The sequence below is a fragment of the Mustela nivalis genome, assembly GCF_964662115.1.
Source record: "Mustela nivalis genome assembly, chromosome: 8".
NCBI lineage: Eukaryota > Metazoa > Chordata > Mammalia > Carnivora > Mustelidae > Mustela > Mustela nivalis.
In genome coordinates this window covers 48,841,408-48,983,876 of record NC_139027.1, presented here as the reverse complement: position 1 = coordinate 48,983,876, position 142,469 = coordinate 48,841,408, and the positions used below count along the sequence as shown (strand labels likewise).

Genomic DNA, 142,469 nt, shown 5'->3' with positions numbered 1-142,469 from the left:
TTTATTTTCAGGATTTTTAAAAAGATTTGAGAGAGAGAGAGAGAGAGAGCACACAGAGGGAGAAGGAGAGGCAGACTCTCCGCTGAGCAGAGAGCCTGATGTGGGGCTTGATCCCAGGACCCTGAGATTTTGACCCGAGCCAAAGGCAGATGCTTAACCAACTGAGCCACCCAGCTGCCCCCAGATTTTTTTTTAAAGAGTAAGTATTTTTGATGATATTTGGAGGTTTATACTTGTAAAGAATTTGAATGAGGTGGGAGAAATTTTCTCTAGCTCTTTGAAAGTATCTGGAGTCGCCTTGACTTTCTCCCATACTCGTGCCAAGATAAGGGATGAGTTTCTAGGATTTTGCTGTTCTAACTGTGTTTTTGACTCTGGGTGAAAAGGAATCATATCTCAGTTCCTGGGAGGTTTTCAGGATAAAAGAATGGCCCCAGTGATGTTCTTCAGGTCATTTTAGGGCAATGAGAGATGTCGTGGGGGAAGATAGTTAAGTAAAAGTCATTTGGATGTTCAAGGGGGGAAAATGCTGCTTGCTCAAATACTGCTGGCCAAATCTGGCTTCGGTCCTACACAGGGCTCTGGACTCGATTGTTCAAAATAAATAGTGGTAGTAGTAAAGTTTGGAAGACTTTAAAAAAGCAACAATCACCGGCATGCAGCCTGAGAGTTCAAAAACGAAGTATGTCAGCTTGACTTTTTCTGTTCCTTAATATTATATCTATAATAGAATATCTATTAAGGAAATAGACAAAAGCCTAATCATAATAGGCACTTAATCCATATCTGTTGACAGAAAAAATGAAGGCTTTTGCAAGGTTTTTGAGAAGGTCTTTCTGACCTGGTTGATAAAGTGCTAGCACAACACAGACCGGAGGCCAGGGCTATCGGCTGTGTTAGAATAACCCAGAAAATGCTCTTCATTCCAGCCTGGAGGCAGAGTTCTAATCTGGGTCATCAGCCCCGAGAATGCTGTCCATGACACGGATGCAACAGAGAGAACAGGCTCTTTGCCTGGCGCTGGGCAAGGCAACATATGTGCTCGGGGATGGATCCAGAGCGGCAGACCGTGCTTGGCAATTTTTGAAACCTCCCCTGCCACCATTCCATCCCCGAATATAAGCAATACCCGCTCCCTGTGGGCGACTGAAAAAATAGAAGAAAGGCTAAGGAAGAATGAATGAGGATTCATGATCTTCTGATCTCCCTAAACATAACCACTGCTAACACATCAGTGTGATTCTTTGCAGTGCTCGTTCAGTGCCTATGAATCATGATCTTAACCCACTGAGATGAGGGTTAAGATGAGTTAGTTTTATATCATGTGTATATTTATATATAAATATATTCTATCATATCTGTGTTGGCTTTGCATGTGTTTATTTGCTGAATGGAAATATACAATAGCAGAAAATTTTAACATACTATTTTACTAAGGTCCAGGTACCGTTTTTAGAACTTTAAATTTATAAGGCTTTTTAATCCTCAAAACAATTCTATGAGGTGTTATTATTACCTCTATTTTACATATGAAGAAACTGAGGTATAGAGAGTTTGAATAAGTTGCCTCAAATCACGCAAATACTAAGTGGTGGGGGCAGGAATTTCTCTCTCTTCTGAAGTCTGTTTTGGTAGATTACACTCACTAAATGGTATTGGAATAATCGAACGGCCAATCTAGAAAAAAAATGAGGTTGACTTTCACTTCACACTTTACCTTAGTATAAATTCCAGATGAGGGGCCCCCAGGGAGCTCAGTGGGTTAAGATCATCATTCCAGGGTCTGGGGATTGAGGCCCGCATCATGCTATCAGCTCAGTGGGAAGCCTGCTTCTCTGTCTCCCATTCCCCCTGCTTGTATTCTCTCTCTTGCTCTCTCTCTCTCTCTCTGTGTCAAATAAACAAAATTAAAAAAAAAAAAATTCCAGATGAGTCAAAGGCTTAAATATAAAAGATAAAATTGGGATGCCTGGGTGGCACAGTTGGTTGAGTGTCTGCCTTTGGCTCAGGTCATGATGCTTGGATCCTAGGATTGAGTCCTGCATCAGGCTCCCTGCTCAGTGGGGAACCTGCTTCTCCCCCTGCCCCTGCTGCTCCCACTGCTTGTGCTCTCTCTCTCTCTCTCTGTCTCTCTCAATCTCTGGCAAATAAATAAATAATCTTAAAAAAAAGAAGATAAAATTGTAAATATGCAAAAACAATGCTTCTCAGTGCTGGGTGAGCTTTAGAATCACCTGGGGGATTAATTTAGAATTACCAGTGTTTGGGTTTCACCCCAAATTTAAATCAGAATCTCTGGAGGTAAGACCTAGACATTTAAAAAAATTTTTTTTTAACTTTTATTTATTTATTTTTTAAAATTTATTTTATTTTTATTTATTTTTTTAAGGATTTTATTTAACAGAGAGAGAGAGAGCACGAGAGAGCATGCACAAGCAGGGGAGTGCCAGGTGCACGGAGAGGCAGAAGCAGACTCCCTGCTGAGCAAGGGGAGTGCTGGGGGGTGTTGGATCCTAGGATCCTGGGATCATGACCTGAGCTAAAGGCAGACCCTTAACCAACTGAACCACCCAGGCACCCTAGACCTGAATTTTTAGAAGCTCCCCTGGTGGTTAGAATGTAGCCAGGGCTGAGAAGCACTGACCAAAAGAAAAATGTAGAGATTTAAAAAAAAATAAAAGAATCTGGGAAAAGAGAAACTCCAAAGTTCTGAAAGAAAACAATGATAAATTCAATAGTGGGGAGTTAGATATTATTTAATGGGTAGGGCATTTCAGTTTGGGAAGATGCAAAGTTCTGGAGCTAAATGGTCGCACGTGAATGAGCTTGATGCCATTGAGCTGTATACTTCAACATGGTTAAAATAACAAATTTTATGCTATATATGTTTTACCACAATAAGTTTCATCACAACAAAACATAGGCACAATTAAAATATAAACCATAAATTGAAAAAAATAAGGTACCCTACCATAAAAAATGATTTACATATAAAGAGCTTCTGCAAATCAATAACAAAAAGAGCAACCCACTATAAAAATGGGTCAAAGATATGAATAGTTTACAAGAAAGAAAATATAAATGGTTCTTAAACACATGAAAAAAGACCATTTTCACTAACTGTAAAAGAAAATAAAATTAAAACTATACTAAAATATAATTATCACTTAGACTCTAAAAGACAAAAAAAAAAAGAAAAAGGTTGGATAACTCAGTTGTTGGTCAGACCCTTAGGAAAAAGTCCCTCTGAATCCCTGGTGGGAATAAGACATAATATAAAGTAGTATATTTACTGTGATGGGCCTGTTTTGCCCTATCAGTTGAATTTCCCAGTATTCATGCAATTTGATCCAGTAATTCCAAACCTAGAAATTTATTCTATAGAAATATTCATATGTAGGGGCACCTGGGTGGCTCAGTCAGTTTAAGCGATTGCCTTCAGCTCTGATAAGGATCCCAGGGTTCTTGATTGGGGAGCCCTAGATCAGGGTCCCTGCTCAGAGGGAGTCTGCTTCTCCCTCTCCCTTACCCTCTCCACCCACCTTGTGCTCTGTCTCTCTCTCTCTCTCAAATAAATAATTAAATCTTTAAAAAAGAGAAATATTCCCAGCAAAAAAAAAAAAAAAAAAATTCACATGCAAAATGATGTATGTACGAGATTATTAACATAATATTATTTGAAATGGCAGAAGGTAGAGCCAAACATCTGTCAATAAACAACTTGTCACATTTTAATGTGCCCATTATGTGTACTTTGAAGTACTCTGTGGCGTGTTCAAAAAAAATAAGGCCAATCTATATATGTTAATATGGAACGACTGTCCCCGTGTGGAAACAGCTAGTGTCAAACCAGAGAAGGGGTATGAAACAGACCTCTTTCTGGGCTGGGAAGAGGCCGGTAGGAAAGGTGGCCTCCAGGAACAGGACCGGCATAGAAAGAAGACGTTTTTCACGGTGTGCTTTTTAAATATTGATTTAGAAAAAAGCCCTGTGAATATTTAACCTCTCCAGAAGAATTCCTTCGACTTTACATAAAGTTTCTTTTTCCTGGGGAGGGAAAGAGCGATGTAAAATGGCAACAGGAAGGGTCAGAGGGTCAAGGATTTGTTGTTGTCTGCCCTGTGTTTTCACACAGCCAGCAGAGGCTTGTCGTGTCCCTGTGACCGGGCTGACTGTGGCAGAAAGGAAAGGCTTCTGGGGCCAGTTATCGAAGAAGTGAACTCGGGATCAGGACGGAGACCCCAGTTTTGGGCGGGAGCAAACACATCTCCTTCCTTGGGGACTGATGTGGTAAGGGGAGGACTGGTTCCTGAGAGACATAACCTGGGGCCTGGGGTGGGGTGACAGAGCTCCAGCCTCAGGGCCTCTATATTCTCTGGAAAATGGGAGATAAGTTATCTGCTGCTCCTCAGGGAGCAGATGGTGGCTCAGCCACGGGAGGACTGGACAGGAGGACAGGACAGTGCTTAAAATTTAAAGTAGCTATTGTGGGTAAAGCTGCAAACCTCGAGGAGGCCCTGAGGGTAGTGGGTGGACCGCTGTGAGGGCTCCATAGGCTGTCTGTGGTGGTGGTCTGCTCAGCCGAGTCTTCCCCAGCAATTTTCAGCAACCCTGGACCCTGAGCATAGGGCCTGCAGCAAGTGAAGGAGAGAGGGCGCCAGCAGACTGGGGGTGTCAGAGTGGGTGAGGTCTGAGGCCGTGTGGGGAGAGGGGGAGCAGCTGCTGCCTGTGGGTCTACCCATTCCAAGGGACTCCCTTCCTTCCCACTCCCCACTCCTCCAGGGCAGGAGTCCTAGCCCAGCCCAGGCCTGTGGGGGGTGGAGGGTGGCTAATCAGGGGACACACCCACGAAGTATTTCCTAAATTATTCATTGACTCTGCAGAAACCAAAATAAACAAACAAAAAAATCTAAGTCTTTATCACTTCCTTAAAGCCCAAAGGCGTCTTTTATCCCCAAAAGGTCTTCAGCTTCTTTACCTACCTGGTTTACCGGACTTGTTTGCTGTTGTCAAATAGGAAAACTACTCTCAAAGGAAGATATTTAAGATACGTGTTTTTAAATCCAGTCCAGGCTGTGATTATCGTGGTGAATCATTTATTTGCACAAATCCAAGTCTTTCCTACCCTTTTTTAAAAAATTTTATTTGTTTATTTGATAGTCAGAGATCACAAGTAGGCAGAGAGGCAGGCAGAGAAAGAGGCAGGGGGGCAGGCTTCCCGCTGAGCGGAGAGCCCCATGTGGGGCTCCATCCCAGGACCCTGGGATCATGACCTGAGCCGCAATCAGAGGCTTTAACCCACTGAGCCACCCAGATGCCCTTTCCTACCCTTTTTAAAAAAATATATATTTTTTAAAGATTTAATTTTTTTGAACTGTTTTTAGGTTCACAGTAAAATTGAGAGGAAGGTACAGAGATTGCCATGCATCCCTGCATCCCGTATCCATAATCTCCACTATTATCAACATCCTTTACCAGAGTAGTATATTTGTTACTGTTGAGGAACCTACCTATTTCCTACCCTTTTCTAAAAACATTTTCATCACAAGGGATCGAAACTCCATTCTTCGTGATTCTCTGCCATACACCTTTCTCCCAAAGTGTGTGTGTGTGTGTGTGTGTTGGGGGTCGGGGAGGTGGTATGCAAATAAAGTTCAACAGAAGGAGGGGTGCGCAGGTCCCTAGGGGGAGTAACACTTAGTAACCATCTCCTTAAAACTGGTGGCTGTCAGCCTAGGGTGGGGGGGGGTAGCTGACACTCAGTGTGAAGAGGGTAGGCTCTTAGAAGCCACTTGGAGACCAATGTGTGCCCCCCCATACCTGGGGAGGGTCTTCCTTTCCTCTATGCTCTGCTGCTTGCCCCGCTCTGGTTTTTTCTAACCTCAACGAGCAGAAGAGCTTCCCAAAGCCTCAAAGAAACTCTCATTCGTTGGGCCCCTCAGCCAAGAGTGTTTAAGCACCTGCTGCATGCCAAGACCTGTGGCAGGAGGAGGAATGTGAAGGTGTCTAAGTTCTGGACCCTCCCTGGATGGTCTGCTGACACGTGCCTTCAGCTCCTACTGGTTCCAGGTCCCATAAATGCCTTGTATATTATTATCTGAATACCAGAATTAAAAACTTACTTTTGAACCCTGAGCAAGCCAGGGACAGCTGTGCCCTCCAGGGACCTGGCAGAGTGCACGTACCACACAGCACGTAGCTGTCAGGGCAGGGATGGAGGCGTTGCTATGGAAACTGCCCAGGCAGCCTTTCCACTCACAACTTCTAGGTTCCCTTTTCAGCGCTGTTCATTCCAAGGAGACACACACAGAGCTGTCTCCTCTTTTTTCTTATCTCTAGGAAGCTACAGAGTTGAGGAGGGGTTGTTGGCAAATACAGTGAGGAGAGGCTGCGCAGAGCCCGGGTAGGAAAAGAGCTGGTGGGTGATGGGGCTCCTGGCACACCTGTGGGGCCATGGCTCCTGCAGGTGTTTACAGCTCTGCACCAAGACTGGTGGCTGGTGAAGCCCCTTGTAGCTGATTGCATTACACCACACCTGCTGCCCGGCCCTCTCCCTGCCCCTGCAGGCTGCAAGGGATTTAGGAGCAAGACCAGGAAGAGCAGGATTGCTTTATTCAGACTTGCTCAGTTTCCCTGAAGCCAGGAGCAATGAATGGTCTGGGGACTCTGAGGCAGTACACTATCGTGGAGAGAGCACTGGAATTGGAGTCAGCGGGCCTGGATTCTGGCCCTAATTCTGGCATGGTATGACTGTAGGCAAGTCATTTTTACCCTTCTGGCTCATGTTTGCTCTGGAAAATGACAGGACTGGTAAAGAGCAATGATTCCGAAGCACTGCATCAGATTTATCTGCGTTCTTTATTTAAAAATGCAGATTTCGGGGCACCTGGGTGGCTCAGTCAGTTAAGCATCTGCCTTCAGCTCAGGTCATGATCCCAGGGTCCTGAGATTGGGCCTAGTCAGGCTCCCTGCTCAGCAGGGGGGTCTGTTCCTCCTTCTCCCTCTCCCTTCCCTTGCTCATGTTCTCTCTTGCTCGCCCTCTCAGATAAATGGGTAAAATATTTTTTAAAAAAGTAATAAAAATGCAGATTTCTAAGCCCAATCCACCGATCCCTATTAAATATGTCTGAGGTGGGCCCCAGGAATCTGTATTAAGGTGAATGTAAATTCATTTCATTTGGAGAGTCTGTTGATGTCCTCGAGGTAGTTACTGGCACCTCAAAAGCAGCCACGCCAGGACTGTGCATCACTGAATTAGATGTAAATGTCAAGTACACTCAGATATTGCAGGGACTATCCTAAGAGTATGTTATTCGATTATTCTCAGGCCTGTATGGCAGTGATGCGACTTAACCTCATATGTAGTGCCTTTTAGTACAAAAAAAAATGACCTTCACAGAAACCCTCTTAGGAAGCACAACTTGAAGGGTGTACTTTTTAGCATCGGGAATGAACAGGCATTCATACAGCCTCTCTTGGGTGACTGTTACCTACCAGCTGTCACACCAATGCTGCAAGAGGTGTGGGGGAAGCAAAGAATAGGATTCCTAATGCTTTCCTGAAACTTTCCTTCCTTCACTTTAGCAAATCCATTCCCTTGGTCTTTCCTGACTCTTCGATTTTTCATTTATTTTTTTGACAAACATGGATTGAATGCATGTATACAGCCAGACTCTGTTACGCACTTGGGACAACAAAAAAGGATAGGGTTTTCGGCCAACTACAGTATGAGTCATGAGTGCTAGGAGGGTGCTCTAGGAGTACCTGGGGGGTGGTTCTCTACTAAGGTGGGCTCCTACATCTTCTTGCCTTTCTCCTGCTTCTACGTATGCGCATTTCCAAATCTCAGTTATATGCAGACAGAATGGCGTTTACTAGAAAAAGGTTGGAGCAAAACTAGGTTGGCATGACAGCAGACTGGATGCATTGAGGAAAAGAAGATTTCCTTGGCAGGAATAATCCCTCAGTTGGTGACGAGATGTTCAGACTAGCATTCAATCAGCGTCAAGAAGATCTGAATAGCTCAGACAAGATGACTATCCTGACAGGCAGGTGAAAATTAAACAAGTAGGTGTGTATTCCATGAATTTGGCAGTGGTTGTGTGAACTCACCCTTAGGGTTCTGAGGCATAACGAGGCATACCCAGGCATAACTAGAGGCATAACTAGTGCCTTGTCCAGAGAGGGTGGGAGACCGGGCAGGGCACCCAGGCATGGACAAAGACATGGGACACGATGTGGCGGGGGAGGAGAAGGGGAGGTGGGCAATGAGAAATTGTCTGAAGAAATTATATTTGTGTGGCCATCTGAAGAATGAGTAAGAATTAAACACAGGAAGAGAGGAGGAGAGCATTTTAAAAAGAGGAAGCAGGGGTGTCTGGGTGGCTCAGTGGGTTAAAGCCTCTGCCTTTGGCCCAGGTCATGATCCCAGGGTCCTGGGATCCAGCCCCGCATCGGACTCTCTGCTCAGCAGGGAGCCTGCTTCCTCCTCTCTCTCTCTGTCTGCCCCTCTGCCTACTTGTGATCTCTGTCTGTCAAATAAATAAATAAAATCTTAAAAAAAAAAAAAAGCAGCAGAATGCAAAGACCCTACAGAAAAAAGACTGTCAATGCTTGCAGCCTGAAGAGAATCAACAGCTTCCCCTTCTGTGGAGAATGAATACGATCAAAAAGTAGATTAAAAATATTTCCCCACTTATTTACCAATTTTTATGCTCTTTGTAACTTTCTGTAGATTTAAATTTTCATATAGTATCACATCCCTTCAGCCTGAAGGGCTTCCTTTAATGTTCCTCATATGTAATTTACTGATGATAAATGCAGTTTTCATTTACCCGAAATATCCTTATTTCACTTTCAATTTTAAAGAATATTTTCACTGGATACAGATTTCTATTTTAACAGGGTTTTTCTTTCAACATTTTATGGCTACCACCCTATTGTCTTCTGGTCTCTATTGTCTCGGGTGAGAGATTAGTTGTCATTCTTATCACTGCTCCTTTGTATGTAATGGTTTACCCCTTTTTGTGGCTTTTAAGATTTTCTCTTTCTTTGATTTTCTAAATTTAAATGACAATGTTGTTTTCTTTGTATTTGTCCTACTCAAGTGTTGCTGAACCTCTTACATCTATAAATTGATATTTTCAATAATATTTGGAAACAATTTTGGTCCATATTTCTTTTTTTAAATATTTTATTTATTTATTTGATAGAGAGAGATCACAAGTAGGCAGAGAGAGAAGGAAGAAGCAGGCTCCCTGCCAACCAGAGAGCCCGATACGGGGCTCGATCCCAGGACCCTGAGATCATGACCTGAGCTGAAGGCAGAGGCTTTAACCCACTGAGCCACCCAGGTGCTCCTGGTCCATATTTCTTTAAAGAACATTCCTTCTGTTCAATTCTCTCTCTTGTCTCTTTCTGGGATTCCAGCCTGTGTGTTAGACTTCTTACTACTTCAAAAATCACAAGGTTATTTTCATTTCTTTCAGTGTTTTTTCTGTGATTCAGTTTGGATGATGTTATTGATCTATTATTAGATCCACCCATCTTTTTTTTTTTTAAAGACTTTATTTATTTGACAGAGAGAGAGAGATCACAAGTAGGCAGAGAGGCAGGCAGAGAGAGAGAGAGAGAGAGAGGAAGAAAGCAGGCTCCCTGCTGAGCAGAGAGCCCGATATGGGGCTCCATCCCAGGACCCTGGGATCATGACCCAAGCTGAAGGCAGAGGCTTTAACCCACTGAGCCACCCAGACACCCCAGATTCACCCATCTTTTCCTCTACATTGTCTAATCTACTCTTAATCTTATCCAATACATTTTTTAAAAGATTGCAAATATTAGAATTTTTAGTTTTTTAATCCCCACTTGGTTATTTTTTAGGATTTTTGTATCTCTCCGGAAACTTCCTATCCTTCCATCCATTGTATCACTCCAGAGAGGCTTTAACATATTTATCATAGTTATTTAAAAATTTTGTCTGCTAATTACAACATATGGATTGCTACTGACTATTTTCTCATTTTCTCTTGATTATGGGTATAGTTTCCTGCTTTTTCATAAGTCTAATAGTTTTTTTATTGTACATTCTGTATTGTGGATGTTACATTGTGGAGACTCTGAGTTTAGTTATTTTACTCCAGAGAGTGTTGAGTTGTGTTCTAGATGGCAGTTAAATTGCTAATGGATCACTTAGAGACTTCATTCAGGCTCTGTTATATAGCTAGGTTGTTTTTCTCTTAATCTTAGAATTTATCTTTTATTCTTTGACAGAAGATGTAGCAGATATAAAACTGATAAGAACAGATACTACACGTGATCTTAGCCAAAAGGCCAAGAATCAATAGCTTTTAGTCTTGGGATGGAATTCTTACTACTAAGATATGGCTCTTCTGGGGTTTTATTAGAAAACTGGGGTTCTCTAAATTGGTGGTATTAAACTTCAGACTCTTTCTCCTCAGTATCAGGCAGCTATTGAAATCTTTGTATGGACTTTCAGTCTTTTAAGTTGTTGCTTTCTGCTGGATTTCTTGGATTCTTTCCCTGAAATGTCCAGTTCAGAGTTGTCCAAGGGTTTGAAGGGAATTTTTACACAGATTTTGGGATTCCTTCTCTGTGACTCCCTCCTTTCCAAGATTTCCCTTCTTGAACGTATAGCTGCTTTGGTAGCCCTAAATTCTGACTTTTCACTTAGCTAAGTAGGACTGATGCTTTCTGTTTGAGCTCTGTTTCCATTCACCACAAAACACCATCCTTAAGGAGAAGATGGGTAAATACAAATCTAATCTAGTGTGTTATTCTTTTTTTAAAGGTCAAATCCCCTCCAGTCTGTCCAAAACTGATCTCCAGTGTCTTCAAACAGTTGTTTAACATTTTTTTGGTCTAGGATCTTTAATTATCACCAGGAGGATTAATCTAATATCCCATTATATCACTGGTACAGGGATTGATGGAAGGTGAGTTCATTCTTGGCATCTGACTTAAAGAGTTGTGAATCCAGGGGCACCTGGGTGGCTCAGTCATTAAGCATCTGCCTTCAGCTCAGGTCATGATCTCAGAGTCCTGAGATCAAGCCCCGAATCTGGCTCCCTGATTGGCAGGGAGCCTGCTTCTCCCTTTCCCACTCCCCCCATTTGTGTTCCTGCTCTTGCTGTGTCTCTCTTTGTCAAATAAATAAATAAAATCTTTTTTAAAAAGTTGTGAATCCAAAGAAGAAATGATCAGAATGACTCAAATGTCTTATTTGGATCTAAGGGGAGTATAAGAGCAAAATATGACCTTTTCATAGAGCCTAGAGTCAGGACTCAGGATTATGCCAGCAGAGACCAGTTAGAAGGCTGAAGTCTTTTAAAAAAAATTTTATTTATTTATTTATTTGACAGAGAGAGAGAGAGAGCACAAGCAATGAGACTGGCAGGTAGAAAAGGAGGGGGAAACAGACTCCCCTTCACCTGAGCTGAAGGCACTCAGGGGTCCTGAAGGCTGAGATTTTTATGTAGGCATGCCTTGAAGGCTCATTTTAACAGTGGTGGCAATGGAAACAAGAGTGGAGTTGGAAGATTTAGCTGGACAAGGGGACAGACTTGGGGTCTGATTGAATAAGGAGGACAAAGGAGTGGGAAGAGCTAGAGACAACCCCTCAGTGTTGAACTTGGAGATAAAAGAATGACACTGGTCTTAAGAAAGGCAAGGAAATTGGGATGGGTTATTACAGATGACAATACCTGTGAGTAGTTCTCCTGCCAAGAGACATTTTTGGGATTAATTAGGGTGGAGTGGTGGTTCTTTGAGGGAGAAGTTGTAGAGAGAGACAAAGGGAGATCCAGGGTCTGGTCCTTGTCAAATACTGGCAATTTAGAGGATGGGATTAGAGAGTGGAATCTTTAAGAGATCCAGGGGAAGGATCAAGAGAAATGGAAGGAGATGAGAACCAGTTAAGAAGGGAAGTTTAAGACTAAAAAAAAGAACACAGACTCAAGAAAAAGAATAAGGGGGCTTAGACAGTGGTAAAAGCTCTGGAGCCCAAGTTGGAGTGAGGCAAGAAAGTGCATCATAAGCAAACTGGTAACCAGTGGTAACATGGTAAGGGTAGTTTCTGGAGAATAGTGAAAACTGAAGACATTATGGAAAGTTAAGGAGAAATGAACTTAATTACCTAACAATGAAAAAGTTATCTGCCTTTAATACAATTGGATTTAAAGACCAATCTCTGGTCAGACCCTTAGTGGCCTTTGGTCTTCCCAGAGGTGGTTGCAGCTGTTCCCAACTGGTTTTTAGTGGCAGTTTCAGCCCTTTGGGGATTGAGCATCCAGAATAGGACTTGACTCCTGGGACAGAGAGGGATGAGCACACAAGGCGAACAGTCTACCTTTCTCTTGTTTGGAAAATAAATGCCTCCCATCCCAGAATTTTAATTTGGGCTTTCCAAACATTTAGCGAAGATATTAGATAACACCTAATTGTATACCTGTCTTCCTCAAAGCATTTGAACAAGTTTCTCCTAGGATCCAGATTGGCTGGAGATAAGGCAGAAGGGAGCCTTTGTTCCTTAAGCACCATTTTCCCTTTTCCAACCTTGGCACCAGCTTTTGTTCCTGGTCTCAGGGAGGGGCATGGTTGGCCTAGAGCTGGATGTGAGCACAGCAGTCTCTGGGCACTGATTAGTGAACCCCTCTCAAATGGATAGGCTAAAAAATGGATTAATTGTGGAGAGAAGATGGGTAGACAAGGGTCAGGAGGAGATGAGGATGCTCTCTGGAGTCTGGTTTGATGAGTGGAGAGTCGATTAAGCAATATGGAGAATATGGGAGAAAAAATGTGTTTGGGGAAGAAGATTTTGACCTCAGTTCTGAACTGTTTGTTTAGAGTTCTATGAGATATCCAGGCACTGTCCAATACTCATCAAACTCTGTAAGTCTAGAGTTCAGAAGAGAGTTCAAAGGTGGAGGTAAAGAGTGAAGAGCGACTGGGGTATAGGCCTTTGGGCTTGGCACCACTGGATGCTTGGTGGATTTTCTCTAGTCTTTCCAAAGTTCTTCCCACAGATTAAGGAATGCCCAAAGAGACCTAGGTTGAGAACTACTCAGAACAAAGCTTCCCAGCTGAGAATCAGGATACCTGGCTCAATTTCAGTTCAACTGTAACTCACTGGGTGAGGCTAAGAGCTTGTCGTTTCTGGGACTGAGTTTTCTCAGTATGAACTGAGGGGCTTAGCTCCTGTCGTTCTCCTCCACTGGCCCCTGTGTTTCCATAACAGTGTCTTACAGTGGTCCTCCAGGTGAGGTAAGTTAGGAGGAATGGGGGCAACTTGCCAACATATAGTCAGGCCTCAGAGTTCTAGAAGGAAACTTGGACAGCCTCTTTGAGGTCCATGTGGGGGACTAATCATTTTTACCAATTCACCAGGCCAGAGGAAAACACTCTGCTTCTCTCAGGTTGCTTCATCCTCACAGCCACCCCCGCTCCCATTTTCAAATGAGAAGCTGAAGCCTTGAGAGGTGAGACACTTCCCTGAGCTCTTACGGCTTACAGAGTGAAGGAATCAGAACCCAAATCCGGGGCTCCCTCATTCCGTATCGATGCCCACCAACAATAGGGATGAGTGAATGCAAGGCTAATAGGGGTAGTGGGGCAAAGGGGGAATTTGAGATAAAAACTTTTCTTTTACTCTGAGTTCTGTAAGCATGTTTTGATGTTGTATAGATAAGTAGTGATAACAGAAACAAGATTTTTAAAAAGTCTTCTCAAAGAAGTTCTCTGTAAATACTTAAAAACCTTTCTTTAAAAAATTCCAGTCTTTTTTCAGTGAAAGGAAAGGATCATTTGACTTAATGCCAGTGTAATGACAGCTTCCAATTTCTAGGACCAATAGGGGTCCTTCCCCAATCTCTCTCCTCCCTCCAAGCCAAGCACAAGACAGCACAGAAATTAGGATGGGTCTGAGCTGGTCCTGGGCAGGAAGGTGGTTAAGTGCCCCAGTGGTGGGCTGTGGAGGGCTGGCTAAAGCATGACAGGGTGGTGTAGTTGGTATTACTTTGTGGGAAACCACAAAGGTCCACAATTAATCCATTTTTTAGCCTATACATTTGAGAGGGGTTCACTAATCAGTGCCCAGAGCCTGCTGTGCTCACATCCAGCTCTAGGCCAGGTCCTTGCAAGAAACAAACGCAAGATTTAGCATGTACGACACAGTTAATAAGTGGTAGTTATTATTCCTTCACTCTGTAAGCCGTTATATTTGCACACTATTGTTTTTCAAAGTATTCTGCAGGCTGGAAATCCCAGACAATGCAAAAGTCAATGGATATGAGACTGCAAATGGGTCTAGGATAGAAGGGACCCCATCCATGGTGGCAGGGGAAGGGAAGGTGCTATCACTGCCATATCCACAAAGCCTGGAAAACTACCTAGCACATAATAAGTCCTCAATAGATATTCATCAACTAAATCAATGAATAAATAAAATCAAACCAAATCCACTTCTCTCTGCAAAGATACAATACAACATGCTGGTTAAATATAGACTCCGGAGCCAGACTGCTGGGGTTCCAGTCCTGGTCCTAACTGGCTAGGAGAGCTTGAGCAAGCTACTGAACTATTCTATGCCTCAGTTTCTTTATCTGAAAAAGAAGGGATGATTATAAAACTAACTCCTTCAGATAGTTATGGTGAGGCTTAGGTGAGTTAGTCTCTGGAATGTGTCTAGAACATTCTCTAGCACCTAGGGAGAACTAGATGGTGATTTGAAAAGCATTTGCATTTTTTTTAAAGATTTTATTTATTTATTTGAGAGAGAGAGAGAACCAGGAGGGTGAGCAGCAGAGGGAGAGGGAGATGCAGATTCCCCGCTGAGCAGGGAGCCTACAACAAGGCTCTATCCCAGCACTCTGGGATCCTGACCTGAGCTGAAGGCAGATGCTTAATCGACTAAGCCACACAGGCACCTGCGAAGCATTTGTATTTTTTTTTTAAGGGTTTTATTTATTTACTTGACAGAGAGAGAGAGATCACAAATAGGCAGAGAGAGAGGGAGAAGCAGACTCCCTGCTGAGTGGAAAGCCGGATGTGGGGCTTAATCCCAGGACCCGGAGACCATGACCTGAGAGGAAGGCAGAGGCTTAACCCACTGAGCCACCCAGGTGCCCCAGAATTTGTATTTTTGCGCAGGGGCCATGCTAATCTTCTCTGTATCGTTCCAATTTTAGTATATGTGCTGCCGAAGCGAGCACCCCAGAATTTGTATTTTTAAAAGACTCCAAAAGCAGATGTATTTAAGATTGCCTATAGCCCCAAAGAATGAATCATTAATGACCGAATTCCAACATTTCTCAAAATCTACAAGAAAGGCAATGTTATCTAAGACCCTGTTCAGGATCTCTTTTGCTGGGACTGACAGGAGACCTAGAAATACTGCATCAGTAGGGTGGTTTTTGGTCCGAAGCAGCAATTGAAATCACTAACCTCTGTCTCCTGAGAGGAGAATCTTGAGTGTTGGCCACACCACCTCTCTGGGAAGGAAGGAAGAAGGAGGTGGCTCAAAGTGGCACAGAGCCCACCTGCCAGTACCACAGCCTGCACCTTGCTGTTGGGCCAAGGCTTGAGAACTTTTCACGGCACCAGAAACTTGCATGAATAGAGATGTTTCTTCCTCAGGTGGGAATCTAGAAATGAGGACAATTTCACTAAGAATATCACGGCAGCCAGTATCAGAAGTTAGGAAGTCTGGTAGAGAAATGTTCTTTTCTATAAACCCTACTTGCAGTGAAACGTGTTCCATCATTTGTACTGGTCCGAGCTCAGTCAGGGAAGCTGAACACAAGGAACATCGTAGAGCAAGGAGTTTGTAGGAAGTAGACTGGTTCATGGTTGTGGGAGAGACTGGGAGAGCACAGGCCTGAGAAGGAGATCTGAAGGCTCACAGAACAGTCACTAACCAGCTGTAGTGCTGGTAGATGAACTGAAACTTGCAGGGAAATCTAGAGGCTGGGCATACCTTGCCACTGGACTTACCCCGCCAAGGGGGCTGGTGTGGAAGTCTGTGGAATGTGGGGGGTTTGGCATGGCATTGCTGAGCCGGTTTGAAGCAAGATGTCTGTCTGGTGGTGGGAGCTGGCATCACTACCTGTCCATGGGGCTGGTGATAAGGGCGGAGAGCTGGACAAAAAGCTAGTCGAGGGGTGGGAAGACTGCCTGTGCCTCTGTGGGCAGCTCTCCCCTCTTCAAAGAGAGACTGCTGAGACCCATAACCAGATAGGCAGTCAAGGAGATTTTGTGAGACAGAGTTCCCAGCACAGCCAAGGCAATGACAGAACATTCGAGTACATGTGTCACCAAATATTATTCTTTATGGTTCCTTTTTCTTTCAGGCATTCGAATGTGTGAAAACCATTCTCAGCTTGTGGGCTCCAGCTATCGGAACGTAGGCAGCAAGCTGGAACTGGCCCATGTGCCGTAGTTTGCTATCTCCTGCTTCTGAGGATCCTCCTCTATAAAGAGTAATTTTTATCACTGATTAAGAAAGCAGGAAGTGAAGGGTTTGAGGTGTGTTTGGAGACATTGGCAGTAACTGCTGTATTACTACTACTATTACTATAACACACTAACTTCGACGTTTCAGTGGCTTACTGTAAGGGTAGTTCTGCTACCATGCAATCCAAGCAGGTGTTCCTAGGGAGTCGGTGGCTCTCCTCCAGAGGGTGACTCAGGGACCCGAGCTCCAGCCTCCTGGTGGCTCCATTACCCTTCAGTGGATGGGGAAGACGAGAGGATGGTGTGCTTACTTCTCAACTGCATCAGTCAGAGGGGGCACACACAGTGGGACCACATTTAGACATCAAGGAGGGTGTGGGGAGCACTGATAGAGACCGTAGGTGCTCTGTTGTGGAAGAGAGTCCAAGCGTGTTGGGTTCTCGACAGTCCCTGCCACATGGGTGGGCAAGAACTTGGGTATGGATAGGAACGTTGATTAAGGGTGACTCTGTGAACCCAACTGAGGATGGAAAGGACATTCTTCTATGAAATTTAAAGCTAATAATCAGGCCATATGCTAGAGGGCCAAGATTTCCCTCAGAAAAGTACCCTGTGGATACCAAGGGGAAGCTTCATGTGTAGGTCGTGAAGGCCTCAATGTTCTTCACACAAAGGCAGGACTGTAAAATATTTTATTTGGAAGAGCTTCAAAGAATTTCGACCAATTGCCTGCCTGATATACCATTAAAAAACCATGAACTATAATATTAAGTAATGTAACCTCCTGTTGAACCTTCCAAAATATAATCATCTTAAAATGTATTTCCAGGGTTGCCTGGGTGGCTCAGTGGGTTAAAGCCTCTGCCTTCAGCTCAGGTCATGATCTCAGGGTCCTGGGATCGAGCCCTGCATCGGGCTCTCTGCTCAGTGGGGAGCCTGCTTTCTCCTCTCTCTCTCTCTCTCTCTCTGTCTGCCTCTGCCTACTTGTGATCTCTTTCTGTCAAGTAAATAAATAAAATCTTTAAAAAAAAATGTATTTCCAGGTGATTCAAGGATTTTCAACTCTGGCACTCTTTATACTTTGGGCCAGATAATTATGTTGTGGGGGCTGTCCTTGGCACTCTTGTTGTTAGTAGCTTTCCTGGTCTCTCCCTATTAGATGTCGGTGGCATCCTCTGCCCCCCTCTGCAGTTGTGACAATGAAAAATATCTCTGGACATTGCCAAGTGTCTCCTGGGCAAAACTGCCCTGGGATGAGAATCACTGAGTAACTGAATGAAAGAACTGAGTACGGCTATCGACAATGAGCCAGCTAAATGTAGGAACAAACATAAAGGACAATGTTGATCCTAGAAGGGTAGGTTTTGGGTCATGCTTTGTGACAACAGTTGGGCTGATCTGTTAAGACCTCACGGTAAAGGATGACACTTGCTCAGCAGCATAGACAAGAATAGCTGCCTTCCATACGTTCCCTTCAGTTCCCAGGAGCAGGGGGGCATTCAGCTACACATTCCAAAGTGGTTTCAGGTCAATAATTTAAAGCAAATAAAATATAAGGTATGGGATTGGGGCTAAAATATGCCAGAATTAACCTGCTTGAAACCATTCTCCAATCAGTCAATTTGTTCCTACCAACTCTGAGCCTGGAGGTAGCTTGAAGTCAGAGGTTCCAAATATATGAAGGTCCCAGAGCTCTTGACCTTTACTGTTCTCTGGCTGCAACCTCAAACACCAAGATATGATGACTAAAGGTAGAAAGCTGAATCCATTTCCGAGTGCATGCTCTACAGAAGAATGGAGAATGCACTCAGCCTCACAACTGAAAGGAACAAACAAAAATGGCTGGTTATCTTTGTCATTATTATTACTGTCATTATTGTGATAACAATGGGCAATTGCAGAGTGGCTTGCTTAAAGCTATGCAAGTTGGACGTGTAGAATATTTCCCTCATCTTGTCCTGCTCTTGCCCTGGCTCATGGAACTCCACCCCCTGGGCTTTTAAATGTTCCCTCATCTCTGTTGATTTGGCTTCAGGAGGTCCGAGGTGGGTCCAGGAACAGGTACTTTTTTAGGTCCCCCCACCACCAACTGGTTCTGACAGGGCCAACAGATTTGTGGTTCGTTACCATGAGTTGTGCTTGGCTCACTCCTCACCTGGCTCCAAATTTCGGCAGTTGCCAAAAGAGGTAAAAAGCAGATGTTCTTTGAAGCCAGGACTTCATGTCCACAGACGGGGAGTCTGGCATTTAGTAGTAACACGGGCTAAGAGGGGACTTGCCAGAGTGAGGAGGGGACAGAAGGGACAAGTCCAGGAAAGGCAGAGCCTAGCAGGCAAAGTGAAAAATGCAGTTTGGGCTCAGTTCATCCAGCTCCTAACTGTGAACTCAAGGCACCATCTCAGAACCAGACTCTTCGAGGGAGGAGTGGAGCCTCATGGCGGGGAGTGGTAAGTTTACTTAAGGTAGACTTTCCTGTTGTCAAAACACCTGATAGGGTTGTTGCACGGATTAAAGAGAGTTAATAAATACGAGGATCTTAGAACTGTGCCTGACACACAGTCAACTCTTAATGTGTGTCTTTTGGATTAAAATCCTTTGCCCCATTGGACACCCTCGTTCCTTCCATGACCTCCTGGTGCCAGTGGTTCCTGTCACAAACTCTCTTCCAGTTCTCTTTGTGGGTTGCTTCCATCTCTCCCCCTGCTTCTCCTACCCCAGAACCTTCAGCTTTTGCTCACACTGGGCACTGGGAAGACTCTGTCCCATCAGGCTCCTTTCAGCCTTTCACTGCTTTAGTGCAGATGGGGTGGAACCCGCTGCTGCTCTGAGACCAGTGGACCTCGCACTTGCTTCTGGGCTTGAGCTAGTCATGGACCTGGAGAGCCTGATGGGCAAACCTATGGCAGTGATGAAAGCAGGACTTGAATGACTGAAAAGCCATGGGGAGGGGAGGGAAGGAAGGAAAGCAGAAGGGATGAATTAGGAGTGTTGCTGAGGCTGTGGAAGAGGCTGGTGACAGTGGCAGAGGGTCTGAGAGCCAGCCTGGCCAGAGCTATAGCAGGTCTTTGCCACCCGATGGCCTCTGGGGCCTTCTTGGGCATGTCAAGGAAAGCTCAGGTGGGAGTCTAAGGTGGGATGGGGGAAACCCATTCTGGAGAGACAATGATGAAAGGTGCGCTGAGCTGGGAATATACCAGACACTTAGTCACTGCTGCAAGGAGGGACTTGGTCCTGTCTTGCTCCTGATCTGGACCCTTGTACCACAGTGTGGTCCTGGGATTGGCACCTGGGAGGCTGTCAGCAGAGCTGGAGCTCAGGCCCTGTTCAGACCTGTGGAATCAGAAACTCTGGGGTGGGGCCCAGGAGCCTGTTGGAACACACTCTCCAGTGATTCTGATGCTGCCCATGTCTGAGTGCTTCTTAAACTGCAATGAGCTGTAGAGAGATGAGGAACCATCCTTTGACCTCCTGATTCTTAACTGATGCTTGCTGATAGCAAAATACAGAAAGCTCAGTCTGGGAAGTGAATGCGCTGCCGAACCAAAATTACTGTATTATTTATTCCTTTATTTAACAGATGGTTTTTGGGTCGGGCATTGTTTTAGCGCGGTGGAAATAACTGTGAACAAAAGAGACAAGAATTCTTGCCCTGATAGAGCTACCATTCTTGCGGGGGGTGCGGGGGGGGGCAATCTTAGTAATTAAGATGATATATAAACTATGTAGTATTTAAAAGGTGAAACGTGCTAAGGAGAAATGGAGAGCAGGGGTGGGAAACGGGCAATGTAAGGGTGGGAGGGGGTAGGCAGCGAGAGCATTTGCTGGTTCAGACCAAGTGGCCAGAGAAGGCCGTAGCACAAGGGAGCAGTGGAATAAAGTCATGCAGCAAGTGAGCAAGGAACCCTGTGCACACCTGGCGGAAGGTCATTTCCGGCAGCAGGTACTGCGCGTGCGCACAAGAGCTACCAGCCGGGTGACCGTCGGCAGGGAGGAGGCTGCAGGGACATCTTACAAGTAGAGCAAGGAGAACAGCTGATGAGGTTGTGATCACCGTCAGATCACCCGGGCCCAAATGGCCTTGGGAGTGCTCAGGATTTGCTGATAATCATTTATCTTTGTCTCTACCTACCTTTGCCACCATTTTTTCCCGTGACTCCAAAGCGTCTCCCCTGTCCCAAGCTCCTCTCTTCTCCTTGGGCTGTGAAAATATTAATGAGAGTTATTTAAACCTATTGCACACTCCCTCCGTGCCACACCCTTACTATCATCCACATCTTACAGATAAAGAAACAGGTTTCTTATCCCAGATCACACAGTGAGTGGTGGAGACGGCTTCCAGGCCTCCAGCTCCAGGGTCCGCACCCCCCCGCACCCCCGGGCTGGATGGAGCCCACACTTCCCCACTATCCCTCACCATCTGGTCTTCTGTGACCACCTGTCAGGGTGAGGAGGAAAATGGTGGAAAGGAGAGGAGGACTGGCAACAGGGCACAGAGGTGACGAGGAGAGAATGCCTTGAAGGTGAGGATTTTGAGCTCCCTGCATTTTCTGTCCCAAGGTATTTGGCAGGGGCAGTTGGGACAGAGTTGGGGAGGGTACACGTCTACCAGAGAAAAAGCTGTTAGAAATGGCAGACAGTTGACTGTTATTGTCAAGTGACCATTCAGGAAATGGTCAACCATGTTGTGGTCACAACTGTGAGGCCATTCACCATGTGGGAACAATAGATTCTGAAACCAGAAAATCAGAATTTCAGTCTTAACTTGTGTTTTTTAAACCTTGAGCAGGGGATGCCTGGGTGGTTCAGTTGTTTAAAAAGCTACCTTCAGCTCAGGTGATGTTTCCAGAGTCCTGGGCTCAAGCCCTGCCTTGGGCTCTTTGCTCCGCAGGGAGTCTGCTTCTCCCTCTGCCTCTGACCCTCTGCTTGTCCTCCCCATCTCTGACAAATCAATCAATCAATCAATAAATAAATAAATAAATAAATTTAAAAAAATGTCACACAAGAACAAGATATTATTGCAAAAGTTGGCCAACCTTCATTAGAAGGTCAGTTGTGACGTGAGAGAATGTTGTGTGCCACTTTTACTGAGGCAATGGTGCGGCTGCTTTATCCTTGAGCGCTTACAAGTGGGTATTTGAGAGATTTATTTGCAAAGTTTGCTCCAGAGTAACTTGCTGGCAACTCAGTTTTTCCTACCAGGCATACCCAAACATCCATGGCAGCTATCTCTGGAGAGCAGAGTTAGAGTTAATTCTTACTTTATTTTTATGTGGTTCTGCATTTAAAAAAAAAAAAAAAAAAAAAAAAAAGCACAGACATTTGAGTGAGGAGGATTTGGGTAACCACAAGAGGCCAGGTGTGGTTGGAAGGTGGGGTGTGTGGGGAGGTCGCAGATGGGGCAGGGGAGATTCTGTTTGTGGAGTCATTTTTTCAAAGGCTCTATAATGCTCTGTCCCAGCTTGAAGCAGTCTGTCCCAAAGTGTGCTCCCAGACCAGCAGCACTGGCCTCACTGGAAACTTTCTAGAAATGCGAATTCTGGCGCCCCTGGTTGGCTCAGTTAGTTAAGCATTTGTGTTGGGCTCAGATCATGATCTCAGGGTCCTGGGATCAAACCCCTCATCGGGCTCCCTTCTCAGTAGGGAGTCTGCTTCTCCCTCTTTCTCTGCCCTTCCCCGCTGCTGTGTGTGGGGCCTCTCTCTCTCTCAGTCTGACAATTAAATAAAGTCTTAAAAAAAAAAAAAAAAGAAATGTGAATTCTCGGGCTCTATCTCAGACATATTGCATCAAACTCTGGGGATAGAGCCCAGCTCTGTTTTAATAAAGCACCAGGCGATTTTGAACATGGTGCATGTTGAAGCCTGAAAACCCCTGGTATAAAGTATTCCCAAGTTGGGACAAGGGTCTCTGCCCCCAGTGAGCTAGCAAAAAAGAGCCAGTTGCCTCCATTATCTATTAGCCTTTTGTGCGGGTCCCCTGATTTGGATCTCCCAGCTATAGAGATGTCCTTTTCCTTTCCCTAACAGCAGTGAGGCGAGGACGTGCCTCTGAGTGACTAGTTGGGGATTTACTTACTGGCAGAGAAGTGTCTGGGAGGGACAGGCTTCCCAGTGCTTTCTCAAATGAGTTGCTTCTCTCTTTGAGTTAAAAAGACCCAGAAGTAACCCAGAAGAGGTCCTCAGAGGACGCTGGGTCCTCTAGTCCTGAGGTGTTACAATGTGTTCCCTGAAGGTTCTCTAGACCATGTGGCTGCTCCCTGCTTGTTCCCATTATCTGAGGACAGAGCCTTCCACCTGGCCTCCCACAAAACAAGGAGGTCAGGGGGACACTGAATTGCTGTGAATCCCTCAGGGCAGCCCAAAACTTCCGATGTAGAAGCCATCTCTGCTTCATCTCTACCTACTCTGCTCCCCAACTACCTGGTATTATAACCATCTCTGTATGTCTTGTCTTCCTTAGAGTCTAATGTGCTTAGCAAATAGCAAAGAACTCAGTTCATAATAGTTACTATTATTGCTGCTGTTGTTGTTATTTTGTATTAAACAGGAGAAGAGGGGAAGGGCACCCCAGGTAGAGAGAACAGTGGGGTCGGTGACATAATTTTGGGGTCCTGGAGCAAAGTGAGAATATGAGGTGTGGCTAGGGAGCTGGGAAATCAGTCCCCCTTCCTGTCGGTCCACTGCCCCAAGCCATATGTGATGGTGACCCCCAGGAGATTGCAGTCCCTACACAGGGACATGTTTGGATCCTGGATCAAAGAAAGGTAGGGGAGAGGCTCCCACTGAGTTACCTGCCAAAACACATCACCAGGGCACAGGTAGCCCAGGGGCAGGGATGGCTGTGACCATGGCTGACAGGGCTTATGCCCAAACCTGGCCCTCCCCACTCATACCCCTGGGCTGCAGCTCGGGCTGGAGGGCAATGGAGGACTGACTCAGTTGTCACCCAGGCAGAGGGTAGCAGATGTCACAGAGTGGGAAGGGAGATATTGGGCTGTAGGGGCAGGGAGCAGGTGGCCAAGAAGTGGGACCACATATGGGCAGAGGCTCTAAGCGCCTGGCATACCTTTCATTGCCCCACTGGACTTCACTTAGAAATTCAAAGAGACAATTAAGAATTTCAAGAGAGCCTTTACAGAGCATTGTACTCCAAGCACGGAGCCCTGTGGATGTGGAGACTTGTGTGACTGCGCTGGCCGCCTGTGAATGTGGAGACTTGTGTGACTGCGCTGGCCGTGTGCTCATGAAGACAGTAAGGTGGGGTAGAGTATGTAAAGAAGTGGAATGTTAGGGGAACTGCAAAGTGACACATTGTAAGAGAAAAGAAGTTACTTTTTGAAAAATTTATTTAAATTCTAGTTAGTTAACATATAGTGTAATATTGGTTTCAGGAGTAGAATTTATATATACAACTCTCAGTGCTCATCACGACAAGTGTCCTCCTTAATGCCCGTCACCCATTTAGCCCACCCCCCACCTCTCTCCACCAGCCCTCAGTTTGCTCTCTATCCTTAAGAGTCTCTTATGGTTTGCTTCCCTATCTCTAAGAAAAGAGTGAGAGTTCATACTGAGCTGAGGAGGAGTGGGAGGTAAGGATAGAAAGGCTGATACGAACATAATATTTAATAGGTAGGCAAAAGGAGAACCATAAAACTTTCATTTTCAAGTTAAAATATATAGTAATATAGAATTGATACAGAAAAATTAGAAGCATAGGACTATATAAGTTTCCCAGGGTAGCTGTTACAAATGGCCACAAACTGGGTAGCCTAAAGCAATAGAAAGTTATTCTCTGTAGTTCGGGAAGCCAGAAATCCCAAATCAAGGTGTTGACAGGTTTAGCTTTTTCTGGAGTCTCTGAGGAAGAAATAGACTGATGTGGCTCTCCTATGTTCCAGTATGTAGGGTTTGCTGAAAGGAATTTTCAAGCAAGAAAGGTGATCTGCTGAGGGACAGTGGTGTGTTGGAATGGATCGTCCTGGCTCCCAGGAAAAGACTATGCCCGTCTCATCTCAGTTTCCTGTTCAGTCACCTCCTGTCAGTAGCTTGCAGTCAGCCATGGTGGGAGTACTTATACCACAGTACATTAGTGAATCTACGAATCTGGATTTCTTTATTTATTTTTAGGAGAGCCAATTTCCTAGCACACCAGTGGATTCTTACCTGGCAGAGGAGAGAGAAGAACATTCTAGGCAGAAATTCTAAGAGATCAGGCAGGTAGGTATAGAGGCACTGGCGTGTTTGGGAACGCCAGCTAGAACGGGCTGACTGTCCCAGAAGGAGTTGACTGGGCAGTGGTAGGCACTGAGGCTAGATGGACAATGGACGGCTGGGCTGGGATGGGCCTTGTGAGCTGTGCAAATTACTGGGGATTGTTAGGAAGACAATAACTGGTAGCAAAATTGTTGGTGGATGAGTGTGCATGGGACTGGTAGCAGGGAGATTGGTTAGGAGGCACCTACGAGAGGAGAGGGGACAACCATGACAGTCAAGAGAGCATCACCAAGTCTCCACTTGCACGGGTCAAGGCAAGTCCAACAGCAAGATTTCCTTTTGCCTGATATCTGATTCTTTCTGGAGAGCCTGGGATGTTCATTGACTAACTCCCATGGAGGGGGTGGAGGCAGGTTATCAGAATTCTCCTAGCATTTTGTTTTTCCTCCCCAAACATTTTCCTCCACTTTTCTAAAACTCTCCGCCCTTTGAGGCAGTACCAGCCTATATTGTCAGTGTGCTTTGTGGATCTTCTTCTTCTTGAGGTCCTAGGGACCCAGGTGCCAGTGTTTTTGCCCAAGTTCTGTGTCATCCTGGAAAACCTTAACCATGCGATTGATCCCCCCCTATATCTGCACTCTAAGTTCCCTGATCTTATTATTGATTTAACTGATCTACGTTAAATTTTCATTCTTACAGAAAATATACTGTATTTTCTGGCATTCCTGGAATATTTACCAAGAAGCCAAGTTACCGCTGTTCTCCAAACTGTTTCCTAACATACCACTCCTCCAGTCTCAGAAGCCAACTACTTACCTATTTACTTATTTTTATTTAAAAGAATGTTTTTAACGAATCTCTACACCTAAAGTGGGGCTTGAACTCATGACCCCAAGATCAAGAGTCACATTCTCTGCTGACTGAGCCAGACAGTTGCCCCAGAAACCATCTCATTTGAGGACCATGCCATCTGACTCTGCCCCTTCATCTCATCATCGACATGGGTGGTCCCAGGTCCCACACTTGGTTTAATGCTCCCCTGTTGCCATCTTGAAGGGTTTTGTTGTTGTTTGTTGTTGTTAAGTAGGCTCTACACCCAATGTGGCACTTGAATTCCCTGACTAAGCTAACAAGGTGCCCGATCTTGGAGTTCTTAATAATTTTGTCTTTGAACTTGTGTTAACAAGTGAAATCCAGTAGGACAATGGAGCAGGCTTGTGAACAGTGGGGATACGTGCAGCATGTGGGCCTGCCATTCCTTGCTGTCCCATGTGTAATGCATTCCTGATGCCCCACAAGAAAGGAATCCTGGTGGACACATGATGTGTGGGAGTTCAGGGAGACCTGAAATGAATACTAGGTAAGTGTGTTATTTCTATGACTGAATAAGTGGGATTTTTATAGCCCCAGAGGCCACGCTTCCTGTTTCAACCAGAACTTGCTTCAAATGCAGGAAGAAGGCACTTTAAGAAACAAAAAATCAAGGAACCCTATCATATCCTTCTAATTGTATCATAAGCCAGCCACTTACTTTGCAAATGATGACGCAGAAGGAAAGGGAGAGACTGGGAGACCCACAGTTCCTTCCTTACTCATTGGTAAGCCTAAGGTTGAGAGTGTTTGTAGACTGGTATGTACATCAAGAAGTAAAAGAAAAACAGGTGAGTGAATTTTATTCTGGTAAGAATGACACACACGTGCACGTGCTAGCTATAAAATACAAATGCTGTAATTGCAGTTATTCTGCATATGAGTCAAAGTGTTCTTGTGTTTGCATTTGAAATTGGCATTGCATGATGTATAAAGAGGAACAGTAAAATTAATGCTAATAACTTAAGATTTTAATTTTTCTCTATTGAGAACATTTTTTTTTTAAAGATTTTATTTATTTATTTGACAGAGAGAGATGACAAGTAGGTAGAGAGGCAGACAGAGAGAGAGAGGAGGAAGCAGGCTCCCTGCTGAGCAGAGAGCCCGATGCGGGACTCGATCCCAGGACCCTGAGATCATGACCTGAGCCGAAGGCAGCGGCTTAACCCACTGAGCCACCCAGGCACCCCTCTATTGAGAACATTAAACAGCAAGTGAAAAACACGATGACAAGAGAAAGAAGGTGGAAGAAAGAAAAAATGTCTTACCAGTTCATGTTCATGGCCACATGCTTCCTCTCCACCCTAAAAGCTTGCGTCATGCTCTGCAATTTTCACAATCACTTGGTTGATCTGCTGTCCAGAAATATACATTTTGGAAAAGGCAGTGTGTGGTCTTAAGATACAAAGTTGTATATACATGAAATACTTACAAAAACTGATGCTACTTTAGACAAGGGTGTTTATTCCAATACTTCTTACAACAGTAAAATTGGAAACAATACATGTGGAATATAATGGAATGCAATATCAACTCCTCCCCAGGCCTCCAGTCTGCTGGTTTGCCCTTCAGATTGTGGACTTGGCATCCCCCACAAGTGTGTGAGCCAATTTCTTAAAATATAAACTCCTCTCTCAATACATACATGTCCTATTGGTTCTACTTCTCTGGAGTCTAATACAAGGTCCTTCCTTTATTTTTCTTCCCTGTTCATTTCTTTAACCATATCTGGACTGTGCTGTGATCAGAGCCTGCACCAGCTCGGAAATCGTACCCTCACAAGGAACATCAGAGACCACTCTCTGACTCTTACACCTGTGTCTAAATCTGTTTCTGTGGTCTTATTTGGTCCTGTCATCCTCCTGTTTCTTCACCATCCACCAGCCCTCTTCTGCATGACTCCTTTGTCCTGACCCAGCTTCAGCTTCCACATCCCATTATCTCGATCACTCTCCTCCCCCAAACTTCTACTCCCTTCTCTTGGTCCTTCTGCTCCAGCTGTCCTTCCAGTTTCCAACTCTGGATCAGGCTTGCCAGCTGCTGCCTTCACTTCTATATCCACATGACTGATACATTAGTAAGCGTTCTTCCGAGAGGCAGAATTTCTTCTTCGTTTGGGGGATGTGATTTGTTCTCTTAAGGACCTAAATTAACTGGATGGTTATGGAACATAATCTGCTTTACTTGAAGTTTACTCTGCATTATGAAGAGTAATTTGGTTTACTAAAAGTCTACTGATTTCAATGTAATTATGTCTAAAAAAGAATTTGACTGAACATCTGGAGATCCTAGCCTAATTCAGTTGATGCATAAAATGAACTATCACAGTGAGGAGCTGGAAGAACTCACACTTTCATTTAGCATACGTTTATTGAGCACATAGAGTGTTCTATGGTTGAGAACATAAAGATGGATAAGACCCAATCTTTTTACCCTCAAGGAGCTCATCATCTCTTGGAGTGAGGTGGACATAGAAGCAGATATTTATAATATACAGTGATGAGTACCAGGATGGAAGGGGACTAGAGGTAAGCAATGGGTTATCTGCTTGTAGGGTACAAAGTTTGACATGGTTCTATTAAATAAATCACAAGATCAAGGAACTTTGAATCCACAGAATAAATCAGCCTCATGGTTGAAGTTGTACAGGTTGACCCAGGGCTTGGGCTGGACAAAGAAGTGACAACGGAACTGTATCTTCAAGAAAATGTAGGAATTGGGGCACCTGGGAAGGTCAGTGGGTTAAAGCCTCTTCCTTTGGCTCAGGTCATGATCCCAAGGTCCTGAGATTGAGCCCCGCATAGGACTCTCTGCTCAGCAGGGAGCCTGCTTCCTCCTCTCTCTCTGCCTGCCTCCCTCCTACTTGTGATCTCTGTCTGTCAAATAAATAAATAAAATCTTTAAAAAAAGAGAATACATAGGAACTGAGTAGGTAAGGAAGGAAGAAAAGAACAGGGCATTTCAGGTTGGATTGTGGGGTGATAGCATGACATACAGCACAAATCAGGAATCAGAGGCAATGTTGTAAATCAGGAATTTGTGTTACTCGAGTGGAAAGATGAGGAAACCAGAAGGAAAGATCCTTGAGTTCAATGAAGCAATGTGTATTGACTGGGAGTTGGCTTTTGCCAGGTACTAAGCATGTATATGAGTGTTGGGGGAAGGAGGATACTGGGGTGGAGTGAGGTGTTCCAGATGTCAGAGTTAATAGGTTGGGGACACACACGCATACACTCCCTCACACACACACTGGGGTACTCCATGGGCTGGAGTGATCAGAGATGGCTTTGTCCATTGTGGCTCTATGTGTCTTGTGTTTGCTGTGCTAGAGGATGGGGAACCCAGGGGCGGAGCGGACAGATAGCAGAAAGAAAAAGTGCCGTCATAATGTAAACAGACGTTCAAAGAAGGCTCCTAGGAACCCAGTTTCCACTGTATTAGGAAGAGATCAAACTTGCTGGTGAAGAGAGTTTGTATTAGGAAGGACACATAGCAGAACAGGGAGAGCGATGAATACCAACTTAAGTAGTTTGGATCTGATCTTGTGGGCAGTGAGGCTTGATCAAAACAGCAGTATGGTCAAAACAAAACAAGAAACAAAAATATAGGTGATACGGGTATTGGAAAAGTGGTTCAAATGAGGGCTTCTGAGGATGGAGAGAGGATGGGGTGGGGCACTAGCAGGAAGGACTTTGAGTAATACGCTAAAGGTTTAAAGTGTTATGTTTGGGGCGCTTGGGTGGCTCAGTGGGTTAAAGCCTCTGCCTTCGGCTCAGGTCATGATCTCAGGGTCCTGGGATCGAGCCCTGCATCGGAATCTCTGCTCAGTGGGGAGCTTGCTTCCTCCTCTCTCTCTACCTGCTTCTCTGCCTGATTGTGATCTCTGTCTGTCAAATAAATAAATAAAATCTTAAAAAAAATAAAATAAAAAATAAAGTGTTATGTTTTAGGCTAGCATTTTTTTTTTTTCAAAATGTTGTAAAGCAGTCCAATAAATCAAGCAGACACAAGCAACCACCAGGTTTGCCTGGCTTGAAAGTCCCTGAGGAAGGTGATGGAGCTAAGGAAGCCGAAACTATGAGGGTTGCATGGGATCCAGACTGGAGTGGGAGAAGGTAGAAGCTGGGGTCAGGGTGAGAAAGAGATGTTGAGATTTATGGAGGAAGCAGCAGAGATGAAGGGAACAAGGTGACCTTGAAGAACTTAGCAGGGAGAAGCAACAGGCAGGAGAGGGAAGAACCCAACCTCAGGCAGGAGGGAGGAAGGAGAGCTTCTGGTGTGATCGTGGGTGAGGCTCTTGGCTGGCACCAGGGAGGAAAACTTAGAAAACACCTGGTCTAGATGTGCGGTCACTGTCACAGATGGTCATTCCTGCCTGCCTGCCTTTGATCAGTGCTGGGACTTTTTTGAAGAACTTCTGGAAGAAGCTTTCAGATTTAGAGTCTCAAGGAAATTGTAATACTGTGCACTCATTCATGCAGTCTGCCAATCTGCAGAAGGGAAAGAATCCCTCCACTTGGGCTGTCAAGGGAATTTTGTTTGGAAGATTAAACACTGGACTTGAGGATGCCTGGGTGGCTCAGTGGGTTGGGCCTCTGCCTTCAGCTCAGGTCGTGATCTCAGGGTCCTGGGATCGAGTCCCACATCGGGCTCTCTGCTTAGCGGGGAGCCTGCTTCCTCCTCTCACTCTGCCTGCCTCTCTGCCTACTTGTGATCTCTCTCTGTCAAATAAATAAATAAAAGTCTTAAAAAAAAATAAAATAAACACTGGTCTTGAGTTCCAGGCCACGATTACATAGACAGGTGCCTGACTGTCAATAATTATGAGGGGTTTGAGATTTTACCTTACCTGCAAGCTAGTAAGCCTGCTCACGTGTGTGAGCAGAAGACATAAGATTCCTGGGTCAGAGATAAAGCACAGGCTATTACTTACAGCAATAGCAGTAACTCAGGTAACATCACTTTGGTGTTTGTTCCTTAGACCTCAATTTCCACAGGGTAATACATAAAAGGACCAGGTAATGCTTGCACAAGGAGAGGGCTACATCAGAAGAGAGGGACCCCAAGTTTGGGGAACTTGAATCTTTTATAATGGGCAGTAAGCCTACCTGAACTTTGCCCTAAAGGGAGACACTATCTTTATTATACCAAATAGTAAATAAACTTGCCAGTGCTCTGGAAAGAGACCTTATTTCTGTCTTCCAAGTCTGTTTGATAAACCAATATTCTTGAGAAGACTATCTCACCATCAGATAGTCCTGTGACCCCAGGATATTCAGAAATATCAGGAAACTGTGAGAGCTGTGTCCTAAAATGACAAGTCTTTGAAGATGATGTCCTGGAGGGTTGACAAAACCCCTTCAGTCCTTATCCCTTTCCTCCATTGGATCCATAACATATAGGTGACTTTTCTGGTTGACCTCAAAGGTGGGAACTTCTATTACCTGGGTACTCTTTAAAATGTCTTAAAGATCTGACCATCCGCAACTGAAGTTCAACCCTAAAGGGAAGTTCAACTTGTCTGTACATTGGTAGTTTAATGACCCTTCACCACTTGGGTCTTCAAGCTACCTTGATTGCTTTGCTTCAGAGCTCCCCAGTTCCTGACTAGATTGAGATTTTGTGAAACTGGATCAGTCTTAATTTACTTGGACCCAAAGGCTGAGCCCATAATTAAGAAGTGTTTGAGGAATGTTTAGAAACTTTCCTACAGAGTTTTCTCAAGTTTGAAAGAAATAAAATGCATGTAGAACTTGGCAGATAGGAGTTGTAAAATAGAGCAAGCTCATACCCCAGGGAAAGAGTTTATGAGGCCATTGACGGTTCTTGTAAACCACCAGTCTTGGCATTGCAGGATATTTTTCTCTGTCATTGCCTGTGGTTCTTGGTCATGCTGCTTGAAGAATGAAGAGATAGACCACACAGGGTGGTGGGCAGCAACACAAGGTTTATTAATGGTAGCAAAGTGATAGTACAAAGCTCCCGGGGAGGATGGGGTCTTGAAGGAGTTGCCCCTGTAGTATCTATGGCTAGGGTTTTTTTTTTTTTTAAAGATTTTATTCATTTATTTGACAGAGAGAGATCACAAGTAGGCAGAGAGGCAGGCAGAGAGAGGGGGGGAACAGGCTCCCCGCTAAGCGGAAAGCCCGATGTGGGGCTTGATCTCAGGACCCTGAAATCATGACCTGAGCCAAAGGCAGAGACTTAACCCACTGAGCCACACAGGTGCCCCTGGCTAGGGGTTTTTAATCAACTTTTAATCTGATTAACCCTCCCTGTGCCCATCATTCTATCAGATTTTTGTTACCTGTCTATCATATGGGAAAGGGGGGAAGGGCTTCTTTCAGGGCAGGGTAAAATCCTTTTAAGGATGGTTTTCCTGTTGGGGAGCGGGGTGGGTCTTGTCCCTGCCTGCCTGACTTCCAATGATCCTTCCTCATGTCACTTTATAACCTTACCAGACTGAAGATTCACACATCAGCACCTTCAGATGAGGAAGAATTGTAGCAATAGCTGTGACTTGGGGACCAGGAACTGTAGTTACTTTAAGCCAATGCTCTAAAAGGGTCTGTATCCCCAACCCCTTCAGAGGCCAGTGGGCTCAAATAGAGGCTGTATTTGTTGTAGGGGTCCAAGCCTGCACCAGGAGTGCGACGGCCCTCATTTCCATCACAGTGACTGCCTGAAATAGGGATCATCACCCATACTAAAGGAAACTGGTATAGGTTGGACATGATGGAGCTCAACCCATGGGAGCTGGCAGGGAGAAAAACTCAAGTCAGTGCAGGGGACCCACATTGGCTGGGACAATAAGCCCAAACAAATCCTCTCTATTGAAGAGTACAAACGTCAGAGCCAAAGAGAGATGCTGGCGTACCCTTAGTAAGCAAAGCTCTGGGTGTTTCAGTTCTCCCAGAAGCAGACTGGGTGTCCCAGTCCAGGATCCATTGGAACCTGGGAGAAATAGTTAAGGATGAACTGATCCCGCACGCCCTTACACTCCCTTGTACCCTCATTGCTGTTTCCAATCCATGCTTGAAACTTTGCACTGTGACATCATTGTGTCCTAAGACAATTAAGAGGCCTTTTAATTAATGTGTGACTAGACCCAGAATCAGAGGTAGAGAATAAATGAAGGATTCCCACATGTGAATGAGCAGAGATGCTGGGAAGTGAGGCACTGTGCTCTAGCTGTCTGCACTGCTGAAGGCAGAGGTGAAGAACTGTTCTCAGCTGCTCCCGAAAAACTTCATAGGGTGTGATCTGCAATGTATGGGAGACCCTGAAGAACTTTCAAACACATTAGAAAATAAGGCTTCCTTGTGCACACTCCCTCACTAGAGGATCCAGACTTTCAACAAGGCTTTGAATACAATCTTACGCTGCCCATATTGTGTCTCCAACCAGATCTCTGATATGAACACAAGCTCATAAAGTCTGTGTCCTTAGTTACTGTAAGCATTTCAGCTTATGGAACTCTGGATCTATTCACTAACCCATTCTTCCCCATGTTCCCCTGTCTCAATATATGGAACTACCCATTTGCTGAAGCCAGAAGCCTGGAGTCATTCACCTTACCAGCAAGTGTTCTGTCTTCCATCTCTAGAACTTTTTCCCACTCCATCCCCTGGTCTCTCTCTTTCTGCAGCTGTCATCTCTTGCCAAACCACCTTCATTTCTGGCCCGGTGGACTCAGTGGTCTCCAAACTGGTGACCCAGTTCTTCTCCTGCTCTTTTCCAGCCCATGTCCCAGAGGGAAGCCTGAGTGGCTTGTAAGCATTTATACCTTGGACCATGTCACTCACCTGCTTAGTGCTCTCTAGAGTCTTCCCACTCAGCTTAGAATGAAAATCCCACTTTCCTCTCATGGTCTCCTATATTCCCCATGAATCTGGGCTTCATCTCATGCCTCCCTTCCTCTATGCTGCCCCTCCTTTGTACTTCTTGCAGTGGCCTGTCCTTGCCCAAATACTTCCTGTTCTCATGTCTGTGAGCATGCCTTTCCCTCTCCTGGAAGGGTCCTTGGCCCCACTCTGCCTGGCTGACCTCCGGCATGCCATGCACAGTCTTTTCCATGGGCAATGTCCCCTAGAGCTATGCATCGAGGCAGCCCTCTTTCCTGACCACACGGTCTAAACTGGGCTGCCAGCTTCTCACTCTCAGAATACATTTTCTTTTTTGCTCATAGCACGTGTCGTAATTTGTATTACACACTTATTTGGGTTTAGCTTTTCAACTGTCTGTTTCCTCCCTAAACTGTAAGCTCCGTGGAGGTGTGTCATGTAAACCACTGTGTTTCTGGGCTTGGTACAGTGCTTGGTGTTGTAGGTCCAGTTGAATGAATGAATGCAAATCTATTGGGCAAGGGAAGCAGGGTGATAGAGGGCTGGGTAAAGACGACCCAAGCAGCAACACGGTACCAGTACCCAGAGAATTTTGAAGCTTGAGGGCATGTACACTTGGTGCTGCTCTTAGAAGCCCATCTGTGAAAGCTCTAAGAACTGTGCTGATCGGTTTCCAAGTGGGGCTAAATATTAACCCGCTGTCATTATCCTGAATGTGAGATCAAGCCCTGCAGTGCTAGTGGAAGGTCTTATCTCCCGACTTGATCACCCACACACAGAAAATGAAGAGAGATCAAGAGTCCCTGCCTCAGTTGCACTGAACCCCTGCCTCTCCCCTAGTCCTTACGTCCCCACTCCAAACCCTGATATTCTTTGCTTTTCCAAGCCCCTGGCTTCTGCCTCTGCTATTCATCTATCTATCTATCTATTTCTTTTGTGCTCCCTTCTCCAGGCCCAGAAGGTTTCCCTTTCTTTTTGGTCAACTGTGTTCCAGAGGGGTCCCAGGCATTCTGGCCCTTGATTTGTTGCTAAATCAGCAGCGTGTGGGCTCCTGTCTCTCCCTTTGGTCTAGAGAGTCCCTGCTGCCTGCCTGTCCCCACCAGTCAGCACCGGCTCTCCTCGGTCCGTCTGTCAGGTTCACAACCTGGCGTCCACTCTCTGTGTCCGTGTGCACCCTCCTCCTGGGAGGGAGGGAGGGAAGGAAGGAGGGAGGGAGAGCCACTTCTCCTGCTCCTGGTTTGAGAAAGCAGTCATTACTTCATCACCAAATACCTAGAGCACCCAGACGGCAGAATCAAAACAGACCCTCTCCAGAGACTTTCTTTCTACTTCTTTTTTTAAGCTTCCTTTTTTTTTTTTATTTGTTTATACAGTCCACAGAAATGAGAACCAAAACTCAGTGGGCACCAAGATTTCTGCTGGAAAAACCGGTAGCATTTGAGATATTTACTATTACTTAGATTTTATATTACATTTCATAATGGGGTCCATGCTATAAAACTCAATTCGTACAAAAGGCAAACATGAAACATGAAGTTTCACTCCCTTGCCAGCTGCTCCCTCTTCCCCTCAAAGTCGCTTTCATCACCTTCCGAAGATCTTCCTTGCACTTGCAAGCAGGCCTGTGTTTTCACTCTCCTCCTCCCCCTACTCGACGTTGTTCTGTATCTTGCTCTTTTCTCTAAATGACGTGTTCCGCGTTAGTAATCCAAAAGCTTCACAACTTTTTATAGCTGTATGGTGTTCCATTACTTGGACAAATCATAATTTATGGTAATAAAATGACACATGTAACTCACACATATTCAAGTATGTTTGTGAATACATTCCTAAAAGTCAAAGGCTATGTTCATTTTTAATATTTTTTAAATAATTATTTATTTGACACACGGAGAGAGAGAGAGAGAGAGAACACACCTGAGGTGGGAGAGGGAGGGCGGGGCAGAGGAGGGGGAGAGAGAATCCCAAGCAGACTCCCTGCTGAATGAGGAGCTGGAGTGGGGTTCAATCTCACAACCCTGAGATCGTGACCTGAGCTGAAACCAAGAGTGGGGTGCTTAACCAACTCGGCCACCCAGATGCCCTTATTTTTACTTTGGTAGATATTGTCAAATTATCCTCTGGAGAAATTTATGAGAGTGCCTATTTTCACACATCTTTGTCAGTGTGGTTTCTAAATCTTTCAATGTTGTCAAACTGTGAGCTGAAAAATACATTTTTATTGTAATTTTTATTAGCCTTTTTCATTTTATAAGTGATCTGAAGAATTTTTTAGGTTAGTTTTGTTGTTGTTGTTGTTGTTTATGACGGAGAGAGAGCGCAAGCAGGCAGAGTAGCAGGCAGAGGGAGAGGGAGAAGCAGGCTCCCTCCTGAGGAAGGAACCTGACACGGGGCTCGATGCCAGGATGCTGGGATCATGACCTGAGCCGAAGGCAGTTGCTTAACCAACTGAGCCATCCAGGTGCCCTGATCTCAAGTATTTTTTCATATACTTAGAGCATTTATGTATTTTTTTCCTATGAACTCTTCATATTCCCGCACCCCCCCCTTTTTCTTCAAATGGGACAATGATCTTTCTCTTATTGACCTATATAGGCTACTTATGTTTTAAGGACATTTGTTTATGGTGGATTTGTCTTGAGGAATTACAAAATTTTAATGTACCTAAATTCATCTTTCTTTTGAGGTATCTGGGTTTTGGTGTGGTGCTTAGAAAAGATTTAATTGGAAATTAGTTTAAAACTTCTCTAGTAATTTAATTTTTAATAATTTTTTCTAATAATTTAATTTTTTAACATATTATTCTCTGCTTCATCTGGAATTTATTTTATTATAAGCAGTAAGTTAGGAATCCAAGTTAATTTGTCTTTCCAGATGGCCACCCTGATGTTCCAACGTTTACGAGTTAATCCATCTTTTCCTTGCTGATTTGAAAAACCACCTTTAGCATAAACTAAACCCTTGTATGTCTCTGGGTCTGTTTCTGGACTTTTTGCTTTGCTCACTGGCTTGTCTGTCTAATCAAGTCTGGCCGCATGTTTTAAACCTTTTTACTTCTATCTTTATGTCAAAGGGGTTGCAATGATATTTTAGGCTAGTGTTGGGGTGCTCTTGGTATCTGGCAGAGCTAACTGGGCCATATGGAGACTGAATCCTTAATCCTGGCCTAAATCGCTCTTCATTCAGCCCTTTGCCAACTACAACAAAAGAGGATCTGACATTAAGGATCCATGGGTCTGGGAAGTCTGACACCACATCCTGTTCTCAGTTAAGCCTCACAACCACCTCCACGAAGCAAAGTGTTCCTTAGGTCATTTTGGTTGCAAGAGACAGACTTGCCAGGGCTGGTTCAAATAATAAGGGGTGCATTGTTTTCCTGTATAAGTAAGGGGGACATAAATATCAGCCACCTCATCAGGAAGAGCTATACAACAAGACCGCATACAGAAGGTCTCTTAAGTTTTTTTTTTCTTTCTTTTTAAATTGCTCATCATTTACCTAATTTAAAAGCGTAAACATATAAAACTCATTTTACAAGGTTGAATGCAGGCATATTTAAGGACCTATACCAAACATATTAGTGTGCTGACCTATGACAAGGGCTGGGGAGGAAAGAGGTATGGGTATCAGGGTTGAAGGGTTGCAAAAAAGAAATAAACCACAAGTGGAGGGACATTTCATGGGCTGATGAGAGTGTGCTATGCAGTGAACATCAGTGAGCCCTTTGCATCTGGGATCCTTTAAAAAATTAAAAGTCAAAATGGAAGACTACTGGCAGAGCTCACCATTTGGTGTGGACTTCTTGAGACAGGTCTCCCATTGTTGGGTGGGTTCCATGGGAAGTGATGACAGCTCAAAGAGGTGGTGGCCGGCTCTTTCCAAGGAAGACTGGGAAGTACAGGACAGCCCCATCTCAGGGATATTTCACTCCCTGTGACTAAAAGTGAGCTCTCAAGGCACGGCCATTACCTGGAAACTGGTTAGAAATGCAGACACTCGGGTCTCACATCAGATCTGCTTCAGCAGAGTCTGACTTTTAACCAGATCCCCAGGTGATTAGAATAAATCATTAAAATTTGAGAACCTCTGCTCTAGGACATGGTTTGGCAAGTGGAAGGTTGCTTAGTGTCCAGTGCAGCTCAACCTACTGAGCCAACTCATTGTCCCCCCATGGTGGGTCATCACAGCTTCAACAGCTAAAGGGAAGCCGTTCTGAGTGGAGACAGAATTTACAATGTAACCTCAGAGAATGTGCCCAGAGCACAAACAAGGTGGAGACTGCCACACTTGGACAAGTCAGGAAGCTACGAGGTTAGGGTGTTTGGTAGTTGTCCATAGGTTAACTGAAGCCTCCCAGGATTCTGCAGGACTTGGAGAAGAGAAGAGAACTATGATCCAAGTGCCCAAGAGGGCAGTGGAAGAGGAGTGACCAGGATGTCCATCAAACGTGAAAGGCCTGGGGTGACCCAGCTAGAGACCAGGAGTCCTAAAAGGAGTGGAACTTTTACTCAAGGGTAAAAGCAACGTTGGCATTGGGACTACCAATATCATCTCCCAACCCTCGGGTCTGAGATGTGAGAGAGGAGAAGCCTCTAGAGGAGAGCCAGGGTCAGGTAAGGCCCAAAGGTGAAGGACACATTCTATGGAGAAGCCAAGGGTGCAAGGGAGTTTGTTTGGTGCAAAATTGGGGCTCCAGAAGACACACTGTGTTGGGATGTGAAAAGAGAAGTAGAAGATCAGACTGGAGAAATACAGGGAGGAGATGGAGGGCACAAAAGATGGGAGGTGAGTTATCATTTTGTGAACTGTGTCAGTCAGGATATAACAGTCTCTACTACTGCAACAGATGACCCCAAATCTAAGTGGCTTAAATGGTGGTTTCTTGCTTATACTACTTGTTCATTACGGGTTGGTGTGGACCCTGCTCCATGTCCTCCTTACCTAGGGATCTAGGATGATGGAGACTGTCTGTCTATGCTTCCATGATAGTCAGAGCTCAATTTTTTTAAAAAAATTTATTTATTTATTTAAGAGAGGAAGAAAGAGTGTGCACAAGTCGGGGGTGGGGTAGAGGGAGAGGGAGAAGCAGGCTCCCCACCGGGCAGGGAGCCCGATGCAATGCGGTACTCCATCCCAGGACTCTGGGATCATGACCCAAGCCAAGGCAGACACTTAACCAACTGAGTCACCCAGGAGCCCCTAAAGCTCAATTTTTGTGTGTGCACTTGCTGGAGTATTCATTAAACAAAGCAATTCACATGACCACCTCTGAATTTAAAGGGACAGGATGTGCAGTCCTACCATGAACCTGAGGGAAAACGAGAAATATTTGGTGACTAGAACTAATGATTACCACATGTAGTGACTAACTTATAGGGGTGTGAGTGAATGAATCTGCCTTTAAGTTTCAGAAAAGAACTCTGGGACAGTTCTGTTGGCATGCAAGCCTGCTGCCATCCACTGGAGGGTGGCTGAGTCCTGATACACCAGGAATCTGTGCCTGTTCCATGGGCATGAGTTAGTTCTTGAGATTTCCAGAAGTGTAGGAATCAGAAATCTACACAGACATATGCAGTTGTTGGGATAGCATGTTAACCCTGCTCTTTGCTCTGAAAAGTTGGTCTTTGTAATGAATGGTTTTGTTTTCAGGCCAGAGAGATATTGGGTAAATAACTGTCTCAGCAAAAAACAAAGAACAGGGATATATTGTTCTTCTGGGTGTTTCAGCTGATACTTTAATCTTGACTCCCTGAACTCCCATGTCTCCTTGAGATACCAGCCAATGTTGCAAGTAGAAGCAGCCAACCTCACATTTTCCCTGATTGCTAAAATTCTACCAATAGTAAAGTCATACCTCCCTCTTTGAAAAGATTTAGTGAGCACATTTGTAATGCTCTTCGATTGACCAGTGAGCAAATGTCCTGTGGCCATCTTAAGTGCCTCGCCTTCTAGTTCTGCAGAAATATGCATATTAAATCAAGAATGTTAGGGGGTACGGAAGTGGATGAAATAGGTGAAGGAAGTCAAAAGGTACAAACTTCCAATTATAAAATAAATATCATGGGATGTAATATACAGCATGGTGAGTATAGTTAATAATATTGTATATTTGGAGGTTGCTAAGAGAGTAGATATTAAAAAGTTCTCATCACAAAGGAAAAATTGTGTGGTGATAGATGTTAACTTATTGGGGTGATCATTTTTTTTTGATGTACACAAATATTGGATCATTATGTTGTACGCCTGTTTTATGTCAGTTATATCTCAATAGAAAAATTTTAAAAAGAATATTAACCTCATTGGGTTCTAGAACTGTAGATCCATATAATTTATTGTGATTAAACCACTGATTTTGAAATTCTCCATTTGGATTACTCTGCAGGAAATTGGTACAGGAGCCCAACACCTATGATGTAGGGAAGTTTGGTCAGTTCTTCTCTGTGTAAAAACTCTGCTCTTTTAGCCATCACGTGACTAAGAGAAGGTGACCCTGTCTTTAGCTGTAGGGTGGACCCTGATTAGTCTCAGGCAGGGTGTCTCAGTCTTGACACTATTGACATTGAGCCCAGGGAATTCTATGTTGTCGGGGCTGTTGTGTGTAGGACAGGATGTTGAGCAGCATTTCTGCCTGTAGAACCCCAGCTACCATGGAAACAACTCAAAGTGTCTCCAGATATTGTCAAATGTATCCTGGGAGGAAAAGTGCACGGCTCCAAGCCATGGGTGTAAGCCAACCATGATAATCCATTCTTCTTTCTAGATAGCTGGCAGAAGAATGGATATGTGACCATTTGGCTAATGAGATGGGGGGGGGGGGGAACTGCAGGAGGGTTTGAGGAAAAGTTTTCTTCCTTATAAAAAAGAGACCCAGGGGGCACCTGGATGGCTCAGTGGGTTAAGTGGCTGTCTTCTGCTCAGGTCATCAGACCAGGGTCCTGGGATAGAGTCCCATGTGGAACCCCCATTCCCATTGGGCTCCCTGCTCAGCGGGGAGTCTGCTTCTCCCACTTTCTCTGCCCCTCCCCCGGCTCATGTGCGTGCTCTCTTCTCTCTCAAATAAATAAAATAATCCTTTAAAAAGAGAGAGAGAGAGATAGAGACCTGGGAGGAAGCAGTTCCTTTCCCTTTCTCTGGATTTTGCAGTTTGTAGCTGAAATGCAGGCAATATTGTATTCGTCTCACTACCAGCATGAAGATGAAGCCAACTCAGGAAGCCCGGAGCTCCTCAGAGAAGAAGCTCAGCCCACCCTTGGGTGGCTTTTTATTTGAAACAACAAATACTTTTTTGTTGGAGCCTGAGTGTTCTGTTCCTTGCACCTTAAACCATCAAACTGGCAGAGAGAGAGGCAGCGTCCTTGCCCATTCAGACCAGGACAGGTGCCCTCTTAATTAAAAGTAATACATTTCTCATCATCGAAGTGACAGGAGGTCAGGAGTTTACTTGGGTTCTTGGCAAGTTGATAAGAAAACTGAGCACCTACTGTCTAGAGGGGAAGAATGAGGCAGCTAAGAAGAGAAGGACTAGATAGCCCTGACCAGGAATGGTTACAAAGATCAGAGAAGTAAGTGCAAAGGGATAGGGCTTAGTGAGTGGAGGAGTCAGACTTGGATACAGATTTACCCTGACCAAGATGAAAATTTACCCCGACCAAGAGCCCAGAGTCTTGCTACAGCCATGGTCTCTACTGTTGGCTGCACAGTGGAATCACCTCAGGAGCTTTAAAAATATCGATGCCTGTGCCCTACCCACGCATATCCTGGTATAATTGGACTGGGGTGTGACCTGGGCATCCTTTTTTTTTTTTCTTTTAACTTAAGATTTAAAATTTTTTTTTGGTGGATTCAGGTGTCCCTGTGTCCTTTTTACTCTTATTGTGTTGCCTTTGCAGCAGGCTGGCTGGGTTGGAGCAACTGGGTGGGGGCGGGGAGGATGGTGTGCCCGCAGCCCCAGCCAAGAGGGTCGGGTTTTGGCTTCATGCAGGATAGAAATCAAACTTGAGCCAAGAGGAAGTGAGAGCAGAGTTTACTGAGACACAGAGAAAGCAGATACAGACAGAGCATCCGGGATACTCAGAAAAGAAAGAAAAGCGTGTCTGGTGTTTGCGTGGGGTCTGGGTTGTGTGTGTGTGTGTGTGTTTTTAAGATTTTGTTTATTTATTTGACACAAAAATAGAGAGAGGTCACAAGTAGGCAGAGAGGTAGGCAGAGAGAGAAGGAAACAGGCTCCTCGCTGAGCAGAGAGCCTGATGCGGGGCTCAATCCCAGGACACCAAGATCATGACCTGAGCCAAGGCAAAGGCTTTAACCCACTGAGCCACCCAGGCGCCCTGGGTCTGGGGTTTTTATGGAGGATTGTAGTTTGATGCAGATGCGTTCTCAGGTGTCCAGGAACATAGACGAGCATTGAGGTGTCCTCCATGTCACTTCTGCCCTGGAACCACGGGTCTTGGTGAATTAGAGGTCTTAGAAAATGTTCCTGATGGCCCCACCTGGTCACCCCTTAAGATGTGCTGTCTTGTGCTGGAAAACTCCAAAGAAATCATTAACTCCTTAACCTGTACAAGGAGGACCCACATTACCTGTTTCATGAGGCGTGTGTATGGCGGGGGAGGGGAGGGGTGTAGGTCCTAGCAAGAACAGAATCAGGAAAAGGAGCAGAAAAGCAGTTTTTCACGGGCTCCCTTTTCTCCTTTCCTCCCTTACCTTTACACCAGTAGATTCTTCTCTTAACTTCATCCTGTTTTTTTGTGAATAGATTGTACTCGTACTTGGTACAGGTACCTGTCTTCCTGTCACTCAGTTTCCACCTAGAAGATAGTTTATAACTCTGTGTAGGTATATGTTTATTTTATTTTCAGTTCCTTTTTATTTGACAGGACTTTGTATGCATACTTTCTACATCTAACACTTTTGACTTCACTGTACCTTACAGATTGTTCTATGCTTATACTTTGAGAGCATCTTCTCCTTTTTTATATGCAGCCAAGATGTTCCATGGTATGGATATGCCTTACTCTACCTAACCAGTCCCCAAGCGATAGGATTTAAATTGGCCCCAGCCTTGCTTTGACAATGGATGTCCCAGGGAATCACCTCACACGGCATGTGTAGGCTTACCTGTAGAAAAATGGGCTCTCTGAGTCAATGGGCCAGTGTACTTGGGATTTATGGAGAGTGTCATGCGGACCTTCTGGAGGCTGTGTTTCTTCATCCATAATATGCTAGGAGGGGGCGCCTGGGTGGCTCTGCTGGTGAAGCGTCTGCCATTGGGATCAAGCCCACATGGGGCTCCCCACTCCTCTCCTTCTGTGCTTGATCCCTCTCAAGGAAATAAATAAAATGTTAAAAAAAAACACAATACGCTAGGAGAAAGAGCACCCTTGTTCTTCACGGTAAGGTGTATTATCATTGTTTGATTTGTGCCAACCTGATGTGTGAGAAATGGCCTATCAGTATCTTTTATAGGCGCATTTTCCCCATTCTGAGTAACGTTAATAATTTTTTCATATATCAAATAGCCATTTGCTCCCTTCCTGTGAACTCTCTGTGTTCTTTACCCAACGGTTTTTTATTTCCTTTTCTTATTAATTTGAAGAAGCTCTTTATATAATAGAAAAATGAGCCTTTTATGTCTGATCTGTATTTTTGTCTAGGTTGACTTTTGATTTTACATAATGGATACTCTTTTAAGGGTCTTCTCTCTCTTTTTAAAAGATTTTTTTTATTCTTTAGAGAGAGAGAGAGTGCAACCATGAGGGGAGGAGGGACAGAGGGAGAAGCAGACCCCTGCTGAGCAGGGACATGGGTCTCTTCTCTTAGGACATTTCGATTTTTGTCTCTCTCAGAAAAGACTCCACCGCTCTGACATTAGAAAAAGCTAATGAACAAGCTTCTTCCTGTGGTTTCCAGAATTTGGGAGGAAAGTCTTGTTTGCATTTCCATATGAATGTTATAATCAGCCTGTTTATGTTAAAAAATCCATTATTTCAGTTGGGCCGTATTTAAAGTCTACAAGTTTACATAAGACAAAATGAAGTTCCGTGAAGCCATGGTGCACCTCCCTCCTTGTACTAGTCAGCCTCCCAAGTTTCTTGTACGTTTATTTAAATTCCTAGACATTTTGCCTTTTTGTTCACTATTACAAGGGAAGAAAAGATGCCATTAACATCTGTTGATTGTTTATATGGCATCAGGATTTGTAAAAGTTCTCTAAATGATTCCTCTTTTTTTTTTTTTTTTAAGATTTTATTTATTTATCTGTCCCAGAGAGACAGCACAAATGGGGAGCAGCAGGGGAGGAGGGAGAGGCAGAATCCCCAGGAAGCAGGGAGCCCGATGTTGGGCTGGATCCCAGGACCCCGGGATCATGACCTGAGCTGAAGGCAGACCCTTAACCAACTGAGCCACCCAGGTGCCTTTTCTAGATGATTCTAATAGAGTGGCTACAGCAGGGTGGGAAGTGGGCATGCAGAGAGGGCCCTGAGCTGTAATCCAGGAAAGCATTCTTTGTCAAGGCCATTGTTTAGAATTGCCAGTCCATGATGATAATAAAAACCCAAACTGATGAAAGGTTTTACTATTATTTATACATTCGCTATGGCAAGGTACCCCTTGCTGTCTGTACCCAGGGCCAACGGTCTCCACGCCTCAGCACACCACTCTTCCCAAAAGCTGCCAAGGGTGAGAATCACCGGCTTAGTCTTTCCTGTCCTCACCCCTCCCATTTCATTTCATCATCTCTCATATTCTGCTTGAGCTACCTCTTACCTTTCTCACTTCTTTCACTTCTGTGACCTTTTGCCAGAAACCTTGTAGAATCTTTCCCCCGCATCTTGCCCCAGGACTCTGATCTTACTCCCCACCAATCTGTCCTCCACGTTGCTTCTACCCCAGGTGCAGACGCGGTGCTAATACTTGCCTTTTTGCTGAACCCTCTTGCCTACCTGCCCAACCTTCCTCTTGCCATTCCCCACTGACCAGTGGCTCTCTAGACCAGAGCACTGCATGTCATCTGAAACATGGCAGTCTCCCATGTCCCTGAGACTCTGCATTCACTATTTCTGACATCTGGAATTTTTTATTTATTTATTTATTTATTTATTTATTTATTTTAAAGATTTTATTTATTTATTTGACAGACAGAGATCACAAGTAGGCAGAGAGGCAGGCAGAGAGAGAGGAGGAAGCAGACTCCCTGCTGAGCAGAGAGCCCCATGCGGGGCTCGATCCCAAGACCCTGGGATCATGACCCGAGCCGAAGGCAGAGGCTTAACCCACTGAGCTACCCAGGCGCCCTGAAATTTTTTAAAATCATCAAGTTCTTACTGCATAGAAAGCTTGATGTTATGAGTGATGAGTTTAGGAAACTGGTATTCGGGATCTACTATTACTGGGTCCTGAACTAGATTCCATCTCGTGATTTCCACTTTGCAGATAAGGAAACTGGAGCTCACAGAGGCGGAAGACCACATGGTGTTCCCATGTGAGTCTCAGCATGCCACCGTGCTTTTTAATGCTTTTGATATATTTTGGATTTTTAGGAAGCCAATTTGTTTAAGGGCCCTTTAAACTTCACGATGTAGCCTATTTAGTGACTGCTGGGTGTGGTGGATGTTTGCCAAGCTTCGGGCTCCTGTAGCCCAGTTTTCCCAGTTATGACTCCTGACTCCTGGGGTTGCTTTCCCAGCTTCCCTTGCGGCTAGGGCATGGGCACATGCCCAAGCTCCAGCAACCAGCTGCGAGATGTTAGTTTGGATGTGAACACCATAAAGGAGGTGCTGTGCGGAATTCCTTCTAGCAAGGACACTGAGAGACAGATACCCAATTGTCAAAGGTGGCTGTGGCTTGTCCTGGCTAATCTTGCGTCCAGCATCAGCAATGTGGGCGCGACACCTGAGCCCAACGGCCAGAGCAACGGCATTTCCACTGGCAGAGTTTGACGGCGTCACTTGGCCATCGCTCTTGAGTGGCAAGCCTGTCAGCCTGATTCTCCGGCCATCCTAAAGATTTTGAAAGAGACTAAATAGTTCTCCATTAACTCTTTTTCTGCTTAAACTATCTTGAATAGGTTCTTTTTGCAAACCTGACAGATAAAATGAGGTTGTGTATCTTGTGGCTTCCATTTTTCTATTTTAACTACTTTCAATACCACCTCCCCCCACTCTCCCAAATTCACACATTGTGATTGAAAGATGAGAGATCATGGAGGTCTTTAGGACCCAGTGTTAAAGATAACATAGTGTCAGGAGTCTTAAATATTTACGTTCAGGGAAGGCCCACCCTCCCTCTTAAAATCTATGTAATCCCATCACTAATAACTTGCTTCAAACTTAAGATATCCTAGTTAGAGGGACGCCTGGGTGGCTCAGTTGGTTAAGCAGCTGCCTTCGGCTCGGGTCATGATCCCGGCGTCCTGGGATCCAGTCCCACATCGGGCTCCTTGCTCAGCAGGGAGCCTGCTTCTCCCTCTGCCTCTGTCTGCCATTCTGTCTGCCTGTGCGCTCTCTCTCCCTCTCTCTCTGATAAATAAATAAAATCTTTAAAAAAAAAAAAGAAATCCTAATTAGAGAAAGGAATATTTGGGAGACAGAGGTCTTTTGCCCTGCCTCTTCCCAGGACAGCTGCCTAAAAGCTGATGGCCAGGTTCGGGTCTGTCCTATGTAAGGCCAGAGCCAGCCTGTGAAAAAGCTGACATTTATATCCATCAGACCACCCTTGGCCCACTCTGGCCTGCGGCTCTGTCTCTTCCTCTGAAACTCCATCACACAGAAACACACACACACATGTTTGACTCTCAGTGATAGACTTTTCCATTCTCCCATAATTGTTTTATGTGTTGGCTTTGTACCTCTGATTAAACAATTAATCCCTCAGGGCGACAAGAACCACATCTTGTGTTTCTTTTATAATTTTTACAGCACTGAACAGATTGTCCTGAACATTGTAAGGGTTTGCTTAATAAATATTCGCTTGATTAATTTCTCTCTTGGGGCTTTGAGGGTAAATGACATGGGTGTCTCATTCTTTTTTTTTAAGATTTTATTTACTTATTTGACACAGAGAGAGAGAGATCACAAGTAGGGAGAGCGGCAGGCAGAGAGAGAGGAGGAAGCAGGCTCCCTGCTGAGCAGAGAGCCTGATGCAGGGCTGGCTACCAGGACCCTGAGACAATGACCTGAGCTGAAAGCAGAGGCTTAACCCACTGAGCCACCCAGGCGCCCGGTGTCTCGTTATTCTTAAATGTGTGTGTGTGTGTGTGTGTGTGTGTGTGTGTGTGTGTGTGTAAGAAATAGAGAGAGAGAGATCTGAGAGTCAAGAAGTCATACACTCCAGGCATGGCATTTAGAGCTAGAAAAGTAGAAGACCCAAGACACAAGTCTCAGCCTTGTGTGTAACTTAGCCTTAGTTTGTCATGTATAAATTGGGGCTTATAACAATATCTACCCTACTTCCTGGAACTGGGGCCTACAGAAGACATTATGTGTACTTAAGTCACTTTGTGATTGTTATGGGGTTTATATGAAATGGGACCAGAGAGGGGAGTGGGGAAGAGGCTCTAAAGTCAGTGTACAGAAAAGGGATCATAGCCGACATGACCCATGGGGTTTGGTCCCACCCTCCTAGGGCCAACAGGAATTTTTTTTTTTAAAGATTTTATTTATTTATTTGTCAGAGAGAGAGAGAAAGAGAGAGAGAAGGAGAGAATGCATATAAGCGGGGAGAGCAGGCAGAGGGAGAAGCAGGCTTCCTGCTGAGTGGGGAGCCCAGCGTGGGACTTGATCCCATGACCCCGAAATCATGACTTGAGCTAAAAGATGCTTAACCTACTAAGCCTTGGGGCCAACAGGTTTTATAGTGCTGGACTTCCAAGTATTTCCAGGTAGCAGGCAACCTCCTCTTGACAGCTCACTCCTAGCCCAGGGGGTCAATTCTACCTGACTTTAAAACCTCTAAACCTGTAGCCTGACACCTTGTCTCACCCCCACCTTGGTTCAGGCCTTGGTCCTACCTGACAGCTTAGGCCTCTTTCTGTCTCTGGTCTCTAATCCCCCCACCCCCACCCTGGAGCACAGCTATTGACCTAAAAAAACAAATCTGATCACATCCCTTCTCTAAGAAGCTCTGTTGGATATATATATATATCTATATATCTATGGTGTTTATCTAAAGAGGGAAGCCCAGCTGTTTTCAATCAGATGAGAGATGTTGGGTGTTAACTAGGAAAGATCTAGAGGTGGATAAGATTAGACAAATATTACATGAAACTATGAACTCTTTCTGTGTGTGTGTGTGAGTGATTATACAAAACACGAACAATAATTATTTCTTTTTTTTTTTTTTTAAAGATTTTTACTTGTTAGAGGGAGAGAGAGAGCACAAGCAGCAGGAGCAAGCAGGCAGAGGGAGAAGCAGACTCCCCACTGAGTGAGGAGCCCGATGCGGGACTTAGTCCCAGACCCCTGGGATCAATAACCTGAGCCAAAGGCAGAGGCTTAACCAATCGAGTCACCCAAGCATCCCAAACCATGGGTATTTCTAAAATTTCTCCTACTCATTTAGATATTCAACAAATATTTATTGTGTGCCCACTGTTTGCTGGACACCATTCTAAGCACTGCATGTATGAGGGAACAAAACAGATACAGATCTTACCTTCTCAGAGCTCACAGTCTAGCATGGAGAGAAAGAACAATAGGAAAGTCAGTAGGAAGTCAATCAGGGTCACAGGAGAGTGACTAGAGGAACCACTTGAGATTAAACTGATCAGAAGAAAGTCCTCTGAAGAAGAGTTGATATTTAAGCTGAGTCAGCGGGACACAGATCTGGAGAAGGATATTCTAGACAGAAGAAAAACAAAGAGTAAAGGCCCTTGGATGGGAAACAAGTTTGGCATTTTTGAGGACAGCATGCCCGTGTGAATGCCAAGCAGGGTACTGGGGAAAGTAGTATGGGACGGGATGAATGCCAGCAAAGGCTATAGCATATCATTGTCAGGATTTTGAATTTTATGGTAGGATTAGAAACCATTAGATAGATGGCTTGGAGTGAGGGAGGGAGAGAAGGCATGAATGGAAGCAGAGGCAAGGTAGGCTGATGTGGTATTGGCTCTGGCCGAGTTGCTGGCAGCTTGCGTCCAAGCCGTCCAAGGACATGGAGAGAAGTGGTCACTTACAGGATTTATTTTATGGGTCAGATAGATGGCTTGCTGATGGACTGACTGGTAATGAGGGTGAGTGGCCCGAAGGAATTAAGGATGACTTAGGGTGGGTGGTGATGTCATTTGCTGAGACAACTGGGAAGGGATAGATTAGGGAAGAAAAGTTGCGTTTGGCTTTGGACATGTTGAGTGTGAGACGCTAGTCATTCAGTGGCGATGACAAATGGTTGCTGGAGAATTGAGTCTGGAGCTCCTAGAGAGGTCCTTGCAGTAGATTTCCATCTGTGCATTACCTGCAAGGAGTCATGAGGCTGGGAGGGATCACTCTGGGAGAGAGCATAACCAGATCCGAGGGTGGAGGACAGCCCGGGTGTACTCCCGCATTTGCAGGTCAAGAAAACAGGGTCTGAGGAGCCTAGGGATACCAGAAGGGTGGAGCTTCCCCAGTTCCCACTGAGGAAGGTGTTTCCAGACGCAGGATGTGGTCAACTGTGTGTGGGCATCACCAGAAGTAGAGTAAGACAAGGGTGGAAAGGGGATAAGAACACAGGATTTGGCCACAGGTTAGGACATTATGGTGAGTGTGGCAAATGCAGTTTGGGACGCAGGCCTGACTGGAGTACAGGGAAAGAGAGGCGTGAATGTATAGTTGGGAAGGGTACGTAGCTTTCAAGAAGTTTTGCTGAGAGGCTGGATCATGGATGTTTTTTATTTTGTCTGTATATTCCAGACATGAACATATATTACTTACATAATACTATAATAATGTATACAGTGCAGATAGCACCTGACTGTTTATGAGAGGAGAAGCTCCTCAGTAGAACACAAAGCCTTTCATCTACCCTCCCCGGTGACCTCTCCAACCCCAGGCTTGCTCCTTTCCATAAGCACCAGTCCCCTGCCTGCATCAGTCTGTATTTCATTCTTGCCAGCTGCCACCCATATACCAACTCAGTCTGGTGCCAGACATTAGCTGTGGCGGGACCTCCCCCTCCTCTCAGCATCTGTAAACCACCTCACCCCACATATGTCCAGGATCATTCCAGTACACACTTATCACCCAGCCCGTCTCACCCACGCGTCCGACCTACGGATAAACCTCTTTTCCTGCCCTTTACTTCCCCAGGCTCTTAGAGCGGTACAATAGGAAAATAGGGAAAAAGAATTGGGCTTAAAGTCAGACGGGTGTGCGGATTCCTTCCCCCATCTGCCATATAGCTATGGGACTCTGGGGAAGTCTCTTAACGGCCCGTGCCTCGAGTTCCTCATCTGTAAAACGAGGTTAGTAAAACCCACACCCTATCCGTTTTGTGATGCCTGGTATAGGGCAAACAGTAGCTGCCGTGGCGCCTCAATTTTGCTTCAGCGCTGCACCCCGCTGAGCCACGATAGGTGAGGACTAAGATGTTTCAGAAATGTGACCCAGCATTGGGGGCCCCTCACATGACCCCGAGATACTAGACGGTGTCCCTGTCCCCCGCACAAGGCACGTGCCGGTCGGGTGACCCGTCTTTCCAGTCGTCCCACACGCCGGGTCTGTGATCACGCGCCCCCCACCCATAGCTAAGCCTGACGCGGCGGTGGCTCATGCGCCTTTCCGCCCCAGCCTCTAGCCACGGACCACACGTCCCATCCCAGCCGCCCGGCCCCGCCCCCTGCCCCGGGCGCGCCCCTCCAGTTTCCCGGCTCGGGTGTCGGAGGGGCCGCGCCCGCGGGCCGTGCGCACGGATTGGCTGCGCCGCGGCGGCGGGCGGCCCGTGGGCACACACACCCTCCCCGTGCAGCCAATGGGCGTGCGCGCGTCACTGACCGGGAGGCCCGCGAGCCGGCAGCCCCTCAATAAGCCACATTGTTGCACGAAACTCCAGAGCAGGAGTCCCCGGCCGCCGCTACCGCCGCGGTGTCATCAAGCGGAGAAGCTCCGTGGGCCAGAGCAGCGCGCGTGTGAGCCGTAGAGATCCGCTCGCCCAAGTGAGACCGGACGGAGATTCTGCCCAAGTTGAGCCTTTACTGATCCTCTGGCGAAGTTAGCGCCTTGGCGGCGGGGCAACCCGACACGTCGCCAGCAGTGATTTTTGGGCGCCTTCTAGCAATCAGGACTCCCCAAACCTGTTTACAGAGACCCTAGACTTTCTAGCTGGGCGTGCCATCGCCTTCTTTTTGTGCCGTCCGGATTCACTGCTCCCGGCCGGGCCCCCAAGCCCAGATACAAAGCGGTCGGACCGCGCTGTCCTCCTCCCCCGCACGCGCTCCAACCTCGGTTTCCCAACTCGGCGCCGTCGGGCCGCGGCAGGATGATCGCCTCGCATCTGCTCGCCTACTTCTTCACGGAGCTCAACCATGACCAGGTGCAGAAGGTAAGTAAGCGCTTGCAGGGGCGGCTGGCTCGCCATTGGCAAAGTTGTGTGGTCCCCGGCCCTCACTCTGGGGTCCCGGCCGGCCGGGACTCTCCTCCTTGACCCTGCGGGGAACCACTTCCTCTCCATTCGGGGTCGAGGACGCGGAAAAAGTCAGGGCTGCCGGGAAACTCCTGGGCGCGAGGAGCCACGTCCGCTAGGCACGGGCAGGCGTGTGCGCGCGTGCGAGGCGCCTGGGCTCGCGCACCGCGCGGCGCTCTGCCTTCCAGCCACCCTGCGCGCGCTCGCGCTTTTTTTTTTTTTTTTTTTTTTTTTTCCTACCACTGGAGGGGCGGGTCTCCCGGCACGTAGTCTGAGACTGCGGGTCCCACGTGGGAGGAACCCCTCTCTCGCTGCCGGAGTTCCGGCCAGAGCGCGTGGGGGGAGAATCGTGGCTGGTGGGGGGAGGCTCTGCTGCCACGTGGGACTGCGCGGGGTCTCCTGTGCCAAAGGATGGCGTTCTGGGGACGTGCGGTTCCCCTCGGCGTTCCTCAGGGCCTCGCGGAGGTGCGCTTGGGGAGAGGCCGATCGGGAAAGGATCCGGGACAGCAGCCGAGAAACTCCGCCCGCCGTGCCCCCTCCCCGGAACTGAGGCGCCCGGAACTGAGGCCCCGCGAGGGGCGTACATTTACCCACAGACGTGCCCCGGGGCGGCCGGGCCCTGAGTACCCCGCGCCAGCCTCCAAGTAGGGGGCGAACTTTGGTTAATACTTCTGGTGCTCCTAAAAGTTACACGAAGGATCCCCCAGTCTACCCCCGCTTCCCGCTTTGCTGTCTTCTTTGAAAAGTTTTCGGTAGGCAAACGAGCTTTTTCCTGTCCGAGACTCGGACAGGTCTGCCCACCTCGCTGTCGGCAGCCCCCCGCCCCCGCCAGTGCTCTCGGGCTAGGTCATTTACATAAGAAAGAGCTTCGGGCCCCGCCGGGAGCCAAGTTCTAGGTGCCTCCGGGTATGGGGTGGGGGTGGGGCTGGGCCTGAGGCGCTATCACTCTGCCGAGCACTGGTTTCTGTAATAGCCGGGATTTCAGGGTTGGCACCTGACCCTGGACCTCAGCTAGGACTTGAGAAGAAGGGAGGGGTTGAGGGAGAGTGGGGGTGTCCAGAGCTGTGAGGCAGTGGCAGCGTTGTTTAATTACATACTTGAAATTTCTGTGTCTTAGAGGGAACACATTTGGGGTAGTGTCTTGACATAATTGTTGGGTGATGCGACCTGCTCGTACTCCCCTTCTGGGGATTCTGAGAGCAAAGGAGAGGGTGGTGGGTTACCTTCGTGGTGTTTTTCAGAGCCGTAGCAGATGAACCCCCCAATAAAACATGGCAGTACTTAGCCTCAGACTGGAGGAGAGAGGAGAGGGCCGCTGGTTTTGAGTTCATTTACTCTGCGTATAAAGGACTGTTGCTCTCTCATTCCTGGGATGTGGCTCGGCTCTGCGCTTGAATTCAGTTTAAGAATGTGTCTGTGAGCCGGCAGGATCTTGGCAACTTCTTTAGGCTTCTCTGCCCAAGAAGTGAGTTAACCCTTGGGGAAGAGTCATCCCTTGGCAAATCCTAAAGTAGGAAATTGTAGGATTATTAATCCAGGGGAGGTCTTGGTTGTGTATCACTCCAGGACATTTTAATTCCTTTACTAATTTACTCTCCCCTAATCCAGAGGAAGGAGGCTAAGACTCGGACTGTCTAGGTATGGTTGGGAGTCATCACTTTGGTCCCAGGGTGGAGAGAGCATAAGCCAGGGTATCTGGAAATGAGTTCTAATCTGTTTTGTGATTTATTAACCACAGGACCCTGAACAAGTCACTTTGCCTCTTTGGACTGTTGGTTTCTTTTTGTAAAACAGGAGTGACAGCAGCAGCCTTGTCCACTTTAGGGGGTTCTGAGGATAAAGCCGGGTAATGTAGCCTTGTCTTTTTTGTAGGCGGCCCTTACATACACTTACAGCTTCATTTTAGCCTGTGAAGGTCTGGGTGGACTCTGGGTGTATTTCCTCTAAATCACCGATGGGGGCAGAATAGAGTCAGGCCTTTAATTTACCTGGTGTCAGAACCTGGGATTGGCCTCCAGGCTTAGGTGAGCAAAGGGGTTTGATTCCACCTACCATTCTGTAGCAAGTAGGAAGAGAATCAGAGAATATTTTGGAAGTATCTTTTCTTCTTTTTAAGTAGACTCCACTGCATACCCAGTGTGAAACCCAATGTGGGGTTTGAACTCATGACCCTGAGATGAAGACTCTCAGCTGAGTGAGACATCCCAGTATCCCTGGAAGCCTCTTTTCCAGTTCTGCTACAAGGATGAATTAGAGAAGGGTGAAGTTTGAGTTTAATTTTAGAGAGTCTTTTGAAAAGGTCTGGATTTGGACTCTTCTGAAATCCCCATTATCTTGCCTATTCTGGGTTGTAGTCTGAGGCATGGAAAACTTAGATGCACTTAGCCACAACTAGCCCCCTCACTCCCCCCAACTTGTCTTCTGATGCACAAGTCCAGTGTTTTGTACCATTAGCAGGAGAGTAAGAGTTATTTGCTCACATTTGCTGATTGACACTTTGAAACTTGAGAGCAAACACATCGGCATTTACTGTGTGCCAGGCCCTGGTTTAAGTTCTTTATGTTTGTTAGCTTATGTTCACAACAGTTTGACAAAGCAGAAGCAGTTTTTATCAGCATTGCTGTCTTACTGGTAGGAACAAAGGCACAGTAACTTGTCCAAGGTCACTGGCTCTTGTTGTAAGAGCTGGGAATTGAAGTCTTGCTGTCAGGCTCGAGAGCCCCATGCTCTTGACCACGCTCACCTGCTTCTGGGAACAAAAGTGGACTCCATCCTGGCCCCTGTCTGCATTCACTCTGGATGCTGGCAGCACCGTCACCCAGCATGCCCAGAAATGCAACTAGCTCTTCTCTTGCTTACATTAATGGCACCAGTACTCTCTGGCTCTTCTGGCTGGGAGCTCTGGACTCATTTCATTGACTTTCCTTTCTGATCGCTACACATTTGTCAACCTGTCTGGCTTAATTCAGAGGCCTCCTAGGGTTTCTCTGTTTCCAGTCTCTTTCTGGAGAGAGACTAGAACATTTCAGAACCCTTTTTTAACACTGCATACTGAAGGCCCGTTGACCCCTCCATGTTCTCTACCTCATTCCCTGAGGACTTGCATCACCATTCGTTAAATGCCATGCTCTTCACACAAAGCACCTTTGCCCTATCATGGCTTTTTTTTTTTTTTTTTAATGGGAGTTCTCATGACCAATTTTTTTTTTTTCTTGTTTTTCTTTTTCAAGATTTGAGAGAAACAACAGCATGAGTAGGGGGAGGGGAAGAGGCAGAGGGAGAAGCAGACTCTCCACTGAGCAGGGAACTAACCCCACGCAGGGCTTGATCCCAGGACCTTGAGACCATGACCTGAGCCAAAGGCAGGTGCTTAACCGACTAAGCCACCCAGGTGCCCTATCATGGCATTTTTGTAGTCCCACCATACATCAGACTTGGTAGTTTTCAGTTCTGGTTCCTTCCTCGGGGCAGGGAGAGTTCTGGCTGCTCACCTTTGTAGCCACAGTTTCTGGCCACCGATGAGGTGCTCAGTGAGTGTGAGGATGAGGGAGGAATCCTTCCTCGAGACAGAAGCTGAGCAAGGGCTGCAGGAAGTGGGGGGGAGTGAAAGGCACATTGGGGGATTGCTAGGACAGGGCTGAAGGGGATGGGTGGATAGAGGGGCATAAAGAAAGGCCTTAGCCTCTACTTTCATAAAGGCTGGAAGCTGATCCTGATCCTGAGGCTGATTCTGAGGAGCAAGGGAGGGAGGGTTTCGGCGACATAGGGAGGGTGAGGAGGGTTTCCTCTCTTCCAGCAATCAAGGCTCTCCTCTGGGTGGAGAGATAGTGTTTTTTTTTTTTTTTTTTTTTTAATCTGTTCTAACCATAAAAGTCAAATGAGGTATGCATGCCTTCCTTTAGCCATTGGCCAATGTTTTTTTTAACATGCATGGACTGGTGACATACTCTCACTCCAGTTATGGAACAGAGATAGCTTGCTTGGGCACCTGTCCCTGTTCAGTGAGGGGTGGATTTCAACTCTGGACTTGGGAGGGGGCAGGGAGTATCTTGGAAGCCAAAAATTCAGCAAAGCCCCCGAGAGTCAAGAAAGATAAGAGTTTTAATGTTTTTTGAGAGCTTAGTGTGGGTACCAGGTCCTCTGGCTATGATGTGGGAAACTGAAACCAAGACACCTTCCAGTTGACTGGTGAGATAAGGCAGTAAGTAGTCAAGAGACAGTGAGGAGTGGCAGACCTTAAGGGAGCCGTGCTTGGTATCCCTTGAGTACCTATGATGTGCCATGAATCTTCTGGTAAGGGTTAAAGTACCAAGAGTTAGCTACTGATCACAACCTTAACTAAGATTATTTTTGACCGACTCAGTGGACATGGACAGGTACAGTTTCTCATTTGTTCAGTGTGTACATAATACTTAGCATCCTAATACTGTCCCTTCCCTGCCCAGAAGCAGCTGATGGTAGTAGGAATATTTTGTAGCTTTTGTTAACCATCTTTTTTTTTTTTTTTTAATCACCAAATTTCGATTTCAGAGAGTGATAGGGAAGTACTTTTCTTTACCATCAAAGTAATTAAAATTCCCTCTGAGGCTCCTCAGAGCCAACTTTTTTCTCTTTCTTTTTTTTAAAACATCACTTTTCAAAGATGACCATTTCCAGCACCCTGAGGAGTTGGAGGGCAGTTAGGGGCCCTTTTCCAGGGGAAATCAAAACAACACAAACCACAACCGTTTTCTCAAAACCTGGCAGTCAGACTAAGGAGATCTGATACACTAAAAGATCTCAGGAACCCCAGAAAACTGACTTCCTTTGTTCAGATATTTCTTTCAAAGATGACTCCTGATAACGGTTCCTCATTATCATTGTTGAGTTGTGAAGTCAGCAAGTTTGGTTTGTTTTCCAGCACTGTGTTGTCTGGCTTTCCCTTTCCAAAGCAGTGGGGGGGGCGGGGGTGGGGAGGGGTGGGGGTGGAGAGCAGATTAGATCCCAGAGTTCTTTGCCTGCGTCTTAATATCGCAGGTCAGGGGTCATAGGCCTTGCTTCCTTACGCTGGAGGGGCTGTTGCTGCTCACTCCTGAAGCAGGTCTTCCACCCTCACCACTCTTGGCATCTTGGGCCCTGTGATCCTTTATGAAGGGCTGTCTGTAGCCCAACCCTATAATAAAGAGCCAGAATTCTCACCCTATCTCAGACTGTAGGGGCAAAACCTGTATTCTGTTTTGTTTTGTTTGTTTTGGTTGCTACTACTTTTGAGCTGTAGTTTTCAACTGCTAGCAATTTTGCCCTCCAGTGGATTTGGTAATGTCTGGAGAACTTTCTGTCTGTCACCATTTGGGTGGGTGTGGATGTTAGATTGCTGCCTCAAGTAGGTAGAGGCAAAGGAGATACGCCGTCTTACAGTGCCCAGGACAGCCACCGTGCAGCAAAGACTTTTTTGGCCCCAAGTATCTGTAGGTTGAGAAACTGCATCAGAAGAAAGAACACAGTTCATCCCGCCCTTCAGTTTTATGGCGCATTGTTCCTGCTCACCCAGCTAGTTAATAGTAGCTGTAACTAGGACCTTGGCTCTCAGCTCACAGCGTGCCAGGTCCTGGGACAGTCACGGTAGCACGTGTTCTTGAACAAAAGATGCATTTGAGATGAAGTCGCAGACCACTGCAGTCAGCAGATGTCTGTGCCCCCTGGCCAAAGGGTGGGGTACCTGGGTTACCAGGGCAGGTAGTGAGTGGGAGGGAAGTTGGCTCAGCTGTCCCCAGGAGAATCTTCCCCTGGTTGTTGCTGGGATTGCCATGGAGGCCAGGCTTCCGTCAGATTTCTGAACACCACAGGCGGGGGAGCTGGCAGAATGTGGGTCCAGGAGCCACTGGCGCTGGGGACAGAGGACAGGGGCCCGTGATCCTCACTGAGGGCCAGTCCAGCGGTCACATTGGGAGAGGTTGTAGGGTGAGTGAGAGAGCCAGTCTCCCAGCATTGAATCCTGGCTTATATAACCGGCTTTGTGAACTTGGGTCAGTTAATTTAACCTTTCTAGGCCTTGGAGAGTTTTTGGATAACACCTTAATAGGGTTACTGTAGGGATTAAAGAGTAAATATATGTGAAGCTCTTACAGCATTGCCTGACACGTAGTCGTCAACTCTTTATGTATTAAATATTAGTACATGGAGAACTACATCCATATAGTAACTATACTCTTAGATGAAAGGGGCCCTGCTTTTTCCCCAAGGGCTTGTAGGACATAATGGGTTCTGGAACATTGTCTCCATCTGTCTGATGTCGCATTAGAGGAGAAGACAGGGAGGGCAGAAGGATGGAAAGTTCCTGAAGCTGAGGAGTAAGGAAGCATCCTCACTGCCCTCCCTGTCTTCTGAAACTGTTTCTTTTTCTAGGCTTGGGAGGGCCATCCTTAAGTTCTTTCTCTGACTTGCTTTCCTTTGGGTCCCGTGGGAAGTAGCCTCCCCAGTGGAGGTGGGAGGGGTGGGTGTCTCTGGGATGCCACGATCATTGTACCAGAGGCTGAAGCATCCTCAGTAGAAGGCGTGACTGATCACAGCAGTAGTTCTGCCCTTTTCACTGTAGAAACCTAGTCCTCCAGTCCCTCTCCAGTCCCTCTCCCACAGACCAAAGGCGCCCAGGGCATTGCTGAGGCCACTTATGCTGCATTTGGCCAGTGAGATGCCTGCTTAGTCTTCCTCACATCTGCCCCAGATTCTGCCTTTCCCCTGGGGCAACTGGGGGTGGGGGATATCCTGGGCTGTTGAGTCCCAGGACCAGGTCATGGTAGGTTTTGGTCTCACTGACCCCTGGAGTTTGAAGGAAACCATAATTCCCACAGTTTTCGGCAGATCAGAAGAAGGGGCCCTGGCTGTCTTGGGTATCAGCAGAGAGCTCTTTGCCCCTCATACGGACTCCAGGCTGTCCAGTGTGGCCCCTCCAACACTTCCCTTCCCCCATCCCTGTATAGGCTTTGCCTCGTCCAAACCCAGTTGGGAAGCCTTGTTTCCCTGAGATGCAGCCCTCTGTTAGGGTGGCTGTACTTTTTGCGCTTTGTCTGTGGGTCTCTAAGCCTGACCTTCCTTACTTGGAAGGACCTTGGTCAAAACCTTGGAGTTAACTTAAGAGTGAGTCAGGGCCGAGAATCTGGCCCTTGGTGCCTCCCAGCCAGCCTTCGTGACTCTCCTTGCCTTAGCTCAGTGGTTCTACCTGAGAGGTGTGGTTGGTCCCTGTTCTTCTTCTTCTTTTTTTTTTTTTTTTTAAAGATTTTATTTGTTTATTTGACAGACAGAGATCACAGTAGACAGAGAGGCAGGCAGAGAGAGAGGGAAGCAGGCTCCCTGCTGAGCAGAAAGCCTGATGCTGGACTCTGATCCCAGGACCCTGAGATCATGACCTGAGCCGAAGGCAGTGGCTTAACCCACTGAGCCACCCAGGCGCCCGGTCCCTGTTGTTCTTGAAAGACCTTACTCCTAGACTCTTCCTTCTGGCGTCTCCATACTGTCTGATAAAGGAATGGAGCCAGATAGGCCATCAGAGTTAAATGAGGGCACACGAAGCTGCCACTTTTCCTTTTTCCCATTTGAGAGACTTCCTTCTCCTGCTTCCTGCTTCCTTCCACATTTTTCTCAACCCCTTGCCATGAAGCCTTCTAGCCATGTCTCATCAGTTCCATCCCCCATTCTGCAATTTCTCAAGCTCTTAAAATAACCAGCACTACTAAGTGCTGGGCTCCGTGTATACTTAAAATAACCAGCACTACTAAGTGCTGGGCTCCGTGTATACTTAAAATAACCAGCACTACTAAGTGCTGGGCTCCGTGTATACTCTCTAACTCAGGCCATCCTTCAGCAGCCCTCCCTGGTAGACATTATTAGCTATTATTCAGATGAAGACACTAAGGCATAGAAAGGGACAGTACCTTGGTCAAAGGCAAGCCTGAATTCAGTCTGACCCCAGAACCCAGGTCCTTAATCCCAGCATGGGGCTGCCTGGAACAACTGGAGACAGGCCACTTGTATTTCATTTTCATGGGGCTGTGAGTCAGGTGTCAGTTGGGAAGGGACCTTTGGATTATCTAATTCCAGTCCTTCCATTTTATAGATGAGGAAACCAGGTGCTGTGTACTAAGTGACCAGCCCAGGTTTATATAGGGCAAGCCCCAGAGCAGGAACCCAGTTTCTTGGTCCCTATTTCCCTTTTGGCACCAACTGTGCGGCATGAGCTCTTCTCATCAGTCAGGTGTGGGCTCCCTAAGAACAAAGGCAGGATTTGCTTTGTGGTCTGAACCTAGAGTAACCCTGTAATTTGTCCAAACTGGGCCACTTTTTTGAGAATAAAAGGGGACACTCTTAATACTTGGGCTGCTACCTCAGCGTAAACTGAGATTGTCCTGGGCAAATTGGGATGTATGGGCTGTCCTGCTTCTGGTGGGGTGGTGGGGGGGGGGGCGACTGGGAAGGTCTGGGGCTGATGTGGGGCCGAGGGCCAGATGTGCGGGGGTTTGGTATGGCGGGTGGACGCTTGGCAGCAGGCGGGAGTGGGGAAATCAGCTATCCCTGTGCAGGAGGCTCAGGAGGCTCAGGGGGTAGACTCTGGTCCCCTGGCATGGGGCTGTTCGGGGAGGCAGAGTTTGGCAGCAGGCGGGAGTGGGGAAATCAGCTATCCCTGTGCAGGAGGCTCAGGAGGCTCAGGGGGTAGACTCTGGTCCCCTGGCATGGGGCTGTTCGGGGAGGCAGAGTCAGACCCTTAGGGGACCTGGGTGACCAAATAGGACAGTCATACAGCTGGAGAGAAAACCCTGCTGCCGCCAAGGTCATGTGCAGTGAGGGCTCAGGCCTGAAGAACAGGGTCAGGCTCTGAGCTCCTGGGCATTCTGAAATGGCCAGCTCTCCCCTTCACCCCGGTTACTCTCCCACCCCTTCGGCACACCCATAGCCCCTTATAAGTGACCATGACCTAGGCCTTGAGCACCTACTCTCATTACTGAGATAACTGCTGACACCACAGACGTAAATTTGGGAGCATGTATGTAGTTGGTGTCTTTAGTCCTCTGGGACCAGTGAGGGCAGGAGACAGAAGGTGTCAAAAGTATGTTGGCAGCTGGGAATTTGGGAGAGGCCATTTGTGCTGGGCCCTGAAGGGCAAAGTGGGAGTTTGTTAGGCCAGAGGATAACATTGTAGGTGTGGGGTTAGCATACACGCACATGCAACCTTTCTGAGACGCTACTGAGAATTGTATTGATGCCTGCGTGATTTCAGTGATTATAAATCTGTATTTTATTACTGTGAAAGAAACTGCCTCTCTGCCCTTCCCCTCAGTTTGTAATTACTTGCTGACGTATTTGCCTCCTACCAGTAGACTGTGCCCCTTGCAGGCAAAGACTGGGCTCTCCTTTCCCCTGGTGCCCTCAGCCCCTGGCCTGGGCCCACTCCGTTTAGCACTCACGTCCATTTTGGGTCAGTGAACTGTGCTGGGGTCATGTACATCTGAGACATAGGATTGCACAGCTGCCCCCTAGCCGGCCCAGAATGTCTGAGTATAAGAGGCTCCCAAGACCCATGTCCCAGATGCCCATCTTCTGGACCCCTGGCGGGTGCTGCTGCCTGAGGTCGGTCTGGCTGCAACTCCAGGCAGCTGAGGCAAGAACTGGAAGAACTGGAAAGCCTATGACTCACCAAGGTGCAACAGGATCCTGGGGGAGTGGCCTGTGGGCCTCCTAGGTCAGCTTCACACTTCCCAGGCGCCCCAGGCTCACTGGGGCTGGTGAGCGCAGGGTGCGTCAGCTTGCAGCTTGAATCTCCTTGAGGTAGCCTGGTGGCCCTGGCGGGCTCCTTCCTTTCTGGTCCCATCTGAGGAGAGTGTTGTGGCAGATCTGTTACTTTTGGGCAGCTGCCTTTCAGAGGAAGGAACCTTACAGAATCGAGGATCTGCTGTGTCTTGCCCTCCTCAGTTTATCTTTTTCTTTTCTTTCACTTTCTTTTCCTTTTTTTTTTTTTTTAAATCGGAAACATCTGGCCTTGGCTTGGCACCATGACAGGATAAACTTGCTGCTCTTTGCTCAGCCTTGGTCCTCCCAGAAGTCTGTGAAGGCGGTATTATTAATGAGGTCACCGATGGTAGTTACCTGGCTTTCCCAGTTTGGGCACACCTGTGCCCCAGGTTCGGGCGCTCAGCTCACCCCCGGATGTAGGGGGTCATGCCGGGGACTTGGCCTGTGGTTTGGGGAAGCTTCTCCAAGGCTTGGTGTCCTCGTCAAAGATTTTGAGGTGACGCTGGCAAAGGAATAATGCAAAAATAAGAAATTTTTCTGAAAACGAAGTTGTCAGCCCGTGTCATCGGATAGAGTCACTGGAAGGTTGTGTATGGATGTGCTTATTTAGATCATGGGTCTTCCCTCTGGTTTGACCTCTTATACACTTCTTTGAGCTCCTTGGCCACTCTGACCATGTGGAGTGGGTAGACCAGGGCCTAGTTAGGGCTTTGCCCTTTTTCCTTCTTATGTTTTAAAATGGAACTACAATCTACACAGGAAACTGAAAACACCAGGTAACCACCACCCAGATCCAGTAACAGAACATTAGCGGCGCAAAGTGGAACCACTATCCTACCTTCTGTCAGCAGGGGTCTGTTTCTGCTTCGTATGAACGGACTCGTAAGATGCGTCTCCTCTTGTGTCCGACTGCTTTTGCCCAGCTATATATTGTGAGAGTCATCTGTTGTATGTGGCTGTATGTGATGGTAGGTGGTGCCTTTTTTTTTTTTTTTAAGATTTTATTTATTTGTGTGTGTGAGAGAGAGAGAACAAGCTGGGAGAAGCAGGATTCCTGCTGAGCTGGGAGCCCAATGCAGGACGCGATCCCAGAACCCCCGGGATCATGACCTGAGCAGAAGGTGGAGGCTCAACTGACTGAGTCACCCAGGCGCCCCTAGGTGGTGTCTTCCTAATTGCTGTGGTAGAGTATCCCTGCCCCCCCTCACTCCCCTGTTTTGACTGGTCCTAGTAAAGCATACACAGACCAGTGAAAGCCCTACAAGAGGGTGTGGTCTTTCCTAAATTTCTTAGGAGGAAGTTGGGTTGGAGCCCTGGAGCCTTTGTCTCCTGTCTGTATACATGACCTGATTATATCTTTGGGGCAGGACCCATGTGCTAGGGAAGCTGAAATTCAGACAGTCTGCGCGGGGTCAGGAAGAAGCTAAAAGGTAGAAATTATCTGCTGTACATCCAGCACCTTCTGGAGAGAAGGTTCTAGGTCTTCTGTGAGAAATACACAAAGCATGGGGAGAGTCCAGTAGCACTTCAGGGTGTCCTTGTGACCTTGGCCCTGATGCTTACGTGCTTGTGGCGTTGCTTTCTTAGCTGTTTGTTCGCTGGAATTCCATCTTCTGTTCAAGAGGATGTGTCCTGTAGGGGATGACTGATGGGCAGTTGCTTGATCCTGTATTAGTTCTTATGTCGTCACCTTTCTAAAAGGATTAGGTGATGGAGCTCAGCTTTCGGTAAAAGGGACTGGCAGGAGGGACAACCAATGCACTTAGACTAGGTATAGGTCACTGGAGCTGAGAACCGAGCTCAGAGCTCCCTGACAGTCCAGGCAAAAAGGACAGCTCTCCTAGAGTCAGGGGTTTGAATTTTGTTGGCCTGTAGCAGGAAGCGGTGACTCTGGGTGGTCAGACTCTCTCCTGGTGCCAAACCCTACAGGGAATTAACTGGTGGGTAAACAGCACAGCGACTTTACATAGTGAGGTGATCTTCATGCTCCTTCCTTCGCATGATCCAGTGATGATAAACGGTCGGTTGAAATAAGACTCATCCGAGGACATTGCAGTCTTCTGAATTCTGGTCCTGGAATTCACAATACCCTTTCATGATCTTGGTCCACATCTTCTGAGCCCTTTCACATGATATCTCTACACTCTAGCTGACATGTACGTTGGATATGTATGTTCTTAGCTCAGAACATATGGTCTCCCCTGCCTGCTGGTCTCATGGGCCATGTACACTTAACACTTCCATGGACCCCTGCGCAGGGTGTTTGCTTTTGTAATCGACTGAGATCCATCCCTCCGTTCAATTCAGAGACATTCATGGGGTCTACAATATGAGTTGATTTCTGTGCTGCCTGGTAAAGTCCTAGAGAACAGGAATCTAGAGTTCTTAAAAAGATTATTTCTGTGTGTGTGTGTGTGTGAGAGAGAGAGAAATGTACAGTTCAATGACATTAAGTACATATACACTGTATACAACATCATTATTATCCATCCATTTCCAGAAGTGATTGATTTATTTGAGAGCAAGAGCAAAGGCAAAGCACAAATGGAGGCGAGGGAGGGGTAGAGGGAGAGAGAGACTCTTAAGCAGAGTCCATGCTCAGCATGGAACCGGACAGGGGTGCTTGATCTCAGGACTCTGAGATCATGACCTGAGCCCAAATCAGGAGTTAAGTGCTTAACCGACTGAGCCCCCAGAATTGATTTCTTTTAAAATCCTGCTCTGTACACTGTAGTGCTTTGCATATAATTGGCTTTCAATGGGAGAAGCTGGGGTTGCAGCAATGGCCAAAGATTCTGGGGTTGAATGCTGCAGATCTTATAGGTATTGAAATTTGAGGTTTCTTCTACCCTTTTCTTTGAAACCTCTTAAGGTATTCAAGGTGGGATTTGCAGTACTTTATATAACCGTCAAAACTGGAATATTGTTCGGGGCGCCTGGGTGGCTCAGCGGGTTAAGCCTCTGCCTTCGGCTCGGATCATGATCTCAGGATCCTGGGATCGAGCCCCGCATCTGGCTCTCTACTCAGCAGGGAGTCTGCTTCCCTTCCTTTCTCTCTGCCTGCCTCTCTGCCCACTGGTGGTCTCTCTCTGTCAAATAAATAAATAAAATATTTAAAAAAAAAAACCCCAAAACTGGAATATTGTTCTCTTCTGGATCAGAATAGCTCAGTCAGGACCAGTTTCCCTCTGGGACCAGACAGGGTGGCCTTAGGATCTCAGTGGTGGCCACAGGCATTCAGTTGGGATTGGCCTGTAAGATTACATGGGTCCTTGTAGACCAGCAGGAAGACTGTCCTTTCTTGTTCTTGACAATACAGGAAGGTGTCTGGGGAATCCAGATTGTAACCTCAACTGGGTGACCTTGGTTTTAGGCTGCCTCCAGGCCTCTTGTTTTTCTGAGGTCCCTTTCCGGTTACTTCCAGGTCCTTCTTTTCAGGGTCTCCCCATCCATATGTGGCCAGGCTGTGTCTTGCCCACCCAAGCCACTGCACACTTTTAGGTCGATCTGTGTGAGGGTGACCTGTTCTCTCCATTCTTTGCGTAAGTTCCCCTCCTTCTAGTGCTAGTCTGGGGGAAATTGTGGACACTTAAGTGTGGACACAGACTTCTCATTTCGGGTGCTGTTTTATTTCATAAAGAGGATGGGGTTAATTTCCTCTTTCGAACTTCCCCCATCTCTACTCAAGCTGGCGTGTTATATGGGAAGAAAGACCAAGATTGCCCAATGAGGAAGTTCTAATCTCAAGATTGCTAAAGAGCTGTCATTTAAAACTACTATCTCTTTCTCTTTCATACACATGCTTGCCTTTAGGCAGGCATGTGGCCTTCTATACCTCAACTGGGCCTTGCTTCCAGCATGCCTGTTTCCCCAGCTTGGAAAGCCCCTCCCATTCCCTCCCTCTCCCAGATAGGATTGTTTTTTTGTTTTTCCCTGTTAGGAATTTAATAGAGTGTTTTTTTTTTTTTTTAAAGATTTTATTTATTTATTTGACAGAGAGAGATTACAAGTAGGCAGAGAGGCAGGCAGAGATAGAGAGGAGGAAGCAGGCTCCCTGCTGAGCAGAGAGCCCGATGCGGGACTCGATCCCAGGACCCTGAGATCATGACCTGAGCCGAAGGCAGCGGCTTAACCCACTGAGCCACCCAGGCGCCCCACCCTGTTAGGAATTTAAAGAGAAACAGCTCAGTGTGGTTGGCTGCACACTCAACACAGAAAGAGAAGGAACAATTTGGGGAAACAGGGTTTTGTTAACCCTGGATGTGACTAGAATGGGGTTAAGAAATGTCATTGGCCGTTTAAGGGTGCCACTTGCCAGGCGGGGTTACTGTAGGAGAAAAAGAGAAGGAGTAGATAGATCTCTGTGTTCCCCATTTATGCCAGTGACAGCTGTGTGGGGCCGGTCATCCCCTTTTATAGGGAGGAGACTGGATCTCCATCAGAGTGACTGGTGCAGTGTTACACACCTGACCAGATGCCACCGCCAGGACTCGGACACTGGTTTTCCTGATGGCCCAGCCTGCACTTGATGAATGCTAGCTGTGAAATGAGGGCTGACCTGACTGATTCTGCTTTGATAGTTTCCAGTGACCTAAGTGTTTCCAACAAGAGCAGGGTTTACTCTTTCCAATTCCCAGCCCCCCAGGATCAACACAGGTTTATTTCACACTTAGCCTCCTGTCTTCACTGCAGACTTTCAAAGACTCTGGGTAGAAAAGTGGTAAAAATGACCTTAGGCCATGCTTGGCCAGAGCCCAGCCCACCGTTATCACGTGATTGGCCTGGGGGCTACGAGCTGCAGGAGAGGCGAAGGTGTTTGAGTGCGCAGGGCCAAAGGTTTCTCAGTTAGTCAGTCTAGAAGGGATCTTTGGGCTTCTTTATGTTTCTAAAAAGGTCCTCATGTCAGTAATGCTGGCGTGCAGGCAGGTTTAGGAACTCTTACCCAAATGGCAGAATGGAGACTAGACAGAAGTTACCAGAAAGCAGACTCATTTTAGAGGACAAATTTTCTAACAACTAGAGCTGACCAATAGTAGTAGCTAACCAACTCATGAATACTGAGTGTGTCATGCTTAGAAGTGTTTAGACCAAGGCCTGATGGTCCGTTGGGGTGAGAGAGGCAAACTACACATACTCGAATGCTCTCTGCGGTGGGACTCTTTGACATGACGAGGGCATTTTTAAAGGTGAGTATTTATTAGTGGTGGTTGTACTACCCTTGCCTGTATTTGATATCTCTTGAATGACTTTGTCCCATGACTTTGGGCCTGGTGCTCCCTCCCTCTGGCTACACCGTGGGTGAAAGTTGGCAGGGTTCTGCAAAGTATATTCATTTCCTTCCCAGTCAGTCTAGGAAAATTGTCTTTGTATGGAGACTACTGCTTGTTTCCGGCTTCTGCTTCCTTTGGCCACCCTTCGTGCAACACCGCAGTGCCTGCCAAGGCTGGGTGGGCCCCACGGTGTGTTTAAGGAAGCTGTGACATTCCACGATTAAGCAGCCCTTCCCTAATAAACTCAGGGCGGCCACATCATCATGCTGTGAAAGAAGGGAAATTTGGGCCAAGGTGCTCTGGTTGCATTTTTCAAAGCTGTCCCATATCATTTCTCTTAGTCTCCTGTGTTAGAGAGGAAATCAAGGCCCTGGGGTCCCTTAAGAAATCACAAGGCACCACACACCCACACCAGGAGGGCCCATGAGACAGGTGAAGGGAAGATGATGGTCCCAAGCACCCAGTCTGCATCCTAGCTCTGTCCCTTCACATCGAGTAGCTTGTAAGCAGGGATATAGAAGTTTTACAAAAGGACAATGGAGATGAAGGCAGTAAAGTCACAGGATGGTGTCTGGCAGGTAAGAAATACTCGGTACATGTTTAGCTACTGTAACAATCATCATTATTGTTTTCCTCTGTCACTGAACACTGTGCTCTGCTGTTGGCCCTTCCTTTTGACCCCGGGGGATGACTGGAATAGAACCTGGCTTTTCCCTGGGGATGGCCAGCCTGAATGTACCACGGTGCCCTTTGGCCTATGGAGACTCCGCTCTTGGCCAGTGGAAGGGGGCATTTAACTAGCAGAGTGGACAAGCCGGGCTGCCCAGTCCACTCCCAGCTTGCCCCTTTGCAGCTCTGACTGGGCATGTCGCCTCCCCACTCTCAGTAGAATGGAGATAACACTACTTGCCTCTCCCAGGGTTGCTGTGAGGATATGATGAATTAATGGCTGTGAGGCCTTGAGAGCAGTGTCCGTGCCACATAAGGGTTTACTGTTACTACTGTTGCCCACCATGGCTGGTGTCGACACAGCCCTGAGAGGTTGCAGCAGACGGTGGTGCACTCAAGGCAAATGAGCTGCGCGAGGCGTGAGGTCAGGAAACAGAAAGGATGATTGGGTTCTTCCTGATTTAGACTGATGGACTTAGGCACTCTGGTTTGCAGTAAATGCTGGCCACAGACGAGCTCTGGGAATTCCTCATTTCTGCAAACTTGAAACCCCGCATGACAAACCTGGTCCTGTTGGCTGGGATGAGGGGTGGACAGGAGAAGTGGCTGAAGACCTATACCATTCTCCACGCCTGCCTGCCCTGTTCTGTTTCACCGTGTGCATGCGAGGGTCGCGTCTCAGTGTGGTATTTTAACCACGTGGTAATTGTAGAGCAGGCTGGGCTGACACACCAGGGACTGTCGTTCGACTCGCTTGCATTTTACTCTTTTCAGCATTTTACTCCAGACTCTGATCTTTGAGCTTTTGGGGTTTTAGAAGAGTGATCAAAGATGGGATATTTGAAATGACCCAAGAGGGGCTGATCTCCTTATTCCACAGGGGAAGAAAGAGGCCCCAAGAGAAGGATGTACCCTCGATTGCCTAGGAAGTTAGGATACAGCCTGGAACAGAGGAAGGTGTAAGGGGACTGTCTCTGTTGACCAAACTGGTTGGTTCTTTTTCTTTCCTTTCTTTTTTTTTTTTTAAAGATTTTCTTTATTTATTTGACAGACAGAGATCACAAGTAGTCAGAGAGGCAGAGAGAGAGGAGGAAGTAGGCTCCCCGCTGAGCAGAAAGCCCATGCGGGGCTCAATCCCAGGACCCTGGGATCATGACCTGAGCTGAAGGCAGAGGCTTAGCCCACTGAGCCACCCAGGCGCCCTGGGTTGGTTCTTTTCGTAAAGGATTAAGCACCTTGTGCCCTTCCTCTGGAAATGTTAGGCTGCAGGTTTGGTTTAAAAAAAAAAAAGAAAGAAATTTAAGAAGTTCTGACCAAAAAGGCTGGAAAATAGAATAGGCTGTACTGCTAACAACCACATTTGTCTGGGAACTCTTAATTATAAAAAATGTGTGCATTTTTGTCAAAATTGAGCAGGGGCAGGGAGCAGGCAGGAAATTTCCTTGTTTCCTACAGCAATACCAGGCAGTGAGCCTCAGCCAGCTTGGCCACTGGGGACCCCCGTTTCAGGGCTGGGGAGAGCAGGGTTGCTTGGAGTCACACAGTTTGCTGATGAAGCTGGGAGGACTGTGACCCTTAGCCTTGAGGGGATAGTTGGGGCCTGGGCCGAGGTTCCTGATTGTCGACCCCTACCCTGCTGTGGCCAGCAGCGTCACCTGTCCCTGACAGCGCTGCCGAGAACAGGTGTGGAAACTTACGTGCCTCATGGTAGGGATTCTGTCAGACTTCTTCCTGATAGGAAAAGACTGGGAATGTCCACAGCCAAGGCAGATGGGAGCTTCCAAGAAGGAAATGGTGTGAGAGGGACTTCTAGCGCTTCTTTGATTGGTGGTAGTAAATCTGGGGAAAGTTCATGTAAATTTATGGGAGTTGGCTCTGCCTCTGAGGAGAGGAGAGCTTGAGTTGTTATTTATGTAGAAGTTCTAGTCTGGGTCCTCACCTGCCGGGGATGCAGGGGTGAACAGATAACACATAGTTCTTCTAACCCTCTGTGCTTATGATTTAGACACTAAGAAATACATACAGTGAGCCCCAGGAGGGTGGGGGTGCTGCAGAGATCATGTGGGGCCTTGGAAGGGTTTCAGGTTTGGTTCTAATGGGAAGCCTCTGAAAGGTTTTTTTAAAGCAGGGGAATGGTTGGAGTCTGGCTGGGGATGGAAAATGGTTGGGAGAGGGAACGGCAGACTTGAGGATTGTGTAAGTGAGGCAAGAGGAGCTGGCTGTTGGGCCCATGGTGGGGATAATAGGATTGCCATGACTGGCCTCGAGGTGTGTGCAGAACAAGGAGGGTCAGATAAATGCCAGTTCCTAGAACATTGTCAGAGACCCTTAAACTCAGCTTTTCTGGAAAGAACTCTCCCTCTTCCCTCATGTGCCTTTCCCCTCATCTTTACCACTCTTCAGAAGTAAAGTTAAACCTATTTTTCTCATTTTATCTTTCAGTTTAGTTCTTTCTTATTTTTAAAGATACCTTGTCAAATAGATTCCAATTAAGTGGTCTTGAATAATCACCTTCTCTGCATAACAGGTTTTATTCTTTTGAAGGGCTGAGGGATGTTCCATGACGTAGATGCACACCACACTGAGTGAACCTCCCAATCTCTAACTCTTGTTCCCCTCCTCCCTCCCGCTCTTTGCAGGTCGACCAGTATCTCTACCACATGCGTCTTTCCGATGAGAACCTTCTGGAGATCTCTAAGCGGTTCCGCAAGGAGATGGAGAAAGGGCTTGGAGCCACCACCCACCCCACGGCTTCGGTGAAAATGCTGCCCACCTTTGTGAGGTCTACTCCAGATGGGACAGGTGCTGCCCCTGGGGGGATGGCTTTGGGCACTCCATCGCCTAGGGGAGATTTGGGTGGCTTTTCTTTTGGGACTGAAAGAACAATATATCAGCAAAGGTTCTTTGGTTTCATACCTCAGAAACCAGCCCTGGCTGGTTGAAGCATACAGGAAATTTTTTTTTTTTAAGATTTTATTTATTTATTTGACAGAGAGAGTGATCACAAGTAGGCAGAGAGGCAGGCAGAGAGAGGAGGAAGCAGGCTCACCGCCGAGCAGAGAGCCCCATGCGGGGCTCGATCCCAGGACACTGAGATCATGACCTGAGCTGAAGGCAGAGGCTTAACCCACTGAGCCACCCAGGTGCCCCTGAAGCATACAGGAAATTTAATGAAGTTGATGGGGAGAGGTAATCAGAAAGACTGGAAAGCAGGCAGCTGTGGCAGTCAGGGTAGAAGTAAGTTTTTGTCAGCCCTGCCGAGACATTGCTGCCACCCATTTTTCTCCTGTCCCTGTGCTGAGACAGGCTGATCGGCTCAGTTTGGGAGCTCACAGTCCCACTGAGATTGCACAGTCATGGTGAGGAAGATCAGGCACGTCTCAGGTGGTCACAGCCAGAGGCCAGGGCATTCATTCTACGTGGCACATTCCACAGCCTTGCTGGAAAAACAGTATGGTACAGATTGTCCTTAATGTGTTTCTGGAACTCTGTGGAAAAAAAAAAAAAGTACTTGAAGCCCATATACGCTTGGGAGAATGTGAAGAGCCACAGTGCCTCTCTGGGTATTAAAGGCTCTGAGGGTGTGCACGAGAATCTCACGCTTGGTTTCATCCCCTTCTTTGGCTGGATGCAGACCCTGTATTTTGTGGAGTGCCACCCAGCAGGTAGTTTAATCAAACCGGAGTAAAGGGAGTGGTGGAGCTGGAAGTGGGCCAGAGAGCCTTGCACGCACACCTAGAACAGTGGGTCTTTCTTCAGTCAGCACAGGGGAGTAACAGTGTAGGGGTGTGGGCAGAACTGTCTGGGTAACAACAGCGGCAGCATCTGCCATGTGCGACGGAGTGACGGGGCTGCTGGTAGAGACAGGGCGAGGCCCGAGGGATGTGCTCGAGTGGGTGCTAGGATGCTGAGTCCTGCTGTCCGGAGGCAACCGCATCCTCCAACAAGGGACAGAATGGGGCCGTGTCAGTGCCTGTTCATCGGTACATGTGAGGTACCTGGAGCCCGACGGGGGAGCAGTGTGGGATAGCTACCCCTATGGGGACTGTAGGGAAAGAGCCCAAGGGGAGAGCCAGCAAGCACAGGCTCCTTGAGGCTAACCTGCCTGAGAGACTCCAGGGACCTGGTTTGTCTAATGAGACTTTGGTTCTTCCAACAATTTGGAAAATATTATATGTTTGCCTTGGGACTCAGCCTGAACCCAGCGCTGCAGGGGTGGCCGGGTTTGGGGTTCCTCCAAGTGTGTGTGTGTGTGTGTCAGCCCAGCACTGAGTTCCCTGAGGTGAGCGGCCAGCCCCGATCCCTGGGTATCCCTCATATGCCCTCCAGATCGGCACTGTTGTCTGTACCAGCCGCTCCCTCTGACTGGCGGCCACACCCGCTTCTATTGTTTTTATTTGACATTCTGATAAATTTACTGGCTCTTTAGGGCCAGGGACATTGTTTTATTTCAGGCACCACCACTAGGCAAGTAACCTCAAGTGTCTACTACATTTTGACTGTCTAAGAACTTTGCTGAGCACCCATGTGTGGTCACTCATTTCCTTTTTGTAAAACCGTGTAAGAGAGGGACACATTTTATCTGTATTTTTTTAAGAGGAGGAATTTGAAGCTTGGATGGTCTGATACTTGCCTAAGGTCACACAGCTAATGAGAAGCTGAGTCAGGATTCAGACTCATATATGCCAAAGGTCGGACATCAGGACTGCCGCCGGTCCATTATGTGTGTGCGTGCACGCGTGAGGCTGTGCGCCTCAGCGCCAGTCACACGGCCCGAGTGCAGCTGAAAGTGTTTGAAATGTGGGGCCAGATGTCCGGCTTCAGCAGGTGAATACATTTGTGAATACAAATACAAAGGTATGGGACCAGCTTTGAACCTTCTCACTGCTTTCCTGAGATTGGAGACCTGGACACTTACTGGCCTGTGCCTTATAAGAGTTTGCACTGATTACTGTGCCATGTCATGGGGTCTTCTTCCGTGACCTCAGACTGGAGTCTTGGGAACCTGTCTTGTGTCCCAAGGTGGAGATGAAAGTGGCATTTAGCCTGTGTGCCCATGAGCCACCGGGAGACTGAGGTGGGAGCCAGAGGCTGACCCTCCCTTGCAGCATTCTCGGGCAGAAGGGTCTGGGCAAGACTTTCTGCTGGACCTTCACAAGGAGATTTTACCTGACTTTGGTGATGCACAGAGTAGCTCTTGCTAATGTCGAATTCGACAGGGTAAATGGGGATGGTGTGTAAAAGGAATAACGTGTACTGGAATGCTTTATTCCCTTAAGTGGAGCAAGTGCCCCAAGTGTAGGAACTCCAGCGCTCAGCCCTGTCGTTTCTCTCCTGCTGGGTGGGGTCCTGGGGCCAGCTCCTCACCCTGGCTCTCTGGGACTCAGCATTTATTCCTCTGTACAATGAAGAGGTGGATCTGACAATCTCAGTCTGCTGTACGTGGGTATTGGAACCAGCGTGCTGTTCACTTATGCACCAAAAAAATTCTTTGACGTTTTGTGATGAGGGCAAAACCCTTAATGTCCATCAGCTTGGCACTGGTCAGTTTGTGCAGAAAATGGTCCTCTGCAACCCATTATAAAGCATGAGATCGATTTACGCATATTCATACGGTATAAACTCATGTATTTATATGTGCATAAAGGAATACAAAGTCTCAGGGACACACACTGAACTATTGCAGTTTTCCTGGTCTGTGAGGTTGGCAGTAACTAGTAAAGTGGAAGGTGTGCATATATGTTAACTCAGGAATGCTATCTCCAGCTGTATCGTAACTTGAACAGATTCCTTATGAACCTACGAGGCATGTTTAAGAATGTTCAGAAGGAACAGTCTGGCCTGGGGTGGGGGTGGTCTTTGCTCAAATGATGCCTTTTCCACGCCTTATAACATTGTTGCTTATAATGACAGCATATTGGAAACAGTTTATGGACTATCCCTGTGGAGGGATACAATGCAGCAGTGTTACATAAATGTGTGGGTATTAATAAGGATACACCGGGGAGGAAGGACTGGTACCTCCTAGTAGCTGGATGTAACTTCAGATCCCTCCAACGATGCTGGGCATTGCTTATGGACAGACACACATCGTAAAATTATTGGGATCTCAACTGGAATATATATCCAACATGAATGATAGGAATTGCCATTGGAAAATCAAGAAAGGAGACTGAACGTGGGGAGGGGAACATGAGGGGATGTAATTTCGAATGGACAACGTCAAGGCTTTCAGTTCTATATTTTGTAAGTTGTAGCTCTGAGGTACGGACTGTGGCGATAAGGATCCACCCCTCAGTAGACAAAGCGCATCTGAAATGAAAATTCGGCTTTGATATTGACACTGCAGTAGATTGCCTGGAAGAGAGACCGTGGGTCAGTCATGTATAGGGATCTCTGCCTCTTCCCAGACAGTCTGTGGTGCATCACCGGCTTCCCTGCCCAGGCCACAGCCTGGGTTCTGTTGCTGCTACTGGTGGTGATGTGTCTCTCCCATTGAAGGAGGGGGCAAGGGGGTCTTCGCTCAAGTGATGCCTTTTCCATGATGGCCTTCCTCAGCGCATTCCTTTCCAGCGTTCGCTTTTTGAAACTGCGAAATTAAAATTCTGATCTAAATCTCTGATCTAGAGGGGCCTAATCTTTAAATCAGTGGCTTCCTAGCTTTTCTGGACTGCGTGCTTACACCAAGCAGCGCCCATGTATAAATATTTATACAGAGCTGAAATAAGTTGCAGGGACCAATGTCTATTCTTATATGTGGTGCAGTCGGATATTGCTGTCTATTCCTTTAAAAAAGCTGCTGGTCAGGAGCCCCTGAGGTTTTTTTTTCAGCGTGCAGTGTGAGCGATGCTGCCTTAAAAGCTTGTCCCCCATTTTTGTCCTAGGTGGGTGTTTGTAAAATTGTCTTCCTCTGGGGGTGAGGGGCGGGGAGGTGTTTCCAGGGCAGTGTTGAGTGGGGTGAGGATCTGAATTCTATTTTAAATGGGGTTGAAGTCAAGCTGTGGGCCTTCAAGCAGTTCATGTATGCCTTGATCCTCAGTTTCCTCATTTGTACCGTTAGGGGACTGGAGGACCTAGAATTAAGGGAAAAGCAAATATGTGACCTTCCCACGTGTTCTATAAATGAAGACCTGTGCAGCCATCACTCACCTTTGCAAGAGCCATGGCCAGCACCAAGTTCACTGAGGCAGGGTGGGTAAGGCTTCTGGGTCCTTCCTTTTGAAGGATTCATCCCTATCACCAGAACCCCTGCATTTGGGAGCGAGGACCAGGTTCTAACTCTTATTTCTGTGGGCCCCAGCTGGCCAATGGTAATGAAAGTCCTGGTGGAAAGTGTGGGAGAGACTTCAGGAAGCTTTAGGCTGGCCATTGATGATGCAGGTCTCCATTCTACTGAAGGGAAGTGAACCTCCATGTAGTGGTTTGAGGTCTGTGGGAGAAGGAAAGGAACGAAAGTGGACACCAAGCCCAGAGGAGCTGATTCTAAAATAGCCACACTTCATAGATTGTGTGGACCATCTTTGTACAGAAATGTCATTGGCCCAGAGAAAAATGAAATACATGTAGATGGGCCAAGAATATCTTACTCAGATGGCCGTCAGGGTATATAAAAAAATCCTCCCCCTTCCTCTGCCTCCCCCACCCCCCAGTTTTAAAAAGTTGAAAGAACTGTATAACGGACATCTATATACAGACTGTCTAGATTCTCTTACATTGATATTTTACCAAATTTACTTTACCGTTCTCATCCACGCTTCTACCCATCAGTCTATCTTGTTTTATTTGGTGCATCTGCAGAGTAAATTACAGAAATCAGTTTATTTCAGCCCCACAATTTCAGTGTGCACTTTACTCACTAGATGTCAATATTTGTTTTCTTTTTAATATAAAATTTACATACAGTGAGATGACAAATTGTAAGTATCATCCAATGAGCTGACAGATACGTACAGTTTTAATAACTGTATATATTTAATACAACCCCCATCAAGAGAGAGGACATTACCACCAGCCTAGAAAGTTCCCTTGTGCCCCTTCCCCAGGCAATCCTGACCCTGACTGCCAGAAGCAATCACTTTTAAATTTTCCATGTGCATGAGTCTTGCCTGTTGAACAGCTTTCCATAAATCTAGTCATCTGGTATTTACTCTTTATGCAAGTCTTCATCTACCTATGATACCATGGGCTTTATCTAGGTTGTGTTTATCAGTAGTTCATTCCCTTTGGTTGCTGATTTAGCCCATTAGGACTAAAGCTGCCATAGCCATTTTTGCACAAGCCTCTTTGTGGACTCATGCCTTCGTTTTCTGGGGTAAACCAAGTAGGAGTCGACTTTCTGGCTCATAAAGTTTGGTGGGTATTTTATTATAAGAAACTGCCAGGCTTTTTTCCCAAGGTGATCAAACCATTCTGTTTTATATTTTATGCTCCTCCCAACAGTGTGAGACTGACACCTGCCCCTCATCCTCACCAGTATTTGTTGTCTGTACCCTTCCTCAACCTTCTCTTGTTTTTTTTTGTTTTGCTTTTTTGTTTGTTTGTTTGTTTTCAGTGCCGAGTTGAATAAAGAAAGCATGTGTTTGTATCTGCCAGGAACCCCGCCATCTCTGGGCTCTCCATAGGCAGCCCTGCCCTAAGCCATAGCTGGGTGTGTGATCATGGTGCTAGCCCCAGTCCTGTCAGCAGGCTTACCACATGCATCCCAGGGACCCATCCGGCTTTCGGAGAATGGAACTGTTCTATCTGCAGAGTAAAAACTTGGGAATAATTGATACCATTTAATGAGCACCCACAGTGTCTACTAGGCGATTTACATAATCTGTTTAGTCCCCATGCAAACTCTCCAAGAGAGACTTCCAGTTTAAAAATAAGACAACCAAGGCCAAAGGCAGTGGGTGACTGCCAAGGTCACACATGGCCAGTGAATGGCAGAGGTGGAGAGGTGAAGAGGTTAGGCCTTAAGCAGGGGGCGTCCTGACTCTGTGGCCATAAGATTCATAATTTACATCCACTCCTATTGCTGAAAAAGTTTCCAGAGCAGATTGGGTTATCATCTTTTTTTAAAGATTTTATTTATTTATTCGACGGAGAAAGATCACAAGTAGGCAGAGAGGCAGGCAGAGAGAGAGAGAGAGAGGAGGAAGCAGGCTCCCTGCTGAGCAGAGAGTCCCATGCGGGACTCCATCCCAGGACCCTGAGATCATGACCTGAGCCGAAGGCATAGGCTTTAACCCACTGAGCCACCCAGGTGCCCCTGGGTTATCATCTTTTCAAATGCATCCCAGATAGGGGTTGGCTTGGTACCATTAAAATAAGAAGCTCAAGTACAACCCAGCTGAGAATCTGCTCATATCCCAGATGCAAGTTCCAGAAGTAAAGTGTCTTTGTGCGGTCTTTGTTATCCTCTTGTTGCACCAAGATTGTTTAGCTCTAAAGATGCCTTGTAAGGCCCAGTGGGTTGAAGGCTTTGCTGTATCAATCATTTGATCCTTTCCCACTTCTCTGAATTGGGAGTTATTTTCCCAGGTCAGTATATCGTCCAGCAAGACTGAACTGCCGAGAGAGCAGGGGGCGATGATGGTGGTGACAATGACAGGCTGTAGGCTTACCAAATGGCCAGCTGCTATGCTGAGCACTGACTTTGAGCAATCTCATTAATTTGGATCGTGACCCAGTGGTAGGCACTAGGAAACCCATTTTATAGAAAAACTAGATTTGTTTGATGAGGCAACTTGCCCAGAGTCACATGGTGAGCTAATGGAAGTGTTTGATTTTAAGCCCACCCACCGAGTGTCAATGCCCACCACTAGCCAAGTGATTTATTCTTCTCTGCCTCCTGCCCCCCTCCCCTCGCCCCCTGCCGCCCGCCCGCTAGCACAATGCATGCATTCTTCGGCCAGTAACTCAAGCCTGTTTCTTGGGTTTGGTTCCGTAGAGTCCCCACCAAGGCTGGTCCTTTGAGGCAGCAGTATGCTGAAACTGCCTTGTACCCTACCTTCAAAGAGTGAAAATTGTCCTTGGGGAGATAAGGCTTCCACAGTTCCAATGATGACAGAATGGTACCCAGTCATATAATGTAAGCACACAATGTGATAGAGACGAGGCTGCCGGGAAGTTGCACGGAGGCGAGTATACCCGAAAGGAACCCTTATCTTGGTTGCTCAGCATTATATCAACGGGCGTGCAGTGAGGACTGATCAGTAACCAGCACACAAACAAGTTAGTGGATTTATATGGCGCCGACAGTATAAACCAAAGATTGTATCGATAAGTGGTTTCCATAGAGCAGTAGCTGTAGTTTATTAAACATTTACACGTAGCAGGCATTGTGCCAAACACCTTACATATTCATTGCATTGACTCTTGGCCAAACACACACACGCATGCCCCCAAAGGGACTATTTGGTGGGCAGTGGAGGGGAGGTACTGGCTAGAGAGGTCATTACTATCTCCTCTAAACAGATGATGAAACCCGTCATTTCTAGTAATTTACCTGACATTGTACAGCTAATACATCCTGAAACAGGACTTGAACTCCTGGTGGGCCTGCCTGAAAATCTGAACACACCCAGCGGATTAAAACATGTTTTAATCCTTTGAAGAGTGGTTTCGCAACTGTGGGGGGAATGTAACACTTCTGTGACTGGAGCGTTTTTGAGCTTAAGAAACACTTCTTCAGTATCAGAACCCCAGCATGATGCTTTCCGATGGTGTGTGTGTTGGGAGCTTTGGGGGTACGTAATGTGTTGGTTGTGTTCCAGCTCCCTCCTTCGATTGGAGCAGCCTCTGTTTTTCTCTAGTTTTCCATTTTGGCATTTGGTATCCTATCGCTTAAGATGATTAGGAGACCAACGTCGTAGAAGATCGTAGAAGAGCTGATTACCCTGTTCTTTGACTGTACTAGACACCCACATTCACTGTGATTTGATACCTTTAATGACATGGAGTGACTTTATTTCTGAGCTACTGAGTGGAGACCTGCTTGCTTTGCCTTCTAATGGAGTAGCTGGGATCCTAGAGCTTAAAAAGAGGCCACCAGGTGTGGTAGTAGCTGTGGTGGTTCCAGGTACATGGGAAATATGGGCCTCAAAACCTGGGCCTGCCAAAGGTAGTTTTGCTGGCTTACCTGTCCAGGACCTGCAAATTGCTCTTTTGAGTCCTCTTAATTGGAGTCTGTGCCATAAAGTCTTAGAGCAAGCATTCTCTTGGCTGCGTGCTAGCCTGGCAGGCACTTGAAAAGCAGAGCATAAACAAGCTTTCCAACCTAGAGCTACGGCGGGAGGATTGGAATGTTCAGTGGAGTCATCTGGGGCCCCTGGAAATGTTCCTGCTGTGGTACAGCAGGCAGGAGCTAGTCCCTTTGGGGGCATTGAATTATTAAAGGGCCACTTAGGAACTGGATGTGGCAGTATGGGACTTGGGTCTTTGACCTACCTCAAAGTTCAAGGCTGCATGCCTCTGGCTTGAGGTGATAAGAGGTGATGTCCTTTATGGCTGGATCTAGCAAGGTCCTGGGGTGACCAGCCATCCTGGTATGCCTGGGATTCTCTCAGTTTTAGCACTGGAAGCCGCATGTCAGTCTTGGGCAGACTTGGGTGACTGACCACTTGTACATGGCCCCAGAACCCTGCTTGGCCCGACTACCTTGCAGCATCCTCCTCACTGGTGTCCCTAGTGCTAGACCCGTGGTCCGCAGGGCTATCAAAGCCCTCTCGAAAACAAAGCTGATCCTGTGCTTAAAATCCAGAGTCCTCGGCATTGGTATTTGCTACATGTGGTAGGAGCCTTACACTGTAGCCACTCTGATGTGTCATTCCCTGAACACTCTGTGAACTTCCACACCCTTACCTGTGTCCCCTTTTCCCTGTCCAGCAACTTCATACCATCATTCGGACCTGGCTAGAACTTTTGCTTGTCCCAGCAGAGCAAGTCACGGGCTTGCCACAGTGCATCTCACTGCCCCCTTTCTCACCTTCTGGTCAGGGACTGGGTTTGCGTATAGCACCCGATAGTGGAGAAGCTTTTAGTACCGTGTTCAGTGCTGCTCACTGTTGAAATAGCTGATTGCAGAATGGGAAGTATTTTGTTGGCAGGTCCTAGAATAGATTCTGGGTCTGACTCTTAAAATAGTGACTTTTAAAACTTTTTTTTTTTTCACCCCATTCCCAACTGTAAACAAAATGAAATCTTATATGGAACCCCATATCTAAGACAATAACAGTAAGGGAAAGATACAAACTTTGAAGTGTGGAGGTGGGAGGTGAGGTTGTGCCTTAACTGGCCTTCCTTAACCCACAAAGATCAGACCTTGCCACCTGCACTGGTCCTGAGAACCCTGGGAACACTGCCTAAAAGCCTCTTGTTCAAAGAGGGGCTTCTAGAATATGTTCTGAAAAAGCTCTGGCTCCAACCCTGGACGGGCAGTGTGCTGCCCCTTCTGAACATAGTTGCCTTTGACAAAGGGCACTGCTGCTTAAAAATACAAAACCAGATGCAACCTGTTTGTAAGTCCAGCCCTCGTAGACACAGTGCTCCAAGGGCCTGATGGGAGGAACAGGTGGTGAGCTATTTTAATTAGTGACAAGTACCTAATGATGTAAAATAGATCTTGTTGGAAAATCCAGCTGGCCCTCACCTCTCCTTCCTCAAAAATTGTGCAGACCTTGCCAGGTGCAGGCCACCTCTGTGTTACTAACAATGCTGAAGTTGTGGCCTGCTCGGGACCCATTCCTGAGGTCTCATCCAAGAACATGATGGTGACTGTCCTGTTCAGGCAGCCGGTCTGATGCATTACTAGTCCTCCACAGCCTCCCTCCCCACCCCTCACCCAGACAGGTGAGTTCCCAGGGGAAACTGAAACCCTTTTATCTTGCTGACCTTAAGTGTTTGATAAGAGCCTCACTGAAAGTGGGCAGAATGGTAGTTCAGGGTGGGAAATGAGTCAGCGCACACACTCCGCCAGATGAGCAACTTGGATCTTGACTGTTGGGCAATTGGATGGAGGGCGGCACGACCAGATGCTCCCGTTGCCAGTTCTCATCACCGTGGGCTGGCAGTGCTGGCTCGAGTCCTTGCTTTCTTGTGGAAGAGCGTCGGTACCCCTTCTCTTACCTGGTTTTGGTGGGGATGCTTTTAATGAGGAGGACCTTTGCCAGAGAGGGCTTGGTGGGAACAGAGGTCCCATGTGATTGAGAGATGGCAGCGATTTGTGGCCATCAGTAAAGACTGTATCAACAAGCTTTAGAGGGTCCTGGGCTCCGGGGGGACGTGGGGGGGGGGGAATGTCACCTCCATGCAGCGGGTGTGTGTCTGCTACCACCCACTCACGTTGGAGAGCCCTTCACCCTCCCGTAGACCTGGGGGAGGGAGGGACGGACGTACTGCAGTTACTGATAAAGATGAGGGCGTCTTGGCTTTCCTTTTCACCACTTTATTGCTTATGTGCCTCATTCTGTGCCAGGCCCTCCTCAGCTTCCAGGAACAAGAGAGATGGGTGTGGTGCGGTGGGACAGGCACGGGCTTTGGGGTCAGATGGACGTGTGTTCATGAAACCCAGCAGTCCCTTACCCCTTTGTGACCTTAAACCAAATGACTGAACTTTAAACCACAGTGTCACTTCCTCTGCCACCCAGGCCAGCTTGGAGGCTGCTGGTGACCTCTGGGCTTTATGCTCTTGGAGTTATTCATGAAGAATTCCTTATTTGAGGATTTACAACTTTCCCATGAGGAGCCTCCTTGCTCGTCAAGGAGAAAACTTTGCTGGAGAACCAGACCTGAACTTGGATCTTGGGTTCAGTTACTTGACCTGAGTCTCGGTTTTCTCGTCTGGAAAATGGCTATTATGATGCCCCATAGGGCTCCTGAAGATTGGTGAGATAAAGCTTATAAACAAAGTGACCATCACTTAACAAATGTTTTTCTTCCATTAAAATCCCCTACATGTCGGGCCCTCAAAAACTAAACCTCCCTCACACCTGCCTCTGTCTTTCCATTGTTTTATCACCACAGTAATCCAGATGCCAGTGATGAAGTCTGAGTTCTGTCCCAGGGATGAGAGAGATGAAGACAGGGTGCTGGGCTTTGTTTTCCAAAGAAGTCCCATTAAAAAGTAGAAAATGGGAGCTGGTAGAGTACTTGCTTGGCATGTGAGAGGTAGCCGGACGGATGCCTGCATCCTCTGCAGCTGAATTTTATGAAGGGAGGAGCTGGCTGCCTATCTGGGTCAATTTGCCCAAAATGGCAGCTGTGCAGTGAGCAGCTGGGTGTCCCTAGTGGGGTACCTTCCCCAAGGGAGAGGCAGGGCGGGAGTGGGGGCTTAAACAACAAAAAAGAAAATAGAAGATGAATTTGGTCTTTCCAGTACACTTTCAAACTTTGCTTCCTTCACTTTAGCAGTGGTGGTAGCTACATTCAGGAGGAACTGGGGAGAGTTAGGAAAGGTGGCAAGCTCATGTAATCCTTAGAATTTGTACAGATTTAACATAAAACCCAGAAACCATAAATATTTTGACAACATAAAAATTAAGTGTTTCTCTGCATGGCAAAAATACCACAAATAAAGTGAAAAGACAGACATTGGATTGGAAAAAATAATTGTAATTATACCACCAATAAAACTAGTTTCTTTAATATGCAAAGAGTTCTTTTAGGTTATTAAGAAAATAATGAATATATATATATTTTAAGGATTTTATTTATTTGCCAGAGTGAGAGAACACAAGCGAAGAAGTAGGCTCCCCACCAAGCCTACGGCAGACGCTTAACCAACTGAGCCACCCAGGTGTCCCTGAATGTATTTTTTAAAAAGGCAAAAGATGTGAATAGGAAATTTCACAGAACAAGGAATTCAAAAAGGCCAGTCAACAACAGATAATTCAAAATATATAACCTTACACAGTAGAAGGAAACCCAGTTTAAAAAATGAGATACCACGTTGACCAAGGAGGTTGGCCAAGATTAATTGCCACATAACAAGAGACCTTGGTGAGAACAAAACCCAGACGTTGGTTTGTGTGGAAATCGTTGAGCACTTTTAGGCATGAACTTTTAGGCAGTGTCTTCAAATTAAAAGCATACATCCTAAGAACCAGCAATTCCAATCCCTTTTCTCTGAGGGTATCTGTTAACAGCCTCTGTGTCTTTATAAAATAAATGTACCTAAGCACACCTGAGAAGCATTAATAATGATTACTTTTGGGGTATGGAGAAAAGGGATATTTGCTTTTAATTTTCCCCACTTTTGTATTGTTTGAGCTTCTTAAGAAATCAGATGTTTGTAGCAGGTGGTTTGTAGCCAGAGGCTACTTTTAGAAAGTTTAATTGCTTTCCAGACATGCTCAGCAGTGAAGGAGACCTTGCCTCTGGCCTGATGGTCTCATGTTATTAATCAGTTGGTACTCAGACATTTTGCTTAACAAATGAACCATCAGTGAGCAAATGCAATAGATGTTTTCTTAATGTGTTGCCTCAGATAGCAGCCATCATTCAGCAGAATGATCTCTCTGGATCTTCCTGGGTCCTCATGGCCATGTCACATGGCCTGTGCACTTTCTTAAGAAACCTACCATAAGCACGTTTTTCTGCCCCAGAGCCTTGCTCCCACCTGTCCAGTTTGGTAGTCCCAGGCCCATAAATGTGATGTTCCTTCACGCCCCATCACACACACCCATGCTGTCTGCCCTGGGCTTCTGGAATGTTCTGGAAAGTTCATAGTAGATGTGGGACTTGTGCCATGAGTAGGTGTAAGTGGGGATTGGAGGGGCTGAGGAGAACTACACGATCAACCAAAGGGGCATAGGAAGAGTGATGACAGCAGCCGTTTACTGACGGCTTACTGTGAGCCTTCATATTCACACATAGCATGTTCTGTATTTTGTGCCAGCTTCATGACCCCTGGGAGAAGTCCGTACTATGGGCCCTGTTCTACAGGGGAGGTGACGTGCTCCAAGGTCACATAAGTAGTGAAGCAGCTGAGCTGGAATTCAGATCAAAGCCTGTCTGCCTGTTGCTGAAGGCCCAGCTCTTCACCCCGGCTCTGCAGGGGCCTCTCGTGCACGGTGTGGGGCTGGGCACTAGAAGGATCTGTCCAGTGTCCGGGGTGGGGGAAGGGGGGGTCACCTTTATATTTGCTCTAGAAGTCATGGTGCTGGGTCTGCCTCAGAGATACTAGACCTGGAAGGAATCCAGCCCTAGGCTGTGGTAATTGTGATCGTGTGTGATTGCAGAACGGGGGTGCCGGGGAGGAGGCACGCCAAGAGGAATGTCTGTTCCGGCAGAGTCTGAAAAGAAAGCAAGGGATGACATTCCTTCCTGGGAACGGAGGCTGGGCTGGCCTTGAGTCATGACCCCCGTGGCCGCCGATTCAGCGCATCGCTTGCGTCCTAGGCCCCAGAGTGCTGATGCAGGCAGTTCGTCTTTGATTTTCCTTTTCATCCCCCATGACAACCACCACATAGCTTTTCCTGCAGTCTGGCTGGGTTCCCACCACCAGGGGAGGCTTGGAACTGGAGTGCCTGGAAAAGTTGCCCATGGCCACGAGAAGAGCAGAATCACCCCCGGAGGGGTTGAGGGTGTCCCGGCTGTCGAGCACAGTGGGGTTGGGAGACTTTCCAGATGCCAGGGAGGGGACAGGAAATTAGTGCCCCTGAGGGGCAAATGCTGCACTCACGGGGTGGGGGTGGGGGGCAGATACCAATGGCTTTTCTTAGGTCTCTTCAGTCCCCGCTGGTGAGGGTGATGTTGCTTTTCAGCCCGAGAGGCAGCCCTAACAGAGAGCCCAGAGGACTCCAGTGTGGCACTGGGCCATGTGTGGATGCCTGGATGGAACGTTTCCTGAACCTACAGAGTATGCCCCAAACTAAGTTTTCGGGACTGTGTTGGGTAGTTGGGGCACATTCTGTAGCTTTTTGCCTCCCCACAACCACTTGAGTCATGATGCCCCCACTTCAGAGGTGAGGTGGCCGAGCCTCAGGAACTTGCCACGGCCAGAACGTGGCCGGATAGCTGACAAGGTAACGTGGGCTCCAGACCCAGGCTGTGTGCGTGTTGGCTCCTGCCAGATGGGCACATGTGTAGAGGCAAGTCCCATGGAATCTTGGTTGAATGACATCCCTCTCCCCCAGGCTGCCCCTTCGGACTGTAGAGGCTGTGGGTAGTGCCCTCAGGGAGCTGGGTAGGAGTATTTTTTTCTCAGGGCCGAGCAGTTCCTGCTCCTCCCAGGGCCTGGGCGCAGAAGGGACCCCTGTTGGCTCATTCCGGTCAGAGCGCACCGCTGCCCCACCAGCCCATGCTGCCTCACTTCAGTGGCTGGTCACCCGGTGGGAAATGGGCTGAGGGTTGGCAAACATGCCTGTACGTGAATTCCCCAGAAAGTAACACTGTATTTTTCAAGAACGTGTGCATCAGGGCCGTTGAAGAGGGTGGAGCCCCTGCTGGCAGAGGGAGGCTGCCGAGATGGTGCGCCCACCTCCCCGAGCTGTCGCCGGCCCCTGCATCTCTTCAGCATTTCTATTCTGTGCCATACAGTGGAGCACGTCCCTGCAGCCAGCTGTATTATTGTGTAGAATCTGGACGTTTTCTGTCTACGCTGCTTGTTTCCTGGGGAGAAGGGACTGTGCCTTCCTGGTGGACACCTGAAGATCCTGACCCACTTGTGTTTGTGGAGTCTCCCTGTACCCCCTGTACCCCAGCTCTGGGGCCTGTCTGAGTGGAACAGCTGAGTGGCCTGACTCTTGCATACTTTTGGGTCAGCATTCTCTCACATTCTAATAAGCCTGGGATCTTTTGGGGGGGCACCTGGTTGGCCGATTTGCTAGGCCTCCTAAGTTACAGCTCTTTGTATTCATTCACTTTATCACGCGACCCTCTTATCCTGCCATAGGACATTGCGATCACTGTATGCAGACATTAAAAGTAAATTTTGGGGGTACCTGGGTGGCTTAGTTGTTAAACTTCTGCCTTTGGCTCAGGTCATGATCCCGGGATCCTGGATCGAGCTCCGCATCAGGCTCCCCACTCTGCAGGAAGCCTGGTTCTCCCTCTCCCACTCCCTTTGCTTGTGTTCTCTGTCTCGCTGTGTCTTTCTCTGTCAAACAAATAAATAAAATCTTCAGAAGAAAAAAAAAGTATATTTTATATGGGGACCCTGATTTGGCTGAAAGCCCAGAGGCCCACAGGCCTATAACAGTGTGCTGGGTGTCCTGGGAGCATGAAGAACAAAGCTGAGGTGTGACCTCCTGGGATAGGGCCTGGTAGGCCTCTTGAGCTTGATGGGGACTTGGCTGAAAGCTCCTGAAATAGTAGTTTTGTGAGAGGCTGGGTACCCCATACTTGGGTGTAAGACTGTGTCATTATTGTGTGAATTCTAAAAGTAATATAAAAGTGCTCAGCATGAAGAAAAAGGATCAGACCATACCTAAATGTCTGTGATCAAAAGTAAGACCCACTGGCTGCCTATCACTGGGAGATGACCAGTGTTTATGGAGGGGCTCGTGGGTTTTTAGTCTTGGGCTCTGTGAGGATCTTCTCTTTCCTGAACTCACAGTGGTCCCTCGTCTCTCTGCAGAACACGGAGAGTTCCTGGCTCTGGACCTCGGAGGGACAAACTTCCGTGTGCTTCGGGTAAGAGTAACAGACAATGGGCTCCAGAAGGTCGAGATGGAGAACCAGATCTATGCCATCCCCGAGGACCTCATGCGAGGCAGTGGCACCCAGGTAGGACCCTACCCCCAGAGTGGCTGCTTGGGCTCTGGGCCCCACAGGTGCAGACGCTGCTCTTTCTCTGGTCTGGAAGGAGGAGACCCTGTCTGAGGCCCAGATTCTCTGTCCTGTCCTCTCTCTGCCTGGTGATCCCTTTCTGTGCCTGGAGGTGGAGTGAGGCACCTGCATCAGGAGAGGTGCACACAGACTAAAGCGCGGAGAGCATGCGTGTGAGACCCCGGAGTCTGGATGGGCCGCGGTGGGTGGTGTTTTGATTGCCATGACTTTGGAGGTCTGCTTGCACGGGCTGGTAATTGATGAAAGCCTGCTGTCGGGAGGCCCAACGCACCCTACTGGACACTTGTGGTTGTTATTGGTGCCATCGAGTGGCGAGGCAGAACACACAGAGTCAGGTCTGCCCCTGTGGTCATTCTGTAGCCCTCTTGGTCTCACACTTGTTACCATCGCATCACAGGGCGATGGAACTTGGCCCTTTATCTTTATGGTTATTTGCTCTCTCTTCTTGCCTGTCTACGACAAAAGAGGTTTTGCGCACAGGGATGGAAGCCTCTTGAGAAAACATCAAAATCTGGCTTTGGGATATCCACCCCAGCTGGTACTGGAGTGGGCACCGCATGCTTCCACATTGCTCTGAATCGTATTTCGTCATCCTCGTGTCCTGTGGCTTCTGGAGCATCTAAACAGTGAAAGGAGTGGATAAGAGAAGAAATGTGAAATCCACATACTGAGAATCCTCTCAGTAATAGCGAGGAGAAAAAGGAGAAAGGATGGAATTGGACTGTGATAATCTCCAAACATGTATTGAGCTCTTCCTGTGCGTGGGCCAGTGACCCTTACTGGGAATCAGAGTCCCCCGGCCTTTCCCCTCCTGGGCTTACAGCGCAGTTGGACCGCAGGGGACACAGCCCACCCTGCGCAGAAAGTAATTCACGCATTGGAGTGGATGAGGGACCGTCAGGAGCTGACCGTGATGCCCTGTTGTGTGACAGGCTGAGCAAAAGCTATGTGTGCATTTCTTCTTCTTACCTGCACCACCCCCCCTGGCCCTATGAAGCTGAGTGCCTCTGTTAACGTACTTTACAGATGTCGAATTAGGTTTTGAAACCCTGAGTGAATGACTTGGCCTTAGATCATAGGGGTGGGAAGGGCAGAGTCACAACACAAAGCCACACTGAGGTGTTGTCCCAATTCTCCGGGGCTCCGTCCTGTTGGTAGGCTGTGTGATGTATGTGGTCCACGAGAGTGGTACTTCCTGGAATTAGTATGGGAGTCCTGGATCCCCCCCTGCTGATTTTCTTTCCAGCATATACTCAATGGAAGAGTGAATAGAGAACATGAAATCCAGTAAGATGCCTTCCCAGGGTGGTTATCTTTTAGGCCTTCGGGTGTAGAAGGAGCAGAGCCTTCTTATTCCCGGTCTACTGTTCTTCCCACTCTACTAGACCCCCACTTCAGAAGGGAATTTCATAAATCTTTTTTTTTTTTTTTTTAAGATTTTATTTATTTATTTGACAGACAGAGATCACATGTAGGCAGAGAGGCAGGCAGACAGTGAGAGAGAGAGAGGAGGAAGCAGACCCTCTGCTGAGCAGAGAGCCCGATGCAGGGCTCAATCCGAGGACCCTGAGATCATGACCTGAACTGAAGGCAGAGGTTTTAACCCACTGAGCCACCCAGGTGCCCACAGAAGGGAATTTCAGACAATGAAGAGAATTTGTTGAGGGAGAAACTGCTATTAGACTCTTTATTTGTCCCAGGGGACAGGTCTGAGGGGAAACCTGCTTTCCTTGTTTTCATGCTGGGGCTGGACAAATTTAGCTCTATGGGGTTGGTAACTTAGCTCCAGTATCCACAAACAATGCTTTAGTACAAATTAAAAAAAAAAAAAAAAAAAAAAGACCCACTTGGAGGAAACTAAAGCTATTGAGATGGTTCAAAGACTTTGAATAAATGGAAAAATGCTATATAAAAATGAAACATGAAACTAGAAGAAAAGGGATGCCTAGGTGGCTCAATTGGTTAAGCGTCTGCCTTCGGCTCAGGTCATGATCCCAGGTTCCTGGGATCAAGTCCCACTTTGGGCTCTCTGCTCAGCAGGGAGTCTGCTTCTCCCTCTCCCTTTGCTCTTCTACCTACTTGTGCTCGCTCTCATTCTCTCTTTTTCAAATAAATAAATAATATTAAAAAAAAAACTAGAAGAAAATATAGGTGTTTATTTCACTCGAAAGAATTGAAAGCATACTCTGCTTAAAAGCAGAAAATGGTCAAAAAACTGGAAGAAATTCATAGTGGCCGTTTTATTTTATTTTATTTTTTTAAAGATTTTATTTATTAGAGAGAGCATGAGCGGGTTGTAGGTTGAGAGGGAGAGGGAGAAGCAGACTCTGTGTTGAGCAGGATGCCTGATGCGGGGCTCGGTCCCAGGACCCGGAGATCATGACCTGAGCCGAAGGCAGATGATCTACTGACAGCCTCTCAGGCGCCCCTATGGTGGTGGTTTCAATGGTGGAGTTACTGGTGCTTTCCCCCCCATATTTTCCTTTTCTTTTGGATCATAGGTATCAATCTTTTAATTGGTGGAAAACAAATGGATTTTAAACATAACATTTAGTTAAGACCAAGACCAAATCACCAAGCCCTAAACTTGCAGAGATTTCTGAAGATCTGTGAACTTGGGCAGTGTGGGTCTCAGGATAAAATCTGTCTTCTAGCAAACGAACTTCCGCTTGAGAGCAGTGAATTTCAAATCATAATAGCAGCCACTTTGGATGTTTAAAGTGTATCTTGTGGGAAAGGGAGTGAGCATTCTCAGACCAATAAGGAAAAGGAAACCTTTTCTAACCTCATGAAATGGTGCCCTTTGAGCCTTTTTATGACAGGAAGGTTTTAGCTCTTTGTCCTGGTATCTTATCCTCAGATCATCAGCTAGTACAGGAGAAGATAATCTTCCAGTTAAGGGAGCAGATGGTCACCTCTTCCCTGCTTTTAAAGAGCTGTAGGTTCTTCTAATTGAGCACTGTCCCGGAGAACTTCTTACAGTGTATCTTCCCCTTGCAAATATGTTAGCCACTAGCTAGATAGTGGTGGCTTTGAGCCCTTGAAATATGGCTGGTGTGACTGAGGAAGTGACTTACATTTTTAAGATTCTGAGTGATTAAGATCCCCACAGGTGGCTAGTGGCTACTGTGTAAGTTGGTGGTACTTTACTGCCTCTCCTTGTTGGCAGCACAGCTGGAAAGGGAGCAGTGCATCGGGGCTGGAGGAGGGAAACCATTTTGCCTTTCCCCCCTTCTTAAGCTTTTCCTCCCTTCATCTCTGATGACTGGCCTCCTCTCTTTGCAGAGCTTCTGCAACTTCCTGTTTTTACTATTTCTTCCTATTTTTACTATTTTACACTATTTTTACTAAAGATCATTTTGACATGACTACCAAGAAGGAAGTGCTGGGAATTGGGTTGTATTGTAAATTTTGTCTCTGGTCTGCTTTCCAACAGATGGACAGAACTTGCTGAGTATCTGTCTAGAAACCTTATGTACATATTAAAATACGTGGCTTCTGCTCAGGGTAGTTGGCCCTTATGCATTGGTGATCCTGTTGGCGAGAAGAGCCTTTGGGTTGCCCCAGTCTTCGCTCTTGAGAATGTTTTGGTTCAGAGATGGAGAGTTTCAGCATCTTCTGAGGTTAATTTTGCACGTGACCAGACAGGGATATGATCAGTGCAGGAAATTGTTAGAGCTGGCCCCCTTCTAGGTGGGGGTGGCCTTGTCTTCCTGGATTGCTCCCAGGAAGCATATCTCAGACATCTGGGGAGCCAATGGGCCTCTCAGTCTACTCTACCATCCCCAACCTCTCAGTTCCTTTGTAAATGCAAATACTTTCATAGTTAGTGCAGTGGCTCTCAAAGCACTGCTTCAGGATCACCCGGAGGGCCCCACCCCTACAGCTTCTGATTCGGTGGGTTTGGGTTTGGCCCTAGAATTTACATTTGTAACATGATGGTGGTGATGTTTGTTGCCCCCTGGGAACCCATGGTTTAGTGAAATCTTCTTGCTTCTGTCTGGAGAGGAAAAGGTATGTTCTCATCCACCTTCCACCCCTTCCTTGGCTTTTAATTTTTGCCAACTGGTCAACCTGGCTCTTGGCATCTACTTGGTCTCTTTGGCCTCTGTTTACTTTTTGTACCAGAATGCCCTTTGCCTCACCCTGTAAGCATCTGGAGGGGGGGGGGGTCATTGCCTCTCTTTGAGAATGCTGAGTAGGCAAGAAGGAAGCCATGGGACTGGAGGCCTTGGGGCTGATTGAAAGGCTGGGATAATTGTAAATACAGCTTTTTCTTAGGAGCTGTGGGTCCTGCTTGGCATGGTCACAGTTGTAAGGCTGCCCATCCACAAAACGCTGTTTATTCTTAGTGCTCTTCAGGGACTCACTTGATGTTTCATTTTGAAGTTAGAAAACAAAAGATAACTTCTTTGAAATGTTCATGGGAAATTACTTTTCCAGCATGGAGGAAAAATATAAGAGTTACTTATAAGTTCATTCATAGAACGCTAACAGTGCTGCTGGAATCCTTCTTGGCAGTGAGATGGGCTGCCCCCAGTCAGCAGTGCACTCATGTCAAGGGGAATTCTGTTCCAGGGTATGTGACGACTTCTGATCCGCTTTACCTATGATTTCCCCTGCCTCTCTCAGAGTTACTTCGATAGTGGTTTGGATAAACGGTTTGAGTGGAAGACAGTATTTAATAAGTACTACCTAGTGTTAAGCCCTTCTATGCATTGACTCATTTAATCCTTTGGTAACTCTGAGGGCAGGTGCAGTTATCTACCCCCATTTTAAAGATGAGCAAATTAAGACTTCAGAGGGGTAAATATCTTATACACATTCAACTAATTCCTTTCTGAGCTCAAAGTCTAGGTATGCTCTTAATCTCCATGCTGTTCTCCCTTCTCACTCATCTTGCTGTGTCGTGTGCTCTTAGCTGTTTGACCACATTGCGGAATGCCTGGCTAACTTCATGGATAAGCTACAAATCAAAGACAAGAAGCTTCCCTTGGGTTTTACTTTCTCATTCCCCTGCATCCAAACGAAACTAGATGAGGTAAGATTGAGTTCTTCAGATGCTTCTGTTGCTTCATTGTCTGGGCTGGGAGGTCTGGGATGAACTTTGAGCCAGCTGCTTCTGTGGTTTTTAGAGGCGACTCTGATAGTTGCATGGACAAGGTCTGAGTATTGAGAGTTGTGTCTTGTGGGTGAGTGTGTGCAGGTGTGGGGGGCGTGGTGAAGAAGTATTTGGGAGGGTCTTTATCACCCGTCCTCAAAGGACAGTATGTATGCTATCCATATCCCTTGTAGGGGACAGTGAATAGGAAAGTAGGAACTCCTTTGTTGGAGAATATCATGATACAGCTCCTTGGAAGAGCGATGACTGGGGAGTTCATGATGAGAGTCTCTTATTATGGCGTTTCTAAAGACTGTTCTTCTCCTCACTTCTTGGAGGCAGTAGATCATGAAGGAATCATTCATTTAATCTTTCTGGGGCTTTGATGGGGGCCCCAATTTCTCTTTCCTAGGCTAGTCAGGAGGCAATCTGAATTAAAAAAAATTTTTTTTTAAAAGATTTTATTTATTTATTTATTTATTTATTTTATTGGTCAGAGCACAAGCAGGCAGGGTCGTCGGCAGAGGCAGAGAGAGGGGGAAGCAAGCTCGCCACTCAGCAAGGAGCCCAATGTGGGACTCTATCCCAGCACCCTGGGACCATGACCTGAGCTGAAGGCAGCAGCTTAACCAACTGAGCCATCCAGGTGTCCTGCAGTATGAATATTTTTAAGCACGGTTGTAGGTTAGCTGAGCTCCGTGATTGAGGTCTCCACTTACTAACGGTTGTTTGAGTTGTATGGTCAGAGTTGGGTGAGGAATCAGTATTCATTCCTGGGTCCTTTTTTCAGAGTTTCCTGGTCTCCTGGACCAAGGGGTTCAAGTCCAGTGGTGTGGAAGGCAAAGACGTGGTTACTCTGATCCGGAAGGCCATCCAGAGGAGAGGGGTGAGTAGGGGAGGGCAGGGATGGGGAGACAGGAGCATGGAGTCTGGAGGCTCTTTATATTCTTTTGGGTCTACTCTGAAATCTTTCCCAGTCTGTCCTCAAATGAACATAAAAACTTTTTTGTAGTCGTTAAGGAGAGATTTTCTTTTCCTTCTCTGCTAGGTTTACCCAATAATAATAACTTTTTCCCAGCTTTACTGAGATACAGTTGACATATGGCAAAATTTAAGGCATGCCTCATAATGACTTGGCATCCATACACTGTGAAATGATTGCCACACACACTGCTGATCTTAATATGTAAGGAGATGCCTCTGGGGTCTTCAGATTATCATGATGGATAATAACCAGTTGCCTTTTGCCTTTGGGGTCTTCAGATTAGCATGGTGGATAAATAATCTCAGCCTTGGTACAAGCAAAAAACCCTTCAGGTTTAAACCTGAAGAAGACCTGATTATCATTTTCAAGTAAGAATGTTGGCATAATGTTGGCATTAGGATGGAATGAGGCAGGGATCATGGCCTGGGCACAGGGAAGGAGGGAGAGAAAGAAAAGAAGAAGAAGAAGAGAAAGAGGGAGAAGGGGACAGCAGTGGCAAGAGGGGCTCTTGTGAATGCAGTGATGTCAATAGACTTGACCGCAGGGCCGGTGGCCTCCGTGGAGAGGACAGGCAGGGTAGGGAGTGAGTCACTGCTGTCAGACTGGGATCTGGACCCGATTACCAGCTCTAACCTTCTTTGGCGCCAAGTAGGGTTAGGAAGGGGTAGCCCTGAGGCACCCGAGCTGTGTGTCTTGCTGCTCTTTCTCTGCATCTTCACAACTGGGACCTTTCTGTGATGGTAGAGACCAGAGCCCCTCTTGCATCCCTGCAGGACTTTGATATTGACATCGTGGCCGTGGTGAACGATACAGTTGGGACCATGATGACCTGTGGTTACGATGACCAGAATTGCGAGATAGGTCTCATTGTAGGTGAGTGAGCACACTGGGTGTGGGGGCTGGTGCTGCCTGACGGATGGGGATGTGGGTTGGAGAGGGAGGAGGGCTCCATAGACTGCATGATTCTTTGTACTTCGTGTTAGAAGATGATGGTACAGTCACTGTGGAGGTGAGCCAGAACCTGTGGGTGGGGGTACTTGTGGATGGGATCATGTTGGGGTGCCTCAGGAGCCTGCACTGAGGAATCCCAGCCTCTCGAGGCAGGCTCAGGGTGCTGGAATAAGAGGGAGATGGGGGCTGGGGAGAGGCCAGTGCAGGTGGGTGCTTAGCAGTCCCTTGTCTCGGCCAGGCACGGGCAGCAATGCCTGCTACATGGAAGAGATGCGCCACATTGACATGGTGGAGGGCGACGAGGGGCGGATGTGTATCAACATGGAATGGGGGGCCTTTGGGGACGACGGCGCACTTGATGACTTCCGCACTGAGTTTGATCAGGAGATCGACATGGGCTCCCTGAACCCCGGGAAGCAACTGTGAGCAGCAACCCCTGTGTGCGGTGGGCTCGTCGGGGTGGGCTCAGGAACCAAGCAGGGGGCTGACCAGGGTGGGGGCGGGTGTGGCTATCACTATTGCTTTATAGTTTTATGTCCCCAAAAGGTTGCCAAGGCACCTCCTGGTACCTTGAGTGGCGTTCCTCACATGTGTCCTCACTATAAATTGCTGAGAGGGCTCTATAATCCAGTAAACAAGTGGGCAAACCAGATTATAGGTAATAATTTGGTTCTGTCCTTCAGAGCCATCATTTTAGAAGGTCATTTCCTGAGTGTTGGCCCTGCTCTCTCCTCCACCCTCAATGTGTCTCTAGAAATAGTTTGTGAGAGACAGAAGAGAAGTCATCTTGGGATGGCCCAGCTTAGGGTCCCGGAAAGCTGTCTCCCTAGCTGCTGCCCCTCCCCCGGCTAGGGACTAGGCTGTGACACTTGGCCTCCTCCACACGGGCTGAGGCTGACTCTAGAAGAGCCGCCTGTGAGCTGAGCTGGACCCAGCTGTAGGCAGACTCAAGGCCTCTGGAAAAGCTGGTTTAGGAGCCTCCTCGGCTGCTTCCCTGGACCTGTGGCCCAGCCAGGGTTCCTGGACGGACTGGACCAGGAGGGCCTCCAGTGTTTTGCACCCTGAATGTTATACTCTCCAGCCTGGCCAGACTTGACTTTAGGTACTTTTGATGGTTACAAAACATTATTTCGCTGTCATTATTACACATCAACGTTGGCCCAATGTCCCTATCAAAGATCTTGAAACAGGGATTGCTGTAAGCTCCGAATTACAAAATGTTTTGAGCAATTCAGGCCCCTTCTGGTCTTCTCGTTGCTATGACTATTGCAGGAAAGCTTCTGGCATTGATCTCTGCTCAGAGAGGAAAACCCAACTCTGTAAGCCAGCTCAGCAATGGGCTGTCTTTTTCTTTACAGGGAGAGAGTCCTTGCTTCTTCTAGGCATGGTTTATTTAAGTCAATAGCTTATCCCACATGCCGAAGCACAAGTCCCCTTACTTGTAACTTTCAGAGAACACACTGGCTGTGTCCAACATGGCTGGTGAAAATTTATGGGCTGAAAAGTCATTCACTCAATGTCTGCCTCCAAGAAGGAGGCACCCCCAAGCCATTCAGAGGACCCGTACACCCTTCGAAGTGTCTGCAGACAGAATTGCCAGCCCAGCCTTGGCAACACACCGCTGGCTCAGCCTGAGGCAGATCAAGGGCTGAGAGGACATAGACTGTGACGTGTCAGCCATGGTAGCCCTGGAGTCACTGTTGGGCTCCAGGAGAAACCTTTATCCCCCTCTGGATGTATTTCTAGATAAATATTTTCCTAAATGGTGACTGAAACGAAGTTTTGGTTAAGAAGCTGGGGAATAGAAGCTTTTGTAACCACCCGCACTTCCAAGCCCCACGGGACCCGTCCCCTGGCTGTTTGGGAGAAGGTGGAGAGGAGAGGCAGACACACAAGTTGCTTACTGGGTAAAGCCCGGTGACCCCCACGCACCACCTGCCTGTGCTGGTGCTTGAACATTTTACATGCACCCTCTGCTCAAGCAAGTTGGCCAGCTCTACCCTGAGCTCCAGTCCTGACATACCTGGCCTTAGGTCTTGAACGAGTCTCTTCTGGAGGGCCTGGCTTCCTCTCTCGTAGAGTGTACCAGCCGACATCGTAATCCCTTCACCCCATCCCCCTGGGTTTCTTTGCTGAAGCCCAGCCTAGGTAGTGTCCACTGGCCCTGGGGGAGCCTCCTTTCTAGGCCCCATATCCTTAGGTACCAAGAAAGGGCCCTCTTGGCCACAAAGAATGGTGAAGATTCCGTTTCTCGGATCACACCCTTTGAGCCAAAAAGACTGGCTTCTAAAGAAAACAGCATCACCTAGTGTTGAAAAAATAAATTAACTGATACAGATAGCTCTCAGCCTGGGGACAGCCTTTCTAGAACTAATGCCTTTCTCTTGTCACCTGCCTGCTCAGAAACTGCCAACGTGTCCCACTCCCAGATTCCCAGGACCATCTGATGTTCAGAACTTCTTCTCGTCTGTCCCAGGCTGCCCTTCTAATCTTGCCCATCACCCCACTTCTGGGTCATTTGCACCTGCTTTTCTAAAAATCCACAAATGACCTTGCAAAGGGAGGCCAGTGTGAGATGTTGCTGGGCCCATGCTGCTAATTGGGCCATATTGGCCCTTTTCTCTTGGATATAAATATTGAGGCTCCTCGCAATGCCACCCAAGTTAGCACTGCACTGTGCCCCAGTTTCCCTTGTATGCCTGTTGCCTTCATGGGGAAGTTGGGAGTTCACTGACAGCAAGGACTATTCCTTATTGTTTGGTCTGTATCCTTGCAGATTTGAGAAGATGATCAGTGGGATGTACATGGGGGAACTGGTGAGGCTTATCCTGGTAAAGATGGCCAAGGAAGAGCTGCTTTTCGGGGGGAAGCTCAGCCCAGGGCTTCTTGCCACTGGCCAGTTTGAGACCAAAGACGTTTCAGATATTGAAGGGTAAGCTCCCTCTCTGTTCACTGGGTCTCTGGAAGGGCGGATGGGCCGTTGGGGAATGAGGAACAAGAACTGGCCCTTGACCCTTCAGATTTGGGTAGCAAGAGGGTCTTGTGCAACATGGGTCATGGCAGGCCTCTGGCTTGACTTAAACTTTTCAGATAGTCTCTACCCTTCTCTGCTACCCAAGTGGCTCCTGGTGCTGCATGGGTGGGGCTTGGCTTGATGCCAGAGGCTCCCAGCAGGTCCCTTGATGACACATCTACTTTCTTCTGAAGCTCTGACATTTCTTTCTCTGTTGGTGATTCTCCAAAAGGGCTCTGTCCTGACCCCTCCTTCTCTAACAGAAGAATAGGTCTTCGGATGGCCCTGAGATCTACCCATTTAGTTCCAGTAGGTAGAGCAGAGGCCTGCATTTCACAGAGTGGCACGGGTGGGAGTAAGGATAGCCTTGAACCCTGTTTCTCAGTTAACAGTATCCAAAGAGTTGGGCCTGGTTTCCTGTTCTTGAGAATTCTACTCGTCGCTTGAGGAGGCCTCCTTGTTTCAGGGACCAGATGGTGGAGAGGAGGGGACTTTGGTGCTAAAGAGAGCAGTGAAACTGTTCCAGCGACCTCAAGTGGAAACTCTTAAGGGAATTGTGCCTGCTTATTAAACCCCGATGGAATGGAACAGTGCATACTTGTGAGGCATTTAGCTCCCCTGAGAAGATTGCAGAGTTCACGGCAGCAGACACTAGCACAGTCTATAGAGTAGGTTAAAGCAGTGCCTGCTCTGTGGGGAGAGGCGGTGAGCTGACTGCTTCATAGTGAGAGAACGGGGTGGGATCCCCAGTGGCGTGGCTGGTAGCAGGGACAGTGTTTGCTCTATCCCTAGACGAACAAATATAGCTCATTCTTCATGTCTCTCTCTCTCGTTCTCTCTCTCTCTCAACACACACACACACACACACACACACACACACAGTTTGCTGTGTGAAGCCATAAGAACAGCGCCTTGTCCTTACATTGTCCTTACATAGTATATACATAAAAAATACTGCTTTTCCCATTGGGAAAAAGAAGCTCCTGAGCACTGTGTGTGTGTATGTGTCTGTGTGTCTGGGAGAAGAGCCTCCTGTTGGTTCTGTTGTGTTTTCCCCTTGTTCTCCCTCCCCATCAGTGGGCGGAGCCACGAACGGGATGTCTGTCCTCTCCGGGCGGTGGTGTTTGCTGGAGCTGAGCAGTTTCCTTGTCGGCTCACAGACCCCCTCCCGCTGGCCCCAGTGGGTCGGACTTGAGCCCATGCACTGTCCTTTTCTTTCCCAGGGAGAAGGATGGCACCCGGAAGGCCCGTGAGGTGCTGGTGCGGCTGGGCCTAGACCCGACACAGGAGGACTGTGTGGCCACTCACCGGATCTGCCAGATCGTGTCCACGCGCTCGGCCAGCCTGTGTGCGGCGACCCTGGCGGCCGTGCTGCGGCGCATCAAGGAGAACAAGGGCGAGGAGCGGCTGCGCTCCACCATTGGGGTGGATGGCTCCGTCTACAAGAAGCACCCGCAGTGAGTCAGCGTGCCCTGGCCCCAGAGCACACCGGGACCCCAACAGGCCTGCGAGAGACCCCAGGGACGCCGTGGCCAGCTCCATTTGGCCTTTTGGGGCCGAGGAGATGGGCCATGGCACTGAGGGGCTTTGCAGAATAAGCTCCCAGCTGGGTGTGTGGGGTTGCGAGGGTAGTTTCCTGGGCAGGGGTGATTTCTGAGGGCTCCCGATGACTGGTGCTCTAGCCAGGGCTCTCCTGGCCATGGGGCTCTGTCTGCCACCCTCTTGCTGAGGAGTTCAGGTTTCTTTTACTTGTTTCCTTACTTGTTTGACTCCTCAGTTTCTGGGTGGGCAGTTCAGGTGCTGTGTTCTTTGCCAGGGGGCACTTTGGCTAAGCCTTTCTGGCTGACCTGGGTATTGATTTGATCTCTCTTTTGCGCCCACTTACTATCTCTTTTTCACCGGATATGAGCACCAGTTCATGTGCCTGCATTATCTGAATCGGTTGATGCCAAAGGTCTCACCTGGTCTTCTAGTCCAGGGCTTCAGAGACTTGAATGTGCATGTGAATCACCTGGGGCTCTTGTCAAGAGGCAGATTCTGATTCAGGAGTGTCCAGCCTGGGACCCTGTATCTGGGCCTGTAGGGGGTGCTGCTGCCCACAGACCACCCTGGGAATGTGAAGCCCCGGAGACCGTGGCTCAGCACAGCCACGACCTGAGAATTTCTTGCTGGACACACTTGTTGTCTTGAGCTGTTCAGACACCTTGGGGATTGTCGGCAGAAACTGCCCGAAGAGACCAAAGTTTCTTTTCTCCTTTTTCTGTTCTGGGGTTCTCCCAGGCAGCATCTAATGAAAGGAGCACTGGAGCATGAATTGTAGCTGGTCTCAGAATCCCTGATTTGGAGGCTGATGTGTTGGGTGGAGGGGCCATGGTGTGTGGGATGGGAGGTCTTCATGTGACTGTGTGCACTGGGCTGTTCCCCTTCCTTCAGCCACAGTGGTCCCATATGGCTAGCTGAGCTTGAGCGGTGTTGAGTGTGAACTTGGGCAAGTGGGGAGAGGATATTCAGGGCCACCTCTGCTTCTGCGGGTGCCTCCCGGCCTTGGGGCTGAGGCGGTGAGCCCTTTGTATGTACCCTTGACCCTCACGGCGGACCTCCCTCCTCCCCCATCTCTTCCCCTCAGCTTCGCCAAGCGTCTTCACAAGGCAGTGCGGCGCCTGGTGCCAGACTGCGATGTCCGCTTCCTGCGTTCGGAGGATGGTAGCGGCAAGGGGGCAGCCATGGTGACGGCGGTGGCCTACCGGCTGGCTGACCAGCACCGAGCCCGCCAGAAAACGCTGGAGGCTCTGAAGCTGAGCCGTGAGCAGCTGCTGGAGGTCAAGAGGAGGATGAACGTGGAAATGCAGCGCGGTCTGAGCAAGGAGACGCATGCCCTTGCTCCCGTCAAGATGCTGCCCACATACGTGTGTGCCACGCCTGACGGCACAGGTAGGTTACGGGTCTGCCACCCAGCCCATGGCGGTGGCCTTCGTCCTGGTTGGTGTTGATGCCCCGGGAGGGCTCCCTTCGCCGTAGCACTGGGTATTGGGACCAGAATATGTTTCTTTAGCTGCAGTACTAGAAAATTCCAGTGTTCAAGAATTTCAGCCCAGGCGTTCCTCTGCTACAAACTGAAAAATACTTAATAATGATAAACACTTACTGAATGCCTACAGTGGGTCAAATGCTTCTGTGAGCATTTTACACACATAAGTAATTTATTTCATCTTTAACTGTTAGCAGACTTGTAATTAATTTTTGTTAACAAACTAATAACATTTGTCATAAAACTGAGGTACAGAGAAATGAAGAAACCTGATAGTTTCCCACGGCTGGAAAACAGCAGAGCTGGGATTTGAACCCAGGAATTTTGGTTCCAGGGCCAGTTGGCCCATGAGCTCAATTGGGTCCACTGCCAGTTTTTTTGTTTGTTTGTTTGTTTTGTTTTTAAATAAAGTTTGACCAATATACGGCTGTGCTGGTTTGTTCACATACTGTTATGGCCACTCTGCGCTACTGTGACAACATGTGGTTACAGCAGGGACTGTGCTTCACAATACCTAAAAGGTTTACAGCCCAACACTTCTCAGGAAAATACTGCTCACCCATGGTCTGGGTCTGTACATTAAGAAATGGTGGTCTTTTCCCAGTGCAGCGAGAGCTAACACTGGGCAGGCCAGCGTCACACAGCTGGTGCAGGTGACAGGCAGAGACCAGGCCACGGTGCCTGCTCTACCCTCTCCTGACCCCGTGGGCTTGAAGGAGTGACTCAGCCTAGCTCAGCCAGGTCTCCCTCCTCCGTTCGAGGGAAAGGCAGTGTCTCCTCCTCAGGGCTGCCTCAGGGTTGCTGGAGGAGTGTGCGTGAGGCACGCAGCTCGTTACCTATGATTGCCGAACAGAGGAGGGTTTTCTTGTGTGAAAAGATTTCCCTTCTGTTTCCTTTGAAGAGTTGGCTTCTGCTGTTTCTTCTCTATTCTAGAAGCTAAGAGAAGGTGGCTTTTGATTTAGCATGAATGACACATTTAGATTTTTTTCCCCAAGGTTATTAGAGAGAGAGAGAGAGAGAGAGCATGTGCATGAGAGAGAACACAAACAGGGAGGAGGGGCTGAGAGAGAGGGAGAAGCAGACTCCGCTGAGCAGGGAGCTTGATGCGGGGCTTGATCTCAGGACCCTGGGATCATGACCCGAGCCGAAGGCAGACACTTAATCAACTGAGCCACCCAGGTGCCCCTAGATATTTTTGAGTGTACTGTATCACAGATCACAATCTCCAGTGTCCTGTGGAGCTAGCTCACTGTGACTTCTGGGGCCACCTGACCTCATCTGAGGATCACTACGGAGGCAGCAGGATCTCATCCCAGGGATCTTATTTTCTTTCCTGTTCGGTGGAACACACAGTCCATCTCCCCTGAGTGGGTTGGGGCTGACAGGAGAGGTCTGTGTTAGGGAAAAGGGCCTTAGACCATCCCTCTCTGTGGTGTTGACATACTGACGCTCCAGCCCGTCACCCTCCTGGGTTTGTTTATTTTTCAGAGAAAGGTGACTTCCTGGCTTTGGACCTCGGGGGCACCAATTTCCGGGTCCTGCTGGTGCGCGTGAGGAATGGAAAGCGGCGCGGCGTGGAGATGCACAACAAGATCTACTCTATCCCGCAGGAGGTCATGCATGGCACAGGGGATGAGGTGAGACCAGGCGTGTGTCCCCTCGGGGAGGGGACCCCAGTGGATACCCATTCTCGCCCGGGAGGACGGTGCTTCCTCTCAGCCATGGTCCCAGGGAAGGGCAGGGGGCCTGGGGCTCTGGCCTGGTCTCCCCCGCCCCTAGGTTTGTGCCTGAGCGTGAGTTTGTCCCCATTGGAGCCCCGGGCTCGCGGCCAGGCGCCGTGGGGGGGGCCACCCTACCCTGGCTGGGGCCCCTCCCTCACTGCCTCGCTTGTCCCTGCAGCTCTTCGACCACATTGTCCAGTGCATCGCCGACTTCCTGGAATACATGGGCATGAAGGGCGTGTCCTTGCCTCTGGGTTTCACCTTCTCCTTCCCCTGCCAGCAGAACAGCCTGGATGAGGTAACAGAGTCTCCCGGGGCGCCGGCCTCTGGGCTTTATTGACCCTAGCCCAGCCTGGGTTTGGAACTGGGGAGAAGGTTGAGTTGAGAGGAGGCAAAGACGGGCATGAGCCAGCAGTCATGGCAGCCGGCCTCATGGTGGGCTTGGAGATGACTTAGGGCACAGTCTTCGGGGAAATGAAGATGGTGCTTACCAAAATACAGAGGACAAACGTTTTTACAGCATTTGACGCCAGGCATGGTGCTAGGCTCCCTATGTGTGTCACCTCATTTAACGCTCACGGCAACCATATAAGGTAGGTAGGTGTTTGCATGCCCATCTTGCAGGAAGGAAAACAGTCTACAGAGATGCCAGGTGTCTTGCCCCAGATCAGAAGGCTTGGGAGTGGCCAAGCCAGGATTTCAGTTCTGGTTCCTGATCCCCGAGTCTGTGTTCTCAGGGAAGCTCACCAGCTCCTGCAAGATATTTTCATTCACCTCCTGGCGTTCAGATGCCCCGGTGTTTCTCTTGTCATAGCTTTGCTTTTCATGCCTTTTCCGCCAGCCTTGCGTGAGTGAAGCAGGCAGGCTGAGAGCTGTGCGCTCCGCTGTTCTGGTCACGGTGTGTTGAGAACAGAGGGGAGCTGAGTACTGTGCTTGGGCTTGTTCTGGGCAGATAGTCGGCGTACGAGATGTTAGGATACTGTTGTCTAAGCAGTTGTTTCCCTTCTCGATTGGTCCTGTAGAACAGGAGCGTGCACACATGTTTACACATGCACAGAGTGGCCAGGGTCCACAAGGCCTGGTCCCTGCTTTAGGGGCTGAGGCACGAACTGTGCTGACGGCAAGTAAGCAAGGGTGGGAAGGCATGAGCTGCTGGTGGGAATGGGGCAGCGACGGGGGGCCAGAGCTCTGAGGACACGCATTGTGATGTTAACGTGAGCACATACCCAGTGAGCATGGAGACTTGGATCGTCTTCCAAGTCCAAAGGAGTGGATGGGGAAGAAGGGCAGGTAGGCCTGGCCATGTGCAGGAGAGGATGGAGGTGGGAAACGTCCCAGGTACAGGGAGCTTGGTCCGGCGGGGAAGAAAGGCCAGCATTTGGTGTAGGGTTTTAGAATAGGGCCTCCATGTTGCTCAGCTGAGTTTTGTAAGTGCTTCCTCCTCTTCCCCTCAGCTGAATTCATCGTGTGCCCCAGTCTGCTGAAGGCTTTGGGGGTGTCCGACAATGAAAAACCTTGCCTAATGTAGTATTTCCCAACACCTGTGTCATCGTGTGTCTGCTGTCCCTAAGGCAGTGTTGGTTTTCACTTTCTTGTTCTTGACTGGTTTTATTGAGCTGGTAACATGCACGCCATAGAGGTTTAAGGAGTCCAGCACCACAAAAAGTTTAGTTAGCATCTGCCATCCCCTATAGAGACAAAACAAGAAAAAAAAAGAATTAAAAAGTGGGCCTTTTTTTTTTCCTTATAAGAACTTTAAGGATCTTCTCTTTCACAGTTTTCAAATATATTGTATAGGAATGTTTCTGTTTGCCTCAGTTTACCAAAGGGAACATAGAGATACATACTTACGTGATACTTAGTGAAACATTGCTTATTATAATGAAAACATTAGGAACAAACCCAGTTGTTCGACACTTGGGAAATAGTTAACAAATTCCGAGCCATCCACTGTCTCGTATCAATAACTAGTTTTTTGTTGTTGTTGTTGTTGTTGTTCTTTTTTTTTTTTTTTTTAAGAAATTTCAATGATGGGGGCACCTGGGTGGTTCAGTGGGTTAAGCCTCTGCCTTGGGCTCAGGTCATGATCTCAGGGTCTTGGGATCGAGTCCCGCATTGGGCTCTCTGCCCAGCAGGGAGCCTGCTTCCTCCTCTCTCTCTGCCTGCCTCTCTGCCTGCTTGTGATCTCTCTCTGCCAAATAAATAAATAAAATCTTAAAAAAAAAAAGAGAGAGATTTCAATGATGGGGGAAAAAAATTGATGGTAAGACCCAAATTTTTTAAGAAAAAGGTGGTCTCTACAATATAAAAACCCACAAAAACTGCAATTCATAAAACTTTTCCTACTGAAATATTTTTAAATAAACATGCCTTCCTTTTCATGCTAACATGTATATATTTTGAAGTATTTATCGGGTGACCCAAGAACACCTTCACTGTTTTACCCAAATGATAAGATTCTGGGTCAATGTATCAGGTTTCATTCCATATGTTCTAAGTTTCTGTAGGGAGCATGTATATACTTTAACATTATAAAAATTAAGAGCAGATAAAGTGGGAGCTGGGTTCTCTCTGTCATTCCATCTGTCTGTAAGCTGGGTTCTGCTCTGCTAAGATACCCTGTTTAGTGGGAAATCAGCAGGTGCCACGGCCCAGAGACCTCAAGCTGCCTTAACCACCTGGTGGCCTGGGGTGTGTCTCCCCGCAGCAGAGGCCTCTGCGTGTGTTACTATAAAGGACCACCTGACATAATGTCATTTGATCATTCTGTAAACTTGAAAGTGCCAAATACAGAATTTCATTAGGGACACGGAGCTAACCTGTGGGCAAGACAGTCAGGTGGAGATGAGCACACAGTCACTAGGGTGTAGGTATGCAAAGCCGGACATGGCTGGGATGGACGTTAGCTTGTTTTCCAAAAGTCCTGGGATTGGAGCACAGTGTGACACAGCCAGGCTGACTTGTGGTTCCAAACTCGCCTGGGCTGTAAAATGCCAAGGTCGTGGTGAGGCCAGGCAAGGCTTGGAGAAACCCAGATGTGGGTGGATAGTGAGCCTCCAGCCCGCTTATGGATTCTGGCCTTGCAGGAAGGGCCCCAGGAACCCTGAGTGCCTCTTTCCTGATGGCCTGCAGCGGTAGAGAGGGACCAGGGGACAATACACAAATCAGTTCTCCCACATGTAAAACCACCACGTATCCATCTGTTCCCCAGAGGGCCCTGCGACACAGCAGACGGCCACATTAGAGACGAGTGGCTTACCGTGGTCTGTGAGGAGAGGAGAGCACGTCCCTCCCTGGGGTGGTGTGAAGCCTGGCTGTCACTCAGCTAGGGTCAGGGCACTCATTCATGCCCGGGGAGTTTGACAATTAAGAAACATACTCTGACTTCTGATGTAAGTATAGGACAATGACAGAGCAAACTGCTTTTCCAGTGAAAGAAACGGGTATAGAGCTTGGCTCCATGGCTGGGGCAGTGGTGTGGTGCTTAGGGCTCATGGAATTGGGGTGCCTGGGCCTTACCCTTGGCTTTGGGCCTTGGGCAGCTTACCCCAGAGCTGTAGTTGCCTAGAAAAGGGGCCTCATGATGACATTTCACCACTTTGCTGTGAGGAGTAAATGATGGAATGCGTGCCTGGCAGGTGCGCCGTTGCGTGTGGGGGAGACCGTTGGTCACTGAAGGGGGGACCGTACTACTTGGTGGTGAGGTTGGGAACCGGGGACACAGCCAGGCTGCGGGGAAGGCTCACATGTCCTCTGATAGCCTCCTCTATGGTCCTGTGTGATTTTCTTTTCTTTTTTTTTTTTTTTTTTTAGAGCATCCTCCTCAAGTGGACTAAAGGCTTCAAGGCATCGGGCTGCGAGGGTGAGGACGTGGTCACGCTGCTGAAGGAGGCCATCCACCGGCGAGAGGTGGGACAGGCGCAGGACGAGGCCTAGAATGACCTTGTTCAGAAAGTGGGGAGACGCTGGGAGCAGGCGTGTGGGTTAGGGGGAGAGTGAATGTGATCCTTCAGTGATGATTGAGTGTCCCCTGTGTGTCAGGCCTTGCTCTTGGCACTGGGGACTCAGGAATGACCACAACAAACTCTTGAGCTATAAACAAACCCATGAGCTAATGTCAGGTGCTGTCGCACCGGGACAAGAAAGGAAGTCGGGTGAGGACAGGGTGAGTGGTCTGGAGAAGGGCACTCTTAATAGCACAACCGGGGAACCTCCCTGAGGAGGTGACACTTGAGCCCCTAGGGGGCACGCATGAAAAGAGAGAATGAGCCATGCTGTATACAGTACACTTCATATACACACAAATTTCCCTTACAAGCGTCTGAAGGAAAATGTTGGGGTTCGTTTGCCCCCTCAGGAGTTTGACCTGGACGTGGTTGCTGTGGTGAATGACACGGTTGGGACGATGATGACCTGTGGCTATGAGGACCCTCACTGCGAAGTTGGCCTCATCGTAGGTAAGGACCTGGCTCGGGACCCACAGGCTCGCGTGGAAGGAGGACGGTGCCGGCTGAGGGGCTGACGTGTTTGTGATCGGCAGGCACGGGCAGCAACGCCTGCTACATGGAGGAGATGCGGAACGTGGAGCTGGTGGAGGGGGAAGAGGGCCGCATGTGTGTCAACATGGAGTGGGGGGCCTTCGGGGACAACGGATGCCTTGACGACTTCCGCACGGAATTTGATGTGGCCGTGGATGAGCTCTCCCTCAACCCCGGCAGACAGAGGTGGGTGCCCCAGTGCGTGTGGGTCCTGGTACATGTCTGTGAGGGGCTGGGAGTAAGCACTGGAAGGTAGTGAGCCCAGAAGATGGGAACGATCCCAGGGAACCCCACGGGCCTCAGGCAGGCGCTGTGGCCAGTGTTGCCAAAGGCCACGGGTCGGTGTGTGCAGACAGCAGCTGTCCTGCCCAAGCCAATCAAACAGCACGTCCTTTCCCGCCCAAGGGATTCAGCATGCCTTCTCCTTGCTAATGCCCAGGGCGCCTCCCTCTCCCCTCCGTAACCTCCGTGAATGTTACTGGCATCGCAGGTTCGAGAAAATGATCAGCGGAATGTACCTGGGTGAGATCGTCCGAAACATCCTCATCGACTTCACCAAGCGTGGGCTCCTCTTCCGTGGCCGCATCTCAGAACGACTCAAGACAAGAGGGATCTTTGAGACCAAGTTCCTGTCTCAGATTGAGAGGTGAGAATTAGGGCTCAGGGTTGGGTGGGACCTCTGTCCTCCCTTTCCTGGGACAGCAAGCCGAAGGGTTTCCAGACCCCAAGTAAGACCAGGGGTATGGCTTCTATTACAGGTCAGTTTGGTTGCAGACAGTCATACTGTACTGTTTATTGAGTAACGCATGGATAGTTGGCATTTTAAGCATGAGAAATCCTGCTGAGTTGCCAGGAGTCCTTGCAAAGTAGTATTGTTGGGTTTTAGGCCAACTCTCAAAGGTGGGAAGATAACCTGTGCACTGGCAATAAATTGGGAACGCACAGAGGATGTGGCCTGTTAAAGTGTTTGTGCCTGGCAGGAGGGTGCTTCTGACCGCGGCCTCGGTGATGGGAGAAGCAGGGCCGAGTGAGGGCGGGCGTGCCCGGCGGTCAGAAATCAGGCTGTGCGGTGGCTTTTTAGAACATAGGCTCCCTCCTCGCGGCCAGTAATGGCAGCAGGTCCACTGCAAATTAGAACAGGGCCTTTCGGAGCCCTTCACATATGACTGCTGTGCATCACTCTCTGGTGCGTGGGAAAGCAGGAGGCAGGCGGGCGGCCGGGTTGGGGGCCATAGCGCTTCTGCACCAGTGAAGAGAAGGCATATGTTCACGTCTGTGTGTCCATTTGCGTGCAGGGGGCCGATTCCCAAGACAGTTCCCTTGATAGAATAGCAAGTATATTCTTACAATTTGATTCATGTCTTGTTTCATGAAGAGTGTGTGCGAGTTGCCATCAGACCCCCCCTGGGAGGGGGAGTAGAGCTGGAGTGAGGATCTGTGCTGGGAGGTAGGGGGTGCCTGTCCTCTTGACCCGGGAACAACGTGGAGGAGATGGGTAGGAAAGAGCTTTGCAGCTGAAAATACCAACTGCCGGCATCCGCACTACCTTTATTCTTGCCGAACAAGTGGAACACTAGACGGTGACTTTCCCTAGACTGTTCTCTTGAGTACCAGCTGTGGAGAGCAGTGCCGTGCCTCACGTGGGCCAGGTGGAAATAGGAGCTGTGTCTTGGCATTGCTGTCACACCCAGGGGATCCAGTGGGATGAGCGTTGGTTTCTGGACCGACTTCAAGAACAGGAGGCACCTGGTGGGGGCCGCTGCCAGGCCAGACCCCTGGCGTGTGGGCTGCCAGCCACTCATGTATGTGACTGACCGCTCACTCTACTCCCCACCCCCTACCCCGCAGTGACTGCCTGGCGCTGCTGCAGGTCCGTGCCATCCTGCATCACCTGGGGCTCGAGAGCACCTGTGACGACAGCATCATTGTCAAGGAGGTGTGCATCGTGGTGGCGCGGCGGGCAGCCCAGCTCTGTGGCGCAGGCATGGCCGCTGTGGTGGACAAGATACGAGAAAACCGGGGGCTGGACACCCTCAAAGTGACCATAGGCGTGGATGGGACCCTGTACAAGCTGCATCCCCAGTGAGTACCTGACCTCATGCCACGCTCTCCCATCTCTCTCTCTGTCCAGCTCTTTCCTTACCCCCCCCCCGCCATTTTATAGCAAACCGCCTAATGTTCAAGTGAGTGTTCATAGCATAGACCCTTGAGTTTAAAGGTTAATAACCAGAAGTAGGCCTGTGTTTGACCACCCAGCCTGTAGAACTCAGTATCACACCCCTGACCCCTGCTGGGGGAAGGTCCTCTGGTGACTTGGTCCCTAGCTGCCTTTCCCTGTATGTCTGTTTGCACCGTACTGTTTGGTTTTCCTTAAATTGGAACCAGTTGTGAGGGGAATCCCCCTGGGCATCTCTCCTTTCAGGACTGGCTTCTCCGACACAGAATGTATAGTTTTGAGATGCATCCACCTGGAGGTGTGGGATCGTAGTTTGTGAATTTTCCAGGCTGTGGAGCATACCTTTGAACGAGTATACTACTGCTAATGGATATTGGGTTATTTCTAGATTGTGTCCGTTAAAAACAGTGCTCCTGAGAACATTCTGGGAAGGTATGCTGGAGTTCCAGAGTGGGGTATTTTCTGCAGTCTTGCATGGGGGCTGGCTGACTAGAGCCATGACACTTTTTGTAAATAAAGTTTTATTGGAATTCAGCCCTGCCTACTCACGTTTGTGTTGTCTCTGGCTGCTTTCACGCCACCGTGACAGAGTAGTTACCCACAAGGCTGAAAGTATTTACTGTCTGGCTCTTGATAGAAAGTGTGTCCCTTGAACCTCCCAGCCCCAGTGTGGAAGCACTGAATTCCCTTTTCTTTCTACACTTACCCCTGTCTTTCCGTCTCCCTTTTTCACTCATTTGCATATGTTTTGAGTAAATCATCCTGAATTCAAGAATTGCCCCAATCCCCCCCCCCCCCAAGCTTCCCTGCTCAAAGTTAAAAGAATAGAGCTGTGGGCGCCTGGATGGCTCAGTGGGTTAAGCTGCTGCCTTCAGCTCAGGTCGTGATCTTAGGATCCTGGGATCAAGTCCCGCATCAGGCTCTCTGCTCAGCAGGGAGCCTGCTTCCTCCTCTCTCTCTCTGCCTGCCTCTCTGCCTACTTGTGATTTCTCTCTGTCAAATAAATAAAATCTTAAAAAAAAAAAAAAAATAGAGCTGTTACCCTGGTCTGGGCAGTAGGTGGAAAGGAGTGAGGACAGAGAGACTCCTTGATGGAAATGTTGCCTCAGAGAGAAGCTTGCCTTTCCAAGCCCATTCTCTTGTTGATCGGTGCCTCGTAAGTGGGAATCTTCGTCCCAGATGAGAGTTGGGGAGGGGGACAGAAGTCAAGCTCCTGATGCTAGGTGTGTTCCATAGATGACGAGGGCATCGCCGTAACCAATACCCATTAGCTTTACAATAAAACTGCAGCATACTCATTCAAAGATACGCTCCACAGCCTGGAAAATTCACAAACTGCAATCCCATACTTGCATGTGGATGCATCTCAAAACTTATATGCTGTGGGGAGAAGCCAGTCCCGAAAGGAGAGAGGGCAGGAATTCTTCTCGCCACAGGTTCAAATCGGAAGAAAACCAAACAGTATGGTATCCTGCTGTGTTGGGGACATGGTGACTGTCTCTTTCTCTGATCCCATACTGAAAGATCGTTGATCACCATAATGTGCCAACAGCAAGCTCCTGAGCCTGCTCCTTTAATCTTTAAAGGATTAGATGTGGGTCTGCGTGAGTCCATACTCCTGGAAAATCAAGTATTACATGCATGAGGCTTGGTCTTCCAGAGTTCGTGGATAGGCTATGTACTTCCACAGGGCACACCTGTGGTGCCCATGACCCTTGACCCTGTCTTCCACTGGTGAATTTTAAGAACACAACCCCAGAATCTCAGACAGTTGCCTCCCAGTGGCTCTCTGCTCCCACTTGGCCCACTGTGACATAGACTTGGGGCATGTTGCCAGCCGCTCGAAGCCGTGGTTTTCTGATACACACAATAATAGCGTTTAATACGTGATAGCTATCATCCTTTTGCTCACCTCAGTAATTCCAGGATCACTTCCTAGGATCTCACCTTGGGGGACATACATCAATCACGACTGAGGTGTTCTTTTCTCCCCCTGTGTCTTCCTCCCCATGTTTGCAGCTTTGCCCAAGTGATGCACGAGACGGTAAAGGACCTGGCTCCGAAATGTGACGTGTCCTTCCTGGAGTCAGAGGACGGCAGCGGGAAGGGGGCAGCGCTCATCACTGCTGTGGCCTGCCGCATCCGCGATGCTGGCCAGCGGTAGAGGCGGAAGGGACTTCCTCTGGTTCCCCGTCTTCCCTGCTTTAAATTATAAAATGTCACCCCGTGTGTCATAGATGGGCCCTTGGGCATTTCCTTGGCAGAGAGGGGACTGGGTGTGGTCTCTCTGGATACTCACTGTTGAGTTTAGTGCCCAAGTCTTGGCCCTCCCAAGATCCGTATGTTTTGAAATAAGGACTTGTTTATACTTGTCACAACTGTTCCTACTGGTTCTTTGAAAACTCAAGACAGATTTTAACCTTTAGTCCTCCCCCTGGCCAAATTCCACGTCCCTGCTTAATCCTGCAGGATGGGGACACTAATGAGAAGATACGGTGGCCTCCCCATGGACTCTGAGCACGGTATTTCTAGGTGAAGAGCAGTCCCCGCTCAGAGGCTGATAATGTTTCTCCTCTGAGATCTGGAGGGACCGCCACTCACTTGAGCCTGATTCTCCCACAGGCAGAAGGGGCAGGGGTAAGAGAAGACCAGCAATGGGGGAATCCATGGATAGCCATGTGGCACCCCCTCTTTAACCTCCTTTACGTGCCTGGTGAGTTCCAGGAGAGGCTCATCTCTGGAATTACAGCATCCTGAATCCGAGAAAGCAACACCAAGGCCACACGTGGGTTCCTGAGTCATCCATGAGCAATGGACCTTTGGGGGCAGGGGAGACTTTTTGTCTGTTTTTAAAAATATTTCCTGCAGAAATGGAAACAACTCTTACTTTCATTTTAATTTATGTTTGAAATTTATTTAGTTCATGAAGTACATCCGTTCCTTTACCTTGACACTGTATGTAATGATTCGTTATATGTAATGTATTTATATGTCAGTGTGTGATGTACATAAACACAGAGTCTTTCCAGACTTGGCCTCTGGAGTAGACGAGCGTCACTAGAGGATGGAAGGTGAAGATACTGACAGGTTACTAGAAATACCTCATTCGCCTGCGAGAAGAGAAGGGAAGCCCCTTCAGGGTGAGTGAATGGCCAAGTAGCTCCTTCCCGGCTCCTTTTTAACCTGCAGACCGGAAACCATGGATGGCAGGGCACAGTGAGGGAAGCTGGGTCTATGGATGGAAGAAACTGCAGCAACTGGCTGCTCTCTGTAGACCTTCCTGGGGCACCAGAACACGGGCTCTTAACCAAAGCAGACAGGAATCCTTTCAGACAGGCTCACTTAAGAATTGTTTATTCTTAGGGTAGTCAGTATTTTTAAGCTCTCTGAGAAGATAAAGGAAGCCACCAAGAGCATTTCTTAAAAAATTCTGTCTCCCTGTTAATAGCAAACCAAAACCAAACAATGAAACAATCAAACGCAGAAAACCTCAGGGACAACATCTTTAAAGGCGGATTTGTGCCCTCCCGGCAAAACTGATGTGTTTTGTAAATGTTTTTCTAAGAAGCGTTGTCCAAGGACTTCTGGAGGCTGAGCTGTTTTTGTACACAGTATTTATTTCCAACTGTTGATGGGGGTGAGGGGAGTGGGGTGGCCTGAGATCTTCCATGCTCTACCTTTCAGGGGTGCAGTTAATTCTGAACCCAAAGGCCACTTCCTCCCTAAAATACGCACACCCTCACACTGCAACTACACGGTAAAGAGGGAATAGCCCTAGAACACTATTGAGTAGGAGTCAAGGATCACAACAAGGAAGCAAAAACAGGGCTGAGTAGCACCCGACTTTGCACATTTATCATACTTGTACTAAGAATGTCTAGATCCGAGTATCACTAAAGAACGCCCAAGAAGTAGAGATGAATTTTAACTTTTAAACTTGAAAATTAGGCTCTGTCTGTGAAATTGCACCTTTTTTTTTTTTTTAAAGGTAGAGCTGTGTGTGTGTGCGTGTGGCTATTCAAAATATGTTGTTGGTTTCCAAAATGGAAAATGCATTTTGAACGTCTGTGTTCCCACAGTTAGGTGACCGTTCCTTGCTGATGCTGCTTTGCCTGGTGTAAACACAGTCTCAGTCTTTAGTTGGGATGTGTTGAATCTCAAATCTTTGAGCACTCAGTCTAGTAAACGTGTTGTCATGTATAGTAAAGAGCTAGTTGAATTAACTATGTGATGTTAACTATTAATAAATTTTAACATTTTTCAAAATACCCAGCGTGTGGTTCATGAGGGTTTTTTTTTTTTTTTTTAAGAGTGTGGGCCCATTAGTACTCCCTGCCTGGTCTGAACGATGGATGACTGTCTCGATAATGGTAATAAGCTTGCTTGATAGGCATGTGGCAAAGACTTGTCCTGACCCCAGATACTTCTCTTCCCAGGAACTCAGTTCCAGTGGAACTGGAGGATAGATGACCTTTCCTAGGCCATTTTTGAGCCCCTAGCTTTCAAGCATCAGGAAGAAGTGTGGCAGGCACAGGAGACTATCATTGAAGATTCTGGCTGAGCTAAGTTAGCAGAGGCCTCCGGGGCTCTGGCTGGTCTCTGTAGGTACGTGACTCAAATTCAGGATGGAAAGCCACTGCTTAGAACATCTGAAGAGCACGTACCTCTGTCCTCTCCTTGCCTTTCCCCTCTCTCCAATAAACATAATACAAACCTGGGCAATCCCTTCCACATGAGACCCTACTGACCCCCACGGTCATGGCCCCATTGGACAATGAGATTATGGAAGTATCTCCTGCACTGGTGGGGTGCAAGCTGGTACAACCATTTAGATGGGGGGGAAAAGAGGCAACAGGCATAAAGGCATGTTTTGTGTAGTTTTCTAGAAATTTGTACAGAGGAAACAGATGGAGATCAAGAATCAGCTTTGAGGGTATTGACTGTTACGTGCTTTATAACAAAAAAGGAGCACCCCATCCAGTGGGTCTGCCCATCCTGTGTTAGAGTCCAGTCAGGAAGACAATCCATGCCTGTTATTTCAGATTTTGCTACAGGGGCTTGGTTATACAGGTGATGAAAGAGCTGAGAAGCCAGAGAGTAACAACACCAAAGAATCAGTCTTTCTATCCCAGTGGCTGGGCCAGAGGCCAAAAGCTGGGGAGAGGGTGGAACCACAGAGCAGGGGAAAAGGGGGGTTAGAAACAACCCTCCCCTCTAGTTTTCTGCAGTGTCTCTCTTGGCCAAACCTGGCAGGGAACCAGCTGGAAAGGGAGACCGAGCAGAGCAGAGGAGGTGAGCCCTGGCTGCGAGCAGTAAGTAACTTGCACGGACCCCTTAAAACCATGACAATGTTCTAGAAGAACATTTAATTTGGGAGTGTTGACAGCATGCTGTTTCATGCTGAAAGTATGTTATACAACACATTATCATCCTGGTTTTGTTAAAGAGATTATATGGCCTGTGAGGGTTATCATGTTTCCCTGAATGTCCCCTCTGCCTCGCTAGACAGCAGGCTAGAATGAGGCCTCTATCTGTGGTAATGGCCGCAGCACCCCCACAGCGGACCCCCACCCCTCTGGGATTCGGGCATCGCCATGGGAGACCCTCTGCATTGCACACCTGCGCTCGCCGGTTCCCCTTCCTTGGGCTCTGCTCAGCTCCCGAAGCCACCTCCTGATAGGGGGGGTTGAGGGGGAGCCCCTCACCACTAGGAAGACCATTTCCTTCACGCAATTGGATGGTCTGTACCCAAGTTCCTTGGAGCTGGGAAATAGCTTTTCCAGCTTCCGTCAAGCCCATTGCGCCTTTTTTCCTGTTACTTTGTTTTCCTTAGGCCCCAGGTGCAAGAGCTGAATTACTCACGCTCCTCAGTTCAGCGCATTTATTTTTTAATCTTTGCAAGGATCCTTCTTGCTTTTTTATCTTAGTCTCCTTTACTCTCCTTTCTCTATCCCCTTCTCCACTCAAGATCAGCAATCCTGTTACTGCATCGATGTGATGTGCAACTTATTTGTGTGTCTGAAGCGTATATTGCTTTGTGGGCATGCTTTTTAATTTACAGATGTTACTGGCTGAAAGTCTTTTTTTCCCTCAAGCTAAGCATCACGCTTTTAAAGACCCACAGCTGCGGCTGTGCGGTCCTCTAACCCATTCCTTCCCACTACAGCGCAACCTCCCATGTGCGCATGCGCCGTGTTCCCCCCCCCCCCCCCCCCGCGCTCCCAGCGATGCACGGACGTTGTGGCTCGGCCCGCTCTGGCTGAATGAACATCCATGCGGCAAGTGTCTTTGCACACGTCCCCTTAATCATCTTTGGATGATCTCTCAGGGCATGTATGCGGAACGGGAGAGCGGGATCACAGATCCTTCATTTCCTTCATCTGACCCATTTCAGACTCTCCTGAAAGGCTGCCCCCAGGCGCCAACGGCGAATCTCTGGCACCCCTGGGCATTATCCAGCTTCCTAATTTTTATTAAAGTGCTGAGCGTAAAGTGAGATTGCATGGTTGGTCCAATTTACATTTCTCTACAAGAGGCTTGAGCATCTCTTTGGATGTTTCTTAGCTTTTAAGGTCTTCAGTTCACTGCCCGTGGACATTCTTTGCTGACTTTGTAAGCAGGGTTCTTTTTCCTTGCTGATTGACCAGAGTCACTTGTTGGATGTAGGACTCAATCTGTTGTTGCCTTAGGTATGACTAGCTTCTTCTAGTCTGTTATTCGGGCCACGGGCATCCTTTCTTGACTAGGAGTCCTTTCTTTTGGTGTAAGCAAATCCACTCACATGGCTTGACCTTTCTCATCCTTAGCCCATTGACATTGTCTTGTTACTGTTAGGTATAGTGTTACTTTTTTTATAGTGTTAACTTTTCACTTAAAAGGGATAATGTAAACTCTGTGCGTGTGCACCTTCCATATAATGGGTAAGGTCCAGTTTTGTTTGTTTGTTTTTTTAATATTTATTTGACAGAGAGAAATCATAACTAGGCAGAGAGGCAGGCAGAGAGAGAGGAGGAAGCAGGCTCCCCGAGGAGCAGAGAGCTGGATGTGGGGCCCGATCCCAGGATCCTGGGATCATGACCTGAGCCAAAGGCAGAGGCCCTAACCCACTGAGCCACCCAGGTGCCCCTTTCTTTTTCTTTTTTTTTTTTTTTCCCCTTCTCTTTCTTTCTTTCTTTTTCTTTTTTTTTTTAATATTTTATTTGACAGAAATCACAACTAGGCAGAGAGGCAGGCAGAGAGAGAGGATGGGTTTGGTTTTTTTATGTGGTCGGGTGAGTTAGTCTGTCCTTCCCCATTGTTTTGTAGCAGCGTTTCAGAAACATACGAAGTTTGCCAGGGTCTGGCTCTGCTTTTTTCTGCCCTGATCTCCCTTGTTTGTTCTTGAGCCAGTAACTGACTTTCTAACACCATGACTTTCTAGGGTGCCTTAGTGTCTAACAAAGCAAGTCTCTTCTTTTTCAGACTCTAGTGAGTCATGGTCCATTATTACTCCGTGTAAATTTTAGAAAAAGTCTACCAAATCTCTGAAGAAAAATCAGCTTCGTTTGATTAGAGTTACAATGACTGTAGCGATTTTCGGAGTAGAATGACATTTTGCATGTTCACAAGGGCATAGAACGTCTCTGTGTATTCATGTAATCTTTTCTGCCTTTTCTCAGAGTTTAAGAGTTTTCTCTATAGAGATTCTGTGAATTCTTTTGTTAAATTAATCCCCAGACAGTTTATACTTGCTATGCAGTGTCCTTGATTTTTATTATATTTTCTGGTTGGTTTTCCCAGAGTGTTTCAGCCTCAATGCTACTGACATTTAGGGCTGGCGATCCTTCGTTGTGAGGGCTGTCCTGTGCCCTGTGGGATGTTTGCAGCATCCCTGGCCTATACCCATCAGACTCCAGTAGCATCCCCTTCCCCAGTTGTGACAAAATGGCTTCAGACATTGCCAAATGTCCTCCGGGAGTGGGGTTGTCCCATAAAATACTGGCCTAATATAAAATACTGACCTAGTATTTTATCCCCAATATTCTGTGGGACATGTTTGACCACATACTATTTATTGCTTATCTGAAATTCAGATTTAATGGATGGTCCTTTTAAATTTTGTTAAATTTATCAACCTTACCAGGGAGGTATAGTCGGTCCTAGTTGAGAACCATTGGTGCAGAGAAACATTATTAATTATGGTAGGCTTTATTCTGTTTGTTTTTTCTTTTAAGATTTTTATTTACTTATTTGAGAGAGAAAGCACAATTAGGCAGAGTGGCCACCAAAGGGAGAGGGAGGAACAGATTCCCCACCGAGCAGGGAGCCCCATGTGGACGGAGTTCGACCCCAGGACCCTGGGGATCATGACCTGAGCCGAAGGCAGGCACTTAACCGACTGAGCTATCCAGGTACCTCTGTGTAGTCTCCAGATATGCATTTGATATTTTTGATCAGATATACATTTGATATTTTTAAAAAAGATTTTATTTAATTAGAGAGACAGCTTGAGTGGGGCAAAGGGTAGAGGGAGAGAGAGAAAGAGATTCTCAAGTAGATTCCTTGCTGAATGCAGAACCCAGTGAGGGGCTCTATTTCATGACCCTGGGATCATGACCTGAGCCAAAATCAAAAGTCAGGCTCTTAACTGACTGAGACTCCCAGGCGCCTTGCACATTTGCTATTTTAGCAGGACTACTTCAAAGGGGTCCTTCCATTATTTACATATTGTGTTGTGTCTGTGCTTGGTACCCCCCTTCGTTGTATGTTTGTATATTTCAATGTATCATTTCTCTTTCTCATCCCTTTTCTTGATCAGTCTTGTCAGAATTTTATTTCATTAAAGAATTAGCTTATGAGTTCGGTTAACTTTTGTTCTTTTTTCTTCTCCTCTTCATTAGTGTTTGCCCTTGTATGTTTCTTCCTTTCTTGTTTCTTGATCTTGCTTTGCTGCTCCTGTTCCAACTTTTTCAGTGAGTTGTTTGGCTTGTCTTTGAAATTACGTTTCCCTCTATCTACTATGTTAAGACCTGCATATTTTGAAGCACTGGAATTCTAAGTAATTAGCAATTTGGCAAAAGTTTTCTTTTTATTCCCTTTTAAAAATTCAATATTAGTTCCCAGTAGTATGTTTTTGACACTGTCACTCTGTTACTCATTTCTGATTTGGGGGGGATGATGGTCTGAGAATATGGTCTGTTTGATAATGAATCTTCAGAATTATTAAGTCGTCCTTTGTGACATACTACGTGGACAGTGCTGTAACCCTTCTATGTGTGTCTGAAAAGTCTGTCTTCTCTGGTGTTGGACACAGAACTGGACAGAGAGAGATGGGAAGATAAACACTGAGCCAGAGTGGACATATTCTACAGATTTTCTGAGCTGTTGACAGTGGAAGCCCAGGTGACCTTTATTTTCTTCTTCTTGGACAACAGTTGCTTTTCTTTTTTTTTTTTTAAGATTTTATTTATTCATTTAACAGAGAGAGAGAGATCACAAGTAGGCAGAGAGGCAGAGAGAGAGAAGGGGGGAAGCAGGCTCCCCGCTGAGCAGAGAGCCCAATATGGGACTGGATCCCAGGACCCTGAGACCATGACCTGAGCCGAAGGCAGAGGCTTAACCCACTGAGCCACCCAGGTGCCCCAACAACAGTTGCTTTTGTTTGTATTTCCAAATGTTCTTGAAATTGGTGTCAGAGGTTTAACACGCACCCCTCCCTTCCCTGGTGGATAAGGGCACTGCTCTGGCCAGCAGGTGACATTTGCCACTGCAGACCAGGTGGATGATTCACTCCTCCTTCCTGGCCAGCCATCTTGCTCTGTGAAATGAGGGGATTTAAGCTCCTGCCCAGCTCAAACGTTTATGTGCTGTTATTTGTAAGCTCCATCTGCTGTTGGCGTGGTTAGCTGACAATCCTGGCACCACGGGCTAGGCTCCGATGCCAGCGTGGCTGGAAGCCTCACAAACCCGGGCCCTCCAGGGCAAGCATGTTCCCACCCACACATGGGGGATGAGGCCTTCCTTACCGCAACATCAGGGGATGATGTGGCCTTTCCCCTTCTTCTACTTAGTGATAAACATATTGCTTTCTGCGTCATGTTCTCTGTTTTCCAGGCTGCAAGCCCATTTCCAGGGAGAGCAGACATGAAGGACGCTGCTTGGAATGCGGAAATAAACAGGTATCCATACCCTTGGCAGTCCCAGGGCTTCAGGCCTGCTGAGGGACAAATGCGTGCTCTCTGTTTTATTAAATGTTTTCCTTTTTAATAAACAGTGGGGCATGCCAGAACGGTCCGCGGCCGTCTGCCGACGCTGGGGACTGGGGAGGGTGTACTGGTAGGCATCTGAGCTTCTATTTTCTTGTTCTACTCAGCCATGCCCGGAATGCCTTCACCTTGAGATGCCTCATCTTGGTCCCACGGGACCAGCTTCTCCTTCTTTTGGTAAAATCAAGTGACCCTCTCTTCGGCCAGTTTCTACACATCTCAAAGCCCCAGGTGCTGCCCCCAGTCCATTTTCCCATGGTCTAGAGAGTGGAGGTGTGGGGGTGGGGTGGGGGTGGGGAGGCGTGTGTGCGCCTGTGTATTATCCAGTTTATGTACATTATACATGAAGCAAGTATGAATTTGCTTCCCATTGCTCGAATGCAAGAAATGGTACAGCACTTGAAGTTAGCTCTGAACTCTCCCTCACCGAGAGGATGAAATGGCCAATATCGGGTATTATTGGGGTGCCCTTCCCCTACCCAGTCCCTGGGGACAACACAGTCCCGCAAGCACCTGAGAAAGGGCCTTCAGTTCTGGGCACCCAGGGGACCCCCATCTTTCCAAGCCCAGGTGACCTGTTGGAGAAGCACTGGTGCCTGCCAGCCTGCCGGGGCCCCTGAGCAAGTACCCATCTCAAACTCAGCAGCAGACGCTGGTCCAGACCCTGCTTTGGCGCCCCTGGAAGCTGCACCTACATCCCATTGGGCAAATGCCCAGCCCTGCGCTGTCAGCAGCTCCGACTCAGAAGCGCCCTCGTGTGGTCACGTATGGGAACGGCGACACCCTTCACCCCCCAAAGGGCCCAAGGGCCCGCCCCAGCGTTTGGGTCCTCGTCCTCCTGGTCCCCAAACCCCGCTCTGGGTCTGCAATTCACCTTAAAGACTGGAGGCTGCTCCAGCCTCAGACACTGGATGGGTATTTTTCATGTAGTTCCCACCCACCCCCCCAGATAAGCAGATTATTTTAAAATAGTGCGTGCTTTCTTTGTTTCTTTATGGATAATATTTCAAAGGAGGAGGGGAAGGAAAAAGAGAAAAGGAGGGAGAGATTGCTAAGAAGGCTTGAACATTCCAGAGAATGGTCAGGAAGGCAGGGATGAGGGTAGTGAGCTGTAGGGAGGATTGGCAGAGGGCTTTGTCTGGTGTGAGCATTCAGGGCTCTGTCCATCTCCACCTTGCTCCACCATTACCCCAGTACCTCTGGGTCCCCATCCCGCAGGTCCTCACCCTGCAGAGGTAGCCTCAGAAGAGAGATGGTCATCTTAAAGAGACAGTCAGACTTCCCAAGGCAAGTGGTCAACCCTGGACAGTCTGAGAGTCAGTTCTTTACAGTAATTCAACAATTTAATAAATCAAAAGTCAGTTAAGTTTCTTGTAAGTCAATACTTTAAATTTCCCACCTGAAGGCTGTGGTGGGAGCAGTGAGCAGGCTGGCTGTGGAGAAACGCACTCAGAGAAATTCGCATCCGCGTGGCCCTGGGCCTCTCGCTGGGTTGCTTCCAAGGGCCAAGCCAGCTCTGTTTGACCTGTCGCTAACACAGAGTTTTCTGGGTTTTCTTGCTCTCTTGTGTTTATGGGAACAGGGGAGTGCTTATTTTTCTCTGGCTCACACTGTTTCTTTTGTCTTTCTAACACTGTTTCTTCCAGTTCTCTGGGATAACTTTTCTTGCTTAGGGCTCAGGGCTGAATCGTGATTTGTCTCGAGGTCAAATGAGGGATATTTTTGTGGAAGACCAGGAAGGGATGTTTTAATTAGAGAGTCTGGGACAGTTGAGAGCTGTGTGTTCTTTTTCACTAGCAACACCTCACCAGGCAGAGTGAGATCAGGGATGACACCCCTGCCACCAAAGGCTACAAGAGAGGTCCCCAGGCCCTTCCCTGAACAAGCTCACTGCGGCGGGGCAGCGACCACTGCAGACAGCCCAGATTTTCTACCTATTAGCTCCAGCATCTTCTCTGCTTAGGGTCAGTGGGAAAGTATCCCTCATGGGACGTCCCAGATTTCATCTGTCATGGCTGCAGCTAGTGTTCTCTCCTTGGAGGCTTTCCCTCTCCAGCAGCTCCATCAGGTTTGCGGGTTCTTTCTCTGATCTAACCCTTCACTCCTTCCACCTCTCAACCCTTCTCCTAGAGCCCTGGAACTCCGCAACCAGCCAGTTACCTCAGAGGCTCAACCTTGCCCCCGTGGATGTTTCCTCCTCTCCCTTGCCTTAATTCACTCATTCATCCAATACTGGTTGAATGATCATGAGGACTGTTGTTTTGATGCTGAGGAGACAACGGTGGACAAAATAAACCGACTCCTACCTTCCATCCTTGTAGCGAGAGAGCGAGCACCTAACATCTAGGATGCCACATGTGGTTAGTGCTGTGAAGAAAAATACAGCAGGGTTAGGGGAGACGGAATGATGGTGTGGGGGCAGTGTGGCTATTCTACATAGGGAAGGAAAAAAAAGTGCTTCAAATAGAGGGGAGCCACGTGCCTCTGTGGGGGAAGGGCTACGGAGGAGCCACAGAGGGGCCAGTGTGACCAGTGGGGTGCGCGAGTGTGAGGGGGGAGGTAGGAAGGCATGCGGAAGCATTGTGTATGGGAGCCTGAAGTTCAGCAGAGTGTTAAGGTTGGAAACAAAAATCAAAGAGTCCTAAATTTATATGTGTATTAAAATCACAAAACTAGGTAAGATCACTTTAAAAGTGAATATAAATAAGGGAAAAGAGATGTTACAGGGGCGCCTGGGTGGCTCAGTGGGTTAAAGCCTCTGCCTTCGGCCCAGGTCATGATCTCAGGCTTCTGGGATCGAGCCCTTCATCGGGCTTTCTTCTCGGCAGGGAGCCTACTTCCTCCTCTCTCTCTGCCTGCCTCTCTGCCTACTTGTGATCTCTGTCTGTCAAATAAATAAATAAAATCTTAAAAAAAAAAAAAAAAAAAGATGTTACCGACTAAATCTTGAGGATTTCCAAAACTGAGCGGTCTGGATGCTGAGGCAGAAAAGCAGGTGTGGCTGCTGATCATGTCATTTGGCCTAGGGAGGCCATCCCTGACCTGGACCAGAGCAGCTGAGGGGAGGGTGGGGAGGATGGGGAGGATTCCAGAAGGCAGAGGGCACCAGAGGCAGTGAACATGCTTGACTCTTTAGAAGAGTTTTGCAAGGGAACAGTGGGCAGTTGAGTTTTCAAGGCAGGAGGAATTTCGGCATGTTTCTGTTCTGATGGGAATCATGCAGCAGAGAATCATGCAGAGGGAATCAGTAATGATGGGGGGAGAAGGGCGATTACCAGGAGGATGCTCGGGGTCACCCCTGAGCAGGCTGACTCGGATGCATTGGGTGTTAGGACACACACCTTCCACGGGCTGAAGCCTGAGTATCAGTCTGTGGCCTTCCCAGGGGCTCCGCAAAAGTGCTGATGTAGCCTTGATGCTCCCCCGGCCATTCTGGAGTTGAATCCACAGTGAGGACATGAGGATGCAGCCCCCTGCCCTGCCCACCCCCCCAAGACCCCCACTGAGCATAGGGCTCACGGATCAGCGCAGAGCATTCTGTGAGGTGCTGCATCCGCCCAGGTTGGGTGCATCTGGGGATATGTTCTTGGGTAATGTGTACGCATTCTTAGCCAAGTCCTCTCCTTGCATGAACTGGGTGGCACTGCAAAGCACTTTCTTCTGAGTCCGACACGAGCGTGTGTGCACGGTTTCCCAGCAGCAGCCAGATGAATCTGGCTGTGCCCCTACAGTGAGGCTCCTTGTTGTCTGCGGTGGAGGACACCAGGATGAGACCTGGCCAGGCCCCGTGTTACAGAAGGAGCCAGGAGAGCGGGGCTGTGCGGGTGCAGGAGGTCCACATGCTGCTTCTGGGGCTAAAGAGGCGGCCAGGGGGAAGGCTGGGGTTGGAGCTGGGACCAGGGCAGGTGCTGGGGATGAGGACACTGGAGGAACTCTGGCCCTTATGGGTTCTTGTATTAAGTCTCCTTTTATTTCCATTATGTGAATAATAATAGGTCTGGTAGACCCTTAGGGGCCAATCATGAATGTTCTATCACTGCTGGTTGAGTCTGCCTTCTGGGTGTCCGCACGTGGCTCCCTAAACAAAAGGCTCACCACATGTGGTGGAGCAGAGTGGCCTCCCCCAGCCTCTGCTCACACACACTTCCCGTGGGGAGGGGCTCTCCATGCACAGTGAGATTTCCCATGTCCTGGTCCGGCTTCTGATTCAGGTAAACGAGCAGCTCTTCATTTTCCCAGGGAATTTGGGCCCAACTATGGCTTTTCAAGAGACTTCGTGGTATACTGGGAAGAGCTGTGGGTAGAAGGTCTGGAGAGGGACAGTTTATTTCAAGCTCTGCGGTGGTCAGCTTTGGGCCTCGTGTCCTCAAGCTCAACACGTTTTATGTTGCAGGCACTGGAGATGCAGCGGTGATCAAACAGAATTGTTGCTTGTATAAAACATATATTCTCTTTGGGGAGACAGATGTTAAGCAGATTAAACCAAATACATAGCATGCCAGGCAGTGACAAGTTCTTTGAAGAGAAATAAAGCAGCGTTGGGGTGGGGCATGGGGAGTGTTGCTGGTGTTTGTGTGTGTGTGGTTGTGATTTTAAGGGTGATCAGGGAAGGCCTCTATGAATAGGCCACATTTGAGCAGAGATCTGAAGGAGAAAGACACACGGTTACCTGGTGAGCGCATTTTACGTGCAAGGAGCAAGCAGGTGTGAAGGTCTTAAGGATGAGCTTGGTCGGTATCCCAGAAGCCCCCAGGCCCAACGGGGCCAAAGAGCGATCAAAGGAGGAGGCTGTGGGAGGTTAGGTTTGAGAAGTGGGAACAGGGCAGGCAGCTTACATATAGCCTCATGACTCATGGTAAGGACTCTGTTACCCTCCCTCAGATGGGAAACATTGGGAGGGTCTGAGAAGAGGGGTGACACAGTTAAAAGAATCACTAAGATGCTATGTGGAGAATCAGCCAAGGGGGCCAAGGGCAGAAGCAGAAAGTCCAGTAAAGAAGCTACTGCAATGACCCAAGTGAAAAATGGGGTGGGGAAACAGAGAGGTTGAGGATGGTGGGAGCTGTGCATGAGATTTCAGTTGTTTTCTTTCTTTTGGGGGGGGCACATAGTAGGTTTGCATTTTCCACCCTCCTTTAAGTTAGGGGTGGCCATACTTGCTTTGGACAACAGAATATGAGCAGAGGAATGTGTGTGGCGTGTAAGTGTGAGAACAAGACCTTGCAACATGCCTTCTCCTGCCTCAGATCACGTGGAGATATTTGGTCAGGTCCCTAAGTGATCATGATGGGTAGAGCTCCTACCAGCTCAGGCTGGACACGAACAACAAAATAAAGATCTGTGTGTGATGCCTCTGAGATCTGGGGCTTCTGTGCCACTGCAGCACAACCTAATTTATCCTGACGATTCAGATCACAGGAGGGAAGGGTTTGTTCTGAGCAACTGGAATATTGGGCCTTTCATTTCTTGAGACGGGAGGGAGTGTGGGAGGAATGGATTTGGGGGGAAGGATTCTGAGCTTGTTTTTGGACACACTCAGTTTGAGATCGTATCAGGCATCAGGCATCCAAGTGCAGATGTTAAATCAGCAGCTGGAAACGTGGGTCTGATTTCCACGAAGAAGTCAGGCTGGAAATACACACTTGGGGGTTGTAAGCAGGAGGCCAGGTCAGATCCCTAGGAAGTGGGTGCAGGTGGAGAAAAGCGTAGACAGCTTGAAGGCACCGAGTAAAGACATAGAGCAGTGTTGAATGCTGCTGACAGTTCGCTAAGATGAGAACTCTCCACTGACTTGAGAGTGCGCCGGGGAGAGATTAGTGACCTCTGCGAGAGCAATTTTGGGGACATTACAGGAATGAAACTGATTGAAGTGGGTTCAAGAAAGGCTTGAGAGAAAGTGCAGTCGGAGAATAATTAACTCCTTTGAAGAGGATTGATGTAATAGAATGGTGGCCGTGGGAGAGATCTGGGGTCAATGGGATTTTTAAAATTAAAAGAACATTTTAGATGGAAGACATTACAGTACCTCTGCATGTTTTGGGAACACATGCATGTTTCCTTCAGTAGAAAGAAAGATTAAAAAAAATAATTTGGGGGGGCACCTGGGTAGCTCAGTCAGTTAAGCAACCAATTCTTGATTTTGGCTCCGGCATGACCTCAAGGTGGTGGGACTGAGCCCCCAACTGGCTCCACACTGAGTGCCCCCTCACATGCAGATGCTCACTCTCTCTCTCAAAAAAAAAAAAAAAAAAGTGTTCATGTAGTTGAGAGGGGCCATTGGATGAAGGAGACACAAGGCTGAGATCCGGCAGAGGCCTGCACTTGGGAACCTGCAGGGCTTGTGCTTTCTGAGGGGCGCGACTTGGGGGTAGGAGGCAGAGATCTGGTATGGACTTCGTGGGGCTTGAATCTGGGCCCAAACTGGAGGCAGAATAGGGTTGTTCTGGATGAGCCATAAGGTTTTTTTCAGGTCTGACAATTGATCATCTCAAAACTGAACTTTTCCTAACAATCTGGTTCACAGCGCTTTCCTATTCTCCATCTTGCAAATCATTTTGTACTGCTGATGGCCCCCATGAAGCGGGTCTTGGCTCTGGCCCTCGCCCCACTCGTGTGGCTGGCCCTGCTGTCCACGGAGTTGCCCAGGTCTGCAGCTGGCCCAGGAGTTTAAACCCAGCTTCACTGTAGCTGGCGCTCAAGGGCTGCCCGTTTTTTCCATTGGTTAAATTGGAATGTTAGTACTGAGCCCACAGGCTCATGTAGAGGGTGCCAAGAACTCAGCTTGTCTCCGACACCTAAAAGTTTGAGCTGCTAGTATTCTCACCTGCCCTCACTTCTGCATCTTGGGGCAAGCACAGGTCTCTGTTGTGGATGCTGGGAGACTCCCTGCTGTCCTCCAGATCTGGTCTAGATTTCTTCACTCGTCAAATGGAGTCCTTCACCATCTGACTCCAACTCCTTCTCCAGCCTGGTGTCCCAGCTTCCATGTTCCTTGTATTTCAGACACAGAACTTGCCACTCTCCAACCTATGTCTTTTTTTTTTTCTTCCATTATTTCACAAAAGATACCCCGCCCCCACCTACCAACCTGGAGAAATCCTGCCCGTTCTTTAAAATTCAACTTAAGTAATGGGTTTTCCTAGAGGATGTCCCTGACCTCCCTCTGGACACCTCTGATCCCAGGCTGGCTCATTCTTAATTCTCTCCCCTCCCTCTAAGTTTGTCTGGCTGTCCTACCTGTGATGAACTCCTCAAGAGTAGGAGCTGTTTTGTTTCTTTCTTTATTTTTAGTGCCTTTAAAGGCACCTGGCACCAATAAATATCTTGGGTGGTTGGTTACTCCTTTTTTTTTTTTTTTTTTTTGAGAGTGACATCGACAGACCCTGAGCAGGGAAAGGGGGGTCAGAGAGAAAATCTTAAGCAGACTCCATCTCCAGTGTGGAGCCCTACCTTGGTACTTGATCCCAGGACCCTGAAATCAAACCTGAGTGGAAATCAAGAGTTCTGCTTCACGGACTGAGCCACCCAGGCGCTCTGGTTATTCCCTCCTTTGTATCCATTTCTTTCCCAGCCCTAACTTTCCACACTGGATTATTTATCAAGGATCTGTCGTCTCCATCAATCCATAAATGTCATGGAAGACCAGACGTTAGCTTTATTTCTACCCGTGTCACCACAGAATAACACAGAGGAGTGGCTCAATAAAGGATAAAATAGAATGAAAGGATTCCGCACATTCTCAAGTGCCCGCGGGTTCCCCGCAGATCATGAGGTGGCCTCCAGGTGGCGCCCGCCGCTCAGAGGTGGTGACGCTTGGGGTGGGGTTGGGGGGCGGGGTATCGCGGCGGCGCGGGGCCAGGTGACCTTGGCCGCGTGGGAGGCACCACTTCTTTTTCTGAGTCAGAGGTGCGTTGTCTGCCTACGCAGTTGGACCTCGCAAATATTTTAGAAACTGTTAACTAGGGAGGGTTGAGGAGGGCTGCCGCCTTCCGGTGCCTCTTGAGTGATGTTTAAGTCTCTGGTGCTGGCAGGCGAAGGAGTCCCATCTCTGCTGGCGGCTGGCTGCCAGCTGCCACACGCATACACACAAAATGTTATTTATCGGTCATAATGGTGATAAAAGCAAGTGCATGACTTGTCCAGCACACTTACTAGGTGTCAAGCACTGTTCTAAGTGCTTTACATATATTAATTCAAAGGCACATTATAAGATTAGAAAAAATAAAATTGACATTTTATAGCGAGGAAACTCAGGTGCTGAGGTTAAAGAACTCAGCCAAGATTGCTCATTTAACCAGTAGCAGAGATAGGGATAGACCCCAGGCCGTCTGGTGCCAGGATGTGCAGGCTTTCCACTCTGCAACATGGCTTCCCTCTGGCTCCCGAGCTGTGTAGCCAACTGCCCAACCATCTAGCGCCCAGCCAACAAGGCTACATTCATTTAGCACCTGCCGTATGCCAAGTACCTGCCCTTGCCTTGGGGATAAGCAGGTGAAAGAGAGAAAGCATCTGCCTTTCAGGAGCCTCAGGCTGTCAAGGGAGACCAAAGTGTTGGGGTGTGTGTGTGTGTGTGCCAACTAGATGCCCAGGACAGTGGCGGGAATGGAGATGCGAGCCTTCTCACTGTCTTCCCAGGCAGCCCAACTGCTTTTTTTTTCTGGTGTCCCATTCCTATATTGGTCTTCCTCTTTTTTTTTTTTCCACCAGTCTTGGTACTAGAAACCTGTTGGGGCTCAGGCAACCCCCTCTCCAGTTTCATCCTGGAAAACTTGCAAAGGACCTCCACTGCCTCCATTGTCCTCACATTTTCCCATTGCCATCCTGACTTCATCACCTACAGCTGCGGCTTGTCCAGCCTCCGCTGAGCTCAGTTTCCAAGGCCCCAGCCCAGCCACGCCATGAGCTCCACCTGTGAAGTCCTCATGCCCCAGCTTGAGAGCTGGATAGTTTTTATTATCAGTAAATAATAAAATCACTTGTTGTGGCTCAATCACACTTCTACTTCTACCCCAGCTAGTGTTGCCTGTGAGACCTGCGGACTCTAGTCTCTCCTTTTCTTTGAATGCATCAGTCCGCTGCTTGCCCATCCTAGACACACCACAGGTGGTCACTGGAACCCTGTGATGGTCCCTCAACTTTTCTGTCTCCATGTAAACACCTGCTCTCGAAGTCCACCAGGCTACTTCAGCTGGGATCGGCTTTCTCTGCCTCACTGGGGAGCTGCAGGAATCCACACAGTTGGCAGGTTGGTGCCTGGTAGGGCTGGCTGCATGATTTGTGGGACCCACTGCAAAATGTTTGTTAAATCTTTGTTAAAAATTCTAACAGGGGTGCCTGGGTGGCTCAGTGGGTTAAAGCCTCTGCCTTCGGCTCGGGTCATGGTCTTGGGGTCCTGGGATTGAGATTCACATTGGGCTCTCTGCTCAGCGGGGAGCCTGCTTTCCCCTCTCTCTCTGCCTGCCTTTGCCTACTTGTGATCTCTGTCAAATAAAATCTTAAAAAAAAAAAATTCTAACAAGTTCAAGATGGTGACACCAAGGCATTAAATGAAGTACCAGCCCTTCCAAGCATGGGACTCTGTGAGACTGCACAAGTCACACAGTCTAGGAGCCCTGATGCTAGGTCATAAACATGATTCCCCCTTCACAGAGCTTGCAGGGCTGACTGGTCCCCCCCCCCCCCCCCGGTGTCTCAGAGCTGCTATCTGGCCTGCCCTCTCCATCGGCCGGCTACTGCTGCTGTCCTCAGCTATCCCATAATGTTTCAGTCCCAGACAACCTCTCTCCCGCCTCACTTGCATTCTGGAAGGCTTTCTTGAGTGGAAGAGAAAGGCTGGAGTTCCCACCAGGGTGAGAGCCGTTTGGACCGCATGGCATGGGAGACAAAGACTGAGAATCTCTGTCACAGTGAGCCCTCTCAGAGCCTGGTCTCCTCGGCTGCCCGTGTGACTGAATCCAGACGTCACGGGAAGAAAGAAGCTGAGAAAGAACCAAGCAGCTGGGCTCTCTCTGGCTAAGTGTTGATGAGGCATTTCACATGTCTTCCTGGATCTATCCCTTTAGGGGCCCTTTATGTTCCCCTTTTTATCACTTTAGAGAGGAGGGAATAGGCTCAGAAAGGTTGCGATCTTGCTTCATGTCACACAGCTAGTAACTGGCAGCTGCAGGCGTTAAGCCTCGGTTGGTATGAGGACAAAGTCTGCATGCTTTTTCGCTTTCTGTGTCCCTCTCCAAAGGGGCAGCATTAGGTCTGACACTTACACACACACTGAATCCAGCTCTTCTTCCTGCCCCTCCCTCCACCGCAGCGCAGTGATTACCTCCTGAGGAAATTCAATTTCCTCCCCAGAGCCTGCTGAGGTGATAGGTGTACACTTCCATTTACTGATAATGAACGCTCCCCAGCATTCAGGAAGAATTCACCTCTCACAAGGGGTTCTTGACCCGTCCCTCTTCTTCCAGCCTCTCCTTTCCATCGGGCTGGGAAGGAACGGGGGAGGACTCTGTCCACTTCTGTTCTGCAGTGGCCTATAGTCCCCACGCTCCCTGGACATCTCTCACCGCCTCCTCCCCCACTTGAGGCTTTGCCACCTGCTTGGTCTGGGCCACAGCTGGGGCCACTGCTGTCCTACTACGGATTGTCCTCTGCCATGCCCTTCCCATAGCTCCACGAGCGGTATATAGGAAACACGGAAATGAGACCACTGACTGCATAGTGGATGATGTTAAGGTGGTTTTTTCTTTGTCTAGGTGTGCTAAAGGCATTGAGGTTCTATTTTTTTTTTTAAAGAATTGGTTTTAGGAGACATACACTGAAGCATTAATTGATTAAATCAAGGATACTTGGGCTGGCCTGAAAATACAGGAGGGGGCACCTGGGTGGCTCGGTCGGTTATCTTAACAGCTGCCTTCGGCTCAAGTCATGATCCCAGGGTCCTGGGATTGAGCCCCACATTGGCCTCTCTGCTCAGCTAGGGAGCCTACCTCTGCCTACCACTGCCTACCACTCTGCCTGCTTGTGCTCTCTCTCACATCAAAAAAAATCTTTAAAAAAAAGAATATTAAAAAATAATAATACAGGAGGGGAAACATAGGTGGAAATTTGGACCGAACAAGACTGACTCCGAGCTGCTGGTGGCTGAGCCTTGGTGAAGGGCCCATTGGGGTTCACTGTATTCTTCATCTGCTTCTGCCTTTGTCTGAATTTCTCTATAGGAAAAGATTTAAAGAAATGTATTAAAATAAAGGGCATTAAAATAAAGAGCAGTAGACCCAAGAACTCTTGAGTGTAGGTGAGTGGGGATGTTGGGCAGAGTGGGGAAGATGCCTAAAATTGGCAAGTGTACCGAAATGAAGAAATATCATATTTGGGCTTTTCTAGAATTAATATGCAACCAGGTATCTCTTTCCCTTCCTCTCTGCCACCCTCTAGCCCCGCACTGCCGCTATTATCAGCCAAGACAGGGCAGGGCCCAGTGAACGTCTCTGTAAGCCCGCCTTCTTCACATGTGTTCCTGGGATGCTGGGGGCCTGTGCAGGCCCGAGGGGAGCTTCCCCAGGCTTCTCAGCAAATGGCCGCAGCTACTCTTGCTCCTCTGCCGAGCGACTGAGCTCTGGCCCATACCTTGACCGTTGCTTCTCCCACTGGCTGAGGAGTGCTTGCTTGGGTGGGGACTTCGGAAGGAGGCTGGCAGCAGACAACCCCTCCCCTGGGCTCCACTGTGTCCAGGGAAGCCTCTTTTGTTTTCTCAGGCTGCAGTCCTGGACCTTTGTTTCAGGAGCCCTGTTTTGGCTCTGGCAGGGGCCAACCCCTCCCCACAGGAAAAGTCCAAGGGCTAAGTCAATGCCAACAGGGTCAGTCCTTTCTGAGTGTCCTATCTCTTGGGTACCTGGGAACCAAAATTCTCTGCTCAAATGCCCCAGCCTCTTCCAGAACTGTAGGGGCCTCTTCCCCATCAGTCCTGCCTGTGGGGAGCTCACCTGGGCCTCAGGGACCACCAAGGCCAGCTGGTTTTAGCAAGGCTTTGGATAGAATTTAGGCATGTGGGTGGAGCTGGGGGTAGGAGGAAAATATGGGAATGCAGGCAGATTGCTTTGCAAATTTTAGGGGCAGGTGTGGGTCTGGGGTCTGTCAGGGAAATGAAAATTACTATTCCTTCCTTCTTACTGAGTAATTCCCTTCCCTACACTTTTCTTCCTTTAGGGTGGATTAAAAGGCTTCTTCAGGAAAAACACACCAATCAACAAATGAGCAAAAAAACAGTACTTCAGACTATACTTCACACAAACTGCACAACCCATGGGCTCAGATGGAGCACTCAGCAGACCACCCACCAACATGCCTTTGAAAGAATACTCTTAAGGGATTTGGGGGGACAATTGGCCTCTATAGAGGACAGATGGGAACTGACATATGCCTGAAGCTGGTAGGGATAGAGAACATCTCAGAAGAGGAGACTATGGGAAGTATGTCTTGCTGGTGAGTTGAAGGATTCTCCTCTAGGGTAAGGGTTCCCAAGCTGTTTCCTGCCGAATCTCCTCTTCAAATGTCAGCTGGCTTGGAAAGCCAATGTGAGGAGCAAATGCTGTGGAGCTAGTCCAGCTGAAACAGGGCTAGGGGGTAGGTGACAGTCCTGGCTGGGGACGTCCACCTGCTCCAGAGGAAGAAGGTGGAAACTTCTAGATCTGGGGAGTGCACTAGATGAGGGGAGCGCAGGTCAGGGGGCATCAAGCTGTTCCAGGCCTGGGAGTCAGAGCTCTGGGTCAAGGCTGAGAGGAAAGGGACCTATGCTGGCCACGGGACAGTCTCAATTCTCCTCAGGGCCAGAAGACACCGGCAGTTACCATTAGCTTTGAAAAGATAATGTAAAAAGCTGCCTGTACTGTGCAAGGAGCTAGGTAAACGTTAGATGGTTTTCACAGTGAATGGGGAGGCGTGGATGTTCCTGGCCAGGTGTTCCATCTGGCTCCCCACCATGACTCTTCTTCAGCCACTCCATGCTGGTGATGAAGCTGACGTCACTCAGCTCAGACTCACCCTTCCATCCCCTACTCTGTGGCACCAGGGCTGGGACTCTGCAAACCAGTTCTCTGTGGCAAGCGGCTCTGTCCATGAGGGGCTGTGAGTGGGCCTGCTCCTTCCCTGCTGCTTTCTGGTCCTCTGAGCAACGCTCCAGCAATGAGCCTCCACCTTGCTGGGACCGTTTCTTCTCACGGCAATGTGTCCCCATTTCTAGCTGTTTCCACATGTCCAGCACCAGTGTCAGAGATACCAGGCAGTCGCCCCTCATCGGGGGTGAGGGTCTCAGCTCTGCAGGCCCCTGTTCCAAGCCTCTAAGTGACCAGAACCCCCATCTCTCGCCTTTGAGAAGCCCTTCTCTACCTTGATAGTCTCTTTTTGCCTTTTCAGCCTCCAATACCAGCCTCACCTATTGCCTAGATTAAATTCCCTCTGTTAAAATGACTGGAGTGGGTCCTGGGCTCCAACCGAGAGTGCCTGGTACACACCCTTGGAGGCACTGGTCTGGAAGCTGACCAGGGCAGATCCCTGCCTGGCTGGGCTGCTTTGAGGGGCCTGACCTCAGGAACTGCCAGCAGCCCCAACAAGACAACCCCTATGGGAAAGGAGCTCTGTGCGCACAGGAAAATTCTCCTAATCCAACGCAACATTTATAAACAAACTCACTCCAGGAGGGAGGGTTTAATTTAAGAAAGCCAGTAGGGACCCTAAATCCTTTCAACCCAATCAAAGCTGTCAGAGCCTGTTAGCATCAGAGCTAGTCAGGTGGCCCTGAAGCTGCCGATCGCCCGACAGCCGTCCTGTCACCAAGGAAACCACACGTCAGAGCAGAAAGCCATGAATGGGCCCCCCTGGAGCCAGCCTGAGACTCAGTCATCTGACATGTTGTCATTTTCAGCTCTGGCGAAGTGCAGCCTCTCCTGCAAGAATGATTCTCTGAAACTTCTCTGCCTCCATTCCCCCCATCTTTTGTCTCCCAAATTGATAATAGGCCCACTTCTGAGAAAGACAAGTGCTGGCAGGCATGACAGAAAACAAGAATAGTCCCTTGCATCCTCAACAAAGATAAGGCATCCTGTCTGCAGCACTGACATCAAGACTAGCACCGTTGGGACACCCCTACCTACCTCCCCAGACCCAGATGACTTGTGGTCATCTAAGGCCCCTGAGTGCTGGTCATGAACCTGCCCCCCAGTCCTGGACAGCAGTTCTGGAACAGCATGATGATGCATGGTGATCCTCTCCTCTAGTTGAATTGAAGTTTGTTGTCACCACCCTGCAAAAGACTAAACAAACCTCTATCTTATCAATGACAGATAACTTCAAATGTGACAAGAGGATTTACTCACTCATCCAATCATACCATAAATATTTACTGAGCTCCTCCTGTGTGTCTGGCCCCAGGCTAGGCAGTGAGGTTAATAATCACTTTTTAGTCATGGATGGAGCCAAAGGGCACTTAGGATGGTCAGAGGACAGTTCGGAGGAAGGGACATTATTAGGTATGTTTCAGGTGTCCGCCACAAAACTTAGTGGCTCAAACAATGACTGCAATTATTTTCTCATGAATCTACAATTTAGCCAGGGGTTGGTCGGGACAATGTGTCTCTGTTCAACCCAGTATCAGCTGGGGCAGCTTGGAAGCTAGGGACGGGACTCATCTGAAGGCATCCTCATTTACATGTCTAGTAGTTGATGCTGGCTGTTGGCAGGGATCTCAGCTGGGGCTGTCAACTGAGACACCTGCAGGTGACCTCTCCATGTGGTTGCTTGTCTTTTTCATAGTACGGTGGCAAGTTCCCAGAGGGAGCCTCCCAAGGGAGAACTAGGTTGGAAGCTGTATCATCTTTTTTAACCTAGTGTTAGCGCTTACACAGAGTCAATTCTACAGCATTTTATTCATAGAAGCACGTGGCTAAGGCCAGTCCATATTCAAGGGGGAGGAGAATTGGACTCTACCTTCTGACAGGTTAAAGTCTAAGAATTTGTGGATATGTTTAAAACTATGGCAAGCTATGACTAAAAGAAGAAATTAGAAGAAGAGCATTGAAGGAGGTCCTAGTGTAGAAAAAAGCTTGTTGAGTTCAAGGCAATGAAAGGCCAGCAAGTGAGCAAGGGGGAATGATGTATGGGAGGAGGTTAGAGGGAAAGAACCACATTAACCAGCTGTAGGAGTTTAGGTTTTATTCTAAGTGCAGTGGGAGCAACGGAAAGATTTAATATTTAAATTCACATCCTGAAAGGAAGGATCCTCCAGTTGTTACATGGAGAATGGATTGAAGTGATACAGGAATAGGGAAAACCAGTTAGGACATTGCTAGAGAGGTCCAACAGAGAGAGGATGATGGCTTGGACTAAGAACACTGGCACTAGAGATGAAGATAAGTAGATGCACTTGAGAAAAGGTGGGAAAGGTGGAAAGAATGTTTTTAATAGACTGGATGTGAGAGTGAGGGAAAGGAGAGTAGGCAAGAAGGACTCTCAGGTTTCAGGCATGAGCATCTGTGTGTGTAATGGAGACTTTGATTGGAAGACTGCAGGGCAGTGACAGGGGGATTTGTTGATATGGGTGATGGGTAAAATTTCGAGTCTAATTTTAAGTACTAAAGTTTGAGATGTTTGTGAAATATACCAGTAACAATGAACAGACAGCTGGGTATGTGAGCTTGAAACTCAGTGGAGAGTATGGGGTTGGAAATACAAATTTGGGAATCATCAGCAGCGTATAGATGGTATTTAAAGCCATGGGTCTGGATGAGATCACTTGGGGATCTAGAGTGAGCAAGGGTATGAGGATTTAGTCCTAGAAAGAGTAGCCTGAAAAAGAGTGAAGAGTGGCCAAAGAGATAAGAGGGAAATCAGAGCACTGGATGTTACAGAAACAATGAGAGGAGGATGGAAAGAGTGAATTCAGAAAGAAAGACTTGGTCTAAGGCTCCTCCAGGTCTGAATGTCTATGATTTCATGAATGTCTCAAATCCCCTAAAGCTAAGAAATTCTGTGACTGTATTGCATCTTTGAAAAAACAAAATTCCTGGTGAATTTTTCTGTCTCTCCAAAGACCATAAAAAAATAATTCTTGACAATAAGAAATTCTGTATCTGGGCCTTAAAGCAATCATGGGTGCAGTCAAGCCCAGAACAAAAATGGAGATGCCTGGAAGGAAGCTAGGGCATAAATGGCAGTGGAAAAATAATGTGGGGTTTTCTGATATCTGATTCCAGGAGAGATGATTTAGTCATAGCAGACCCCACAGGTGACTAGAGACAAATGTCAGCCCTTGTCTTTATATAGGGACTGTGTGGACCCCAACCCTTGTTTTCTCCCCTTTGGAGCACTCTCTGAATCTGCACTCTATGTGCAGGGTTAACTTGTTAGGCAAGGCACTCCAGGTTTGTGTCAGTGGAGTCATCGGAGGGTTCTCAGCTAGACCCTGGTCTGGGAGGATAGTCTGGCACTGGGATTCCTTCTGCTCGCTGGTGTGGGATTGTGTGAGAGTGGGTCACCAGAATGGCACTGACACACCGATTGAGGGTGACTCTCACATAAGACACAGAGCGAATTCAAGTCCAACATGTGCACTTGAGCCGTGTGTGTGGGCCCATGCCTCAGCTTACACGTCTGTGTTTAAGTGCTGTCTCTGATTTATGTCACCCAAAGGTGTGGGATAGTGGCAGGCTTCCTTTACTCTGTGTACTCCCTTGCCTCTTGAGGTTGTCACCCCCTACAGGTTTCACACCACCTTTGAGGAAGGCCTTCGGGGTGGCTATGCATTAGCTCCTCTGAGGGATACTAAGAGTATTGCTTTGCCACACCTATAGGTTCTTCCAAACGATGTCCTCTCTTGCCTTCAACTGATATGGTCATGCTGTGCTTTCCCAAGTCTGTCTTGAGGCTATGCTGAATAAGGAATGGACATTCCTTACATGAGTGAGACTTGTTTTTCTTGCTCGTTCCATGTCTTCTTGCCTTTCCTCCCTCTTGGTAGTGGTGTGTGAAAGCAGGGATACAGGCAACGACTAGAAGTAATAATATTCTGAACATGTAATGTGATTATGGCCTAAAGAATTAGAGAATACATGTTTGAAGACATGTTTTTTCCTAACACTATAACACTCCAACCAGAAAATTTAACATAATCAGAAAATGGATTATCATTCATATTTTTCTGCACATTCTGGGTAAGACTTACATTCTTGGTCATCATCAGTGAAGCACAGAGACAACCTTCAATAGAGTTTTTGGAGGCCAGCATGCATGGTTGCTGTGATGGATGGCGCAATGTCATAACTAATGATGTGATCAGCACTAAATTAATAGTACTAGAGAACTGCAGAGGCACCAAACAAAACAAAACAAAACAAAACAAAAACAAAAAACCACACACACACTAAAAAAACCCCACCCAAAACCAAAAAACCCAACCCCCAAACCATCTTGTTTCAATACAAATAGGTTTCAAAGCATGACCTTGTGAATAGTTCTTGCTGCAAGAGATAGAATGTTAGCCCAAAGAGCAAGAAGAGATGCTTCCTGCATTGAATAGAAGTACTTGGTGCCTGGACTCTATAAAGAATCTTCATGTGGAGTGATAGAACAATAAACACGTAAGCCCCTCTTTGCTACTGATGATTCTAAATCTTCATTGATAAATGTCAACATCTCACATGGGCCCACAAATTCTGAAACACATTTTTTTTGGAAATGCATTTTAAAATCAAATTGTTAAGGTGGACAAGAACCCTGAAAAAAATATCTTTCCAGGGTTCTGCCCACCAGGGGTGTCCTGGGTCATTGGTGATCTTGAAAATGGTCTCAGTGGACTGGTGGTGATAAGTATCTCATTGCAGTAAGTGCAAGAGGGACTGAGAAGAGAAAAATTGGAGACAATGAATATAGACTAAGTTTTAAGAAGACTTTTGCTGTAAATAAGAGGCAAATAAATGAGGCAGAAGTTAGAGGGGTGCATGGGGTGAAGAATATGCCTTTTTTTTTTAGGTGTATGCTGATGGGCATGGTTCAGCAGAAGGAGGAAAAGTCGATGCTGTAGGAGCAAGAGCAGTTTCCTTGAGTGGGCAAGAAGGGATGGCAACCTATGGAGAGAGGTCATGGGGTTGGCCGTGAAGAGGGACTTGGGCATCTTAGCATAGTAGTGGGTAGGAAGCCAAAGTATGTGGGTGCAGGGGTGGCCAGGTGTGTAGGTGTGTGGTGGTGAGTGGGCAGAAGCTCTCTTCTCAGTGTTTCTATTTTCTCCATAAAATAGGAAGTGAGATCATCAGGAGAGAGAGCACGTGGACAGTGAGGTGATGTGTGTTTGAAGAGGTGGGAGACAGGAAGCACTGTGTGGGTGAGCAGGCCAGGGAAATGTGGTAGGATTGCTGGCTGCCCTGATACCCACTTGAGACTGACAAGACTAGTGAGACCTGTCAGTTTGGTTTTTGTTGGTGGTGGTGTTTTCTCTTGTCACGCATAGCTGCGTGGGTGGCTGTCAGTGTAGAACAGGCATAGGATTCGATTTCACCGGGGTTAACATGCTGTTATCAGTCCATTGCCTCTTGGTAATGAAATCCAACTTCATTGATTGCTGGTGATGTTGGGATATTTCTCTGTGGACAGATGACATGATGCTGTGCTTCATCAGTAGAGGGCACTGGAGGGAAAAGGTGGCATTTCCTGGTTCCAGTGTGCTTTTTCCAGAGCAGGCTTTTGTAGGGCATAGTGGCAGGCAGTGTGCAACACCTCTTCAAAAGCATCTTCTCAGAGCACCCGAACAGTGACTTGCCAGTAAGTCCTGCCAGCAGGCACTTCGGTGACTTCACTGCTCAGCGAGTGCTATACCCTCTTCACCAAGGTTTTGATTTTCAGCTCTGGTGGTAAGGGTGCTCTCCTATGTTCATTCCATCATTGGGTTTTCTGCCCCAGCTCTGGGGGGTAGTGGCTGCTCCCTATACTTGTAATTCTTCTCTTCTTTAGTTGTCTTTACTCCTTAATAGTCAATGCCCATTATAATCAGTAATTTTTTATATTAAGCTTTCATTTCTACTTTTTTCCTTGGTACCATCTTAGCTTCAGAAATAAAGAACAAAAAAAATACTCCAAGATTTCATTAAATTTTCAAAACTTTGGGTCTTATTTAATCCCTAGTTCCCAAGGAGATGTTTATCATATAGATATTAAGGGGAATGCATTAACAAAGAAGTAACAGCCATGGTGGAGAGGAAGGCTGATCCACATGAGGACTTTGAGAGTGCTGGTGTATCAGCAGGCCTTTGGGAGTTCTGTTTACTTGAGTAAAATTGGTAGAGAGGATATTGATACTGCGGTTGGACTCTAGAACACTAGTGTATTAGTTTTGTGCCATAACAAAGTACCATAAACTGGGTCTGAAGGCTAGACATCTGAAATCAAAATTCAAGGTGTTGCCATGGTTGATTCAGTTGCCATTAATGATGTGTGTTCTCCTCAAACTTATATGCTGAAGCCCTAAAGCCTAGTACCTCAAAATGTGACCTTCTTTGGAAGGAGAGTCTTTAGAGAGGTGACTATATTTGGAGATAGGGTCTTTAACAGAAATAATTAAGGACAAACTGTAGTCATAAGAGTGGGGCCCTGATCTGATAGGTAAGACAAAATACCAAAGAGCTCTCCCTCTGTGTGCATGCACAAAGAAGAGATCACACACAGTGAAAAGGTGGTTGTCTACAAGCCAGGCAGAGAGTTTTCCCTAGGAATCAAATCAACTGACACCTTGATTTTGAATTTCTCAGCCTCCAGAAGTAAATTTCTGTTGTTAAAGCCACCAATCTACAATATTTGGTTATAGCAGCCCAAGCAGACCAACCCAACTGATTTAAATTATGTCTTCCCCATTAGAAATTGATTTCCCCAATATCACCTCTATTTCCCCAATATTACCAGTGCCTGGCATGGTGCCTCTCACATGGTGGGCACTCAATAAATATTTGTTGAATGAATGATTAGTAAATCAATGAGATGAGAAGTGTTAGTGTCGTCATTATATGGTGGAGAAAATTAAAAGATATGAAAAGATATTTAGTAATCACAACCCAGAGACACAAATGGCATTTTACTAACCAAAATTAACTAAAAATGGGCCAAGATAAAAAACATCTTCCGGTGCCAACTGTATTAGGAGTTAGTGTAGCTGGTTATTGAAAACGGTCATATATGCTTTGAATTCACCTATCATCCTTTCTCTAACCTGGATCAGAGATTTGCCAATCTGCATTTAGTTCTTTCCCTATAAATCAATGCTCTCAGAGTTAGCAGACAGATACAAAACTTAGTGGAATTTCACTGGAAAGGCAGTCAAGGGATATCAGAGGTTGAGGATTTGGGGGCGCCTAGGTGGCTCAGTGGGTTGAGCCTCTGCCTTTGGCTCAGGTCATGATCTCCAGGGTCCTGGGATCTAGCCCCGAATCGGACTCTCTGCTCAGCGGAGCCTGCTTCTCTCTCTCTCTGCCTGCCTCTCTGGCTACTTGTGATCTCTCTGTCACATAAATGAATAAAATCTTTTAAAAATGCACATTCCTAGGTGCCTTAAAAAAAAAAAAAAGGATGAGGATTTGGCGTCTCCCTGTACTTCACATGGTGGCATTCCCTCTGCCAAGAGTCTGGTCTCCATCCTGTACGTTTAGAAACTGGATCTGTCAGCATACCATGAATGGGGATCCATCTCATTGCTTTCTTCTTAAATAAGCTCAGAGAGCAGATGCATGAAGCCAGAATGTCGACTTACCAATTCACAAGAGGATCAGAACCACTTGTGTGTCTGGATTACTTGTCTTGCCACATGGCTAGCACATTCTTTTTTTATTTCCAGATTTTATTTATTTATCTGACAGAGAGAGAGAGAGAGATCACAAGTAGGCAGAAAGGCATCAGAGAGAGAGGGGGGAAGCAGGCTCCCCACTGAGCAGAGAGCCCGACTCGGGGCTCGATCCCAGGACCCTGAGATCATGACCTGAGCCAAAGGCAGAGGCTTAACCCACTGAGACACCCAGGCGCCCTGGCTAGCACATTCTTTCACTGAAGACAGACCTCTGAGAAAGGCAAATTATCAGAAAGCTGCTTAGTGAGTGAGCATGGAATCTGAACAAGGGGAGCAGGTTAGATGATTCCAATTTATAATGGCATTAAGCTGGGAAAGCCTGACACTGCCATTTTTGACTATAAGAATGGCCATACCAATGACACCAGAATATTCACAGACATTAGTTGAGGGCCCATCTCTAGTGGGCATTTCTTAAAAGGCTCTGCTGAGGTCCACCACTGTGATGCTCCTTTTTCTATGCTTTCATGGCCAGCCAGCCTTGCTTTGATGGCCCTTTTTATCTTTTTCTTTGCTTACATTTTCAGACTTATTCTTTCTCCTTAAGATGACTTTATACCTGTTCTGTTCTATGTAGCTGTAGAACTTAACTCTCAAAGAGCATAACTTTATTTCTTTAGTTTACACATACTTGAGGTCCCACCAAGTTTCTCAATAGCCACACACGTTATCTTCTATTCTTGTAGTTTTACCCTACTTTGTTCAAAATATGTATTTGAGGGCAACTTATCAGGGACCCTTTATCCCATCTTTGTACTATGCTAAATTACTTACTTTCTTCATTTGTAATTTTCATCTTATTGCCACATGTTATTAATTGGCTCATTGATTGATTCTTCTTGGTCACAAGATTACATAAAAATAGTATAAATGGCAGTAAGGGCAATCCTGAGACAGAGTGCCTTTCTTTCCATAATGTTAAATCCCTGCTACAATCACCTTTAGGTTATACAGAAAATACATACAGTTATGGTCTATTTCCAAGCACCTTTATTTACTTAAAAAAAAAAAAAAAAAGTAGCAGGCTTAAAAAAGTGGCCTCCAGTCTATAGCTTGCTGGGCTCTGATTTGTATTATCAGCTTAGCCCAGGAAGGCACATGGGTTCACAATCTCTAGTCTAGCTGTGGCAAACATATAGATGTAGGTGGCAAGTTTAGCACTGTTGTGTACAGGTGCTGTTTGCGTAGATTTTCAATTGTGCAGGGGTGTTGGTGCGTCTAAGCCCCACATTGTTCAAGGGTCAACTGTTCTAGAAACTCTTGGTAGATACTTTTAAATAACAATTCTCTCTCCAGGTTCTGACATGCTTCATTAGGGGATAGCAATTCCAGATGAGCTACAGTTAATGATTCATTCATTCATGAAATACCTGTTGAGTACCTACTAAGTGCCAGGCACTGTACCATAAAGTCAATGAACAAAAGTAGACAGAGGCACTCCCCTAATGAGCTTACAGTCTAAGGAGTGTGGGGGGAAGAGAAGAGCCAAACACTGATCAAATAATTATAAAGGTAAATGCAGGATTGCAACCTGTGATCAATACTATGAAAGACAGGTGCTCAGTGGTCTGAGCAACTTAGCCTCTTCTCTGGGAGGGTGAGTTAGTGATGGAAGGCTTTTGCAATCTGAAGGAAGGTAAGATAAAGCTTTCATGGCAGAAGTGCTGTAGAGCTGGAAACAAAATCTGTGGCTTGGGTACACAACAGGAGGGGATGTGGTATGAAATGGGCCTGGAGAGGTTAAAAGGGGCCCACTTATGGAGTGTTTTATAGACTGCATGGATTTTTATCATTTCAGTCAAAGTTGGAGGGGAAAAATTGAGAACCACTGCCGAAACAATTTCTTTAAATACCAAATTAAGGGTAAAATTTTCTTTGTATTTTTTTAAGACTAAAAAAACCCTTTTCCTTTTATTTCTCCATATGCTTTCTGTTTCTGAGAAAGAGAATGAATGCTTTTCTCTTTCTGACTTTTAATTACTTAAGCAATTTCTGCATCCTGAGGTGTCTACGGCCCAGTTCATGACACTTTTTTCCCCTTTTAAACAGTCCGATGGTTTTTTGGTTTTTTTGTTTTTAAATTTACCTTAGCATTCCCTATGTTTTCCCTATGGCTTATTTAACATTTGACCCTATAAATATGTGTGTGTGTGTGTGTGTGTGTGTGTAATGCGTACACAGACACACATAAATATATATAGATATGTATATGTACATTTGTTAAAGCAACCAGATTAGGCCCAAGATGGAGTTCCTCATGATAAACCCCATGTCAGCAAATCAAAACTTAATTAGTTTCCATGCTTGGTTCTTCTAGAAAAGGAAGACTTAGGTCAACCAGTCAATGCTTGCCTGATCAGTATAAGTTATCTAACCAGGCTCTAAAACTTCCCTTTGCTCCATATAGGGAAACTAACCCCGCTTTAACCAATTAGCAGATGTCCAGTAAAACTTCCTTATTCCTGCTCACTTTGTCTATAAAAATCTCTTGACTTGTACAGCTCTTCAGAGCAGCTTTCTGTCTATCTGCTGGGTTGGATGCTACCCAATTCATGAACTGTTGAATAAAGCCAGTAAGACCTTTATATTTACTCAGTTGAATCTTGGTCTTTAACACACTGTTAAAAACAAGACAACAGGCCCCAAATGGAGTCACTATTGCTAAGCCCTACATCATCAGACCAAGACACTTCTGGCTCTCCCTGAAATGGAATCTTAAACTAGTCAGTCAGGAATTGCCTGATCAATTAGTTAAGTAATATGCCTGATAGATCACTGCCATCTCCTAAAGGGAAGTGATCCTGGGATCATGATCTGAGCCGAAGGCATACACTTACCCAAGTGGGCCACCCAGGTGCCCCATGATTCCCCCTTTTAACATGACTTAGTCCCTTTCACGGCTCATAGTTAAGAACTCCTGTGTGGTCTAAATAAACCTCTGTTTATCAGTCATAGTAAAACCAGGGAAAGGAAGATGGAGCTAGGCCAAGTGGTAAAATACACAACTACTGAGGGAAAAAAAGTAGGAACTGGGGGAGAGAAGTGAGAGGAAGAGGAGCAGTGGAAGGAAGGTAGGGAATAAATGGATAACAGGGAAAACTGGGAAGAAAAAGAGGTTAAAGAGAATCCTCCCAGAAAGCCAGTTTGACTCAATCCTTCTGGAAGTCTGAACAAATTCCTGTCCCCACAGTGTTCGTGTTTTGTGTTAATTCGGAATTTAGACAGCCATTAGTACTTAACTACTTTGACACTGTTAGACTTTTGCTCCATTTAGTGTTCCACTGCAAGGGGACACAAGAATCTGTCTGTTGTGCTTTTAGGAATTTTGTGTGGAGCTTTCCCTGTGCAGGAGTGTCCACAAATGTTATCTGAAGGGAGACTCAGGACTGAGGTCCTAAAGGAGGTTGTGGTGAAATTTTCAGTGACACAACCTCATTTCTGAATATTTTAATCTTGGCCAAGCCTCTTGTTCTGTTCTAGGGGAGCCTCTGCTAATCTAGTCATGTAGAGTTTACTACATTATTGATGAATGGAGATAGAGATGATCTAATCCAACCTCATTTTGGCTTGACTGCATTCTGTTGTGCGTAAATTAACCACCTCGTGTGTCTTTTAACTTCCTCAACTGCAAAGTTAAAATATTACCTACTCCAAAAAGGGTATTAAGAGAATGTTACTCAGTACATAAATACATAAATGTAGGAGCACATGAAAAAGAATGAATCATGCACACAGAAAATGCTAAAAAATGTGAGCTATTAGAACTGACTTAGATTAAAACTGTTACTGCAAATATGAATGTTCCTCTATGTCCGGTTCAGACTTTGGTGTGGGGACTAATCAGGGGTGGAGTGTATTCTAAAGGCCCTTTTCAGGTGTCTGTGAAGTCACACCTATTTTCCTAACAATTCTAAGAGGTTATTTGCCCTTTTCATTCTCATTTCTCAAGAACATGCAGAGGAATTTCCAGATCTATGGGATAAAGTGCTAACGTTAACATACAGAAGCAGCTGGAGAAACCAGTGGTCTTCTATAAAAGACTTTTTTTGGGGGTGGGGGGAAGCCTGTTTTAAAACGTTATTTATGTTAACGTATATTAGTTATCGTAAATTGAATTCTGAAACTTTTAATTTCAGAATTAAACCACAGAAACCAAAGCTCTTCGGGGTCCTCAGTAATTTCTAAGACCGTAAAGGGAGCCTGCGAACCTAAAGTTTGAGAGCCAACGCTCTGGTGCAACTCGTGACTGAACAAGCGTGGACGGCTTGTGACGTCGACGATTTTTACTTGTGGTTTCCTGTCAGGACTGAAATTCTTCGATCTCTGCTTGCCAAGGTCCTACCTCCTTCGAGGGCATCTTCTCTTCAGCACTGGTCCAGATTTC

General features: G+C 47.5%; 1 protein-coding gene and 3 long non-coding RNA genes across 4 annotated transcripts; 3 read left to right on the top strand and 1 right to left on the bottom strand.

Annotated features, from left to right (window-relative positions):
• Window positions 1–49,237: 49,237 nt before the first annotated feature.
• Window positions 49,238–51,510, bottom strand: LOC309871163. The gene is made up of 2 exons (XR_014315066.1): window positions 49,689–51,510; window positions 49,238–49,633 (listed from the first exon to the last, which is right to left on the bottom strand). It is a non-coding gene; the product is annotated as an uncharacterized lncRNA (long non-coding RNA).
• On the top strand, window positions 50,236–111,240 carry HK2 (hexokinase 2). Its single transcript, XM_082743845.1, has 18 exons — window positions 50,236–50,903; window positions 69,325–69,487; window positions 85,248–85,396; window positions 90,381–90,500; window positions 91,351–91,446; window positions 92,319–92,418; window positions 92,735–92,918; window positions 95,273–95,428; window positions 96,733–96,966; window positions 98,136–98,440; window positions 100,026–100,174; window positions 100,437–100,556; window positions 104,072–104,167; window positions 104,616–104,715; window positions 104,799–104,982; window positions 105,287–105,442; window positions 106,645–106,878; window positions 108,992–111,240. The coding sequence occupies exons 1-18, from the start codon at window positions 50,841–50,843 to the stop codon at window positions 109,134–109,136; spliced, it is 2,754 nt and encodes a 917-aa protein (XP_082599971.1). The 5' UTR covers window positions 50,236–50,840; the 3' UTR covers window positions 109,137–111,240.
• On the top strand, window positions 61,727–68,005 carry LOC309871164. Its single transcript, XR_014315067.1, has 2 exons — window positions 61,727–63,418; window positions 64,871–68,005. It is a non-coding gene; the product is annotated as an uncharacterized lncRNA (long non-coding RNA).
• A 4,006-nt stretch (window positions 111,241–115,246) lies between the features above and the next one.
• Window positions 115,247–120,257, top strand: LOC309871162. The gene is made up of 5 exons (XR_014315065.1): window positions 115,247–115,362; window positions 116,265–116,353; window positions 117,065–117,129; window positions 117,324–117,447; window positions 119,347–120,257. It is a non-coding gene; the product is annotated as an uncharacterized lncRNA (long non-coding RNA).
• Window positions 120,258–142,469: the final 22,212 nt, after the last annotated feature.

Coding starts and splice junctions, on each gene's coding strand:
- HK2 (XM_082743845.1), top strand. CDS start 50,841: ATGATCGCCTCGCATCTGCTCGCCTACTTCTTCACGGAGCTCAACCAT. Junction 100,557..104,071: donor AGCAGAACAGCCTGGATGAG/GTAACAGAGTCT, acceptor TTTTTTTTTTAG/AGCATCCTCCTCAAGTGGAC. Junction 105,443..106,644: donor TTCCTGTCTCAGATTGAGAG/GTGAGAATTAGG, acceptor CCTACCCCGCAG/TGACTGCCTGGCGCTGCTGC.